A 140484-nucleotide genomic window follows, 5' to 3' on the forward strand; every position below is an offset into this window, starting at 1 on the left:
CTGCACTCCTGCCTGGGCAACAGAGCACTCCTGCCTGGGCAACAGAGCAAGATTCCATCTCAAATAAAAAGGAAGGAAGGGAAGGAGGGAGGGAGGGAGGGAGGAAATTATTAATGTCACTGCTTAGGGTGTTCTTTCACTATACTTAATTTAAATTATTTCTTACCTTTTGAAGGGTATCATAATTTCAACAAATAATTAAGTTTGCTTGTTTGCTTTTTATTTTTAAGAAAGTTACCCTGTAAATTGACATGTATTTCTTCAGAAATAAAGGTCACTGAACATGTAAAGTTATAATACATCAAAAAATGTCATTTTCATTTTTTTATTTAAGAAAAAGGTGATATTAGCATCATTAGAGATTACAAAAAAAGGCTGGGCACGGCGGCTCACACCTGTCATCCTAGGACTTTGGGAGGCCAAGGCAGGTGGATTGGCTGAGCTCAGGAGTTCAAGACCAGACTGGGCACCCTGTCTCTACTAAAATACAAAAAAATTAGCCGGGCATGGCAGCGTGCATCTGTAATCCCAGCTACTCAGGAGGCTGAGGCAGGAGAATTGCTAGAACCCAGGAGGCGGAGGTTCCAGTGAGCCGAGATTGCATCATTGCACTCCAGCCTGGGCGACAGACAGAGCAAGACTCCACCTCTTAAAAAAAAAAAAAAAGGACTTTGCTTTCTAAATTTGAATAGAAATGACATGCATTAATTCAATGACTTTGAAAGAAAATTTCATTATCATAACTTTATGTCAGACATGGTAAATATGTAGACACATACTTCATAAGTAATTTAAGTAATTTTTATTTTGATGTCAATTCCTGTCAGAGGCAGGTGACTCATAAGCTTTTTATTACTAATAAGAGCAATAATGATGCTTATACTTTACTCTAAAAAATAGAAAATAGTTTTTAGACACAGCACTCTGACGAGTCAGCCCAGACTTATGCAAGAGAAAAAGAGCATTTCTCCTACATAGCCATCCACCTGATATGCTTTCTAGGTCAGAGGTCCCAGAAGGAGATAGGATCTGGTTTAGGGGGTGCTGCCAGGATGACAAGATCTGGCTACTTTTTGTCCTCCAGGTTCTGAGACATGTAAATCAGTCTTTGGAATCCTTTCATCTTGATTAAAGAGTTGCTCCTCTGCCCGTTGAAAAAGGTGACAAGTTTTCTCTACTCTAGGATGATTAGAATATCCTGTTTTCACTCTATCAGATCTAAAGAGTAGGACTAGGCTCAATAACATGCTGTCCAAGTTTTATCAGGCCTCTCATGCCGAGATCCTGGGATGTCATAAAGGTTGGTGGGGGGCTCACCTATTGTCACTGCTTTCCCAAGCTTTTCTTTCTGCTCTTCTCTCTCCTGGTACAAAACGCTGGCTGGTTTTCATGGCTCTGTTCCCTGGACTTATGATTGAATTACCTGTTCAGAATGAATCGCTCCATCTCTGCCACCAGACAGGTCTTTAAACAGACTTGTCACAGACAGCAAACCAAATAACCCTGGGGGTCAGCTATTCATTATGAAGGAAGTAATCAGTCACAATCATCTGCTAATTGCTAGAGAGTGATTCAAATTTTGCTAACCAGTCACTGCTGACAACTTTGCTCTCGAATTGCCTATGATAGGGTCTCCCCTGACTCAGGTCTTGCTGTTTCTTTGAAATCTTTGCCTAAAGCTGACAAAAAAAATCATATTTCATTAATATTTAAAATTAAAATTAATGGTTACTCTAACAAGCGACAGAATGCTGCTGCTGAATGCCATTGCATTTTTCATTAATATTAATTTGCAGTTTGTGGAGAAATGGCTTAACGACTGAGCTACCCACATCTAATTCAAATATTGATTAACTGAGCCATAAATCTGTGCTCATGAAATACATTGCTTTTAACTGTCTATGTTTGATTTTATGGTCTCTCTTAGCATTTTCAAAATTTATCATATTTCAGTAATAACGTGTACTTTTTCTAGTCGATTAATTAGCAAATATTTTCTAATTTGCTGATCAGCATAAATTTGTTTTAAGTTGTCAGGAATGACATAAAATTTTCCAATGATTTCTTACCTAAAGGCCTTATATCCCTAATATCAATATTATCATCATTAACCATGATTTACTCAATATGTTTTAAGAACCTGGGACTGACCTAAGAAAATGATTTTCCTTAGCATGGGAAAACTATGCTATCGATTAGAAATTAGTAGGATATTTAATTTGAATTGTTTTTCTTGATTGCTGTCATTAACTTCCGCCGTGTTTAAGATACTAACACACATCATGTTTTTATTACTAGATGAAAATGTTACACAAATTTTAAACAGTAATTTAAAATTCACCACCTTGAACTGGATACTTTTGCACATTACAAACACAAATCCTGCTTCCCATAGGAGAACAATTTAATTTTTCTAATAACAAGTAGTTCTTAAATGCATAAAGCATTATACAAATTGTTGCTGTGGAGTATATAGATGAATAACACACATTCTTAAACTTCAAGGAGTAGAGGAAAGCAGGCGGGGGTTTATCCATAGGAAAATAGATGGGGTATGCATGCAATCACCAGAATGCAAATTCCACTTTTATCTTTCATTTATTTTATAAATGTGTAATCTGTGTAGGTTTGTGAGAATGAGAGAGAGAGAGAGAGAGAGAGAGAATAAACAAAGTTATTGTAGAGATAAAGCTTCTTTTAGGAGTCTGTCATAATTGGATCCTCCTTTACTGAAAAACCCACATACGCTATACCAGAGCAGAACGCAAACTTTAGTGTGTGTCAAAATCATCTGGAGAACTCGTTAAAATATCCCTTTTAGGGATCACACTTTAAAAACATTACAGACTTTCGAAATTGGTCAGCAGTAAAAAATTACGTAAGGAACATTTTCTTTTACCTTTCTCTTCCCCTCTTCCTCCTTCTCCTTTATAACTGGAACTTTGTCCTCTACACTCCAATGAGATTCAGTGGATCTGTGCCAGAGAATAAAAAAATCAGGCTGGGTGTGGCGGCTCAGGCCTGTAATCCCAGCACTTTTGGAGGCCAAGGTGGGCAGATCACTTGAGGTCAGGAGTTCAAGACCAGACTGGCCAACATGGCAAAACCTTGTCTCTACTAAAAATACAAAAATTAACCTGGCATAGTGACTTGAGCCTGTAATTCCAGCTATTCAGGAGGCTGAGGAAGGAGAATTGCTTGCACCTGGGAGGCAGAGTTGCAGTGAGCTGAGATCACGCCACTGCACTCCAGCCTGGGCGACAGAGAGAAACTCTGTCTTTAAAAAAAAAATTGGTTTTTAAGAGCTTATGCTGTGTTTTGCTGATTTCTGGGTTAGTTAATTTTCCTTTTCACCATACTGGGGAAAATTAAATAGGTGAAGAGAATTGAGCAAACATGGTGGGTAAGTATAAGATAAAGGTATTGATTAAAGTGGAGAATTAATTTAGACTCTTTCTTTTTTTTGAGACAGAGTCTCCCTCTGTTGCCCAGGCTGGAGTGCAGTGGCCCAATCTCCGCTCACTGAAAGCTCCGCCTCCCAGGTTCATGCCATTTTCCTGCCTCAGCCTCCCAAGTAGCAGGGACTACAAGCGCCCCCCCACCTCACCTGGCTACTTTTTTTTTTTTTATTCGTTGATAGTCACCCAAACTCCCCTTCATACACCAGGTGAGGTTCCTTAGGTGTCTACAGGCGGCAGAGTTTAGAATACTGCAGGAAACAATGAATTTCTCTGAGTTTCTCTTCAAAAGTTTAGCCTGCTAACTTCCTTGTTCTTTGTTCTCAAACCTAACTTTCTTGTTCTACATGCCTCCTTGCCTCCAGTTACTGTAAACAGCCTACCTACTTCCCGTCAGCTCTAATCGATAACTCACATCTTAGTTACCTACACCCATTGTTCCCCTGAAACTGCATGTGTTGTAGGCTTCACCACTGTACCTCATGTTCCCCTTGCCTTCCATATTTAGAAAAATATTTACAAGCAGCTAATCGGGTCAGTTTAGATTGTGCGGTCCCACCCCAGCCCAGAGGGGAGTGACACAGAGGTAGGGATTGCCTTAAGAATAAAACCCCCTGCTTTCCTTTGTTTCCTGTGCTCTTGTAATACTGATTGACATGAGCAGCACCCTTCTGCAGAAGTAAATTGCCTTGCTGAGAAAACTACTGCCTGAGTGCTGGTTTCACTTTGTGGCACTGAGCATTTATTTCTGAGCATTTTATCTCCAACGATCCTCTTAAAGGCCAGTTCTGATTGCTGACAGGCCACATGCTTCCAGGGCTGAGGTTTATCAGGAGCTATGAGTGGTGCTGCACAAAGGCTGGCCTGAGAGATGACTGTGCATTTCTGTGCCCTATGTTCCACGTCTTCTTCATCATGGATCTTTGCATATTTTTAAGCAGCCTCTAGTTTCTATGCTATTTTTTGCTCTAACCATCCCTAATCCAGTAACATACCTTTGTGTTTCCAAAACTGGAATAAGAGGATATCACAAATAAGGGTCTGGGTGTGGTGGTGCCTGTAGTCCCAGTTACTTGGGAGGTTGAGGCAGGAGAATTGCTTGAACCCAGGAGGCAGAGGTTGCAGTGAGCCAAGATTGCACTGCTGCACTCCACCCTGGGCTACAGAAAAAGACTTTGTCTCAAAAAATAAAAATTAAAAAAATGTAAGTAGAAGCGTCTTCCAGAAGCTTTGGCTTTAATTGTAAAGTTAATTGCCACATGATCTCTTAGAAGAGATTCTAATGCTGAATATTTTATGCACCATAAAAATGTGTGTGTGTGTGTGTGTGATATTTTTGTGCTAGTAGGATATTAACAGTCACAGTCACAAACACTGTTTGCCAGTATTTTTTTATGATTACTAAATGGACAAAAACTTGGTGTGGAAGATGGCAAAACTAGTCCTTCAATAAAGTATGTAATTTTTATTGCACAATTTCCCCAATTATCTATACCTACTAAAGACTAAGCTCTGATTTTTATCTTGCCCAAATTCCTATCTAAGGGTTCTGGGGAGTCATGCCCTACAAACCATAAATTTTCATCAGATGGATTTGCTTTAACCCTGTATATCATGACATAATCTGACTCTGGCATAACATGGAAGAAAATCAAAATGTTTTACCCCAAAATATATTTCCTTGACTTACCTTGAAATTGCCCTGCAAAGTCTCTTGTGGGAAAAATCCACATCCTATAGAGAATCCCTTTTCCCCTTTGTTTTCCTTCCTTCCTTTCCAGATCCAGGATATAATCAACTAAGAGCCAGGCCACCCTTTTAAGTCCCATAAGAAACATTTTACAACCTGCTCTTTCTGAAGTTTGCTATCTGACAGCTTCCTCTGTACAATAAAACTTGGTTTCCACAATCCCTTATCTTCACATGAACGTTCCTTTCTATGGATCCCAGATCTTTAGACAAACTCAACCAATTGTCAACCAGAAAATGTTTAAATTTACCTATAACCTGGAAGCCTCTGCTTTGAGTTGTCTCACCTTTCTGAATGAAACCAATGTATTTCTTAAATGTATTTGATTAATGTCTCATGCCTCCTAAAACATATAAAATCAAACTGTACCCCAACCACCTGGGGCACATGTTCTCAGGACCTCCTGAGGGCTGTGTCATGGGCCATGGTCACTCATATTTGGCTCAGAATAAATCTCTTAAAATATTTTGGGCTGGGCACGCTGGCTCATGCCTGTCACCCCAGCACTTTGGGAGGCCAAGGCAGGTGGATCATCTGAGGTCAGGAGTTCGAGACCAGCCTGACCAACATGTAGAAACCCGTCTCTACCAAAAATACAAAAAAAATTATCTGGGCGTTGTGGTGCATGCCTGTAATCCCAGCTACTCAGGAGGCTGAGGCAGGAGAATTGCTTGAACCTGGGATGTGGAGGTTGCAGTGAGCCGAGATCATGCCATTGCACTCTAGCCCAGGCTACAAGAGCAAAACTCCGTTAAAATTTTTTTTTTTTACAGAGTTTGACTCTTCGTTGAACGTGGCTGTGGCACTGACGATCTTATATTAGAAAAGCCTGGCACAGGCTATTCTATTTTTAGAGGAGTGTTTTGGTTTGCTGGAATTCTCATACTAGAATAAAGAATTTTAAACTTAACTATAATGGTACAAGAGTCTTGGAAAGCCACAGTAGCAGCCATTGAAAATCAGCAAAAACCATTTCATTTGCTTGTAGAGGTAGCTTTGCAAAACTGCCGAGCTTTAGTTGTAATTACTCCAGAAGCAAAAGGCACTTGTGCTTTATTAAATGAAACTTGTTGTTTTATGTAAATACATCTGTACAGGTAGAAGAAAATATAACTAAAAGAAAACCTAAAAATCATTGACAGGCTAAGAGAACATGCTGGGGCTGGACCCAGGTGGCTAAGGAATTTGTTATCTCCTTTTAAAAATTGGCTATTACCAATAATATTACCTATATTAGGACCTTTAGTAAAGATTTTTGTTTCACTACTTTTAGGACTTTGTACCGTGAATTGTCTCATCTGATATGGAACCCATCGTTTATCAGCTGTCAAATTCCAGATGGCACTTACCCCAACTGCCCAAGATGGACAACTAATCAAAACAAGCTCAGGGCTCCTGTTGTTACAGAGAAGGGGTCCCGATGCAGACCCGAAGGGAGGGTTCTTGGATCTTGTGCAAGAAAGAATTCAGAAGAGTCTATAGAGTAAAGTGAAAACAAGTGTATTTAAAAAGTAGAGGAATAAAAAATGGCTACTCCACAGGAACAGCAGCCCCAGGGGCTGCTGGTTTTCCATTTTTATGGTTATTTCTTGATTACATGCTCAACCCTATAATTATATGTTATTGCATTGTGAATTATTTATGCCTCCTAGATAAGAGAATTTGGCTGCCTTCAGTCAAATCCTTTTCTGAAGCTTTTACAAAACCTCCTGGCCTTCCAAGAAGGTTTGCATCTTTCTACGATTTTTCCCACCACGATGAACAATCTCCTACACTTTATGACCTGTATCTTGTGCCGACCTCCTACCTCATCCTGTGACTTAGAATGCCTTAATGTCTGGGAATGCAGCCCAGTAGGTGTCAGCCTCATTTTACCCAACCCCTACTCAAGATGGAATTGGTCTGATTTAAACACCTCTGGCACTAACATCTCCTTTAGACAGAGCAGGGCGAGAGTTCTGTGGTCACCAGTAGGTAGGGACTATGCCCCAATCAGCATGAAGCAGTTACAGAAGGAAAGACCATCAGTCCCTCTGCCTCCCGTAAAGATTTCCCACCCTGTAGAATGCTTGTATGTTTCAATAAATCCCAGCTTTCACTGCTTCATTCCTGTTCCTGTGTTTTATTCCTTTGTTAGTTTGTGTGTTTTGTCCAATTCTTTGTCCAAAACACCAAGTTCCTGGAGAATTCATACTCAAGGCTGTACTTCTGGTAACAGCTGGATGATATTACATTTAATTAACAGGTTTAGTATCTTTTCTTTCGGGTTTTGTTTTTTTTTTAAGACAGAGTCTCACTCTGTTGCCCAGGCTGGAGTGAAGTGACATGATCAAGGCTTACTGCAGCCTCAACCTCTGGGCTCAAGTGATCCTCCTACCTCAGCCTCCCAAGTAGCTGGAAGCCTCCCAAGTAAGTGGGTGAGCCACTGCACCTGGCTGGTTTGATATTTCTTGTTGTCAGCTGGACAACCTCCTCTAAAATAAACTTGAACCATAATCCATTCCTGAGCTGGATCACATAAAAAAGATGACCAACTCTATTGAAATCTAAAACCTATCAAAATCTAAAATCACTTTTCATTTTTAAAATGGTATTTTGTACATATGTTAGTCAATAATAAGATCTGAGATCATATATTACAATTATATAATAGAATTGAGACATAACAGGTGACTATAAAATGTAACAGCATTCTACTTGGAAGTAGCCTTTAGAAATGTGGCATTTCTTTCTGCTTCAAACCATAGATTCCTGCTGTTGAAAGGAACTTCAGTTTGATATTCCACCAAATGGAGAAGTCTCTTCTTTTACATCTCTGGGGTTGTCAGCTGGGCCTTGCTTCACTTCCTCTAGTGAGAGTGAATGTATGACCACCCTCTTTCTAAATGATAGAAAATTCTTCCTTTCCAAACTTTTCACAATTATGCTAACCTTTTGTCCATGAATTAGGTATCCCTCATTCTAAAACCATATATTTTCATTTTATCATACTGCTTCCAAATGGATATCTGTTATATGCCAAAAGTTTGCAGGGTAATTGTTGAGAACAGAAAAATTAATGAGATCTGGTACCCCTTTTTAAAATTTAATTTAATTTAATTTAATTTTTTTCAGCTGGAGTCTTGCTCTGTCGCCAGGCTGGAGTGCAGTGGTGCGATCTCGGCTCACTGCAACCTCTGCCTCCTGGGTTCAAGCGATTCTTCTGCCTCAACTTCCTGAGTAGCTGGGAATACAGGTGCGTGCCGCCATGCCCAGCTAATTTTTGTATTTTTAGTGGAGATGGGGTTTCACCATGTTGGCCAGGCTGGTCTCCATCTCTTGAATTCGTATTCTGCCTGCTTCAGCCTCCCAAAGTGCTAGGATTATAGGCATGAGCCACTGTGACCAGCCCCTGGTGCCCCTTCCTAAGGTGTTTATAATCTACTCATAGAAGAGGTAATACATGTGCATAATTATTTCTACTTCAGATGTCAAAGAGAACCTTTCGGTTCTATGCATCTTTGTTCAGATGAGGTTTAAAAAAATGATACCCCAGATGGAAGGAGGTTTAATGAAGGAGAAACCCGGTAGGTGGTGAAACAGGGGTAACAGGGGCAGAACATTGCAGGTAGAAGAGAAGGCTTGAGCACGGTGAGGAGGGCAAGCACTGGGCATGTTAAGAAACAGGATTAAAACTCTTGGAGTGCAGTAGAAACTCAACATAGGGCAGCAGTGAGAGTGAAATATAGGCCATGCTGGGGTTGGTTGAGGTCAAGTTATAGAGCACCTGGAAGCCAGAGACAGCAGTGTGGATTTGATTCTCTACACTAACGTCCTCCAAAGTGGAGCATAAACTCCAGGATGTAGGTGAGAGAATGCATGGGGGTGTGAGAAGATGTCAAAGCTTCTGTTGAGCTTTAATTTTTCATCTTCAAGGTGAAAAAAAGCAGTATGAAATGTACTCTATTGATTGAATGCCTTCATTGTCTACATTTCAAGGTCACATGTCGCATTTCATGGACAGTAGAGGAGGCTTCCTGAGGGTACCGTGGAAGCTCCATAATGCTGAGAGGTTGAGGGGAAGCTTCACTTTTTGTTGCCTTTCATTGAGTTTTCAGGTTATGAGGGACCCAGTTAGTTGGCATTATAGATTATGTCATCTAATTTTAACTAAATTCGTCTTTACAAAATTACAGATAGATTTAAAGAGATTCCTTTAGAGAAGCCACAGATTGAAAATAATACTCATGGCCGGGCACGGTGGCTCACGTCTGTAATCCCAGCACTTTAGGAGGCTGAGACAGGCTGATCACAAGGTCAGGATTTCAAGACCAGCCTAACCAACGTGGTGAAACCCTGTCTCTATTGAAAATAACAAAAATTAGCTGGGCGTAGCGGCGTGCCCCTGTAATCCTAGCTACTCAGGAGGCTGAGGCAGAAGAATCACTTGAGCCCAGGAGGCAGATGTTGCAGTGAGCCGAGATCACGCCATTGCACTCCAACCTGGGTGACAGAGCAAGACTCCGTCTCAAAAAAAAAAAAAAAAAGAAAAAAAAGAAAAGAAGAGAAGAGAAAAGAAAAGAAGAGAAGAGAAAAATAAAAAACCGAATACTCATAATACAATTAAAAATAAAATATGGCACAGCTGACCTTCCTTCGATTCCAACTACAAGATATTCAACACCCACATTACAAGCCAGGAAATACTGTTCTAAAGGTGACAATGAAATATGGCTACAGATGCAATTTTATTTATGGTGAACCTTCTTATAAGTAGTATATAGTAATATATATTGTGCCTTTGTAAAATGTTGAGAGGTTTCTTTCTCTTTTTTTTTGACATGATAGTGTTCAAACTAGGTACTGAAATAAACGGAACTTGAAACTAGAATAGCTATTTTCAGTTGCTGTATCACAAAGTATTAAACCAAGACTTTTAAAAATAACAAAGCATATACATATAGTTTAAATATGAATAAATATGTATAAATTATGACTATAAAATATATAATACACATATTACCTGAACATTATAATATTAATGATACAAATTTAGAGAGTCAAAAGTTTTTTGAAACATTAATAAGTAAAAAAAAAAAAATCATTGAAAATATTTTTATTTTCACTGTATCTCAACCATTAAAATGTTTAGACCTGTTTAAGAATGTACCTGAAATGCTATGTTTTCAGCTTCGTTTAAAATAGAAGAGACTAGGTGCGGTGGTTCACACCTGTAATCCCAGTATTTTGGCAGATGCATAGTTTGAGCCTAGGAGTTTGAGACCAGCTTGGGCATACATTTTTAATCTTATATTTTTAATCAAATATATATTGACTAAGCAAGGCAACACCACAGATAACTTATCACTACCAAAAACACAAAATTTAGCCAGGCATGGTTGACATGCACCTGTGGTCCCAGTTACTCGAGAGGCTGAGGTGGGAGAATCACCTGAGCCCAGTAAGCTGAGACTGCAGTGAGCCATGATGGCGCCACTGCATTCCAGCCTGGGAGACTGGAGTGAAACTCTATCTCAAACAACAAGAACAAAATGGAATATATTTGCTTCCATTTGGATCATGATTTATTCAAATAAAGTTGGTCCATCTATTTATTTATATTAATTTTTAAATTTATTCGACAATATTTACTAAATTCTTCCTGGCTAATTAAGTCTGGCTGCTATAACAAAATTGCATAGACTAAGTGACATATAAACAGCAAATATTTATCTCTTATAGCTCTGGAGACTGGGAGGTCCAAAACCAAGATGCCAGCAGATTTGGTGTCTGATGAGGGCCTGGCCTGTTCCCTAAACATGGTGACTGTTGGAGAGTTCTCACATGATAGAAAGGGTGTGCTAGCTCTCTTTGGTCTCTTTTGTAAGAGTGAAGCCCTCATGATCTATTCATCTCCCAGAAGTCCTACCTCTTTTTTCTTTAATTTTACTTTAATTCTGGGATACATGTGCTGAACATGCAGGTTTGTTACACAGGTATACATGTGCCATAGTGGTTTGCTTCACATATCAACCCAACATCTAGGTTTAAAGCCCCACATGCATTAGGTATTTGTCCTAATTATCTTCCTCCCCTTTCCCCCCACTCCCTGACAGGCCCCAGTGTGTGATGTTCCCCTCCCTATGTCCATGTGTTCTCACGGTTCAGCTCCCACTTCTGAGTGAGAACATGTGGTGTTTGGTTTTCTGTTCCTGTGTCAGTTTACTGAGGATGATGGTTTCCAGCTTCATCCATGTCCCAGGAAAGGACATAAACTCATTCTTTTTTATGGCTACATAGTATTCCATGGTGTATATGTGCCACATTTTCTTTATCCAGTCTATCATTGACGGGCATTTTGGTTGGTTCTAAGTCTTTGCTATTGTGAATAGTGCTGCAGTAAACATATGTGTGCATGTGCCTNGCTTCACATATCAACCCAACATCTAGGTTTAAAGCCCCACATGCATTAGGTATTTGTCCTAATTATCTTCCTCCCCTTTCCCCCCACTCCCTGACAGGCCCCAGTGTGTGATGTTCCCCTCCCTATGTCCATGTGTTCTCACGGTTCAGCTCCCACTTCTGAGTGAGAACATGTGGTGTTTGGTTTTCTGTTCCTGTGTCAGTTTACTGAGGATGATGGTTTCCAGCTTCATCCATGTCCCAGGAAAGGACATAAACTCATTCTTTTTTATGGCTACATAGTATTCCATGGTGTATATGTGCCACATTTTCTTTATCCAGTCTATCATTGACGGGCATTTTGGTTGGTTCTAAGTCTTTGCTATTGTGAATAGTGCTGCAGTAAACATATGTGTGCATGTGCCTTTATAGCAGAATGATTTATAATCCTTTGGGTATATATCCAGTAATGGGATTGCTGGGTCAAATGGTAAGTCCTGCCTCAATACCATCACCTTGGGGGCAGGATTTCAACGTACACATTTTGAGGAAACGCAAACATTCAGACTATAGCACCTACTATATTTCAGGAACTGCATAAAGCACCTAGTATTCAAAGATGAATGACATGCTTTCTGACCTCAGGAGTTCACACACTAGTGGAAATAATAAAAACACATGGATAATGACTTTTACTGTGAAATGTACAGTGAGAGAACAACCTTTAGGATTATTTGAAAGCACACGGAAGGGACACCTGGCCTGACTGGAAAGGCACTTGGGAGATGAGGCTCCTGAGCAGCCTAAATGAATGAGTAAGTCTAATCGAGGGAAGAAGAAAGGAAGGGCATTCCAGACAGAGGTGTAAGATGGGCAAGGCACAGCATAGTGTACATGGGAAACTTAAGCAGAAAGATTTTAACAGAAATCAGATTCTTTCTGACAGGTAGGTACTTAATTCCACTAAGAGGCCCTGGGCTCATATATTCTGAAAAGAAAATCGATAGCAATCAATTAAAAGGGGAAGACTGCCAAGGCTATGCAGAATAATGACTGGGGAGGCCAGCTAGAAAGAAGGGAAAATAGATAGTTTGTGTGTTAAAGCTGCCAGCATAGAAGTTGAATAATGAAATTACTAACTGAGATATTTAAATTGGAGACCCTGCTACTGAGGAATTAAATGTGGTATATATTGAATAAGCAAGGCAGCCTTACTGATGGGAACTATATGAACAGGCAAGTGAACACGTTAGAATTTTGCTTTTAGAGAATGAATGAATCTATATCAGGAAAGAGGACACAAGCAGAGCTTTAGAAAGTACATGAATATTTATACCTTAATACTAGACGATGTATTTATGTATATGCATGGACATGCGTGTGCCAGATGAAAGTTGAGACTGAAAGAGAATAGGAAATGTGTATAAATATATATGCTTTGTCTGAGAATGAGGAATTGTTGTATGAGACTTGGACTGAAAAGAAGGTTGATTGTATAGTTCCACTGATGGTGGTGTGACATAGCTCACATAAATGTGGCAGTTGTGTGTCATTCACACAACCGTGCAGAAGTGTGCAGCTTCTATACATCTTATTTCATAATCCAGGCATTGTTACAGCATTTTGCAGACATCTCAGCGTGGGTGGAGCAATCTGTCTATCTCACAGTGGGTCCATGATGAGTTGTTTCGTGCAGTGATTTTGATGATGGTTATGTGTGCCTAGTCTCCTTATGTTTTTGCCTCTCTTACAAGCTTGATTCTTCCTCCTTCTTGTTGATTCTAAGACCTACCCACTATTCTTTCAATAAATACATTTCTATTTAAATTGTCTTCAGTCTGCTCCTAACAATTGCGATTAAGAACCCTAACTTATAACACCATAAAACTTCATTTCAGTCCTTTTCATTGAGTAAGCTTTTAGCTTACTAAGGCACATATATTGTGCCTGATGCTGTGCTGGAAATTGGAAGACAAAGATGAGTGACATAGTCCTCATCATCCAGGTACTTAGGGTCTAGTGGGGGAACAACAAATATAAAAATAAATTTTTAAAATAATGATACGATAAGGAATTTGCATGAGGGACCAATTAATTCTGCTCCAGGAGAGGTAGGGTGCTTCATGAAGGTACAAAGAAATGTTTGAGTGGGGCCTGAAGGACAAATAGGATATCACCAGTTTCGTAAGAGAAGGCTTTCCTGAAAGAGTGGTGCTAAAATCTGAATGTTTGTGTCCCTGCAAAATTTCTAAGTTGAAATCTTAATTCCCAAGTTAGAATTAGGAGGTATGGCCTTTGGGAGGTGTTTAGACCATGAGGGTGGAGTTCTCATGATTGGGACACGTGTCCTTGCAAAAGAGGTCTCAAAGAACTCACTAGCCACTTCCTTCTACCTGTGAAATTACGGTGAGAAGGAGCCATTTATGAACCAGGAGGCGGGCCCTCACCTGACTCTGAATATGCCAGTGCCTTGATCTTGGACTTCCCAGCCCCACAACTGTGAAAAATAAATTTCTGTTGTTTAAAAGCTCTCCAGTTTATGTATTTTGTTGTAGTAGCCCAGATGGACTAACACAAGTGGGTTGTAGGGGTTAACATAAGGAGATGAAAGTTTGCGATGCATTTGTAGCCTAGCAAATGGAGTATGGCCAGAATGTCGCAATCATTTGCAAGTGCCTAGAAATGAGGCCAGAGTGATAACATGAAATCTGATGATGAAGGTCTGATTATGAAGTCCTGTGTATACTATAATAAAACATTCATTTATTTGATAACTGCCATCACAGTTTTTATTTTATTTCGTTTTATTACTTTTATCTTTTCTTCTGTTTTTTATTTTTTATTTTTATTTGTTTATTTTTTCTTTTGATGATCCCCACTGGATACCCTTTTCACAAACCATCATGGTTTTTAAGGCAAAAAAAGTGATAGGACCAAATCTGTGTTTTAGAAAAATAATGCTGGTGTCAGCGTGAAGGCGGTAAGAACTTGGTCAAGGTAACACCAACATAGAACACATTTGAATGTTTAGCTGCAAAAGTTTTTGCTTACATTCCAATGGAGAGGTGTACACAACTCAAAACCGAGAAAGCAGTAATACAACCCTTTATTTTTTAGTCTCGCTCTGTTGCCCAAGCTGGAGTGCAGTGGCATGATCTTGGCTCATTGCAACCTCTGCCTCCTGGGTTCAAGAGGTTCTTCTGCCTTAGCCTACTGAGTCGTTGGGAATACAGGTGCGCACCACCGTGCCCAGCTAATTTTTGTATTTGTAGTAGAGACAGGGTTTTGCTAAGTTGGCCAGGCTGGTCTCAAACTCCTGACCTCAAGCAATCCACCCACCTCGGTCTCCCAAGATGCTGGGATAACAAGCATTGGCAACCGTGCCCGGCCCAACCCTTTAAGTTAAATGCCCAATTAGGGGGTAGTTGGCTATGTTATCTGAGTTAGCCATACATCTTTGGAAAGGTTTCTTTAGTCTTGGATTACTCATCAATAAGAGTACTAATTACATGATAATGTGGTAATGATCCTTACGTTGCAGGGTAGCTGTGAAGATAAAAATAGTGTATAATAAATTCTAGCACAGAGCCTGATTTTCAATAAACATAGTTGCTAAATAATGGGAGCTACTATTATCAACACAATGAAAAATGTAGAAGGCTGAAAATTCTATGACTCACTAGACATAGCTTTAGTAAATGCCATATTATATTTTGATGAAGCCCCAGTAGCCAATACAAAGTGACTTCCTCTTATTTCAGAAGCCAAAGGGCAAGAAAGCTTAAATAACCCTCTAAAGCAATGGTGTCCAATCTTTTGGCTTCCCTGGACCACACATAAGATACACTAACAGTAATGATAGCTGACAATCTAAAAAAAAATTGCAAAAAATCCATAATGTTTTAAGTGAGTTTACAAATTGTGTTGGGCAGAATTCAAAGTTGTCCTGGGCCATATCCATGCGGTCTGGGGGCCTCAGGTTGGAGAAGCTTGATCTAAAGGAGAGGAGTAGGAGCTTGGAGAGGCCCTCCTTTCAATCTTTTCCTTTTTTTTTTCTTTCTTTTCTCTTTTTTTTTTTTTGTTTTGTTTTGTTTTGTTTTAGATGGAATCTCGCTCTGTTGCCCAGGCTGGAGTGCAGTGGTGCAATCTCGGCTCACTGCAACCTCCGCCTCCCAGGTTCAAGCAATTCTCCTGCCTCAGCCTCCCTAGTGATTGAGATTACAGGGCGCGCACCACCACGCCTGGCTAATTTTTGTATTTTTAATAGAGACGGGGTTTTACTATGTTGGCCTCAAACTCTTGACCTCAAGTGATCTGCCCACCTTGGCTGGGATTACAGGGGTGAGCCACTGCATCTGGCCTCAACCACTTCTTAGAAGGTAAGAATCTCCACATTTCACTCTATTGCATGGATCTTCTGTCATTTGCTCTTTTACATGCATGTATTTGTTCTCCCATTAAATTGAAATATTTAGGTCAGAGCATATCTTTTAATTCTTTTAATGTTCTACTACTTTATGGAGCTTACTATAAAAATTATCTTTCACATTTTCACTAAAAGACTTTATTTTCAAAATACACAGATACATACACACATGTCTCTGATAAGGCACACCTGAAAATTTATTTTAACTCTTGACAAATACTGATTTTAAGTTCTTACAATTTATAGTTAGCCTCATAAAATATACTTAAGCATTTAAAAGTAAAATAATTTCCCTGTTTTCATGTTACCACATATTATTTTAATTCATAAATTATCTCATTTACTTTTTTACAATTGTTAATTCAGAGAATCAGAAATAAACAAGAAAAGTGGGTCATGGTTACTCTACCTTAATAATGTCTGTTAATATATTTAGTAATACATGAATAAGATTAGAAAATTTCAATCAGTTTAGAAAGGTACAAAATGGGAAATGGAAGCCTTCCTTCCACTGGAATGCCATCCTGAAAAAAAAAAAATCTAAATTTCTATGTATCTCTCCATTTCATGCATATAAGTTACCTCATCATGCATACATAATACAGCTTACTTTTTCACATAATATATTGTGGAATTCTTTGCAGGTTAACATTTAAATCTCCTTCATAGCAGATAACATTTGCATAGTATTCTGCTGAATGAATGAGTGCATCATAATTTATTTGTTCAGTCCTCTGTTGATAGACACTTTGGTTGTCTCTCTTTCCTCCTCCATCCCTTAGTCTCTCCTTCCTTCCCTCCTTTCTTTCTCTTTCTCTTTCTGCCTCTCTTTCTCCCTTCCTTCCTTCCTTTCTCTTCATTTCTCTCTCTGTCTCTATTTTTCTCTCTATTACGAACCATGATATGATAAATATCTTTGTTTATATACTGTGGCAAGTATTTGCATTATATCCATAGTAAATGCCTAGCAGGAAGAGTGCCAAGTTATGGGGACACTCAGATAGCCCTGTGGGAAGGCCCATTTGGTGAGGAATGGAGCCTCCTTCTAATGAGTAGCATATGCCAGTCACATGAGTTTGCCACCTTGAAGTGAATCCTCCAGCACCAATTAAGCTTTCAGATGACTGCAGTCCTAGGTAATATCTGAGTGCAGCTTCATGAGAGACCCTGAGCCTAAACCGCCTAGCCAAGTCACTCTTGATTTCCTGACTCACGGAAGCCATGATGGTTTTTTTTAAAATATACTAGTTTTGGGGTAACATGTTAAGCAATATCAGATAACTAAAATACTTATGGCTTGGAACAGTGGTTGTCAACCCTGGACAATTTTGCCCCTCAGTGACATTGGCAATGTCTGAAGACATTTTGATCGTTCTACCTGGGGAGGATGCTACTGGCATTTAGTGGATAGAGGGCAGGAATGCTGCTAAACAGCCTACGGTGAACAGAAGGGTTCCCAACAACAACAAAATATGCAGCCCCAAATGTCAATGGTGCCAAAGTTAAGAAATCCTGAATCCTCGAATAACTTAAATAACATTTTTTTTTTTTTTTGAGACGGAGTTTCGCTCTGTCGCCCAGGCTGGAGTGCGGTGGCCGGATCTCAGCTCACTGCAAGCTCCGCCTCCTGGGTTTACGCCATTCTCCTGCCTCAGCCTCCCGAGTAGCTGGGACTACAGGCGCCCGCCACCTCGCCCGGCTAGTTTTCTGTATTTTTTAGTAGAGACGGGGTTTCACCATGTTAGCCAGGATGGTCTCGATCTCCTGACCCCGTGATCCGCCCGTCTCGGCCTCCCAAAGTGCTGGGATTACAGGCTTGAGCCACCGCGCCCGGCCAATAACATATTTTAAATAAGGTCTCACTCTGTCAACCAGGCTGGTGTGCAGTGGCGTGATCCCGGCTCACCGCAACCTCCGCCTTCCGGGTTCAAGCAATCCTCCCACCTCAACCTCCTGAGTAGCTAAGACTACAGGGGCGTGCGGTACCATGCTTGGCTACATTTTTGTATTTTTGTAGTGACAGGGTTTCTCCGTCTTGTCTAGGCTGGTCTCAAACTCCTGGGCTCAAGCTATCTGCCTGCCTCAGCCTCCAAAAGTACTAGGATTAGAGGTGTGAGCCACCATGCCCAGCCCAAATATTTTCTTTCTTTCCTTCTCCTTTTCTTTCCTTCTTCTTTTCTCTCCTGCTTTCTTTTCTTTTCTTTTCTCTTTTCTTTTCTCCCCCCGCCCCACCACCCCCATCTCGCTCCCTCCCTCTCTTTCTTTCTTCTTTTTTTTTTGGTGACAGATTCTCACTCTGTTACCCAGGCTGGAGTGCAGTGGTGCAGTCACAGCTTACTGCAGCCTCAGCCTTCTAAGATCAAGTGATCCTCCCACTTCAGCCTCCCAACTAGCTGGGATACAAACATGTACCACCACAACTGTCTATTTTTAAAATTTTTTTGTAGAGGTGGAGTCTCTTGATGTTGCCCAGGCTGGTCTCGTATTCCTGGGCTCAAGTGATCCTCCTGCCTCTAACTCCCAAAGTGCTGGGATTACAGGTATAAACCACTGTGCCTTGTCTCTATATCTTCTTCTTCTTCCTCTTCCTCCTCCTCCTCCTCCTTCTCTTCTTCTTCCTCCTCCTCTTCTTCCTCTTCTTCTTCTTCTTCTTCTTCTTCTTCTTCTTCTTCTTCTTCTTCTTCTTCTTCTTCTTCTTCTCTTCCTCCTCCTCCTCCTCCTGCTCCTCCTCCTCCTCCTCCTTCTCCTCTGTCGTCATCTTCTCCTTCTTCTCCTTCTTCTCCTCCTTCTCCTTCTCCTTCTCCTTCTCCTTCTCCTTCTTCTTCTTTTAAAGAAGGAGTCTTGCTCTACCATCCAAGCTGGTGTGCAGTGGCGCAATCTTGGTTCACTGCAACCTCTGCCTCCCGGTTGAAGTGATTCTCCTGCCTCAGCCTCCCGAGTAGCTGGGATTACAGGCATGAGCCACCGGACCTGGCTCCGTATCGTTTTTAATCTTGGATTTTCAATCACTTTTACAGGTTCTTCAATGCTAACTGATGAAGCAAGTTCTGACCAATGTAAAAACGTATTTTGCAATGAGATGCTAACGAGTCACACAACCTCTTTTGCAAGCTAGTTGAATTCCAAGATCCTGTACTTTTTGGAGTTTTGGAAAACAATATGTGAAATAGGTTATTATTTTAATTCTAACAATTTTTCTGTAGATCCTTCTGGATTTTCTAGTGACACCAATTGCATCATCTACAAAAGTGTGAATTTTAAAATTCTCTCAAATTTTATGACTGTTTTCTTAGTTTATTATTCTGGTTTGAGCCTCTAGTGAAATAACGCATAGCAGTGATAGTGGATAGTTTTTGTCTTATTCTTGATGTCAAGGAGAAAGTTTTAAATATTTCCTTAGGTGTGATGTTTGTCATAGGGTTTTTTTGTTTTGGATATACTCTCAATCCAATTAAGGAAGTCCCTTTCTATTCAAATTGCTAAGGGTTTGCTTATTTTTTCAATCATGAATGGAAATTGGATTTATCATTTGCTTTTTCTCAATCTATAGAAACGCTCACATGGGAGAAAGAATAGTCTTTTCAGCAAATGGTGTGGGAGATGACTAAATATCCACATTTAAAACAGTAAAACTGGATCCCTACCTAACATCCATACACAAAAATTAGCTCAAGGTACAAGATAGACTTTAATATAAGTGCTGACAATATAAAATTTTACTAGGTCGGTGCAAAAGTAATTGCAATTTTGTCATTACTTTCAATGGCAAAACTGCAATTACTTTTGTGCCAATGTAATAGAAGAAAACATAGGAATAAATTTTTGTGATCTAGGTTGGGTAATCATTTCTTGAATAAGGCACCAAAAACACAAATAATAAAATAGAAAATTGATAAGTTGCACCTCATCAAATTAAGATCAATTGTGCTTCAAAGGATGCCACGGAGAAAGTGAAAGGACAAGCAAAAGTAGCAAAAAATATTTTCCAATAAATCATTAAGACTAGTGTCCAGAATATATAAAAAATTCTTACAACTCAATATCATTAGTCTGTTTATATGAAATGTCCCAAACTGGCTATCTATAGAGACAGGAAGCAGATTTGTGCTTTCCTAGGGCGGTAGAGAGGGGAAAATGGGTAGTGATTGCTAATGGGTACAGTTTTCTTCTTAAAGTAGTGAAAATGTCTTAAAATTAGATGATGGTGATATTTGCCAACTCTGTAAATAAACTAAAAGTTGTCATATTTTATACTTTAAACAGGTGAAGTTTATGGACTCACCGCAGCCTTGAGCTCAAGTGATACTTCCACCTCAACCTTCCAAGTAGCTGGGACCACAGGCATACCACCACACCTGACTAGTTTTTGTAATTTTTTTCTTTTCTTTTTTTTTTTGTAGAGACAGTGTCTCACTATGTTGCCCAGGCTGGTCTTTAACTCCTGAACTCAAGCGATCCCCTGCCTCAGCCTCCCAAAAGTGCTGGGAATACAGGTGTGAGCCACCACACCTGGCCTAAAAAACAGCTTTGAGATGAAACTTGCATGCCATACAATTCATTCATTTAAAGTGTACAGTTCAGTGGTTTTTAGTATATTTACAGAGTTATGCAGCCATCACCACAATTTAACTTTAGAGTATTTTCATCTCCCCCAAAACTAACCTGTACAATGAGCTGGTACTCCCCATTCTCTCTTCCCAACACTCCTCTTCCAAGAACCACTAATCTATTTTCTATCTCTGTGGATTTACCTATTTGGGAGATTTCACATAAGGAAGTCATTTAATATGTGATATTTCATGACCACTCCTGACTTGGCATGCTATCATTGTCATTCCTTTGAACTGTACATATTTGTAAACTCCACATTATATTATTGCTTTGTGTAGTCAAGATTCATTTGGATATATACACCTTAGGAACACCTTTGATATTTTAGTTTTGGTTACACTGAACTTAAATTTATCTGTGAAAAAGACATCTTACAATATTGAGTCTTCCTGTTGAAGAGAACAATATATTTTTTCATTGATTTAAGTTGTATGTTCTCCCAGTAGCACTTTAAAGTTTTCTTCATCTAGGTTCTCTGTAGTTTTTGTTGAATCCATACCTAGATAGTGTTGCTTTTTGTATATTTTTTCTTTTGGATAGTTGAGCCTTCTCTTCTTTATTAGAGTAGAGATGAGTGGTTTTGTCAGTGCTTTCTTTATGTGACCTGTGTAATAGGTAATTTTCCCTTAAGTCTGAGATACAATATAAATATGTACATAGATATATATGAAACAAGGAAAATTGATGACAAGAGCCAAATAGTGTGTCTGACAAATAATTCACAGAAGTCCAGGATTTTATTTTGATCCAAATTTTAAAAAATGAGAAAAGAAAGAAAAAAAAAAGATATTTGTTTTTCAGCATTTCCTGGGACGTTTTCTCAACTTGTTACTTTCTTATCCATTACTTTATAGTTACATGGGCTCTGGTCCATTTGTGTCAGAGCCAAGTTCATCTTGTTTTGAGGCCTGTACACTTACACACTTTTCTTCCAACTGGGAATGATTTCTCCTCACATTCTGACTCTCCTTCAAATCTCAGTTTAAGTGTCAACTCCTCTCCAAACCTCCCTGAGTGAAGTGGGCCTTTTCCTCCATTTTCTTTCACTGTACTACTTCATGCCGTGAGCACTCATCACAGCCTAATAACATCTATTAACTGCTTTGTCTGTTTCAGACATACAATGTAGATTCTCCAGTGCCTACCAGAGTACTTGGCACATACTATGCCTTCAACACATCATTTTCAAAAAAATGAATTCAGATAAGGCAAATTTAATTTAAACTTTCAGTTAACTTATACTGAATGTATATGCCAGGCACAAGTCTTGGTGTATTTTACAAATTACATTTGGCTGTCATCTAATTCTCAGAACGTCGCAGACTCACAGTTTCCAAGTCCTCTCTAATCCTAGAAATTTTCTCCTCCCACCTGAGGATCTTGTCCCGCCCCCTACTTCTTCTCCACTCCTCACCCTTCTGGGAGCCCAGGCAGGGTTACCCGGTGGAGCCTTCCGGGGCCGATGCGCATGCGCGGCCGATCTGCACATGCGCAATACTCGCGCTGCCGCTGCTGTCCTTGCCTGGTTGAGGTGGCAGCAAGGGGCGGGACGCGCAGCGCTATGGCCGAGGGCAGCGGGGAAGTGGTCGCAGTGTCTGCGACCGGGGCTGCCAACGGCCTCAACAATGGGGCAGGCGGGACCTCGTCGACGACCAACAACCCGCTGTCGCGCAAGCTGCATAAGATCCTGGAGACGCGGCTGGACAACGACAAGGTAACCCGGGCTGGCGGGGCCGGAATCACAGGTTCCCGCGGGGCTGAGCCGGGCCAGGGGCGGCGTCTGTCAGGGACCCACCGCGGTCTCCCTCGTCCCGGCCGCAGAGCGACCGCGAGTGACCCCAGACCTGCGGGCTCCGCTGCTCTGCGGGCGCCGGGGGCGGGGGGGTGAGAAGGGGGAGCCCAGTAATCTCCGGAAAAGCGAAGGGGTTTCCTGTGTGTTCTCTCCACCTGAAAAGGTGCCTTCAAGACTCTCTGGATGGGATTGGTGAACTGTGGCGTCTCGAAAGGTGCCCTCCATACACCCCCGGAGGTGTTTGGCGGTGTCAGCTGGGAGACAGAAGGAGAGCACAGGACGGGATAGGAAATACATGCAGAAGAGCAGATTCCAAGATAAGGCAGTGCGAATGGGGGTCAGGAGACCAAGAGAGCAGTGGTAGGGATAAGGGAGCGTTTCCGCCGACAAGTGACAACAGCTACAATAATTTGCAGCGCGAAAGAACTACCTTTGCCCATGGCTAAAATGAACTTATATCTACTAGTTTTTGTTGTTGTTAGCCAAGCGCTATGATCTGTGGGCTCAGGCTGTATTTCTTTAGAAGATAGACCGCATGCTCTCCCAAGTACCTCCTGAAACTTAAGTTGGACTTTACAGTTGTTCACATACCCAGCCGTCTCTTCTGTTTCCGTGAGTCGCTAGGTAAATTGATCATGACAGTGTAACATAAAGAAGAACATATGTCAAAGTTAGAGAGTTTTACAGGTGAATATGTAGATAACTGAAAAATAGCTGTCAATAACAATTTGACTCCGGTATGTAACAAAATAACATTGCAATGTAATGAATAAGAAAGAAGGGCTCTGGGGGCTACCACTTTTTAGATAGAACCACTAAGTTTGTGCATTATGATTTGAGTAAGTCCCTTCACTAATCTCAGCTTCTGTTTAGGAATTAGGAATACTGCTAGTAACTTTCTCATGGTGGTTATTTGAGGACTCAGTGAGAGACTCCAGGTAAAGTCCTTTGCAAAGAGCCTGGTACTTACTGTTTCTTAACAAATATTAATTTTATCGTAAAATGTATGAAGTGTTTAATGTGTCTCATATTGATATTTATTATATCATTTAAGACTGCTGCTTATTCTGATGTAGATAACATGGCCTTCTTTTTTTTTTTTTTTTTTTTTTTTTTTTTTTTTTTTTTTTTTTTTTTGAGACGGAGTTTCGCGCTTGTTGCCCAGGCTGGAGTGCAATGGTTCAATCTCGGCTCACCCCAACCTCCGTCTCCCGGGTTCAAGTGATTCTCCTGCCTCAGCCTCCTGAGTAGCTGGGATTACAGGCATGCGCCACCACGTCCGGCTAATTTTGTATTTTTAGTAGAGATGGGGTTTCTCATTGTTGGTCAGGCGGGTTTCAAACTCCAGACCTCAGGTGATCTGCCCGCCTCCGCCTCCCAAAGTGCTGGGGTTGCAAGGCGTGAGCCAGAGCGCCCGGCCACATGAACTTCTTTTTACCATGAGGAAAATAAAGCATGGAGAGAGTGCAGCTAGGTTGTCACACAACTAGTAACTGGTGGAACTGTAATTTACATTTGAGTCTGTGATTTCGTTCATTCAATATTACTGACTACTTCTTTGAACCAGACCTAAGGACGTTGCAAGGCTATAGTCAAAAGAAACTGCTTCACTTTATGGGTTTTTTTTTTTTTCTTTTTTTTTTTTTGGGATGGTAAGGATTTATAGTTGTAAACATATTTTGCTTCCCCTTAAATATTAAGTTGGATTTATATAAATAGCTTTACTATTTTTGTCAGTCCAGCCAATATTTCAAAGTAACGTAACAGAAACATGAAAGGGTAAGCCTACTAGAATATACAGTAGTAGAGGTGTAGACATGTATATCTGCAAAATTTAGGGTACTATGGGATGTCCTGGGCTTGGTTCTCTGCTCTCTCCTCCTTTCATGTTCTCTCTGTGAGAAAAATCTTGTACTTTCATAATTTTAAGTAGTAAAAAGTATGATTACTCTCAAATTTATGACTGTGTTTCTGACATAGACTGAGCTCCAGATTTGTACAATCAGTTGTCTATACTATACTTCCAATTGGATACTGATTGACATCATAGAACTTAACATGGGCGGAACTCTTGATTTTTCCCTAAACTGGTTCCACTCTCACTAAAGAACATCACCATTTACCCCGTCAAGCAAGAAGCATATGAGTAATTTTGGATTCTTGTCACTTTTTTTTTTTTTTTTTTACGTCTCCTGTCAAATCCACAAACGTATCCTACTTTGAAAAAAATTTTGGAATATCTTTTTTTTTTTTTTTTTTTGAGACCACGTCTCACTCTGTCACCCAGGCTAGAGTCCAGTGGAGAGAACACGGCTTTACTGCAGCCTCGATCTTTGCGGGCTCGAGCGATCCTTCTGCCACAGCTTCCCAGGTAGCTAGGTCTACAGGCACATGCCACCATACCTGGCTAATTTTTTGATCTTTTGTAGAGATAGGGCCTCACTATGTTACCCAGGCTGGTCTTGAACTCCTGGCATCAAATTGTCCTCCCAACTTGACCTCCCAAACTGCTGGGATTACAGATGTAAGCCACGGTGCCATGTTTTGGAATATCTCTTTTTCATTTGTACTACTGCCATCTTGTTCTAAGCTACTATCAAACCATACTTGGATTTAGTTTTTTCTCTTATCTACTTCCTTTCTTGTACCCTTCTACCATTCATTTCCCTTACAAAGTTGAATAAACTTTTATAAATATAAATCATATTATATTACTCCCCTGCCTAAAATCGTAATAATTTCTCATAGCTTCAGTCTTAGTGGCCTTCCTTCTACCACTTTAGGGTCTTTGTACTCACTATGTGCTCTGTCTGTGGAAGGCTTTGTCCCCATGACTGGCTGTTGCCTACCACTGAGGCCTCAGTTCAAAGTCACCTCAGAGAGGCCTTCCCCTTTAAGTTCTTCCAAGTTCTGCTTCCAGTTATTCAGTTTCTAGCCTGGAGGCTTCCAGTACTTATTCTTAAATAGATCGTTCCAGAGATAGTTAATGTGTACGTTATATATGTGTACATTATGTATGTGTAAACTAGGTATACGCAAGTAAATATGCATGTATATATTCCTTTTAAGTTTTTAACTGTTGGTATTATAACTGTTTCTATGTCTTGATGTTTCACTTACCATATCTCAAAGCTTATACTATGTAAGTGCATAAAGATTTTTTTTTGTAAATTGGTATATCATAATTTATTTAAGCAATCCCTTTTAGATGGACATTTAGATTATTTCTAGTTTTTGCAATTCCAAACAATTCTGCAATGAATAATCTTGTATATATAACACTATACACAAGTAAGTAGATCCTTATTATGTTCTGGAAATAAGCATGCTTCAGTAATTTGAAGGTCCTTCAATATTTTTTGGATTGTTTAATGAAAACAAATCATTTGAAAATGATTTCTTTACATTTTGTCTTGAGATTAGGAAAACATTTAAAAATTAGTTCCAATAACTGTCTTCTGTTACCAATTGTATAGGAGATGTTAGAAGCTCTCAAGGCACTTTCAACCTTTTTTGTTGAAAATAGTCTGAGAACTCGAAGAAATTTACGTGGAGATATTGAACGTAAAAGTTTAGCCATCAATGAAGAATTTGTAAGCATTTTCAAGGAAGTGAAGGAGGTATGTAAACTCTTTTCATTTAGCATATATTGAGAATTTATTGTTGTGTCTGGCTCTGTGCTAAGTATTTTTTTGAATTAGATTGATATATTTGCTATTCGTATACTATGCCCAAATAGAAAACTTAGCTAATTTCTCTTGCTGCATTTGGGTCTTTATTTGTATTAATGTGATTTATGAATCTGTGACTTCCACAAATACTAATTCTTAGAAAGTTGTAACATTGTTCTAGAAGATTATCTTAGGAATTTTAGCTTTTTTAACAAAAATATTAACATTTCCCTGAATGGCTTTCCAATAGAAATATCCCTTCATCAAATAAACCTCTCTTGGATAACAACTTCTCTATTGGAGATTAATTAGAATTGAGTTACTTTTACTATATCCTAAAATACGAAAATTTCAGATTAATATCAGTAACTTCAATGTATTAATAATGATTCATCATACTTGAGAGTGTAGTCCACTCGCCATAGAGTGAAAATAAATTTTGTTTATGTTATTATATCTTATTATGTAATATTTTATTAACTGTATTAATACATTATAATACTAATATATTTCTCTGTGAGTTATGGAAGTGTTGCACATGGTTTCAATGAGTGTTCAATAAAAATAGATTGTTTTAACACCTTGGTAGGTTTTTATTGACTGAAGACTAATAATTTGGAAAGGATTTTTTTTAATTACATTAGAGATGGAATCTTGCTATGTTGCCCAGGCTGGAGTGCAGTGGCTGTTCCCAGATATGATCATAGTACACTATAGCATCGAACTCCTGGGCTCACTCAATTCTCCCACCTCAGTCTCCCAAGTAACTGGGACTACAGGTGCGTGCCACCATGCCTGGCTCTTTTAAACATCATTTCCTACTAAAAGGAACAATCTTATCAGTATCAGAAAGCAAAGATGCTATCTGAGACTATTGGATAAATGTCAAAAGGACTTTGGAGCTAATATGAAGAGGATTCTTCTACTGGCCAAACATAGGACTATTTGAACATCAATAAGAATAACTGCAATTGAATAACACTAGGAATAAAGGGATATTCAGTTTTATAAAGCATTTGCCATTTTCCTGTGGTCATATTCTCTAAAAGGAATGGACTATTTTCTTTACAATTTTTCTAGCACTAGATGTCATTCTTTTTAATCATTTCCAGTTTTAAATATGGGATCTCTTGTCATACCTTGACCAAAAAAAAAGTTTATGTAACTAAAATAAGGATTTAGCTAAGAGAAGAGAACCTTCTTCTTACTGTATGTATGATGTGTGATGTTACTTTTCTCCTTTTCAGGAACTTGAAAGCATAAGTGAAGATGTTCAAGCAATGAGCAACTGTTGTCAAGATATGACAAGTCGCCTACAGGTATTGTATAATGGCTAGATTTTGGCATAGTTCCTGCTTTAAAGTAAACTTTCAAAAATTATTAGGTCTACAAAATGTATAGATATCTAATCCATAATGCCCTGTAGGAAATTTGGGTATAAATATAATCCTTATTTTTAAAAATTTTAGATATCTTTGTGTTTCTTTGGATAATGATTTATTAATATTGTTCAATTGACTTTAGAGCATTTATATTTTGGTCTAGCCAGTACAGAGCTAACTATGTAGAATTGTGATAAACCTTTCAATTCCATAATATTCTAGAAATCTAGGAGGAATGATTTTCTTTTAGTAAGAAGCCTTAGGATTAATTTCACACTAAAGCTGTGCCTGATAAAGACCCAGCTTATTTCTGATTTATGCATAGCCTTAAAACAATTCTGGGAAAATATGTATAATTTTAGGTCTTTTAATGAAAGCAGTCCTAACCTTACAATTTGGCAGCAGAATCAGCATTTTGACTTAATTACCCTCAGTCATCTAATTTTGGAGTAGTACATAGAACAGTTTCCTCCTAAGGGCCAATCATGATTATGTCTACTACCCTCACATTTTAAGAGCAAGCTTCTATCTCTAAGTGTCTCCTGGAACCATTGACATCAACAGTGATTCTAGGAAGAATCATTAATGCATATTCTATAGATTAATCACAGGCTACTTGCATCATCAGTTTGCAGGACTAGTTAATTTCTTGTTTCTCTAAAATTTTATCTTTTCTGGTCTTGTCTAAATTTTGATATTCTTACTAACCTATCAGATATTATTGGCATGTTTATTGTCTCTTAGTCCAATATTTAGGTATTTGTTAATTTGACAATATTTAAATAATTATATAGCATATACTAATTATTAATGGCCATTTCACATTTTTGGCATATATTTACTTTATTCCTCAGTGGTTGATTTTGTTTGACCCTTCTTTTTCTTTAACTTTTTTATTTCCTTTTCTCATCTTTTAGTCTCCGTAATGTAATGCCTGTCCTCAAATTACACTTTATAATGTTTTCTATATTGTACCTGTGTGTTTTTTAAATAATATTATGCTTTGTAATGTTAGACTACTCAGTTTCCAATTTTAGTGGTAGTATCTCTTATTTTTTAATTTGTACCCTTAATTATATTTTATACTTTTCATCATAGAGAGTTTTAAATATAAAAGATCATAGTATTTTATTCTTCATGCTATTTTTCAAATAGTTTATAAATATTTTAAATTACAACCGAAGTGTCTCCTTCTGTTTTGTCCTTTGTATTTTTTTTTTGAGACAGAGTCTCACTCTATCCTCAGTGGTGCGATCTTGGCTCACAGCAACCTCCACCTTCTGGGTTCAAGCAATTCTGTGTCAGCCTCCCAAGTAGCTGGGATTACAGGCACCTGACACCACGCCTGGCTAATTTTTGTATTTTTAATAGAGGCAGGATTTCGCCACGTTGTCCAGGCTGGTCTCAAACTCCTGACCTCAAGTGATCTGCCTGCCTCGGCCTCCCAAAGTGCTGGGATTACAGACATGAGCCACCATGCCCGGCCAGTCCTTTATATTTTCTTTGCACCCACCTTACATCCTATTTTTTCTTCTATAGTGACGTGGGCCTATTTTCTTTCTTTATTCAGGTCAACTTTATTGAGGAATAATTTATGAATGGTAATAAACTTGCACCCATTCAAAGTGTTCATATTGATAGGATTGACAGTTTTATACACCTGTGAAACAACAACCATAATCAAGATACAGAACATTTTTATCACTTATAAAAGATTCCCTCATAGCTTTTTGATTGAATATTTAAAATATTTTATACTGCCTATTGTTTACATTCATTTTGATCCACATATCATTTCTAGTAGTAGGAGGTCCATGATTTTGAAGGTTTTGTTTATTCCTTCAATTTATGCTTAAAGGTAATTTATTTGGATATAGCACTTTTGGAATTCTACTAGTATGTGTTCATAATATCAACTCTAATGTTCTTAAGTTATTCATTCATAAAGAAAAGTATTCTTAGAGTATCCTCCCTGTTTTTCTTGTAGAATGTTGTTATAATGATTCATTTAATTATTTAATATTTTCTGAAATACTTTGACTATGGTACCTTTTAGAAATTATTAGAAAACATTTTAAAATGTAATCAGTAGTTTTATATATGTTATTGTTTATTCCTTTGTGGTTTTCCTTGGATAAATTATATTTAGATGCATATGTTTATTATTAATTCAACAATAATCATCTTTAACATTTAAGATAATGGAAAGTGAGGTTAATAATCTTCATTAATATTATTAAATATTACTTTGGAATTCTTACCATAGTTTATAAATGAAAAAAATCAGGAAATATGCAAAAAACATTTGCAAATTCTTATTATATAACATTGTGCTAAAGTATCATATTTCATTGATTAATAAATGGTGTTAATTGTAAAGTGCACCCTCAATAATGACTGGAGTAAAAAGCTAGTAAATGTTTTTTGATACTGATTTTGTGAAGCATTCTTTTTTTCAGAAATATTAAAAAGGAAATATATCTTTGACTTGAGGGGGGATACTATATTTTAAAAATTGCACAAGGCCAGGCTGTACAAGGGTGGAAATGAAACTTTAAGAAGTATAAACATTTGAAGAAGTTATTGACAGTCTAATAATTCTAAAAGAGTACCTTGGGAGCTATCATGTTGAACTCCATTCCTTAAAAGTCAGTGAAATGGCCGGGCATGGTGGCTCACACCCATAATCTCAGCATTTTGGGAGGCTGAGGCAGAAGGATCCTTTGTGACCAGTCTGGGCAACATAGCAAGACCCCATCTCTACCAAAAACTTTTAATAAGTTAGCCAGGCATGGTGGCACATGCCTATAGTCATAGCTATTCTAGAGGCTTAGGTGGGAGGATTGCTTGGGCCCAGAGGTCAAGACTGCAGTGACTCAAGATTGCACCACCGTACTCCAGGCTGGGTGACAGAGTGAGACCCTGTGTCTTTAAAAACAAATAATAATAAAGATAAGTGATATGCAGAATTACCTAGGTTCAAATCTATTTTCTTAAAAAATCTGTTTCCTGGGAACATACACTCAAAATAGCTTCATTTGAGGTGGCAGTCAGGCTCTGTTATTGACAGGATACCTAGAAAGCAATAAGAGAATTTCCCTCACAGTTTGAAAACTGAGTTTGTAGAGGATTAGGCCTCTAAAAACCCAGAACTGGAGGTGTCTAGATCTAAGGCAGCTCTAGAAAGAAATCTTAGCAACAGGCCAGGCGCAGTGACTCACGCCTGTAATCCTAGCACTTTGGGAGGCCAAGGCAGGCGGATCACGAGGTCAGGAGATTGAGACCATCCTGGTTAACACGGTGAAACCCCTTCTCTACTGAAAATACAAAAAATTAGCCAGGAGTGGTGGCGGGCGTCTGTAGTCCCAGCTACTCAGGAGGCTGAGGCAGGAGAATGGCGTGAACCCGGGAGGCAGAGCTTGCAGTGAGCTGAGATCGCGCCACTGCACTCCATCCAGCCTGGGCGACAGAGCAAGACTCTGTCTCAAAAAAAAAAAAAAAAAAAAAAAAAGAAAAGAAAAGAAAGAAAGAAACCTTAGCAACAGAAGCTTGACTCTTTATTGTGGTGTTCTAACATGAAAATGACCCAGTGTCTTCAGGTGTTTGCTCTGGTATTTTCTCTTTAACAGACTGACTCACCTTCTATTTTATGTGTTTTTCTCTACTTTACTAATGATGTAATTTATGCATCTTTCTGGCTCATTTAATTTTTCTTCAAGGCATGGACTCTATTTCTGTACATGCCTCATGACTACTTGCTTCTCTTCTTGTTGTTTATTGCCTTAGTTTTGTAATATTCCCCAGTTCAGATCTTTGAGAGAGAATCTTATTGTCTTTTGTTTAAAGCCACTTCGTGAATGTGTTCTAATCTTTGGATAAAATGCTTTCTTAATTGACTTTTCACTCTTGATCCTTTCAACTCTGGCTTAGGGAAGAGAGAATTGCTTAGAATGAAAGTTGGTTAGGAATAGCCTTGTGTCCTTTAGATGGGGCTAGCTCTGATCCTCACCAAAAACTTATATGGCAGATAGTTTGTATATTACAACTTTCAAATTTTTACCTCCATCTTACACTTTTCTGTTGAGCTCCACACTTCCTTTTCAGTGACTTAGTTAACAACCCCATGTAGAGGTTGCATGGTATCTCAGTTCAACATGTCCATACCTGAAGTCATGTTCTTCATTCTTAACTTATTCTTCCAGTGCTTCTGTTGCACTAAAAAGCATCATGAACTAAGTTCCTTAGTCAGCGTCTGGATACCTTTTTCTTTCTTGTAAGCCTTATGTTAAGAACTCTGAGTGTGTTCCTCCAGTGGATGAGCCTTGAAACATCTACGTATTTCATTTTGTTGTGCTTTTCTTCTGAGTTCCATAGAGTGATCTCATTAGTTTTAAGTCTAAATCTCAGTAAGTGGTAGTATTTGTTTTCTGAAATATAATAAAATTGGAATGTACTTATATTAGATATGTTTATAATTTTAGGCAGCAAAGGAACAGACTCAAGATTTAATAGTAAAAACAACTAAGCTTCAATCTGAAAGGTAAGTTTTTCTTCATACAGCCACGTTTTCAGTAATTTGGAGATTGGAGTCAAAGAAAATTATATATAACTCCAAATCAAAACTAAAGCAGAATAATAACATGGTTCATAAGGTCCTAAGCTATTATATTATCCAATAGTAACTTAAGCATAAAGACAGTAGTTTAGGAGCATTAAACTTGATATTGAGGTTGAGAGATTATTCCTTCTTTGGAAGAGAGGTGATGATGTATTGTTATTGTTTGCTGCGGAGTTCAGAAATGATTGCTTTTAAAATGTAAATTTTTTCAGATTTTAATAGTTTTACTACTATTTTTTTCACAATCATTGTCTTTTATTTTTAAGCTATGATATATCCTCTCTGGTAAAATTAAGAGTTAATTGTATAAATTCTCCTTGTAGTTTATACGATAGGTATACTGTTGGTTGATTGAATGAATGAGTGAGTGAATAAAGGTGAGTATAGTATGGATTTGTATAATGTGTTGTGTTCAGTATTGCTAAAACTCATAGCAATTATGCTAAAACTCATTAACAATGCATCTCTCATGTGTGGAGTAGTATAGAGGGGGAGAAGCATTATATTATGATGCAGTATACTTGTCTCCTGCTCAGTAGTTGGGTACATCACTTAAACCTTTAGTATTCTAGGTATTTCACCAGTAATATGGATATACTACCACTTTAAATGCTCATTTTGCGGTAGGTCAGTATACTGTAGTATAGACCACAGGTCATCAAACTATGGCCACATGCCAAATCCAGCTCACTACGTGCTTTTGTAAATGCACCTTTATTGGAACACAGCTATGGTTGTGTTTACATACTGTCTATGGCTGCTTTTACCCTACTGCAGCAGAGTTGTGTGGTTACAACAGAGACCATATGTGGCCTACAAAGCCTAAAATATGTATATCAAGATTTTACAGAAAAGTCTGTGACTCGTGATACAACTAGTGTTTTTTGTAGTTCAGGTCAAGATCAGTGGGTTGTAAATTATAATTTATCAGTCATTACTACTATTTAAGTCAATCATAGCTTGCCTTAAAAAATAAAAATAGAATAAAATAAAACAGAAAATAGTTTGGGTAGCTGGGCGTGGTGGTGCACATCTGAAGTCCCAGCTATTCTGGAGGTTGAGGTGGGAAGATCATTTGAGACTAGGAGTTCAAGGTTGCAGTGAGCTATGATAATGCCACTGCACTCCAGCCTGGGTGACAGACAGAGACCCTGTCTCTAAAAAATAAATAAGTAAAAATAGTTTGGGTGAATATTTTTTTGTGAAGCCTTTCTTTCAGTTTTGGTAATGGTTTTAAATGGTTTAATATTATGGGTCATAGTCAAGAGTTTGAAAAACACTGCCCTAGACCAACAATGGCAAATACATGATCCCCAACTCCTTAGTTTTACATCCATTGATCTTGACATTCTTTTATATTGAGCCCTTAATCCTTCTTAATACAGTTCTCTTCAGGCTAAGATTGATGAATGGGAAATTATAAAGAGTGCAGAGGTGTAAAGTTACTTGTATAAAAGGATATCATGGGCTACAGAGGACTCAGAGATCAACTGGAATGATCCATTGCAGTTAAAATGATAACCATTGTAACTTACTTTTCTGTCTTATAAAAACATGGAGAAAATGTGACAAAATTAGCAAAATAAAATATATGTACCAATATCATCTAAAAAATACTATCTTTAATAGCACAAAACAAAGCAAACATTTTCTTTACCCGTATAGGAAGTACGTTATTGGATATTGGAACATGTACCTTATCTTAGAACTGTGGCTTTCAAACCATAGTTCATTGAACCTTAGGGTTTCTTTGCAAGATGTAGAGGATAATGGAGTTTTGGAGGTCAGATTCTCTCACCCTAATTTTAGTTAGAGCAATTTCACTTTTATTTATTTAATGTATTAGGATTCCATGTAAGATTTTGTTTGAAAAAAGGGTTTGACAGCAGGAAAATATAAAAATATTGCCCAGTTTTAAGACTAGTTGAAAGGAAGAATACCAAATAAAATAGTCTCTCGATTTTATTCCTTATGCCAGAGAAAAATCTTTAAAAAAAAAACTAAGTATCAAAACTTTATAAAAGTTTAATCATAATTTCATGCATTTAATTCCCTTTTTGTTTACTAACTACCTTCCCTTTCACTAAAATCCACCTTTACCCATTTTGTGATTTCTATAAGCCAAAATGAGAGCAAGTTGATGTTGTCCTCAGATTTATTGAATTGCAAATTGCCTGGATAGAAATTAATTTTAGGAAGTCTGGCCTTAAATTCTCTTTTATCTTGTTTATGTCATTCTCTATTTTATAGCCGGATAAATGGTCGTACCCCCACATTGGTGGTTAATTACTTGATGTTGACCTGTAAGTCAGCTTTTTTTCTGAAAAGTCTGTAAACTTTTCAGAGCACCTTCAATCCAATCCTTTTATGTTTAACATTTAATCAAAGACTTTAGAGTATACATAGACAACTTACTTAGAAAATTGTGAATGACACAAAGTATGGAATGTTAAGTGAAATATCAACAGATTCAAGCTTTTAAGAAAAAAACGGGCCTGGGCAAGAGGGTGAATAGGATGGTAAAGGGTCTCAAAAAATGACGTACGGTTGAAAAAACCAGAATTGTTTATTGAGAAGTATAGGACTAAGAGCGACATGATGGTGTCTTCAAATATTTGATGATCTTTCTTGTTTAAAAAAGAGCTAAATTTTATTATGTATTGCTGCTGAGTTTGGAACTGAGTTTTAAAGAAGAAATTTACAGGTGGCAAATTTTGACTTATGATAAGCAAGAATTTTCTGTCCCTTACAATTTGAACAATTAGTTCTTCAAAGCTTTTTTTTTTAAATCACTGGAAATATTTAGTGTGATGTTAGGTGTCATTGGAGCCATCTTTTATTTCAGTTTTTCTTTCTGGTGTTTTACATTACAATTCATGTATCCCATACCTTATCATAGTAAACATAAGAACCACCAAGGAGCTTGATAAAATGGCAAGTTTTGGCCTCCATCCTCAGAGATCTCACTGAAAAAACTAAACAACTGTGTTTTTTGGTTAATGACTCAGTAAATCTTGATTTGGGCTCAGGATTTGGCCCTTTTAACAAAATCCCAGGTATTTTTATACAGTGGTCCAGAGACTATAATTTGAAAGACCTGGACTTAGACAAAATATTATTCATATTTTTAATTTTTTGTGGAATGTCCCTCTCCCCTACCTTAATTCTCTCATCTCCTAACTGGTAAACTTTGAAAAAACATTTAAACTTTTTAAATGTTAAACTTTATATTTTGAGATAATTATAGATTCACATGCAGTTGTAAGAAATAATACAGAGATCCAAGGTAGCCTTTACCTTGTTTCTGCCAAAGGTAACATTTTACAGAACTATAGTATGGTACCACAACTAGGATAATGACCTTGGTACTATCTGCCTGTGTTATTCAGATTTTACAGTTTTACTTATTGGTGTATTTATTTATTTATTTATTTATTTATTTTATTTTATTTTTTTTTTTTGAGGCAGAGTCTTGCTCTGTCGCCCAGGCTGGAGTGCAGTGGCCGGATCTCAGCTCACTGCAAGCTCCGCCTCCCGGGTTCCCGCCATTCTCCTGCCTCAGCCTCCCAAGTAGCTGGAACTACAGGCGCCCGCCACCTCGCCCGGCTAGTTTTTTGTATTTTTAGTAGAGACGGGGTTTCACTGTGTTCGCCAGGATGGTCTCGATCTCCTGACCTTGTGATCCGCCCGTCTCGGCCTCCCAAAGTGCTGGGATTACAGGCTTGAGCCACTGCGCCCGGCTGGTGTATTTATTTTTATACATTTTATCATTTGTAGATTCCTGAATGCACCACCATAGTCACGATATAGTACAGTTCCATCACCACAAATATTCTCCTGTTGGTGGTTAAAGTGGTGAGAAAAGTTGCAGACTAAGCCCATGTGAGAGATGGTTGACTCTGCAAAGCAGTCAGCTCTGTAAGGAAAGGCAATGTTAAATTTCTTTTCAGAATTAAGCCTGTGCCTTCACCATAAAATTAGATTGCATTTTATAACAGTTCTTTTGAAAGAAAAGTGTCCTAGAAAAACACATGCCCTGTTAGAGACCTTGACATTAATTTTTCTCTAACTTAATGCTGAACACAAAGCGTTACTTTAATTGAAAATTGTGACTAAAACTAAAAGGATAACACATCAGTAATCCTGTATGCAAAGCCTATTTAAACATTTCTTGTTCTCAGTTAAATCTTTTGTTTTCATTTTGGTGTAATATGTATTACAGTTGTTTGCAATTAATTGTTGATTTGATTGTCTCTTTATCTCCTAAACTGTGAGCTCCTTGAGAACAATGACAATTTCTTATTCTCCTTTTTGTATTTGCAGTGCCTGGTATTTCACAGATTCAATAAATAATTTTTGAGTAAATGAATATGGGAAGCAACTATAATGTGAGGAAAGGAACATAAAGTGAAAACTGAAAAATAAACCTTATATTGGAGCTTGTAATATGGGACTCTAAATAATGTATACAGGAGACAATATTAAAACATTGTGCCTCTGTTCATGTATTCTCAAAACTAAGCAAGGTTTATGTTTATTATTTTAGTCAGCCTATGGAAGTGTTTTGACCTGATAATGCTTTTGGGAAATGAAAATTCATGACATTCTAGTATCCCAAGAGCTATAGATATGATGTGCCAAGTGAACATTTGTGTGAATATATTTTAGGAAAGTTGCAAGGCAGAAATTATGATAACAGGTCTCTGGGGGCTGACACGGAGTTGGTTTTTCATTTTAAAATATCTTTTTACCAAGAAACTTCGTTAAACAAGCAGTTAGCTTTAGAAATAGAAATACTGTGGGATTATTTGAATAATATGATACTCTTATTCAGACAAATGTATAAATGATATGAATATTTTTCCAACTGAGTGAGAAGTCAGTCAGTCATCAGGACAGCTGAGATGCTCTAATAGATAAAGCTCAATGTAGAATTTTCTTCACAGGACTGCAGGTTAGCATTTCCCTTAATATTTCATTGGTAGCCAGACGATGGGCTTCACTGATGATCAGGAAAGGCTATATGTACATGAACATACCTTTGTATTTTTTAAATACTACTGAAATCACTATTATATTTTTATTATCTCTTATAAAGGCCCACCAGCCAAATCTCTCTCTGGACTCAGAAAAATAATCTCTGGAGAATGTTTATGTGTGTGTATTTTTTTAAGTTCAGTATGTTAAAATGGAAAGAATATAGGATTTAAGACAAAAGCCTGAATTTTAATCGAAACCTTGGGTAAAAGATTATTAGATTTGTGATTTTATACAGTTATTTTTTAACCTCCCTTAACCTAAGTTTCTATGTCTGAAAGAAGGAACGGAAAAATATCTATGTCATGGGGTTTTTGAGATAACTAAATGATTTACATAAGTTGCTGAACACACTGCATGACATACATTAAAGAATGTTGCCCCTGTCTACTCCTCCCTTTTATTGGACAAAGAAATCCATGTCACGCATCTTATTTCTATTTTTGCTCTGGCAACTAGGAAGCTTAGAGCTATTTTGTGCTTAATTGCAATAGCTTTCCTCAGATGTATTATTTACTTTCTCAGCCGTTCCCTTTATTTCTTACTATTTTAGTTTTTAACAGTTTTATTTTAATTGCATTGTAAACTACTTTAACTCAGGTTTTGAAATTGGTGGAATAAAATATAAAACTTTTCTTGTATAAATGGTTTTATATTGCATGTAAAAATATATTGCAGAAGCATGTGTGACACATTTTCTTGCATTACCTAATAAAAGTTTAGGGGAAAGCAGGACAGCATCACATCTCTTTTCTTCTTTCTTCCTATCTCATTTGTACATAGCAGCAACTATCCAAAAGAAAATATTGCCAGTGACATGCAGGGGCCCGACTCAGATAAACTGTAACAACTTTATTTCAGTCACACATATTGGACTGGAAATGAAAATTTGGGGGTAAGGCACAGTATGACTTACGTGTTTCTCGTGATTGTGATGATCATACTCTAAGGGAAATAGTATGAGGAAAAATTTGGAAATAATATTTGGTTTACGTATTTTAAAAATTATGTTTGGAGATGGTATGGATTTTTTTAATGAAAATTTTGTCTGATCAAATTTTCCCCACCAATAAAAAAGAACTTTTTCTCTCTAACATTTTTTCCCCACCAATACAAAAGAGGTTTTGTTTTTTTCCTTCCTTTTTTTTTGTGGGCACACTTCATTTAAAGTGGCTATTGCTTTTTTATTTCCTGATGTAACTGCATTTATCAACCAGGTAGACTTTTTCTGCATTCTCATTCATTCTACCTGGAATTCCATTTCCCGAAATTCATTTGTTGAAAACTCATTTGTCCTTTAAGGTTCCCTGTTGTTTATGCCCATCATATATTTCCAAATATTTTACAAAACTTAAGAACATGCATGTACATGTTCCTTGAGAATGTATATATGTAAGTACATATATATGTTTCAAAGAAAGTCTTGCTTTCTTTTTTTTTTTTTTTTTTGAGACGGAGTCTTGCTCTGCCGCCCGGGCTGGAGTGCAGTGGCCGGATCTCAGCTCACTGCAAGCTCCGCCTCCCGGGTTTCCGCCATTCTCCTGCCTCAGCCTCCGGAGTAGCTGGGACTACAGGCGCCCGCCACCTCGCCCGGCTAGTTTTTTTGTATTTTTTTTAGTAGAGACGGGGTTTCACCGTGTTAGCCAGGATGGTCTCGATCTCCTGACCTCGTGATCCGCCCGTCTCGGCCTCCCAAAGTGCTGGGATTACAGGCTTGAGCCACCGCGCCCGGCCGAAAGTCTTGCTTTCTTTAAAAAATACTTCAGCTTATAGGAAATTGTATTCTACCTTTGTGCTTTACAGTTTTATTATCTATTTTCCATGTTCAGCCAGGAACCTTTACTCAGTCACCAGGAAAAAAAATTAATTAGTTCCTTCTTTGTAATCCCACAACACATTATTCTTCTAGCACTCATTTTCTGCCCTATAATTTCTAAGCAGTTGCTGGACATTATGGTCTTTGACTATTTTAACTGGATAGCAAAGGCAGTGTATTAATGCTCTTTGTACCCACTCCTTTCTACACAGAAAACTTATCAACTGAATATATCTACACGGTTACTTTAAAATTTTAAATAGTTATTGCTGACATTGCCTGTTAATATTTGACACTCTTACTTTATAACAGTAATAGCAATTGTGCATATACTTAACTAAATATTATTAAGGAGTGGAAAGTATCAAGCTGAAAGAATGTATTAGATGCCTTTTAAGCTGTATTTTGTACAGTTATAATCATGTAATTGTAATTCAAAAGGTAGAACCTTTTATTGTAAAAACATCTTTGTTGAGATATAATTCACATATCATAAAATTAAAGTATATAGTTTATTGGTTTTTAGTATATTCAAAGCGTTGTACAACCATCATTATGATCTGAGTTACAACATTTTCACCATCCCAGAAAGAAAACTCGTGACCATTAGTAGTCATCCAGCCTTAGTGAACCATTAATCTACTTTCTGCCTCTCTAGATTTGCCTATTCTGAATCTTTCATGCAAATAAGATCACACAATATGTGGCCCTTTTGGCTAGCTTTTTGCACATAGCATAAATACTTTTAAGATTCATCCATGTTACTTTAACTTTTTTATGGCTGAATAGTATTCCATTGTATAGCTATACCACATTTTGTTCACCTGCTCACTAGTTGATAGACATTTGGGTTATTTCCACTATTTGGCTGTTGCAAATAATGCTGGCTGTAAATATTTGTTTACAAGTTTTTGTGTGGGCATATGTTTTATTCCTCCTAGGTATATATTTAGAGGTAGAATTGCTGAATCATGTATGGTAACTCTTTGTTTCACTTTTGAGGAACTGCCACACTCTTTCTAAAGAAGCTGCACAGTTTTGCGTTTCCAAAAGCAGCATATGACGATTCCAATTTCTGCATATCTTTGTTTTTAATCTGTCATTTTGATGATAGCCATGCTATTGGGTGTGAAGTACTGCTCATTGTGGTTTAGATTTGCTTTTTCCTAATGACTAATGATGTCAAGCATCTTTTTATTGCTTATTGGTATTTGCATATTTTCTTTGGAGAAATGTCTGTTTACGTCCTTTACCCATTTTTTGTTTAGGTTATTTGTGTTTTTATTTATTGGTTGTAAAAGTTCTTTATATATTCTGGATATAGGTTTTTTAGCAGATACATTATTTTCTCCCATTCTGTGAGTTGTCTTCACTTTTGTGATATCACTTATAGCACAAACATTTTAAATTTTGATGTAGCTCAGTTTTATCTTTTTTGTCATTTGTATGTGCTTTATTTTTCAATATATTTTTGTATTGAAGTTATTTTATCTATTTGTTTTAAAATACTAAGATAAAAATTTAGAAATTTATCAGGTTTTAAAATCATGGCATGATACTGGAAATGCTGACAAGTGAACAACCTCATTACAGGATTTTATCTCTATTGAGTTTTAATCAGTCTTTCAAAAATGTTTAACTTTCAGTTTGATACTTTATAGAAACTTAAAGTGGAAAGTTTCTTCTTTTTTTCTATTTTAGTACCAAGAAAAATATTGTAGAAATACTTTTTCTTAAGGATTGTGATTGATAACCAGATTCTTTAAGATCCTGTCAAACAGGTTATTTCACTTATCTTTCCATCATATGAATTAGGTAAAAGGAATCTCTTAAGTGTAAAAAACTGCCTTTTCTTTCTTAAATTTTTTGGACATAATGTTAATATAAATCTATTGTATAAAATTTAAGGAAAATTAAAATCAGATATAACTCTACCACTCAGACAAAACCACAATTAATGTTTTGGTATATTTCCTTCCAGAGTGAGTAGGTGTGTGTGTTGTTAATATTTTACTTTTTTCACTTAATATTTTATGTCCATTTTCCTATGATTTTTTATTTCAAGAGGATCATTTTTGGAAGTGTCCTGAAATACAATGCCTAAAGTTTTCTTGAAAAAGGTTGTAACAATTTCTACTTCCATTGTGTGTCTATTTTATTAAATCTTTATGAGCATTAGGTATCATCATTAAAAACTTTGCTAATATAGATGCAGAATATTATCACACCACTTTATTTTTAATTTTTATTTTTTTTATTATACTTCAAGTTTTAGGGTATATGTGCACAACGTGCAGGTTTGTTACATATGTATACATGTGCCATGTTGGTGTGCTGCACCCATTAACTTGTCATTTACATTGGGTATATCTCCTAATGCTACCCCCCCCCCCACCACCCAACGGGCCCCGGCAATATTTTAATTTAATTTTCATTTAATTTAATCATTTTAATTTACATATCATTGAACAGTGATGAATCGACATGTTTCTCATTTTGTTTTGCCATTTGTATTTCTTTACTTTTTTTTGTTTTGGTTTATATCTTATGTCCCTTTAAAAAATTATTTTGAAATTATTTGGTGTAGGTGAACCTAGAGGTAGAATTAAGATATGACACAGATAAGTTTTCAAGAAAAAGAAAAGTACCACAAAATTCATAAATCATGTTCTGGGATGATTTGAAGGAACATGAAGATTAAGTAGTCTGTTTATTTTAAATACTTAGGCGATGTATGACTGGACATACTGAAAATTGATGTGCGTGTTCCCAACCTTGTCTGTGGTTTTGCTTTGTGTGGTTTCCATTACTCATGGTCAACTGCAGTCTGAAAGTAATAAATGGAAAATTTCAGAAATAAGCAATTTATAAGCTTTAAATTGTGTACCATTTTGAGTAGCATGAGGAAATCTCAAGTGGTTGGCTCCCACTTTGGTGGGACTTGAATCATCCCTTTTTCTAGTGTATGATGCTATATACGCCACCACTCAGTAGTCACTTAGTAGCTGTCTCAGTTATCAGATTGAAAAACAGTATGTGTATGGTTTGGTACCATCAGCAGTTTCAGGCATCCACTGGAGGGCCTGGGACTGTATCCCCCGAGGATAAGGGGGGACTATTGTGGCTCTTAAAAATAAGTGGGGATTCCTATACATACTGTCTTGCAACTTTTTATATCTGTAAAATGCCTTATGGATCATTTTATGTTAGTACATATAGATCTACCTCAGTTTTGTCTATTATGTATTTTTCCGTAATATATATTTCACATATTGTTATTTAACTTATTTATACAATATACAGTGATTGTATAAACATAATCTTAAATACTCTGGAAGTTATAATTTATATGTTTTATGTTAATATTTATCTCATATACTTTTTACTTAGACATTAAAAGCCCTCTAAAAGTTCCATATATATGTTGAGGTAAAGTAAGGACAAGGTCTGTGTCATAAGTGCCTTTTGTCACACTGTTCTCTGGCATAGGCCTTATACATTGTAAGTCTCCAGTAATGTTATTTGAATGAGTGAATATTCCCAAACCAAATCACTGGACCATTTAACAATAACTTCCTGTCAGAATGGTTGTGAAAATTTACCTGAAAAGAATACATGTGGTAAAACTAGAGTAATATGATAATAAAAAATATATTAGAATTTATTCTGTCACTACTTTTCAAGTTGCCATCTTGATATATCAAACTCTTGTTTTAGTATTGTGCCCATTATAAAAATATTTTTGCACCATCTCTTTTGTAGCTATATTAAGAGCCTATGTTTCAGTCTTTATCTCATGATTGATTTTTAGATCCACTCAGCCACATTATTTGGAATGAATTGTAATGATTAAGGGGTATGATCAAGGTGGGTAACACTTGTTTTGGTTACAACAAAATGAAACTATAAACTAAAGAGACAAATTTTTCTTTGTGCCTAATAAATTGATTCTAAAGATAGATCCAAAAAAGCTCCCAAAAACATTTTATTTCGCATGGTGAATTTGCATAGTCTCTAGGAATTTGATGAAATTTTATAATTACTTTAAATTCTTTATGATAATGACTGGAACTTTTAAAAGTATAAAACAAAACCTGTTAAGGTAACTCTTTAAGCTTCTTAAAATTCATTTTTAATTTATAATTGACATAATGATTATATATATTTATGGGGTACAATGTAATGTTTCCAGGTAATTATCATATCTATCACTTTAAACATTTATCATTTCTTTGACAATATTCAAACTCTTCGCTATCTTGAAATACCACTGCATTGTTTATTTACTGTGGTCACCCTAGTTTGTAATAAAACAGTAGAACTTACTCCTCCTTACTGTAACTTTGTACTTGTTGACCAATCTCTTCCTCTCCCCCTCTCCACACTATCTTCCCCAACCTCTGGTAACCATCATTGTACTCTCTACTTCTATGAAGTCAACTTTTTTAGGTTCCACATATGATATGAGGAAGATCAAGTGATGTTTGTCTTTCCTACTTCACTTAACATGATGTCCTCTAAGATTCATCCATGTTTTCACAGTTGACAGGATTTCATTTTGTTTTATGGCAGAATAGTATTCAATTGTATGTGTACACACACACACACACACACACACACCCATTTTCTTATCCATTCTTCTGTACATGGGCATTTAGGTTGATTTCATATCTTGGCTATTGTGAATAGCACTGCAGTAAACGTGGAAGTGCAGATGTTTCTTCGACATACTGATATTATTCCTTTGCATATATACCCAATAATGGTATTGCTGGATCACATGATAGGTTTTAGTTTTTTGAGGAACCCCACACTGTTTTCCGTAATGGCTGTACTAATTTATATTCCCACCAACAGTGTATAAGATTTCTTTTTTTCTCTACGTTTTTGCCAGCATTTGTTGTTTTTTGTCTTTCTGGTAATAGCCTTTCTAATTGAGAGGTGATACTGTGGTTTTGATTTGCATTTCCCTGGTGATTAGTGATGTTGAGATTTTTTTCATATAACTATTGCCAATTGTATGTCTTCTTTTGAGAAATGTTTATTTAGGTCTTTTGCCCATTTTTAAATCAGATTTTTTTGTTGTTATTGAGATGTTTGAGTTTCTTATATATTCTAGATAGTAGCTTCTTGCCAGATGCATAGTTTGCAAGTACTTCCCATTCTGTAGGTTGTTTCATATATTTAAAATCCTAAAGACTCCACCAAAAAATTGTAGAATTGTGTACATATTAAATGAATTTAGTAAAGTTGCAGAAGACATTATCGACATACAAAAATCAGTAGTGTTTTCATACACGAACAGCAGATTATCTGAAAAAGAAATGAAGAAAGCAATTCCATTTGTAATAACTACAAAAAATGATAAAATACCTAGGAATAAACTTAGGGGGTGAAAGATCTCTACCATGAAAATTATAAGACAGTGATGAAAGAAATTGGAAAGGACCCAAATAAATGGGCAGATAATCCTGTGTCCATGATTAGAAGAATTAATGTTGTTAAAATGTCCATAGTACCCGAAGCAATCTACAGATTCTATGCAATTACTATTAAAATATTAGTGACATTCTTCACAGAAATAGAAAAAAATCTTAAGATTCATATGGAAATGCAAAGGAACCTGGATAGTCAAAGCAAAAAGAAGACAGCTGGAGGCATTATATAGTACCGGACTTCAAAATATACTACAAAACAGCATGGTTCTGGTGTCAAAACACATAGACCAACGGGACAGACTAGAGAACCCAGAAATAAATTCATGCATTTATAGCCAACCGATTTTCAACAAAGGCACCAAGAACACATACATGTTGGGTAAAAGACAGTGTCTTCAGTAAGTGGTGTTGGAAAAACTAGGTAGCTACACACAGAAGAATGAAACCAGACCCTTATCTCTCACCATATATAAAAACAAACTCTAAATGGATTAAAGAGTAAATTATACGACCCCAAATTATATAACTACCAGAAAAAAAAAAAAAAAAAAGGAGAATTGTTCCATGAAATTGGACTGGGCAAGGATTTTTTGAATAAGACCTCAAAAGCACAGGCAACAAAGCAACCAAGCAAAAATAAGATAAATATTAAGATAACTTTCAGACATCAGTAATAAGATGATTAAGAACATAACATTTAAATCTGTGTAGACTCAATTAGGTGATTTCTCATTTGAAATAAACAGATCTTTGCCGCCACCTGGAGGATTTTTCCTTGTAAGTTTCTTTATTCAGTAGGAGCATTAGCAACCAACTTTGAATTTAAAACCTCCCATCTCAAAGGTGCAAATAAAACAGAGATGGCAGATGCATTGTATCATCTATACAAATAGTGTTTATGTTTATCTTTGTTCATTCTTATTTGAAATCTGTTTAATTGTGGAATATTACTATTCTCTGGATATTGCTAGTGAAATACTTTTATAACTTTATGTATGTATTTTCAGTTCTGAGATACAGAAACCAGGAATGTTGAGTTTCTGTTCAAGTAATTTGTGTACCTAACTTGCCTGTGGGTATTGATTCTACTCAGTCCATAGGTCCTTGAGTGTGCCTTTTTCTGTCAGCTAGTTTAGATAGGTTGCATTCAGACAATATAATTTAAAAGGTTGTTTTTATTACTATATTTTGTAGAAAAAGTGGGGAAGACAAAAGTGGATAAGTGACTAGCAATTTATGGAGAATTAATAAAGGAGTTCTTATCTTCTCTAACATAAACTAATAAATTTGATTTTTGATATGTACTGCATGTGAAAACGTAAAAGGCTAGGAATTGTTTTAGTGACTGAAAAGAAATTGGTTGAAAACAGGTACATATTTCTCCCTTATAAAAGCAATCTAGCAAACTGCAAGGTGAACTATTTAAGTACCTGTAAGTGGCTGCAAATTTGTAATGCAGGGACCATGCATGGACTTATTTTTTCTTTTGCATAATGATTAACTCCATTTATTGTGTGCAAGCATCTGAAATAGAACAATATTAGCTAATTTTATCACCTACATGTCTGATAAAATTATAATATTTGAGGCAGAAACAAGGCTTTTGAAAATGTTGAGAATTTTCATACCTTTGTTTTAAAAGTTATGTCTGAGATATAATTTGTTTTAAAACTATGCAACTGAATAAGATGCTTGATTTTATTGCTTGTTTTGAAAATTACAGCCAAAATTAGAGATAAGAGCACAAGTCGCAGATGCCTTCTTATCCAAGTTCCAACTGACTCCTGATGAAATGAGTCTTCTCCGAGGTACAAGAGAAGGACCCATTACTGAGGTATCCTGACTTTCTATTGTAATCATTTAAAGTTTAGTAGTTACAGATATTAGAGAGAAATTGCATTTTGAAGCTTTATTTTCCCATTTTAAAAGTTTCATATGAGAATATTTTATGTTTAGAAATTTAAGATGTGTATTTTAATATATTTTTCAAAGTAATGCGTGTACTTTTTAAAAAGTCAGAGTCAATAAAGATTATAGAAAGAAAATCTATGTCACCTATTTTACTCTTCCTCACCCCTAGGTCTTTTGTCAACCATTTTCAATGTTATTAGTTGCTTCTTTTGTAAATTCTATATTCTAGATCTATAGTTAAAAAGAATATGCTTTGATTATCTATGTTAACTATTTTCTGTTGATTCTCTGTTGTGAAATGTGAGGATTTAGCCTTCTACCCACTCTGTCTCCTCCCCCAACACAGATAGTACACACATATGTTCTCTTTATCTCCTTCATACATCATAGTACAGTTAGACCACATTTTCTATTTTCTTTTTCTTTGAGACAGGGTCTCGCTCTGTCACTCAGGCTGGAGTGCAGTACCATGAGCACAGCTCACTGCAGCCTCAACCTCCCAGGCTCAAGTGATCCTCCCACCTCAGCCTCCCAGGTAGCTAGGATGACAGGCATGCACCACCACTCCTGGCTGATGTTCTTAATTTTAATTTTTAGTAGAGACAGGGCTCACTGTGTTGCCCAGCCTGGTCTTAAACTCCTTAGCTCAAGCGATCTGCCTACCTTGGCCTTTCAAAGTGCTGGGACTACAGGTCTGAGCCGTAGTACCTACCACACATTTTTTATTTTCATTACAATGACATTACAGTGATTGAATGTTCTTTCTTTTATAACTTTGTGTCTTTCCTTGGGTTAGAAATCGCTTATTTTTTCATCTAATTAATTTTTTAAGCGATTCCATTCTTTCCAAACTGGCTGACAGTATTATAAAACCTCTCAAAATGTTAAATAACAAGAAAAAGTTTCATTTCTTTATTTTTTCTTGAAGACATTAATAATTTTTCCAAAAAGGAATCTTTTGGTCTTCTAGCTGGGAAGAGCTGTAAACTTAAGCCTGTCGTCATCATTGTGGGATCAGAGGGCAAGAAGGGTTCTTGAGGTGGGGAAGGGTTCTCACTGAGTGTCTCTGAGTAGGTATCACTTTTACTGGCTTGGCTAAAATGGAACTGGTCATTTGGGTGTAGAGAGGTAAATAGGTGAGATGATTAATAGAGATATTATGTATTAGTATGTACTGTCCTCATGTTTTGAGGAACTTTGTGCTTTTGAAATATTTGATATATCATTTTTTTCTTCCCTTGGTAGAAATTAGAAAAAGAAGATTATTATTATTATTATTATTATTTTAAGGTTTATCCATCAAAGAAAAATAACACATCCATTATTTTTCATGGGTGGAACACTATTTGTGGCACTCTGAAACCTAAGCCTCCAGTACATTTAAATATCAGTCAACAGTTTGGCATCTGTCACCTCCTATATATTTAACTTTGCATTCTACTCTTGGACGAGGGAGCAAGAATGAGTATACAACAGATATGTAAAACATCATCTTGAGCAATAAGAAAGCCAGGCTTAAGTAATAAGATGGGTAATACACAGTATGTTTTTTTTAATTTACTAATTTTTAGTTTTGCATTTCTCATTAGACTATGTACACTTCTTGAGGACAGGGATTTTTGTCTTTATAAATTTTGTATTCCTGGCAACTGTCCACACTATTTGGCACGTAGTAGGAACTGGGTTAATTTGTTAATATGTCTTAAGATGTGAATAAATACCAGTTACATCATCTATGAAAACTTAGGGAAAGTTGAGATCAGTATAGGAAGTCTTCGTTAAAATAGGTGAGTTTGTTTGCCCTTGGCAGTGACCTTTCAGTTTTAAATAATGTAATTTTGCCCGAAGCCTGGACATAAAGTCACATTCTTAATTTTAAAGGAGTTTTTCAAGGCACTTGGAAGAGTAAAACAGATTCATAATGATGTCAAAGTTCTCTTGCGTACAAATCAACAAACGGCAGGGTAAGTAACTACTCGCTGAACTAATTGCATTGCTGCTTATGTTTCCAAAATTTTAAAGATATTCTAGATTGTTTGTGAAGCTATATAGCGTTTTGTGAAATAGAAGTTTAGTCTTTATTTATCTTTAGAGAATAGTGAAGTTATACCCTGACAGGTTTAGGCTAAAACAGCAGTTGATAAGTAAGTGATGGTTAAAATGTGACATTTACTTAATTGTAGAAAATTATTGAAAAATCATTCCATAAAATGATAAAAAGTTAATATGCTGTAATATGTAATATGCAAACAAAATAATTAGGTGCTTAGATGTAGCTGTTGACTAAGATTTAAATTATAATAAATCTTTAATTTTTTTTAGTTTAGAAATTATGGAACAGATGGCCTTACTTCAAGAAACGGCTTATGAAAGACTTTACCGATGGGCTCAAAGTAAGTGATTTATTTTATGTTGTCTAGATTCATGAACATTTGTAGTTGTTTTTTAAAATTTTACTTGGTCTTTGATATATTTTGATTTTAGTAGTCAAAACATTTTTTAAATAAAATTGTATTTGATTTTAAATTTTACTTGGTCTTTGATGCATTTTGATCTAGTAATCAAAATACTTTAAAACAGAAAACAGACTTCAAGTTTGAACACACTGTTTTTGTATTTGTATCATGAGCACCTGCTATCGGCCAAGCAGTATGCTTGATTAAGTATGAGAATAAAAACATGAAGACAGTTTCTGCCCTAGATTATCTTAAAGCAGATTAGGTGTCTCTTGTTGTTTACATAACTGTAAAGTTGTAAGTGGTAAATTGATTTTCTGCTGTTGCTGTAGCAAATTATTACAAACTTAATGGCTTAAAACAACACATATTTATTGCCTTACTCCTCTGTAGGTCAGAAATCAGACGTGGTTCTCACTATGCTAATATCTGAATGTTGGTAGACCTACATTTGTTTCTGTAAGCTCTAAGGGATAATCTGTTTCCTTGCTCATTCAGTTAGTTGGCAGAATTCAATTCCTTGTGTTTGTAGGATTGAGGTCTGTGTTTCCTTGCTGGCTGTCACTGAGGGTTTTTCCCAGTTCCTAGAGGCTGCCTGCATTCTTTGGCTTGCGGCCCCTTCCTCCGTCTTCCAAGTCAGCCAGCAATGTCAGGTCAAGTCATTTTCTCATGTTGATTCTCTCCTGCCTCATCTTCCATCTCATATCTCTAACTTTTCTGCCAGCTACTTACATTGTGAGGCCTGTGTGATTACCTTGGACCCACTTGGGTAATCTGAGAAAATCTCTCCATTTTAAGGTCTACTACCTTAATTTCATTTATAAAGTCCCTTTTGCCATGTAAGGTTACATATTCACAGATTCCAGGGATTAGGATGTGGACATCTTTGGAGGGCCATTATTTTGCTTACCAGGAATGCTTTATTTGCTTTAGATTTGTTTGAAAATGTTTCAATAGACATTTTGCAAATAGCCTATTAAAACCAGAGAAGATACTTAAAACAAACAAGCACGGAACAGGAGCACATATTTTAATAGGTGTTACCAATGAACTGTTGGAAGGGGTTGGAATTAAATTTAGTTAACCAGCTACTCCTGTACTATGCTCTGCAAATGGAATTCTCTGGTCTGGTTGGTTAAGTCTTTATCTCTAAAACCTGTTTGTTTTTCTACCTGTCTCCTTCTTTACACTGTTTGCTTCCATCTGGAGTGTTATCTGCCTTTCTCTCGTTGCATCTCATTGTATTTTTTTCATATATGTCTTATCTCACTAGTTTTTTACTTTCTCAAAGGCATGGACATTGACTCAAATTTCTTTGTGTTTCCACAACATCTTACATAGTGGCTCCCAACTGTGGGCCTCTGTCTTGTGGAGACTATGAAGACGTTTTAAGATGTCTTCAATTCTCTGTGCATATTTTGTTTTCAGTCAGTGCATGCTAGAAAGTATACTGCCAGTGTGAAGTCCTTGTGTACCAAAGGTTGGGAATTTCTGAGAAGTTCTAAATTTGAATGTACTAGGCACTTGTGAGCATGTTATAGATAAAATTAGAACAATAAAGAAAAGTTGGTGTAGAGATTTTTAAGAGTTTAAAATTCAAACTCTTTTGAAATTATAATTGTATCACTATATATTGGTTAACCACATTAACAATTTTAGCAAACTGCTTAAAGATTGCGTCTTAGGGAAGGAACTGATAATATATTTTTAGTGCTCCTCCCTGCCTCCCTAATAATGTCATGTGTATGGCAGTTGTTAGGAAATACTTGTTCATTGGTTGGTTTTTTCAGAACTCTAGTTTTTTATAATAATAAAATACAGCTTTGGGGTATACCTGATAGCATATGTGGTCATTTAAAGTTATATAACTACTTAAGCTTAACTTTTTAGTTTGGTTGACAGCATAAATTAGTTTTTGATTGGTGTATCTAGGTGTTTCTGAGGATTTTTTTTATGGGGTGTTTGCCATAGAATTTAGACTCCTGGAATGCAACAGACATAATAAACATCTAAGCTGAATTTAACAAAAGTTATAATGTTAATTATATTTCAGATGAATGCAGAACATTGACACAAGAGTCATGTGACATATCTCCAGTATTGACACAGGCAATGGAAGCCCTGCAGGACAGACCTGTCTTATATAAGTTGGTGACTTTTTCTTAATTAAAAAAGAAGGTCTACTTTTCTTTTGATAATTTACTTTAAATATCAGTATTATCAAAAGCATATATAATAGTTTGAGTAATATTTATAATAATTGACAACAATATTATTCACCTTAACTTGAATTTGTTTCATGGGATATCAGCTTATTTGAATTTTACATACTATAGAATACAATATGGAAAGAGAAACCAAAGTGTTTCTGTATCTAGACTACCTCTTATTTATATAGAGGTTCAGTGACTTTTCCCCCATCATCTCATTAACTCCCTTAGAATTGTAAGTAACTAAAACTCCTATATGAATCCTTCCCTACAGAGACTGAAGTCATACCAGAACTGAGAAATATGGTTATGCAGAGATGAAAAAAAGAATATTTAATATCAAGGTTCTATGAATAGGATTTAGGAAGAGAGGGCCCAGGTCTTTGATCTCATAACTGATGCCAAATAAGAGCCATGTGGTAATGCTTTGGATAAGAATTTAATGCATTTTATATTTGTTGATATGTTTATTATTTTATATTTTAATTTTATTTGCTTAATTTTATAAAATAAAAGTAAATTCTTTAATGCCTAGAGTAGTATGAGCATAAGCTTTAGGTAGATGTAAGGGTTCATGATATTAACAATTCTGAAAATAGGAAACCAGGGGACTCTTACCAAGGTAGTACATCCTGCTCTGAATCATCCCTTTCAGTTTCTGCTTATACTATTTTTAGAGGACCTTCCCATTACTTTCTGATTGGAACACTACTTATCCTATCATAAGGTCACTGAACACAAATGCTGAACAACTGTGTAAAATAATAACACCCCAGTGCTACTTATTGAGTACTATGTGTTAAGCACCATTTTACATTCTAGAAACACAGCTTCAGTAAAGCACTACCCTCAAACTGCTTTATTTTATGGAACTGGAGATAAACAAATGCATTTTAATTGAATATACTAATTGCTAGTCTAGAAGTTATGTCCCAGATGCTGTGTGGCTCAAGTATTCTGAGGTAGGGGAAAGAGTGAACATCAGTGAAAGTTTCCTATGGAATTAGGTATAAAGTGAGTTCTGAAGGCTGAATAGGCATTTTCCTAGAAGTAAAGGAAGAACAGTTTCCAGGTTGAGGAAACAGTAATGCAAAGATATACATTGAGAGAACATGCACCTTTGGGAAATTAATTGCAAAACCTTGCCCTGGCTATTGAATTAGGAGCAATAGCTGGATCATAATAGCCCTGAACGTTGTGCATATACATATGATAAGTTAATGTTTACCATTGATCAGCAGCGTAGCAGTTCTTTGAAATTTCTTTCCCAACCTTTTCACTTTAACATATTGGCATTGATTATGAGTCTTTTAGCACTTAAAACATTTAGTGTTTGATTTTAACAACTGTTGCATTGTCTGCAGATTAATATTTATTCACAAGGTTAATCTTTAAAAAAAAAAAAAAGCCTTTGTGTGTTTTGGGCACCTGAAAACAACAGCTGACTTCTGCCATGCAAATAAATTTTTACTAAATTATAGTTCTTTATCGAAACTTGGAAAGGAGCAATATTAAATGCTTAAAAGGTGGGCTCTTGAGTCAAATTTCTTTAAGAAGTCCTTGTACCTTTATAAGCTTCAGTTTCCTTCGCTGTAAAATGAAGATAATAATAGTGCCTATTTTACAGGGTTGATGTGAAGATTAAGTTAGATTGTTCACTTAAGGCACTTAGTGTGATGCTTGGTACATCACTAAATTTTAGATATTGTTTTTATTTTGAGAGGAGGTGACTAGAAAGCTGTCAACTAAAGAGGGGTGTATTTGAGGGCTATGTGGCAATCAGGGAAAAAGCTTGAAAGATAAAGAATGGAACTATAATGGAGAGGCACAGAAGGTTTATCTGTGAAGGGCATATGCTAAGAAGCAGGAGGGCAGTAATGGCAATTCGGAAGATTTTAAGAGACATTTAGAACTTGAGTGGGGGAGTAAGTTTTTAAGACCAGATGATTAGAACAAGATAAATGCTAAAAAAGAGAAAATTGGCCTTTCATTGAGTAATTATTTTCAAAGTGGTAGTTTCCTTACATTTAGGGAAAACTTAATAATGTGTCATGCTAACCACCAGATGGCACTATATGAACTTAATAAGTAATGTATAAAAGCTTCACTGTCCATTATTGTGTCTCAAATAACGTAAGTATTATAGACAAGAAAAATGTCAATTATTGAAGTCCCTGGGGAAAGTTGCCATTATTCAGTGTTTCTTATGTAGTATATAACTGGAATGCTAATGCATTACTGACTTTTAATAATAAATCATGTACAATTATAAATGGAAGTGAAAAAATTTGGTAATTCCTTTGGTAAGCCTTTAGAATATAAGTTATTTTAAAATGTAGTAATATGTACAATGCTGATTTTTCTTCCTTCTTTATGTATTTGTTGTATTTCAAAGAGGCACTTCTATACTGTTATCTTTTAATTTGCTTTTTGATAAAAAAATTTTCTCCTTTTAATTTGTTTTTTGACCAGAATTTCTTTAATGGTAGCTAAACACGATTTTTGAAATGAGACTTTTAATTTTAACTAGGGGTATTTGAGAATATCTACATAATTTGAACATTCCCCCTGAAAAGGCTCCATTTTGAATTTTGATTATTGTTGGAAGAATGTCTGATTTTGGTCAAAGAATTTTTCTTCTGTCTCTGGGCCTTCCCAGGATGTTTCATGTCTAAAGATATTGAAGGTTCATGTGGCTTATGCTGTTTTTGCTTTAAATTATATTTGTTCTATAGGAGGATTGACATTAATATTAATGTTTATTGATATTGTGTAGTATTAAACAGATGAAATTCCAGTGTTTGCTAGGCTTGGTAATTTACCCCCTATATAAGATACCAGTAGATTCACTGGATTCTGTTACAACTGTGGTCCCAGTGGACAGTCCTAGAAACAAATTATGCTGTTTATTTTTACTATGGTTAGCAGGGTCTTGGGAATGAGGATTAGCTTTATATACTTAAAAAGTTAAACATTTGTGAATTTTGTGCTGTGATAAGCAGTCATAAGTTCATTATTTCAGAGAATCATTTAAAAGATGGCATTCTTCACACTAAATGGATTTATAATTTAAGAGCATGAGGGAAAAAATAGCAATGAGCATTTTGGTTCTAATTTGTTTAAAAAATAGAAAGTAAATGCAAGGCAATTATGCACTTTAGCAAAACTTAGCTGGATATTGCACTTTCCCTTTTCTGTACTAGTATGTCACCACAGGGAATCTCAAAACCATTTCTTTTTAACAGAAAACAAACACACAAAGAACCATAGTCTAGTTAATAGTAAACAGTCCTCAAAAAAGGTTCATATTCCTAAATATTTATAGCTATTTGCCAGTTCTACCGACTTTCTCTTTTATTTGGAAGTAAACCATCTTTCACATGTTTACCAAAATGTGGATTTTTCATCCAATTAACAGCATATGAAAGAAAGCTATGTAGCCTAAGATATTAATTATTTTGGTATCTTGGGAAGTTTTGGTAATTTTTGTTTATATATAGAAATTAAAGAATTATTGACATAATTCTTAAAATTTAGTATGGTAGAATACTGTTTAGAGGTTTACAAGTTAGTCTAGAATCTGCTGACGTCAGACTGCTAAAATATATTTTGTTTTTCTTTATACTTTTAAAATGGAAAGAACTTTCAGTTGAGGGATGGATGTCAGGAGTGGTGGTGATAATGGGAAACAAGGCTGAATCAAGTCAAAGAAATGGGTACTACAGAGAGCTCCAGGCCCTTTTTATAAATTGAATCCCAAATTGTCCCATTCCCCAGTTAAAAGCTGTCCTTCCCTACCAGTTCCTTCACCTTAGAAAGCCTTTCCATGCCTTTTCCATTATAATAGGTGACTTCTTAATACATGTTTTTTAAAAAGGTATTTGCTTGTATATGTGATTGGTCAGTAAATTTAAGGAACATCTATTATGTCTAATATTGGAGTCAAAATAAGCTTTTAAAATCGATAGCAATTTTAGAGCAAAATTTGGTGATAATTGTGATAGTATGTATAAAGAAGACTTTTAATGTAGAAGAGAAAATCTCAATTTTTGAACTGCAGAATTCTTCTATCTTTTTCTGAGACAGGGTCTTGCTCTGTGGCTTAGGCTGGAGTATAGTGGAGCAGTCACTGCTAACTGTAGCCTGAATCTCAGAGGCTCAAGTGATCCCTGTAACTCAGCCTCCCGAGTAGCTGGGACTATAGACATGCACCACCATGCCTGGCTATTTTTTTTTTTTTTTAATCATGAGAAAGGGTCTCATTATTTTGACCAGCCTGGTCGCTAACTCCTGGACTCAAGTGCCCACCTTCCTCGGCCTCCCAAAGTGGTGGGATTGCAGGTGTGAAGCACCACACCCAGCCTTGGATTGCAGAGTTCTAATTATAATCAGCTTTTGAGAACTGTTATGACTTTATGTAAAACAGTAGAGCATCGTTTTAGACTATAAATATACTGAAATATACTGAAACCTAATATACTGAATATACTGAAACCTAAAAAGTTAAACCTAAAAAGTTAAGTCTTCCCACCTTGGCTTGATTTTCCTACTTTTACTATGTCCATTGCTTTATCCCTTATTACTGCTGCCTCTGCTTTAGTCCCATATTCCAGCATTGTTTCTTAGGAGGGGTAAAAGTTTTTACTTTTTGATTCAATTTTCAATGCCGAAGTTATCTCTTAAATATTTTTTTATTGTTTGAAAGCAGTGTTGCTTGACCAAATGCCTAAAAGAGCTTTAAGTACTTGCTTGTCTCAGAAATTGCATGAATAGTCTGATATAGCCACTAGAGACAAAGAACCCCAACCATTTTTTATACAACTTGTTTCTTCTAGATATACCTTAGATGAATTTGGAACAGCCAGAAGAAGTACAGTTGTTCGTGGATTTATTGATGCGCTCACAAGAGGGGGCCCCGGAGGTACACCTAGACCAATTGAAATGCACTCTCATGACCCTTTGAGGTATAGTAATCAGACAGCAGAAGAGGAGTTGATGTTTTTCCAAAGGAAATCTTTATTAACATTTAGTTTTCATTAGGTATGTGGGAGATATGCTGGCTTGGCTCCATCAAGCTACTGCTTCTGAAAAGGAACACCTTGAAGCTCTCTTAAAGCATGTAACTACGCAAGGTGGGTCCACCGATTGCATTGCTAATGCCTAAATATGGAAAATAACACAACCATCTCTGTTTCTACTCTTGTTGCCATCTTCTTCACTTAGATAAACACCTTGATGGTACAATAAGTGTCCTGATTAGTTTTTCTCTTCTCTAGATTCTCCCTCATTCTGCTAATAGACTTTCTCTTCCATCACCTTTGTCCTGTCACTCAACTGTTCAGTTTTATAGTGAACCCTAATGACCTTCCATATCAAACCTAGATGCCTCTGTGGCACTTTTAAGAAATTTCTGGAATATCTAGCATACATTTTCTCAAATCCTCTGCATGACGCTTTAAAGGTACAAGGTGGTGTTATCTTAGTTTTATCTGTGTGTAAACAGGCTGAGTGACTTGTTTAAGGTCTTTAAGCTACTAATTCTTTCATTTCTGCTACCCAACCTCTTTTTTCATTCTCATGACACTGTTTTAAAATTTTAAAACAATTATCATATCTGTTAGTATGTTTCTGCATTGCTATAAAGGAATACCTAAAGCTTGGTAATCTATAAAGAGGTTTAATTTGACTCACAGTTCTGCAGGCAGTAGAGGAAGCATGATGCCAACATCTGCTTCTGGTGAAGGCCTCAGGAAGCATAGAGTCATGGTGGAAGGTGAAAGGGGGAAGAACCAGCATGTCATATGGTGACTGAGGGAGCAAGACAGAGAGATGGGAGGTGCCACACACTTTTAAGCAACACTGACTGTTGTGAGGATAGCACCAAGCCATTCATAAGAGATCCACTCCCATAACCCAAACCTCTCCCACCAGGCCCCACCTCCGACATTGGGGATTACATTTCAACATGAATTTAGAGGGGAAAAACATCCAAACTACATCACCATATATACAATGTACTTAAAATTTTTGTCTTGATGTCAAGGAAGAAAAATAACTGTAGTTGAGAGTTGCTGATGTCTTGCTTACAGAATTCCAAATCTTCTTAGTTGTGATTACCTAAAGAGGCCTGTTTTAGAGTTTGAGGGTTTAGTGTATGTATGATTTTAAAATGTTCTATTTTTGATAGGAAGTTAAGAGAGACACTGTGGCTTGATATCACTTGACTGTTTTACATAGCTCAGCCACACGTCTCTGTGGTTCACATTATCTGCAAGATGAGTCAGTGTTATGGTGGTAATACTAACCTCATAGATTCTAACTCTTCAGTATCAAGATTAGACTCAGCATATGTTAGATTGGCACAAAGTGTGCATTGTTAGGTTCTCTTTCTGTTGTTATTCTCATTACCCCATTTAAATAAATGTGTTTCCTTAAAGATGTTTTAGAAAAGTATATATGAGGCAGTGTTAAGAAAGAAAATAGATTGTAGTTAGATGAAGTAGGTTATTCTACAGGAATGACTTCAGTCTTCTGGGCTCTGTAAAAATGAAGGTGGTTACAAGCAGTAAATGTCAAGTACCCAGCACAGAGCTTGATAAATAGTTGGTGTTTGGAAAATACCAGTTTTTCTGTAAGATTTCAAGGTGTATTTTCAACTTTATACCCTCAGTGTATGTGCTAAGCAGTACTGCCTGGAACAAGATGTTTGTAAAATAAATGCTAATACATCTTGGCATCACTTCATTCAATGAATACATTTCAGACTTTTTTTTTCTCTGTCTTATAAATTTAATCTTTTTCACAAAGAAATATTCATTTTATTAACTCAAAATCAAATGAATTAAGGCTTTCTAGACACATATTAGGTATTATCACAATTAGTAATATGTTAACACAATTAGTAATGTCCCAAGAGATATCAAACTTACTAAAATATTGTTATGGTTAATTTTTTTTTTTTTTTTTTTTGAGATGGAGTCTCATTCTGTCGCCCAGGCTAGAGTACAGTGGTGCAAGCTTGGCTCACTGTAAGCTCTGCCTCCCAGGTTCACACCATTCTCCTGCCTCAGCCTCCCAAGTAGCTGGGACTACAGGCGCCCGCCACCACGCCTGGCTAATTTTTTGTATTTGTAGTAGAGACGGGGTTTCACCATGTTAGCCAGGATGATCTTGATCTCCTGATCTTGTGATCCAGCCAACTCGGCCTCCCAAGGTGCTGGGATTACACGCGTGAGCCACCACGCCTGGCCCTGTTATGGTTATTTTAAAAGTTATTAGTGCCATTAATTATATGTATTATATATTATTTGTTTTTTGAACTTATATGAAGCAAGGTATAATATGGAAACAAATATTAATTATGTAGTAATTAATTTTAGGTGTTGAAGAAAATATTCAAGAAGTTGTTGGGCATATCACTGAAGGTGTGTGCAGGCCTCTAAAGGTAAAATATTTTGTTTTTACATATGCTATATGGTACCTGGTTAAATTATTACCTTATTTGTAGGAACTTAAGAAACTGATACCAGCTCAAATACAATCTATAATTTTTTCAAATTAGCACACTAATGTAGATGAATAAGAAACATTTTAAAATAATAATTGCCAGTTTTCTCTCTGACAAAGAAAATTGGAAATATTTGTAGTTTACATATATTGACCTATTTTTTACAGATTATATTTCCTGTAGTAATTTTTCTTACTCAAGTGAGAAAAAAATCTATTAAATTTAAATAGCAAATCTATGAACTCTTAACAGAGAGATTTACTAAGAATATTTTGTTTACTTGATTGCTTCAAACATAGAAGAGTTTTTGCTTATAGCAGTAAATAATGATTAATCCAAGGATAAAATAATATGTATTGGTATTAGCAATACTATTTATAGTACAAGGAACAGAATTTGGAATCAAATTTGAGTTAGAATTCCCATATTGCCACTTAATTGTGTTTACTTATTCTATCTGCTTAACTCTTCTGCACCTGAATTATGCTCCCATGGAACCTGTATGTTAAAACATCTATCATCCAGGGTTGTTGTGAGGATGACTGTGTAGATGAAGTACATAGTTTATGACACTTACTAAGTATTTAGCAGATGGTAAATACCTTTATTTTCCTTTATTAATATTTAGAGAATACTTGGCAATTGTTGGTTTACTTTTCCTTGTAAACCAATTTCCTTGATTGACTTCAATTTCGTACATGGAAATTGAAATCCAGAAGTTTAATTATTTTTTTCAAGAAATGAACTTTAAAATTAATTTTGTTTTATTTCTAAGGTTTTTTTTTTTTTTTTTTTTTTTTGTATATGTTCTAGGCAAGGAAATCTCAGATGACACACTTTGTGACAACTGACTATATTGACAAATTTAACTATTACTCTAACTTGATCTCATAGGACCTAACTGTATATTCAGAAATAAATATACAGAAACTGTATATTCAGAAATAAATGGCGAAGTATCTTGAAATTATTTACTTATTTCTCCCAAATGAAATATTTACTTGTCATAGTTTGATGTAGACATATATAACTTATATAAATGTTGTTTATTTTGTATGCTGGTAGTTACTGGAAAGATAGAAGAAGAGGAGGAATAAAATGAGATTTATTTTGCTATGCTTTTATACCTTTTTATAACTTCATATAGTTATAAACTTTGATAAAGTGACTAGGTAAAAGATAAAGTAAATTTTACTTTATCTGCCTTACCTCCCCCCCTTCCTTGCTTGTGTAATTATGTTTCTTTTACAGCTATTCTTTCTTTTTTAAAAAAAATTTTAATTTATAATTTTGTGGCTACATAGTAGGTGTATGCTTTTCCTTTTCTTTTAAAAAGTAATTGTGTAAATATTATAATTTTAGAATCTAAGGGTTATAGTGGACTTTTCATTTTCCTGTCCTGGTTTGAGTAAGAATTATTATATCAAAAATGTTTAAACTAATACCAACCACTTATATAAAGACATTATATACTGAAGTCTGCTTTTGTTTTAAAATGTACTTAGAAATTCTCACTTCATCTTCCTTAAATGTACATACTCAGAAAGATCTTTATGACAATTGTAGGACCTTACTGTGATCTGCTGGCAAATTTAAATATAAGATGCCAAAGGGAAAGAAGACACTAGTAAGCAAACAAGTATCTTTTTGTGGTAAAATGAAGAAAAATTCCTTTTCTGAAATGACAGAAACTTGAAATCTTTCCATATGATGATAATATGTATTGCATACTCCAGAGAATATTTAGCAGGTGTTCACAATAGTTACATATCAAATTAGCTTGATAGTGATATATAATCCAGCAACTTCATACCTCCCTTCCTTTTATACTGATAGACAGTGTTACACTGTTTTAAGAATTTTTTTTCTGTATGACTTTATTTGGTGGTTATATTTTCAGTGATATAGTTGTTAGATGAGGAAAAAATTTTGACTTTTAATGTTTCCTTTTGTAATTACAATTCTGAATTTTTCTAGTGATCAATCTGCTTTTATAATCTCACTCATACAAAATTTCTTCTTCCTAATTGATAAGCAGCTAAACTTTTTCTAATGACATATGATATTGGATGTATGGCTACTTTTCTGTCCATTATTATTCCTTGTAGAAATGATTTTTTTTTTTAGAGTAAGAGATTTTGATTTTTAGAAGCACAAAGAAAAGGTTATAGTGGTAATGGGAGATAATCCTTGAGAAACTATATATTTGATTTATTCTACCTTGTTTAATCTTTTCTTTGTCTTAGTAAAGTGAAACATCATAGGTGGTAGATTAAATATTTGTAAATGTATGCATTAAGATAAGATCTGTAAACCTATTGCCAGTTTAAAGAATCGGTGCTCTAAGTTTAAGATTACATATGTTGTGTAGAGGATACTATTCATGGCTCATCAGCATCAACCCTATTACTTTGTACAAGTCTTTACTCCAAAATTGTAGCTAGAAAGATCAGAACCAATATATTAAATTTTTTTTTCAAGCCCATGGGTATAAAATGCTTCTTTTATGTGAATGTTTTAGATTGCTGAGAGATTACCAGCTATCATTTGAATTTTCTCTTTTAATAAAAACTTTAGGGTAGTATATGCTACAGACCTTAGATTATGGCGGGTTCTGTGAAAGCAGGCGTATGTAAAAGATCAATGGCATGGAAAATAAAGCTGAATATTATACACAACATAGTCATTGGGCCCTCAGATTGAGGTATACATAGGAACAGATGTCTACCCTGAGCAGCTGTCTGTGATACTAAGGTAAAGGAAATTAATCATCTTTTTTAGTCCTCCCTTCTTCCCGTGTCCCCTTCATGAACACAAACCCACTCTCTTTCTCTTGCTCTCACTTTTGCTCTAGCTGTCTCTCTGGCCTTGGAGAGGAGAGCCACTGTTCTTTTAGCTCTTCCCTGCCTTCTCTGCTGTCAGGGTGCCTGAAGCCCATTTTGCTGCTTTTAATATCTGTCTTTATGGTTGATGCTGCTTCCTTCTCACAATGCAGTTAGGATTTATTGAGTGCTTATGATGTGCCAGGATTTGTTCCAACACACTTTATATCTGAGCCATTATTCCCATTGCTGCTTTCCATCTCTGCTAATGATTTTTCCCTCCACTGTCATCACAGTGATAATTTCCAGCCCAGTTGCTGCTACCACCACTTCTTTGGTCTCTTTGACCTTTTTTACTTTTTACTTTTTGTTTCTCTTGTCTTTTGTTGTTTCTCCTGTGACTGTTGGGTTTTGCTGAAAATGGTTAGCCTCTTATATAGCCCTCAAAAGACAGAGTGTTTCTTTCTGTGTGGCAAACAAAGCATTCTTGGTGTATTATTTGTCAGTCTCCTGATTTTCCAGTCTTTCTCTGTTCTATTTTGTATTGTAGCTGTTGTATTGTTTATTGCCACTTTCCTTCAAAACCTTTGTATTCGAGAGAGATAGAAATTGGTTTTTTTTCCTTCCTTCCTCCCTTCCCTCTTTTATTTTCCTTTCTTTCTTTCTCTCTCTCCCCTCTTTTCTCTCTTTCTTAAGGGAGTTAGAACTAAGAATATTTTCTTGATGCCTCAAAATTCTGGAAGGCAGGTGGCCAGATAGCTGAGATGGTGTTTAAAATCTGCTAGTAAAGAGCTGTTTGCCTACAATTAACATTTTTTATATTTTTCTGTAATAATTATATTAAAATTAAGAAAATATCACTTATTGATATAACATATAATTTAAGTCACTGTTAAGGTCTTGGTTTAAAATAAATTATAATATGGAAAATATATTTTTTAAGTTCAAATGCCATTCATGATCCATGGTATTGTGGTAGTTAGATAGTGTATCACCTATACCAACAGATGAACCAATTTCATAAACATATTAATGTAAATGTAAATTGATTTCTGTAATCTAAGAGGCTTTTGTATGCAGATATGAAATCTTATTTTAGCAAATCATAGTTGTTTTATGACATGTGCCAAAATCTAAATACAGAGAAAGTTCAACTTTTAAAAGCATTTATTAAACATCTGTTGTGTGTATACTGTTCTACCAGATGTTACAGAGATGTAAAATAGGCAGAAGAAGACATAATGTCTATACTGTATTTGTATTTAGAAACTAGTTAGGAAAGCAAGAAGATATAATGTAAGCAATAGCTTAAGGGTAGATACAATATTTAGGTAAGCATTTATCAGTGTAGTTTAGATTATATTCATTAATAAGAGAAAAGAAAGATCAGTGAAGGATGAAATTTAATTAGAAAAAATTTGTATTTGCTAAATCTTGAGGCAGATGAAGTTAATCTTGAACTAGATCTGATTTTGCTCTGGTAGTCTTATAATTTGGCAAATATGTTGGTGCTAATTCAAGATTTGTCTACTTTTCTATTCTTTGATTAATAGACAAACTTGATATAATAATTTATAGACTGGAATTTTTTTTCTTGAATATTTGGCAATAAAGCAGTATGTTTTCATTGATAATCTGTTTTACGGATGTAGCAGTTGCCTTTACAATTTAGTATTGAACCATATTCCATTATATACTGGTGATAAATCTCAAATGATCTCAATGTATTGATATTTCTGGTAACAACTGGCTTGAACCAAATTCTGCAAATAATGGGTCAGTTTTTTTGTAGTGTATATCTATGTTAAAATGTTTGTTACTTTACTATCTTCTATGACTTACTACTCAGAAATTACTTAGGAGGCATTTTGTAATCTCTGCAATAATAAAATTGTGTCTTTGTTATTCAATTCATACCATATGTTATTAATGAAAAAAAGTTATACTTTTAAGAAATGTTTACTTTCCTCTCATGTATTTTAATAGGTTCGAATTGAGCAAGTAATAGTTGCTGAACCTGGGGCAGTTTTATTATATAAAATTTCTAATCTCCTCAAATTTTATCACCATACAATCAGGTAAGTGGAATGGCAAAATGTGCTTGCCAAATCCAATGTGATGTTTCTTTCAGTTACAGCACAGTATAAGATTTTTTTTTATATTGTGTATGGTAATTATACACTAAGTATAGACTAAGCATAACTAGTAGAACCTCCACACCATGTAAATCATTATATGCATATTATACATGCTATGCCTTAAGGTCTATTATTTCCTTTCTCCTTTTTTCTCCAAGCTAAACTACACACACACACACACACACACACACACACACAACTTATATAACAATATAAGTCTATAATGTAAGTCTTTATTGAGTCTTCCTGCATTAGTAAAAGACATGCAAGGCAACTAACGCAGCCACACCATATACTCACAATAGAGCATAGTGAATTAAATGTTCTATTCTGGATGTAAATAACCTAAATTCTTTAGCATTTAGTTTACTATAAGTGATAAAATAGAACCATAGCTTTATCTTCTCTACATACTGGCAACTTTATCTGATTAGGAACCACTCGTCTTATATAAAATGTCATCTTTGACTCCAAAATATGCATTCATTTTTGCTTTACATATGTCTGTTGGTGGTATACCCTTGAGTTTTATTATAACTGTCACTGTAAGACTGTTACATGTATCGTTATGTTAAAACAATGTCTTTCCAAGCCATATTTTTGATAGTTTTATGTTTTCTATTAAATAATTATTTAAAAATTACTTGTTATACAGTATGCCAGTATCAGGAATAGTAGGCCAACTATTAAAAATCTAAGAAGAATATAACTAACATTACCAGGAAAGGTTCAAGGAGCACTAGTTTACAGAGTACCAGAAAACTGGTAAGGTTATCACCTACCCCTTAGTGACAGACAGTAGCCACCCAGAACTTGACAGCTAAGAAGGGGATTTTACATCTTACTAGTAGATTTTCAAACAAAACTAACAAGCTGTAGTCTACAAAGCTGATCAGAGATAGGATTTGGATTAGTCCCTTAATATTTTAGATATAAACTTATTGTCATCGTTCCCATAATTCAAAAGCAATAAATTAGTTTCAGTTGTAATATTATAGCATCCTATAATAAGAGAATAATAAATACTTAGAAAACACAAGGGCAGCTGAAAGCTAGACATAGCAAATGCTGTGTTATAAAAAGATGCTGGTAAAATAATTTTTAAAATTGTTTATTTAATAATGTCCATGATGGGACTAAATAAAATTTATTATTTAAAGATATTGATATCTTAGTTTCTAATGCAGAAAATGTTAGAAAAAAAAATTCAGATTCTGAAGATGATAATAGGTTTTTTAGGCTCTGATAATTGTAATTTTCTGTCTTTGAAGATGATATTGAAGATGACAATTAAAATCTTTCTTTGACTTTTGCGTGTACTTTTCTACTTGTTCACACATTTCCTCATTCAATTAAAAAGTTGACTGTATACTTGCCATTCTTCTAGGTAATAAGGAAACGGTAATTAACAAAACAGAGCTTAAACTTACATTCTAGCAGGGGAGACAAGCAAGTATAAAATAATAATTTTTGGTAGTTATATGGGCACTGAAGATAAAGCAGGAGAAAGGAAATAGAAAGTATAGGGAGTGACCATATATGACTAGATATATGTGTGTGTGACTATTTTTGAGGCCATTCAGTAGAGGTGATATTTGAATACAGATGTGAATAATATGGAGGAGTTGGGCATGAAAAGATCTTGGGGAAGAATGTCCAGGACAAAAATACACTCTAGTACTGAAGCTAGGAAAAGCTTGCATTTTGGAGGACTAGAAAGAAGACCAGGAATTGGAGTGTAGTGAATTGGAAGGAGTAGGCGGGGGATGAAATAAGAAAGGTAGAGAGAGGCCAGCTCATGTAGGATTTTGAAGGCCAGAGTGGATATTTAGATTTCATACTGAGTGAATAAGATTGGGAAAAATGTGAGGGTTTTGAGTGACCTGAGCAGGTTTGTGTTACAAGGTTACTCTGAATACTCTGTGAATCATGTAGTGTAGTGAGACAAAAGGGAAAATAAGGAAGATATTTAGAAAGCAGTTTGTGGTCCTGAGAAGAGATGATGATGAGTTTAGACTAGGGTGACAGTAGTTGATTTCGGAGATAATTTATGTCACAGCCAATAGGACATGTATACATACTAGATAGAGTGAGGTGTGGGGAGTCAAGGATGAATTCTTGGCATTTGGTTTGAACAGCTGGGTGAATGGTTTTGTTTGCTGAGATGGGGAATGCTGGAGAGGAACTGGTTGATGGGAGTGGTGGGTAATGAAGAATTCCGTTCAGTTTTGGCCTTGTCAGATTTGATGTATCTGTGAACATAGAGTAGGAGATTTTGAGTGAGCAAATAATGCAGAGAGAAATCAGGGCTGAAGCTGTAAATGTCTAGTTTTCAGAAAATAGATGACATTTGATGCCATGGGAGTAGGTAAGGTCACTTAAGAAATGAGTATAGATAAAGAATGGGGCTAAGGACTGAGTCCTGGGAAGCTCCAATATTTTGAGGTCAAGAAGAGGAGAAACCACAAAACTGGCAAGGAATAGCAGTGAAGTTGGGAAAAAAACAAGACGCATGCAAGATCTCAAAAAATTCACCTCTTATACATTAAAACTCCCAACAAAAGGAAGATATAGAATCCCAAAAACAGGGACTCGAGCATGCTTGGATTATATATCTTTTCCTCTAAAACTTTTCTCCCTGGAATTAATAAACATTTTGATTTTGTACTTTACTTTCCTATGCCCTTATCACTATTTCGGATCCAAGCTATTTAAGAGAACTCAGCACTGCATTGTCTCACCATATAGTCCACCAGGTAATCGGCCTCTCTCCTGCCCCTGTCTGATACCCTTCTTGGAGCCCTCATTCCCCTCCAGTCTAGATGTGTTGCCCTTTAGGCCTACTGCAAGCTGCTTGGCTGTCACACTGGGATTTGTCTTCTTCACTAGCCTGTTCATTGGCTTGTTTTGGGTATCCCTGATTCTTTGGTCAGCTCTGAATAGTATTTACATGAGTGTAATGATACAAACATTGAATAGTTATTTACCAGAACTCTGTGCCCGTGGCTATATTAGGAAGCCTGGGGAAGGTGCAGTTTGGGTGTGTTGTGGTGGAGGAGGAGAAGTGTATAAGAGAGTTTAACTCTCATCTTCTACATCAGGGAATTTGTAGATAATACCTAAAACTGAAAAATCAAGTAGTAGTATAAGCATGTTAGATAGAAATATGGAATGAAATGTCAGAAGAAACGTCTACAATTATCTGGACAAGTTACTGGAACATAGTGAGTGCCCAATAAATGTTAGGAAATTCTAGATCTGAATAACTGCAAAGTGCAGCTGATAACTACAAATTTAAAAAAAATGTAAATGTATGTTGAGCTCTTTCTAAATTTTTCATTAAATTGTTTCTATTTGTTTTCATTTAATTTGCTTCCCCTGTTGCTTGATGTACACTTTTGTTCAGAGAAATACTTGTTTTTATTGCATGTGCAGGCATGTGTGGGAATTCCATCCAGTTTATTTTAGTATTTGGTTTACAATATTTTTAACTGAAATACTTGTTTCTTTAAAATATAAGTATTGTGGCTGTTGGTTTAGCAATTTGCTAGTATTTTGCTGTTTGCTCTATATGTGTATTTTACTAATAATTTGCTTTTTTTCATGAACTATGTAAGAATTTATCTAATTTATTTTGGTTTCAGAATTGTACTGAAATATTACATTTGCAAAGATTAATATTTGCTTTTATAATATATCGTATGTGGTATGATTTATCAGTAAATTTGCTGTGTTTTAGCTTACTGTTTGGTAGTATTTAATGCCATTATATTCATCTTTAGCAATCTAAAACGTTTTAGGCATGGAAGATGTTGTTATACCCTTAGAAATTATAATTCCCTACTGGATTACAGCATATTTTCATATCCTCGAGAAGCTTTTCCCCTAGAAAGTTGTTAAAATCATTTTTACAACAATTATTTTACAATAATTCACAACAGTGTGTGAATTAGGAGAAAAAAATTGGGAATTATTTTATATATATATTTGTCTTAGATCTTGGCAAAAATGGGAAACCTCCTTGAATGGGTCTAAGAAATATCCTTATACAATAGCAAATTGAGGATTGTGGAATGTACTAATGTAATTAGTTATCTCAAAATATTATCATACTTTTCAGACTTATCAGACTTTTCAGTTAGTCTAAATATACTGCTCTGTAGGCAGTTGTATAAAAATTGAAAAACTCTAATTTATAGGAGTGTTATTGATATAGTATGACAGTTTTAATTAAAAGAATAACTCACTATTTATACAATTTAAATATTTTATCAATAGAACTGTTGATTCAATGCTCTTCCTAAAATTTAACTGTCTTAGATAATCGAGACATATATTTACTCTAATAGAGAAAAAATAGAGATAGGGTTTTATATATTACAAATATTTGTTCTCACCCACAGTTTTGCTAGAAGAGATTGTGAAATATTGAAAACATAGTAGTTTGTTTTATTTTTTCGTCACCTAATTCAAAAGAAAACAAAATCCTGATTTTAAAATATGAAACTAGAGTATTTGTAATTCGCAGGTTATATTTTACATAAAACTTTTATTTAAATCTAGGCCTTTTTAAAGGATTCTACTCAGTTAAAGAACTGTTTTGTTTCAATTTCTGTTTTGCAACCTGAAATATCCTTCGCTTTTAGTGGCATTGTTGGAAATAGTGCAACTACATTGTTGACTACCATTGAAGAAATGCATTTGCTAAGCAAAAAAATATTCTTCAATAGCTTGAGTCTTCATGCAAGTAAATTAATGGACAAGGTATGTTTGAAAAATGTAATTATTAAATGTGAATGTGAATCTTTCACATTAAAGATATTTTAATGATTTTGTTATTGATTTATAACTTTTCCCATTACATTCTATGTTCCTTTGAGTTCTTCCTGTCACCAACAACTTTCATTTTGAGATGGCTAACTGTACCTAAGTTTATAGTCTTCGTTCCAGAAACAGTATAACATCGAGTTATAATTAGAGAAAGCGTTTCAGGCTCCAATTTTACTACCATTTTTTCTGTCACAGAAGTTGTATAATTAAAGCAAATTTACTATATTTAGCCAGGGGCTAAGATGACATATAGATTGGAAAACCAGAACTCTTACAAAATGTTTTTTCCAAACAGCTTGTATTTCTACCCTTGATGTTACAGTTTTGCCCTTATGAAATGTATGCTCCTCTGAGTTATATAATTATTTATGAAAACAAACAAGAAAAAACATCCCACAAAAAAACAAATAAACAACAAAAACCTGAACAAGTTCTGTAAGATCTAATATCTTAAATTAAGCAGGGTATTTTGGTAGGACCTTAAGGAATATATTTACAACGATCAAATCCTTCTTTATTTTTGTTTCATTATTGAGGACATGAGTTTTTCAAGGATGTGTCACAATCACCATGCTGGCTTTTTAATTGTACTACTCTGTCTAATAGGTTAGCTATATTAGGCCCAGGTTTTGTAATATGGTATAAAATAGTCAGTAGCAATTTAGTTCAGAATACCTGGTCAATCTTTACTTTCCTAAGTTCAGTCTTCACTTTCTTAAGCCTTAATAGGAGTCTACTTCCTGACCCACATGCATGACTCAGATTCATTTGGAAAAGCAACATGAATTTGTGGAGCTGGGATGTCTACCTTAATTTTTCTTGCCTTGTGTATTTCTGTTTGCATCACCAGTTTACTAACAATCATTTCTGGTTATATTTGTTTTTATGGTTCTTATTTAGACAGAACTCTTCTAAAATAATTTATACATGATACTCAAACATTAAACATGAACAAATATGTGCTAGATGTTGAGAGTACAAGGATGAACACTCAAGGTCTGTTGACCTCATTAAGGTTGCTTCTCCTTTAGTGGAAAATGACCAAATAAGTCTGGTTATTATAGAATCCTATGATTTATGAAAGACATGTGCCTAGGGTATATGCTAGCACCAAAGGAGGGGTATATTTAGCAAACTATATGTACTCTTCTACAGAGAGGAAGCTTTCCACAGAGAAACGTAAGAGAGTTGAACTTTGAAGGACAGGTAAGATTTAGATAGGTGAAGAAAGGAGTGGATGGGGTCATCTTAAATAGAAGTAACAAATAGAATATGCTAGAACATGAGTGTGAGTTACCTATAAACACATTTTTCATTTATTAAAAAATACCACTAGTAAAGTGATGTGTTTTATATATATAAGCGGGGAGGCCGGTTTGGAGATAGGAAAATTAAAGGAGTATTGCAGTTCTTTTTATTCCTACATGATCTAAGGCAAAGACTCTGGGAATAGGCAAGAGGGGACAGATTCTTGAAGGGTAAAGATAGAATCTTCAAAACTTGATGACTGACTGAATGTGGGTAAGTGAGAGGGAGTCATCTAGACTAATTCCTAGGCTAACCACAAATATCTAGAATGCAGAAAGAGGGAACAATTTGGGAGATAAAGATGGTATCGTCTAAGTTAGATAAGTTGAGTTTGAGGTGCCTATGAGACATCCCTCTGGAATTGGTCTTATCTAAAGGGGAGCGATACATTTGGATTTAGAGAGTTTTACATATAAGAGATAGTTGAATTCATGGGTTTGGGTGAAGTCACTAGGAAGAATTTTTTTTATAAGAGTGGAGCTACCAGAACACAGTCTTGGGAAACGCTGACATTTAAGAGAAGGAAAAAAGTGAACAGTATGATGCTAAGAGAGGATGGCCAGAGAGGCAGGACAAAAATTAGGATAAGGTTTTATCAGAAAAGCTAAGAGAAGAGAGTTTCTAGAAGGAGGGCATGGTTAATAATGACAGATGCTTTTAAAGAGTTCTAGTAGGAGGCTTGTTATCTTTGGCAATATATACGTGCTAGGTGACCTAACTGGACAATTTTAGTTCTGTGGTGGAGATAGGAGCCAGATTGCAGTATGTAGAAAAGCTCATGGGTGAGCATATTTCCAGCTTTACCAATTGGAAAACATACGGGCCTTAAGACTGAAAATAGATGCATTAGGCATTTGTATTAAGAAATTTGAAGCAGAACAGTAAAATAAAGATAAATGGAAAGGATGGAATTAAATTGCTGTGACAAATTAGAAAACAAAAGCAGAATTATTTGTTGAAAAGATAAACAAAATTGACAAACTTCTAACAAGTTTAATCAAGAAAAAAGAAAATTAAAAGTTTTTAGAAATTAGAGACAATCCACAGATGAGAATTAAAACTTAGAGAGTACACATATGCAGTTTTATGCTAATCATCTGAAAATCTGCATAGGGTGAATGCTTTTTAAGGTGACATAAATTGGTAAAATGTGAGTCAAAAGGAAGTGGAAAGTGTGAATATACCTAAGGAAGGAAGAAAAGTTATTAAAGAACGTGTTGCCAGGCCTCGTTCAGATTATATAGAGAACTTCATTCATACTTAGGAGGAACAAATAATTCTCCAGAACACGAAAAAATATGGAAAGCTTCTCAGTTTGTTTTAGGTAGTATAACACTGACATAAAACCTTTTAAAGATAAGTCAGTAGTGAAAACCATACATTAGTCACCTTTTAAGTTTTAAAACTTCAAAATTCAGCATTTATATATTAAAACCAAGAATGATTTATTACATGAATATAAGAATGTTTCAGTGTTAGGAAATATACTAAATGAGTATATAAAATAAATTTTATATTCTCATATTTGATCACATTGTTTAGGGAAAATCTTAGTAAGTCATTGAAGAATACTTCCTTAACCATATAAAAAGAGATAAAACTAACAGCCAACATCATAATTAATATTGACACACTCGTGATTCTTCTATTTAAGTGAAGAACAAGAATGCTTGCCAATACTTTTAAATAATAACCATGGTAGAAAGACCAGATAAAGAAATGAATTGTAAATATTTTAAAGGAGGAGACGTTAGATTATTTATGGATGTTATGATAGTCTATTTTGAGGACCTAGGAGAATCAACTAAAAAGTTGTGCAACCAGAAAATGAATTCTAGTGAAGTCATTGGTGAAAAGATCAATATACAAATGTAATTAATTTTCTTATATGCCAGCTCATGAGGTGCTCAATAAATACTGGTAACACGGAATATAGCGTCACTGTCTTGCCATTAGCTTTAAATCTCTTGCACCCTTGCCATTTTACCACATTCACTTTGCAAAACCACCTTGAATTCAAGTTTTCGATTTTTCCTGAGTGCTGCAAAAGGAAATTACATCATACAGACAGGAGTCACTAAAAATTGTCTCCAGCATCAGGAAGGCCCTCCAGGAGGTCCAGCAAATACTGATTGTCCTTTGGCAGCCACTCATATTTACCATACTTACTTTCACCCATTTCCTCAAATCTACCATCCTACCTCCTACTGAAAAAGTGCCAACCTTTGCTAAAACTGGATAATGGACATTAAAAAAAAATATTTGCCAACACGATGAGCAAAAGTGACATTTTGTTATTTTTCTCATTTGGATTTCTGTGAGAATTCTAGTGAGAATGAGCATTTTAAGATAATGTGTTTTGGCTGTTTGTGAATTGCTTGTTCAAGTCCTTTGCCATTTTCCTGTTGGGTTGTCTTGTTTGTTTCTGATAGTCTTTATGCCTTAAGAATATTAACTCCATCATATATATTACAGACATTTTCTCCACATTATCATCTGCCTTTAAAATTTGCCTGTAGTATTTTCTGAAACATAAACTTTTAATTTTTTTATAGTTCAATATAACTTTTTATATAGTTTTTTCCCTTGGGAGCATTCCATGCTTGAAAGTATTCCCACAAGAAAAAACATTTAGAATTTAATATGTAATAAAGTTAGCATCTATTAGTGGGGAAATGATAGATTATTTAATGTATTTATTTAGATATATTTTCTTAGGTGTTTCTATGTTTTCACTTTATTTATTTATTTTTTAAGCAACAGGGTCTTACTCTTGTTGCCCAGGATCATAGCTCACTGTAGCCTCGAACTCCTGGGCTCAAGCCATCCTTCTGCCTCAGCCTTCCAAGTAGCTGGGACTATAGGTGCATGCCACCATGTCCAGCTAATTTAATTTTTTTTTTTTTTTTTTGTAGAGACATGGTCTTACTATGTTGCCCAGGCTTGTCTCCAACTACTGGCCTCAGGTGATCCTCCTGCCTCAGCCTCCCAAAGTGCAGGAATTACAGGTGTGAGCCACCACACCCTGCTTTCACTTTTGCGACAAATTTTTAATCTACTGAAGTTTATTATTGTTCAGACTGAAAAGTTAAGATCTTACTCTTTCCCAAGTGGTTATCCATTTATTTTGTTTTATTACTCTAATAGTAAATTTCTGTATATTTTATTAGTCATGTAAAAGTTAAAATGAAAGTTGCAACAAAACAGGAAAATATACAGTTGACCCCTGAACAACATGGGAGTTAGGATGCTGACCCCTGTGCAGTTGAAAAAATCTGCACATGACTTTTGACTCTCAAAATGTAACGGCTGATTAGCTTACTATTGACTGGGAAGCCTTGCTAGTAATGTAAGCAGTCAATTAACACATTTTTTTGTTGTATGTATTTATATACTGTATTCTTACAATAAAGTAAGCTCGTGAAAAGAAAACGTTATCAAGAAAATCATAAGGGAGAGAAAATATATCGACTATTCATTAAATGGAAGTGAATCACCATAAAGGTCTTTATGCTCATTGTCTTCACATTGAGTAGCCTGAGGAGGAGGAAGAAGAGGGATTGGTCTTGCTGTCTCAGAGAGTAGCAGAGGGAGAAAAAAATCTATGTAAATGTGGACCTTTGTGGTTTAAATGTGTGTTGTTTAAGGGTCATCTGTAATGGATAGTAAAAGGCAATTGAAGGATGACATCTTCCAATTAAAACTTGGAACAGAACAGCGTGAAAGTGAGGGAAGAAAGTAATTGTAATTTTGAATATATTAATTACCAATCAATATTGCAGCTTATGTGAGTTTATAGCAGTGAATGGGCTCTGATCATTATTGTTGTTTTCGTTGTCATTATTATTAATTGAACCCTGATGTTTTTCTCAGATATGAACTGGGCCATATTTAGAGTTATTTTTACATTAGATTGCAACTATATTATGATTCTCTTTACAACTTATATGTTGCTTGTATCTACAATCATTTCAGGATTTTGCAAGAATATCTTCCTTTCATCAAATTTTAACGTTCCATAATTTTATATTAGTTATATCTTTTACTTATTCTGCTTCTTGTGAACCATTTTGCTTCCTCTAAAAACACTGTAGCTCTATGAAGAAAACAGTATTTATTGTAGAATGTTCTTCATTAGCAAAGCACCCAAGTGGAAATTTTGTTAATATAATTTTAAGTGGATAGTATAATTGTTAGGAAGAATAGCTTTTAAAATAAAGGTATAGCCAGAGATGAATTTTAAAAAATATGATTGCTTTTGTGCTTTTAAAAAGACATACTTGGGAACTAATTCTTTATCCAGCATGAAAAAAAGAAAATTCAAGGACATAATTTTATTGAAAGACGCACCTTTTCCCTAACAAAGCAGTTTGAAGCACTTGAGTATTCAAGTATGCATACTGCCTTCCTTATCAAGCTCTCCTGAAATATTCATAACTGCAAATCTAGTGAAGTTAAAAGAGAATATGTATCTCTACTGCAAAAGACACAATGCTATATCAATTTAGGCTAGACTGACATTTTCTAAAATTATTTCTCACTATAGTAATAGTACAGTTCTAATTGAAAAGATATAGCCTGTCTTAAATGAAACCCATATCAAATTAATAGTAGTCAGGATTGATTTGCCTGGTGCTCTGGAGAAAAAAAAAAAAAAAAAAGCCTAAAATGATTCTTTAAATAAATAGTCATTTAAATTCTAGGATATGGCTACTGCTTTGAATCTCTTTTTACTACTCATAGCATAGTATGTGGATTAGCAGCTTGGGCATCATCTGGGAACTTACTAGACATGCAAATATCTCAGGCCCTACTCCAGACCTACTGAATCGAATTATGCATTTTAATAAGATTCCCAGGAGGTTCATGTGCTCATTAAAGTTTGAGAGGTGCTGTTCTGGTTGAATAGTTTGCGTTTTACATTATTCCTTACAGATGGTTCTGCCAGGAAAACAAACAAACAAAAAACCGAATTTTTTTTTTATCCAAAATGCTTTAACATTAAAAAAAAAAAGGGTGTAAAATAAGCTGTAATTTGAAATTATTTCAAACACATTAATTTGTACTCTTAAATTTATCTTGGACAATTTTGTTGACTTAAAAACTTAAATTCCACATATTGTCAGTTACTAGAATGTATGTATTTAGAGCAAAAGGAATATATATATACACACACACACTTCTTTAAATATATACATATATAATCCTTTATGTATCTATTTTAATATAGATAGAGAGAGAATGAGGAAATTCGTTTAAAAATATGAGGACTTTGTGTTTGGTTGGTTTGTCTTTATATTTTGAAAGCAAATGGGTGAAGGGCCTTCTAAGAAACTACACAACAGAAAATTAGAGGACCTTAAGTGGAAGATAGCTGAAAGAATAAAACTAGAGTTGGTAGTGGGATGAAGTCATAGGAACAGCTTTTGGAATTTTATGGTGCAACCTTTTATTTTCTCTAGTAAAAGAGCACCTAAACTACAGAAAGGATAAAAAGTAGTCACAAGAAGAATGAGGACTTTTGGTATAGCGCTACACATTTAAAAAAAGAGAGGTTTTGATATATGAAATAGGAAGTTTTCAGTAGCTTAAATGCTTTTTTTAATTGATTGATTGATTAATCGATTGAAACAGAGTCTGGCTCTGTCATCCAGGCTGGAGTTCAGTGGTGCACTCTCTGCTCACTGCAGCCTCTTTCTCCTGGGTTCGAGCGATTCTCCTGCCTCAGCCTCCTGAGTAGCTGGGATTACAGGCACCCACCACCATGTCCAACTAATTTTTGTATTTTTAGTAGAGACAGCGTTTCACCACATTGGCCAGGCTGATCTTGAATTCCTGGCCTCAAGCAACCCACCCCCCTCAGCCTCCCAAAGTGCTGGTATTACAGGCATGAGCCAACATGCCTGGCCTTTAAATGCTTTTAAATGTGAAATGTTTCTGTATACTTCAACTTTGTCACTTAAAAATATTCAAATTTTGAAATAAGTATTTCATAATAAGACCTGATGTTTAATGTGTACAATAATATAAAGAAGAAGAACAAATGAGCTTGGTTTTGTTTTTTGTTTTTTTTTTTTTGAGACAGAGTCTGACTCTGTCACCAGGCTGGAGTGCCATGCACAATCTCTGCTCACTGCAACCGCTGCCTTCCGGGTTCGAGCGATTCTCCTGCCTCAGCCTTCTGAGTAGCTAGGACTACAGGCATGCACCACCATGCTCAGCTAATTTTTGTATTTTTAGTAGAGAAGGATTTCACCATGTTGGCCAGGATGGTCTCCATCTCTTGACCTTGCGATCCCCCCGCCACAGCCTCCCGAAGTGCTGGGATTACAGGCATGAGCCACTGTGCCCGGCTGAGCTTTCTTTTTAACTGCAGCTATAGTACCCAAATATAAAGTGTACAGTTAGTTGAATGTTTGTATTTGCATGTGCTCATTAACTATCACCCAGATAAGACATAAAACATTTATAGCACCTCAGTAGGCATCCTCATTCCCTTTCCCAGTCAATATCAGAAATATCTGAGGCTTTGATTAAATCTATAGATCAGTTGAGGAGAAATTAGTATCTTAATGATACCAAGATTTTCAATTTATGAACATCATGTATCTCTCCATTTACTTAGGTCTTTAGTTTCTCTCACTAACCTTTTATAGTGTTCAGGCTTAATAAAATGTTAATTCTTTATTTTTGGAAACATCTTTAATATTGTACTTATGGATCCCATTCTTCCACACAGAAGCCAGTTATAGATGAATTATTTTGGTTCATATTCCCTATTAAATAGCATTACTAATGCCAAAGCATTCCCTCATAGTACTGTGGGAACATGTTTATTGTCTAGAGGCTTGTTAAGAAATGACTTACTGTTTAGTCCATCGGTATTTCAAAACAATTGATTAAATATATAGTGGTACATGTATATGTTTTATGTTATAACTATGTTGCAGGAACATAAATTGAATGTAAGCGACCATAATCAACAGTTTTTATTGATATCCATTATGCTTAAAACGTTGTGAAAGAGCAGTTAAGATATGTGCCTGAAATAGGAAGTCTAATCTATTTGAAGTAGACACTTTCACATGTCATTTTAGCAGCCTTGTATTTGGATTTAAAAACAAGCAAAGATGTTTGCTCATTGTCGCTGAGGGAGTATGCTTTGAATATAACCAGTGATTTTTTTATCCATTCATTCACACGAACGTGCTTAGGTTAGTGGCACATATCCATGATATAGATATTTGGAAGTAACATGTGGCCATGTTTAAAACAAAGCTTACCTGCCTGAGCAAGTACTTGCATGCCTGCTGTACATACTCAGCAAAGTATCATGTGGCCAAGGTCAGGTTACAACTCTAGTTAAGATTTTTGAGAGTTTAAGATCATGACAAAAATAGAGGGAAAAGTCAAACATACAGAATAAGAAAGAGGGAAATCTTTATTTGTAAGGCAAAAGTTCACATTTTCTTCAACTTTCTGTCAGTATGTAAGATTTCTATGAATAGCTCAAGTCCTGGCATAAGTAGCAGTGATAATATTAACACCTCTTTCTCCCAGTCACATCACTCTGAGGATGCATCTGCCACTCACTCACTGGTACTGACTGGTTTCCAAGGAAGTGGAGTGTGAATAAACTTGGATTTTCTACACAGCTTAAAGCTTATAGGAATTTTTGTATTGTGATTATTGTTTTATATGAAGCTCATAAAATGTATTTTGTTTTTTTCTAATGGTTGCTACTACTTGTTTTAGGCGCTCTAAATAACAAAGCCCGCTTAAGTCTAGTGTTTGGCCTCCACAGGCTTATATGGAAATATGAAAGACATAGTAAAGAGGGTCTCTTCCCTAAGGGAGATTATGGTTAGTATAAAGTAAGTGCAAGAATGCATTGGAGGTACTTAAAAGAAATGTAGACTTGTCACTTACAAAGTTTAACCATTAGAAATGAATTTTACAAAATGAAACTAAAGTGACAAAAGGATATTAATGAACTATTTCTCTTCCTTAGATTTTCTTTCCGTTATTCTGCTATAGGATTTTATAGTCACAAAGTTTGTTTATCTGAAAAACTGCCATAATATTCACTTTGCTTTAGAAGTGTGGTTCTTACCTTGTTGCTGATCTAATGGATGTATGTGAAAGCACCTCATGGAATGGCAGTTTGTCGAATGACTTGAGTTCAAGTAGCATTCACTTGCAATAATTTACCATCAACTCTAACTATGGCAAAGTGTGTCTTTAGCCTTAAATTTAAAATCCTTAAAGACTTGATTTCAAGGGAGAAAAAGATTTCCTTTAAGCTTTCTCCCACCAATGTGTAAGTTTTACATCATTGGTCTTCTGTTTTGTTTGGCAATTTAAAATCTCTTGTGTGAATTTTGAAAGTTTTTTTTTTTTTAAGATTTATTGCTTCCAAGTGCAACAAAATAAAATAAATAAATGGGACCTAATTAAACTAAAATGCTTCTGTATAGCCAAAGAAATAACCATCAGAGGAAACACACAACCCACAGAGAAAATATTTGCAAACTGTGCATCTGAAAAAGGACTAATATCCAGAATACAAGGAACACAAACAAATCAGCAAGAAAAAAAATCCCATCAAAAAGTGGGCAAATGAGATCAAGGAAATGCAAATTAAAACCACAGTGAGACACCCTTACTCCTGTAAGAATGACCATTATTAAAAAGTAAAACAAACAAACAAACAAACAAACAAACAAAAAAACGTATTGGTGTGGATATGGTGAAAGGGAATGCTTATATACTGCTGGTGGGAATATAAATTAGCACAGTCTTTGTGGAAAACAGTAGGGAGATTTCTTAAAGAACTAAAAGATCTACCATTCAATCCAGCACTCCCACTACTGGGTATCTACCCAAAGGAATAGAAGTCGTTATATCAAAAAGACACTTGTACAGGTATGTTTATTGCAGCACAGTTGCAATTGTAAAGATAATGGAACCAACCTAATTGCCCATCAACCAATGAGTGGATAAAGAAATTGCAACAACTTGTATGGAGCAGGAGGCCATTATTCTAAATGAAGCAACTCAGGAATAGGAAACCAAAAACTGTGTTCTTAAAAGTGGGAGCTAAGCTCTGGATACACAAAGGCACACAGAGTGATATAATGTACTACAGAGACTCAGAAGGGGGAGAGGATGAGGAGTGAGGAATAAAAAATTGGATATTGAGCACGATATACGCTACTTGGATGATGGGTGCACTAAAATCTCAGACTTCGCCACAGTACAATCATCCATGTAACCAGAAACTTTTGTACACCAAAAGTTACTAAAATTTAAAAAAAAAGATTTTTAAAGATTTATTGCTTCCAAAAGACACTATATACTTTCTCTCTCTCTCTCTCTCTCTCTCTCTCTCTCTCTCTCTCTTCTCTCTAATTCCCCTGGGAGGATTTGTTAGATTTTTTTTTTTTCTCTGTTTATGAAGAATGAGTACTATAGAGTGTAGCTGACAGTGCATTATGCATCCCCATGTTATCTGCATGACATATAGCTCTCTTTCATAGCTGTTCTTACTCTCTCTTCTGTAATTAATTAGCCTCCTATGTAGAATGCTATCGCTGGTTTCACCTCTTTCTGATTTGTACTAGCTAAAGATTCACTGAAAAATTTTTGAGTATCCTGTTCCACGTCTTATCCATACTTATTAAACATGTATATGTATGCAGGTGGTATATGGAGATCTTATATTTAAATTTTTAGAATTATGAGTAGTTGATTTCTATTAAATGTAGTATTTATTTTAAACAATGGAAACCACAAAATAAAAAAAAAAAAACAAATGAAGAAAATAACAATCATCTACATCCGCTCAACCCTGAATTAAACTGTTATTAACTGCTTTGTAATATTTCATTTCTTTTAGGGGCAGAGATCACTCATTAATTTTGTAAAATCTGATATGCGTAGGTTTATACATCAATGTAAACCATAGAGAAGCAGTACAAGATGAAATAAACTTTTTAAACCCTCTTCTTGGATAACTAACATTAGTTTAACTTTGTTTAACAACAGTACTAGATATCATTTTAAGTAGGAATGATAAATAGAATACTTTTGTGAAGATAAGATCATAGTCTGGAGGTTTTTTTTAAGTTCATATTTATTTGAATTTAATGAAAGAAAAGGAGACAAAACTGAAGAAACTGTGGAACTTGAAATATGTATCTCTTCATCACAAGAAATATTTTCCTTCAATTTTGTAAGTTTTGGCTTTATGTGTTTTGGGGCTTTTTTGTTGGGTGCATATATGTTTATAATTATTTTATTTTTTTGATGGATTGACCCTTCTATCATTATCAGATATTCTTTATTTCTAGTAATAATTTTTGTCTTAAAGTGTGTTTTGTCTGGTATTAGTATATTAGTGTAGCTAATTTAATCTAGCTTTCAGTTATTGTTTGCAAGGTATATCTTTTTATATCCTTTTACATCCAATTTATTTTTGTCTTAAAAGTGTGTCTCGAAGTTGGCATATAGTTGGTACATGGTGTGGTTTTTCAAATTAATCTGCTAGTCTCTGCTTTTTGATTGTCATGTTTAATCCATTTACACTTAATTTAATTGAGGGTAGAGTAGGATTTATGTCTGCATTTTGCTATTTTGTTTTCTGTATGTCTTAAATGATTTTTTTCTCTGTGTCCCTGTCACTTCTTTTACATTAAGTAGATATTTTCTAGTATACTAATTTAATTCCCTTGTTATTTAAATATATATGTATGTGGGTATAAGGTTTTATTTCCTGAGTGGTGCCCTGGGACTTACAATTAGCATCTTAATTTATAACAACATACTTCCAATAGTATACAAAAACTTTGCTCCTATATAGCTCCATTCTCCTCTTCCTTTATGCCATTATTAATGCAGTTAAATCTTATGACATTGTATGCCCATCAACATAGACTTATAATTATTGCCTCATACAGTTTTCTTTTAAATTAGAGTTATGAAGAGAAAATACATTAAAACTGTCTTTTATAGTTATCTTTGTTGCAGCCTTGACCAGTGCTCTATTTCTTTATGTGGATCAAGTTACTTTCTAGTGTCCAGTTTTCCTTAGTATGTCTTGTAGGGCAGGTATACTAGTGAAGAATTTTTGCCTTCATTTGGGAGTGTCTTAATTTCTCCTTTATTCTTGAAAAATAGTTTTGCTGAATTTGAAATACTTGGTTGACAGTTCATTTATTTCAACCTGTGAATATGTCATCCAGTGCTTCTGGCCTGCATGTTTCTGGCAAGAAATCAGCTATTGATCTTGTCAAAAATCCCTTGTCATAATGAGTTATTTCTTTCTAGTTGCTTTCAGAATTATCTCTTTGTCTTTTGACAGTTTGATTATGATGTGTGTTAATGTAGGTCTCTTGAGTTTATCCTTCTGAGAGGTCAGTTAGCTTCTTGGATGTTGATTAATGCTTTTTAAAATCAAAATTGGGAAGCTTTCTGTCATTGTTTCTTCACTGCCTTTTTCTCTTTGTTCTTTCCTTCTAGGATCCCCTGTATACTTACGTTGTTAAATGGTGTCTTATCTCTGATGTTCTGTTCATTTTTTTTTTTTAATTCTTTTTCTTTCTGTTTCTCAGACTCAATAATCTTTAAGTTCCTGTCTTTAAGTTCACTGATTATTTATTCCGCCTGCTCATATCTGCTGTAAGGCCAAGCACAGCAGTTCACACCTGTAATCATAGCATTTTGGGAGGCTGAGACAGGAGGATCACTTGAGCCCAGGAGTTTGAGACCAGCCTGGGCAATATAGAAAGTCTACCATCTCTACAAAAAAGAAAATGAGCCAGGCATGGTGGCACATGCCTGTATTCCTAGCTGTTAATACTTGGGAGACTGAGGTGGGGTGATCACTCGAGCATAGGAGGTCAAGCTGCAGTGAGCTGTGATTGCACCACTGCACTTTATCCTGAGTGACAGAGAGAGACCCTGTCAAACAAAACAAAACCCTATAGTGAATTTTTCATTTCAGTTATTGTACCTTTTGACTCCAGAATTTCTATTTGGTTATATTTTATTATTCCTGTCACTTTATTGATATTCTCTATTTGGTGAGACATTGTTTTCATACTTTAGTTCTTCAGACATGATTTCTTTCAGTCTTTGAACATATCTAAAATAGCTTGTTTAAAGTCTTTGTCTAGTAAATCTAACATCTGGACTTCCTCAGATAATGTTTCTGTTGAGGTGTTTTTCTGTGTATGCTGTGCGTGGACTATATTTTCTTGTTTGTTTGCATGTTTTATGATTTTTTTTGTTCTTGTTGTTTTTATGAAGGAGAGAGTATCTTTGGACATGCTTACTTTGCTATTCCTGGTGATGTCACTTATGTATTAACTTTCTACATGAAACAATCTTATAATAAATGCCAATATTTGAAAATTCTTACACCTTTCTACCTACCTGCCACTCAGATGTAGTCTCTTACATTGTCTTCTAAATGCTATTTTTAAAAAATTTACAAAATATTACTTTATTAACATTACAAGTATTCTGAAAATATTTTTAAAGAAATTCATAGGCACTTCTTTTTATGTATCATGGTGCCACCAAATAAGGATAGTGAACTTGGCATACCTTCTACTTAGTAAGTGCAAGGCACACTACTCAGCCATGCAATAATCTCATTTAATATTTACAGAGTCCCTCTGAAGCTCTGAAAAGTTAAGTAACTTGCTGAAGATTACACAACTAGTAACTGATAGATCCAAGATTTGAACTTAATATGTTGAACTCTAGAGCCCAAGATATTAATGGTAATGTTATACTGTTTCTGTGAAGTGATTTTCAAAATGTGTGACTGATGGGTTACCTTCTTGAGAGACTCCTAGGGTGCTTGTTGAACTGTCAATTCCTGAACACCTAGTCTATACATATTGATCTAAAATCTCTGAGATTTGGGCCTGAGAGTAGGTGACGTTTCTCAATTATATTATAGTTGGGATAGTGCTGGTCTATGGACTGCTTTTTTCTTATGATTTGGGCTAAAAAATAAAACAGGCCATTTTAAATACATATTAAAACATAATTCTATAATTCAAGTGAACATTAACTTTTCAAAATTTTTTTTTAATTTTAGAGTACAAGGTGAGATATTCTGAGATAATCTGGCAAAGAACTTTTCTCTCACTTTGTGTGCTATTAGTATAGTTCAAAGTAAGCTATTAATAAATTATAGGTTTCTAATGTGTGAGTCTATGCTTTATAACTTCTACATTTTTTTTTACTATGAACTTACATTTACCCATTAAAATTTAGTGGAAAAATATAAGGAGTGGATAAATCATCTCTTATTTTAGGTTGAACTCCCACCACCTGATCTTGGACCAAGTTCTGCACTAAATCAGACACTAATGTTGCTGCGTGAAGTTTTAGCATCTCATGATTCTTCAGTTGTACCATTAGATGCTCGTCAAGCTGATTTTGTGCAGGTATGTTGTAAATTCATTTTTAATGATTGCTTTTTGCTCCTCTATTGTACATTCTGTTTCACTTCTGGATTTTTGTAATTCATATACTTCGACAATCCCTTTCTTACTGTTGATTTTCCTTCAAATATTAAACCAGTTCTCATAATTTAAAAAGTATTGATTTATGTTTAATCTTTTCCTATGTGCTTCTATAAATTGGCCTCCTTCCGATTAGTTTGGCATTAATTCTGAAGTATCATTAACCCGAGACCATATCAGTGATTGAGAAATAAAGAATTCATTTTATTTTTCATTTGTAGGTTTTATCATGTGTCTTGGATCCTCTCCTACAGATGTGTACTGTATCAGCCAGCAACTTAGGCACAGCTGACATGGCCACTTTCATGGTCAATTCACTATATATGATGAAGACAACATTAGCTCTATTTGAATTCACTGACAGACGTCTGGAAATGCTACAGTTTCAGGTAAATTTTTCTATAAAATGACTGTTTACTATGATTGAATCTTTTTCTCTATGTGATAGCTTTATGTGATTGGCTTAACTAATTTTAATGACCCAATTCCTATAGATCCCTTGATATCATCTGATGAAAGGACACACGCACACATATACAACACACACACACACACACACACACACACACACACAAATTCAGCATTTCAGTTTTCAGCTTTAGAGGAACCAGAATATGTAATGTTTAAAATACTCGATTCATACCGTAGTATGTGATGGTGGATTGAAGCTTTTCTGATTAATTTGAACAGTTATTCTGTATGCAGATTTTAGTTTCTGAACTGTGAATAATATGCTATATTTTTCAAGCTGCATAGTTAATGCAGAATGTGTTACAGAGGACAGATATATTTTTATCTATGTGTAAACCAGTGTTAGGCAAAACATTACAAATTGCTATACCAATCACTTCAGTCCTTGAGTTCTATAAAGCAAATGGTTATCACTTAAAAGTGTACATGATGACTAAAACAAAGCCATTTGTAAAATTTAGTAGATAGTTGGATTCCAATTTTAAGCAGTGATTATTGGTAAATATACTGTTTTTTTAAAAAACAACTCTGAATGTTCTGTGCTATCACACATATATCAACAGTTTGGCAGTGGATATAGGAATGAGTTTTGATAGATCTAAATTTATATTTTCTAATTTTTAATTTTTTTCTTTTAAAATAAATATATCAGAATTTTCCATATTTGTGGTTTAAAGTCAAATAATTCTACCGAACTTCTTATGAAAAGCCACCAGTGTACCATCCTCTCCATCTCCAACATCTCTCTCTCATTTCTCCCTCAAAAGCACAATTTCTTTCAGTTTTTATAGTTGCTTCTTTTGGTATTTATATTTGTAATTCTAGACACTTGTGTGTATTGCTACTTACAGATCTTTTAAGTTTTATATCTAATGTATTAGATATAATCTAATACATTTATATCTAATGTATTAGATCTAATCTAATCTAATCTAATCTAATAATCTATCTAATAATTAGATATAATCTAAGTTTAGATATAAAACTTAGATTAGATATAATCTAATACATTATGAAATGAAATGAACAATGAAAATTTAGTTATCTACCGCCACTCCCCCAACCCCCCTGGATAAGAATATGGTTATATTTAGAGCTTTCCCATCCTCCCAAATGCAGCTATATTATAAATTTTGGTTAGATCAATATTATGTTAAATTATTATTACTATGTAAACACCATTGGTGACTGAGCCACGTAACGAAGGATGGTTAATTTACCTTTCATGGATGACTTTTTCATTTTCTGTGGAATTAATAATGTTTTTATTTAAGAAATGTCACTTTTTTCTATATTTGTCACTAATGCAAGCCCAAATCCCTGCCATTGATCTAAATCTTCAGATATGTCAGGTGTTTATCAATTTGCTTTATCACCAATTATCTGTTTTTCTTATGTGTTCCATAACTATTTTATACATGGTAAAAATTCTTCCTGGTCTGTGCGCTGAATTGAGCTTGTTAGTTTATTCAAGTTATCTATGTCCTTGCTTATTTTTGCCCCCATTCAATGTGTCAACTGGACTTTTACATGTATTTCAGCATTCTGCAGAAATCTCTTGAGCCAGATCTTTATTAGTCCTGGCAGCATTTTCAGTAATTGTCCTATCAGCAGATAATTCAGGTTCCCCTTTCTCCAGACTCCACTAGCAATTTTCCCCGTGTCCTTTCAGACCCCACTGGCAGTCCCTCTGAGTGGGTATTCTAAGCAGACAAATCTCAGTGTGGAAGTGCTTATTGGTCTATACTTGCATTATGCTTGCTAGCATGCTGTCAGCTAAGACTGGGCACATAGAACAGCCTGGATTCAGTATGATAGAGGACAATACAAGGGTGTGGATGTGGGAAGGTGTGGTTTATCACATTTCTCCAAAGTAACACTTTACCTTGTTGGGTAAAGGATTCTTGATTTTAGGACCTTTACTACCAATAACCTATTATTTTTTTCCCACTTTTATATAGCTTCTTCCAGTGTTTCAAGCAAGAAGTCCAGGCTAGTCAGATTCTCTTGTTTTTAGTAATCTAGTCCTTTCATCTGTAAACTTACAGGGATTTTCCTTTGAGTTCATATGTTTTCCCAGGATATTTTGGTATGTCTCTTTTAAAATTATTTGCATCTTTGACTTTGTAGAGCCATTTCAATGTAAAGATTCAAACCTTTCTTTTGCTTAGTAAAGAGTTCTATTTCTATAATCATCACTTTTCTATGTGTTACTTTTTATATTTTGAAACCCCTGTCCTCGGTTGGTTTTATCTCAAGGATCTGCCCTCTGATTTCTTTTTAGATCTCTTTACTTTAATCTGTTTCTTTGATATTTGCTCTATATTACTTTCCTTCCATTTTTCTTTCAGACCACTAATTTGATTCTTAGCAGTAACTCTTTTTCACCTTCATTAAGTGTTTACCTTTGCACACTTTGTTTTTCTTTGGTTTCTGGTAAGTCTAGCAAGTAAGGGCTCTAATTGTACTTCCTTGGGCATTTATTTAAAACAAAAAAAATGAAATTACTTTATGTCTTTCCATAGTGATGCCTCAGGAAAGAAACCATACTTGTTCTGATTATTCACAAGGGCTTTCTTTTAGCTTCCTCACCTCTTTTAAATCAGTTCTAAGTTTTTTAGGGGGAAGAGCAGAACTATTGGAGTTGCTTGGAAAATTGCAATCATTTAGATGGTAACAGATACCATAAGTTGACAGTGTACTGTATCACTAGCAAGCAAACTGGTAAAATCTGGGGGAACATTCTGGTGAGGAATAGAAGGAAGACCTCCAGATTCAGGATTGTACTAGCAGAAAAAAAAAAAAAAAAAAAGGAAGAGCAAGCTTTTCTCACCCATCAAGGTAGTCCTCTTCTGTGGTTTTATTTCCATTAGCCTTAGTTGGAATCCCCCAAAGTAGCACAAAACTGGGGAACCCATACTACTCACATCTGGTAGTGGCATCTTCTTAGGCAGTTCCTGAACCTGAAATCTTTAGCCAATTTCTACTGGGCCCTCAACTCTTCCCTACTTGTCACAGGCCTGCCTTATCCTCAGGAGAAATGGCTACCTGAGCTGTAATGGGATTTCCTCTAGGCTTCTCCAGATGGTATATTTGATTTGTTAAGTCAGCCTAGCAAGTTGGGACCATGAGGAGGACAGGAAGTCAGGAACATCAGGCCCTCATCTCGGAGTTCTTCCTAAATATTTTATTTTATACTGCTGTTGTTTACTAGTGTTTTTTGTTTGTGTTTTGTTTATTACCAGCTTTTAAAAGAGTTGAGAAGCGACCCAGATTTTGTGACTGGAGGATAGTCCTAGAATCCTCCTTGGTTATAATTTTTAAAGTAAGACTTTTCCCCTTTCATAGAAAGACTTACTGTTTGGGGAAGAAAAGGTTTTGTTACAGAGGTCATCCCTGTGCCAATGCAAGGCAAAAGTCCATGATGAAGAGCTCAGACTCTGGGGTAGTTTACTTCTACTCTCATCAGTGTCATTCTTCTTTTAAAATGTTTTCTTTCTGTATTTTATTTTAGATTGAAGCACATTTGGACACACTTATAAATGAGCAAGCCTCTTATGTTTTAACTAGGGTAGGCTTGAGTTCAATCTATAACACTGTACAGCAACATAAACCCGAACAGGTAAGTGCTTAGATGTTCCTTACTCATTTATGTTCCTTCCTAATTCAAGAACATGCCAGTTTATAGTATGGTCTTCTAGAGCTGCACTCTGGATTCTTGGCTCTACCACATATTACCTGTGTTTTCCTGGGAAAGGGATTTATTTTTCTGTATCTGTTTCCTTACCTGTGGGTTGGGGGTAATAATAGTATCTGTGTCATAGGGTTATTCTTAAGACATAGTACATGCATAGCTCTTAGATGACTTCCTAAATATGGTAGAGTGCCCCACAGTATTAACAATCCTTTTATTAAAATGGTTTTGTTAAAAGTAATGAAAATATACAAAAATTAGTATTATAATAAAATGTCTAAAGGATATTCATACTGGTAAATTTTTTGGATTCCTATATCACTATTAGTTGTAACTGAATGCATAGATTACAGTATAAATAGCAGTCATCTTCTTTTTAATTTAACGAAGTGCCCATTACTTTGAGAAGGTAGTCACTTCTGGGGCCAGCATATGATCTTGTTAAATTACAGAACCCTAGTAGAAATAAAGGAGTGATGTGAACCCTAGAAAACCATGTAAGCCATCTTTCTTAAGAAAGCAAAGAACTCTTTCAAACGGCATTAACATGAAGACTGTATTATGGCCCAGAAACTCTTAAATGAAGCTCTTAAAACACAACTTTTCAATTTTTTATTTGCTAAAGTGGTAAGCAAATTTCTACCAGTAGGAACCAATTTTGCTGCCTTTCTGTACTTTCTAAAAGTATCAAAGCCTCCATGTGTCACTGGCATCTTCCAGTGCTTCATTGCCTTCATTTTCTTGAGTATGAGTAAACTTGAAGTATCATGATATTTCTGTTGTTAATAAACTTGAGTGCCTCTTTCTCCCTCCAACAAATCATAGTCCCTGATCTTACTGAGGTTGAAGAAATTACACTTGAGTTCTATGGAAATAAGCTAAATGATTTTCCAAATTTGGGCAGTTCTTTAATGGACTATATTCAATAAGTGAAATAAAATGTATATCTCCTTTTTTACATCTTGGATCTGCTTTTTTTTTTTTTTTTTAAATAGGGCTCTTTAGCTAATATGCCCAACCTAGATTCTGTGACACTGAAGGCTGCAATGGTAAGTGTATGATAAAACATTTTAATTTAGATTTCTTTATGGATCAATATTCTTCATTTTTTGCTGTGTGATAATTTCATTCTGGGTGATACTTTTTATCTCTCGATATGCTGTATTAACATTGGGTCCAATAATAATGACTAAACCTGTATTCCTTTAACTGAGTAGTTCTGGCCAAGTCTTAAATTCATGGTAGTGTTCCACTATGCTCTGATAGTCTCATCATTACTGTTTAGGACTACTGTTTACTCTATTTTTAGAGTTTTATTCCTAATTTAATTGAAAACAGGAATGACAGATATGAAGAAATTAGGCTGTATATCATTATAAACTTACTACATGATCCTTGGTTTAAAGCTCTTGACTTTTTCCTGACATGAAAATTGAAACTAGATTCCACTCTTAAAACAGTATGTTACTCTTTAGTTTGAGACTCACTGGATTTTGACTTTATTACCTTCCTTTTCAGGTGAAGATCTTGTATCTTCCTTTTTGCATGATCACTACTTTTTGTGTGTGTTTCTGTGTCTTAAGTGTATATACTTTTCTCATGTGCATAGCCGTTCATTGTATGATATTTAAGTCATATAGCTCTATCCCTCATAGGAGTGATCCCTTTTGGAAGTTTTATGATAGTAATACTAGTAATAGTAATAATAATAACAAGGAACAAGAACAGCCATTAACATTTACTTAGCATAGCAAGTGCTTTTCATGTGTTAACTCTTGAATCCTCATGACAACCCCATTCAATCCAGGAAGTTGGCCTACAGTGCTTGTGGATTTAACTACTGTACTAAACTACTGATCCTAAGTATTTAAAATACTCACAAATACTCACTACCACAATGGCCTGACTTTCATAGATAGTCCTCTAGGAAGGTTTTTAAATTTTCCAACAATTTTTGATGCCAGAGCTTTCCTATATATTATCTTCCAGAACTCAATTTAACTGAAAATAAAAGGATAGGCCCATAAGATACCTAACAAATGCAAAGAAGAAGGTAGAGCTATCTATATAATTATTAGATATCTAAAGTAGAATTTAAAAAGACTAAATGCAACAAAGCAGAAACATTATGTCATAATAAAAGACACTATATAGAAGCAACAGTTACAACTTCTATATATAAAACAAAATATAATAGCAAAATTAGAAATGCAACGAAAATTCAATGTTAAAAGTTTAAATAAAATAGATGAAAATGAATTTTAGATTCATTAAAAGATATGTTTTTTAGGAAGTTATGTATACACTCACCATACTATCCAGTAAAATTCCACTTCAAGGTATTTACCCCCAAAAAATGAAGATCTATGCTCACACTTACATCTGTAACATTAGTTAGTAGCAAATGTGTGTTCCCTCCCTCTGTTTCTCCTCTCTTGACACGTATCCAGTCTGTAATACAACTCATAAAATATTTTAAATGCCATTAAAACTTCTTCATGTTCCTGGTGTTAATTTTCACAACAATTAAGATGGATATGAATATATGATTTCTCTAAAGAGACAAATCTTGCTTGAGTTTTGTATTTAATACATGATTATATACAACCATTTGTTGTCTCCATTTAGGGGTTTCTAAGGCACTTCAATTCAGCATGTCCAAAACTAACTCTGCCCATTCCACCCCAAACCGAAGTCCTTTTCCAGGCATTATTAACTCGGAAAGTTGTAAGACCTTCTATCCATTTATCATTTAAATAGTTATTAACCAAGTTTCTGCTATTTTCTAGTCATCATAATAAGAACTGGGATGAAAACAGATATGATCTAGTAAGGGATGCAGCTACTACACAAATGAATGAAGAGTACAGTTTTGTGTTACGATAATATAGTGAATTAATTTATACAGATCCAAAATCTGGGAGTCAATCTCTTCATTCTATCAGTAACCAAGTCCTGATGGTCCTCAAATATCTTTACTTCTTTCGTCTTGATTGCCCCATAGTCTAAAAATGCTGCAGTAGGTGCCTAAGGTACCTAATTGGTGTCTTTGCATCTATTATTGCAATCTTCCATTCTATTCTTCCTATGGCCAGAGTTAGCTTCTTAAAACTTAAATCAGATTTCTCCCTTACTTAACTTAAATGGTTTACTAATGCTTTTAAAATTATTAAAATCCTTAAATAAGCATACCAGTCTTACATGATCTCTACTTACCTAGCTGTTTTCCTTCCCACATCAAGCCTTCATGCTGTCTCCTCTCCCTGAACCTCCCCACCCATCCATCCACTTACTTAATGTATATTAATCTTTAAGATTTCACTTCAAATGTCCTTTCCTGAGAGATGCTTTTGCCAAATCCACAGACTAGGTCCTTGATTTATTCTTTATAGTACCTTGTTTTGTTCCTTAATAGCATTTAACAAAGTTTGTAATTTTATATTTATTTATATTATTGCCTGTTTAACACCTCTCTTGCTAGGTCATAAGCTCTATGAAGCTAGGGACTACCCTTTTTTTTTTTTTTTTTGCTCATTTTTGTACTTCTGTTACTTAATATAGTATCTTTTCAATGGTAGGTATTAGTTGAACTAATGAATGGATTAATGAACAAATGAATAAATATAGTAAAATCAAGAAACAGGTAGACCTGAAACCTGATGACTTTACTTTTTGTTAATATTATTACTTAAAAGCTTTATGAGGAAGACTAAAATGAGTGGTTTGGATTCAGGATTTTAAAAGTAAATATTGCTAATATTGACTATATTACAGATGTGACAGTTTTAGGGAGTTTTAGGTAGAATGTTTACGAAATACTACACAGTTTGAACACAACAATCTAGTTATTTAGAGTATGGAATTTTTCTCAAGTATTTAATTCTTAAAAGATATGTTTGGCTGGGTGCGGTGGCTCACGCCTGTAATCCCAGCTGAGGCAGGTGGATCATGAGGTCAGGAGATCGAGACCATCCTGGCTAACACAGTGAAACCCCGTCTGTACTAAAAATACAAAAAAATTAGCTGGGCGCGGTGGCGGGCACCCTGTAGTCGTCCCAGCTACTCGGGAGGCTGAGGCAGGAGAATGGCGTGAACCCGGGAGGCGGAGCTTGCAGTGAGCCGAGATTGTGCCACTGCACTCCAACCTGGGTGACAAGGTGAGACGCTGCCTCAAAAAAAAAGATATGTTTATATTTGAGATGTTTGTTAGCACATGTATGTACTTTATATTTTGTATTTCTCTATTTCATTTAGGTTCAGTTTGATCGTTATCTGTCAGCCCCAGACAACCTATTAATACCACAGCTGAACTTTCTTCTAAGTGCCACAGTGAAGTAAGTATTTTTGGTCCCAAGTAGTTGGTAAAGATTCACATATTTTTAAATATCAAGTACGTTTTTTGGAAAAAAAATTATTTTCAAGAATAGGCGATTTACCATTGAAAATCTGTAGTTCTCAACCTTTCTTCTGCCTCAGCACACCAAAGGATGTGATCTGAACATGTCTGTACTTATTCCATGTCTATGTGTCACTCCAAAATCTCTAATTAGTAAATGATTTTTATAATTACTTTGAATATAATTGAAGCTATGTAGCTGTAATACCAAATACCTTTATGTTAACAAACATGTTAGAATAATGTTGAATATGTTATGGAAAATCAATAATATATTCATTATGCGATGCAGATGAACTGATTTATAGACTATTTTGAATCTAAGGTAGTTTTCTGTAGATATAAAATTACTCAGTATCATTTATCAGGAATGTATTCAGGACACAGAATCATACATGAAAATATTAGAATATAACAATTAGAAGAAACAGATTATATAATCTTTCTTGATTTTAAGAAAAATATTGGCAAAATTGTCTAGGTAAGAAATTAGGCAACATTATCTACACTATTTTTTCCTTTCTATTCAAATAGCGGTGCAGTAAGTGTTTTCTACGTAACAGGCACTAGGAGTTAAGGTTTAAAAGACATTTGCACTGTTTTCATGGAGCTTATAACCTAATAGGTCAGTTAAACATGTGAACAAATATTTACATTAAAATGTACAGTAAGGAAAGAACTATTGAAGAAAACATTTCAGACATCTAAAAGAATGTAATGTTGTAGAGGTGATATACTTATTTTCTGTTCCTGAGCATAGAACTACAGCAAAAAATAGAGCAAGGAAGCAGCTTTTTAACTCACCATGCAGAATTTGGTATCAATTAAAATTGGCTGGAAATCAATGGACCATTTTTTTTTTCTCAGACACAGACTTAGGAAAGTTCCATTTTAGGTGAGTGACTAGAGTAAATGAATTTAGTGTTTTTTTGTGACCTTTATATTGTATTATCCTAGAAGATATTATACTGTTTACATAACCAGAATTCTGAAGACTTAAGAGATTACCAAAGAAACTGTTATGCTGTGACTCAGGTTGTTTGTATGTGCTTCGTTTTTTTTCTCTTTTTTTTTGAGATGGAGTCTTGCTCTGTTGCCCAGGCTAGAGTGCAGTGATCTTGACTCAGTGCCATCTCTGCCACCCAGGTTCAAGCAATTCTCCTGCCTCAGCCTCCCAAGTAACTGGGATTACAGGCGCCCACCACCGCACCCAGCTAATTTTTGTATTTTTAGTAGACATGGAGGTCACCATATTGGCCAGGCTGGTCTCGAACTCCTGACCTCGTGATCCACCCACCTCGGCCTCCCAAAGTTCTGGGATTACAGGCGTGAGCCACTGCGCCCAGCCAATGTGCTTCTTAAATTATTAAATTTTTAACTGAATACCTGTAATTCTTTTTAACTTAACCATGTCTCAGTAATATTTGAATGTTGTTAGCAGTGACACTACATGTGAAGTATATTGTTTTTCTTTTCATAATATAATGATTGAAAAGAGATTTTAATGTACTTAAAAGATGACATGTAGCCCAGATGCTGTGAAGCAGGGGTCCCCAACCCCCGGGCCAGGGACCCCGCCTATTAGGAGCATGAACCCTATTGTGAACTGTGCCTGGAGGATCTAGGTTGTGTGCTCCTTATGAGATGGAACAGTTTCATCCCAAAACCATCCCCCAGCTTCTCGTCCATGGAAAAATTGTCTTCCACAAAACCAGTCCCTGCTGCCAAAAACATTGGGAACTGCTGCTATAAAGGAAACAGATGGACAGATTTGGCTCTGTAACATTTTAAGGCTTTTACAGAAAAAGATAATATAAGCTAAGTTAAAATATAAACAATAATATGGAAAAATATTTGCAAAATATGTAACACATAAATTATCCTTAATATATTATCCTTAATATGTAGTAAGATCCTATAAATTAATACAGATTGTAGAGAAACAGGCCCGAATATTTGGACAACTCACAGAAGTAATGGAAATGGCAAGTAAATATCTGAGGAAATGGTAATTACCAAAAAATGCAAACTGAAACAATGAGAACTTTTATCTATCAGACTGCTGACAATAAAATTTATGACATACTAATGGAACAGGTCCGAGAAAATGGGCATTTTCACACTTTTTTAATGACAGTATAAATTAGTACAATCTTTTCAAAGGGCACTTTGGCAACATTCCACAAAATTTCGAAGTTATACATTCTTAGGCTCTTCTAAAATTTTATTTTTCTTCTTTAGTCTTGGTAACAGTTTAAAAAAAAACTGTTGAACCAGCGATGGGATTGAATATTGTATACGGATCTATTTGAGTTCTTTGCCTCAGAAACTTGTCAAATTTCCTAAGCTTAAATCATTTTCGAAATTAAATGTTTGTCTTCCATTATTGAGAATATTTTAGTTTCTCATTTACTTTTATAGTCCCATTGTCTAACAGTTACAATGTAAACTGTTATTTTGTTATCAGACAAATGAAAAGTTTTGGTACTTTTTTTTAAATGTGAATTTTAATTCAGTTTTAAAATTATTTTATGATATGTGCCTAACATCCTATTATGAATTCTTGCTATTTATAATGACATTTAAAATTGAGATATGCATATTATTTGTATAAGTATTAATACTACAAACAAGAATTTGAAATTTCTTAGTGCCTATTTACCTTTGTTTTCATTCAGAAATATTTTTAAATGTTATTTGCAAAGTATTCGAAAATTAAATGTGATCTGCAACATAATTTTCAATATTTGTTTAGATGAACAGAAATTATAGTATAAATTTAGCTACTTATTTTCAAAATCAGGATTGCTTTGAAAATATAGGGCATTTTACACATTTAAGATTTAACATCAGGCCAGGCGCGGTGGTTCTCTGAACACCTGTAATCCCAGCACTTTGGCAGGTCGAGGCAGGCAGATCACAAGGTCAGGAGTTCAAGACCAGCCTGGCCAATATGGTGAAACCCTGTCTCTACTAAAAATACAAAAATTAGCTGGGTGTGGTGGTGCGTGCCTGTAGTCCCAGCTACTTGGGAGGCTGAGGCAGGAGAATCTCTTGAACGCAATAATGACTGAAGAGAGGTTTTAATATACTTTGAAAGATGACATATAGCCCAGATGCTGTGAAGCAGGGGTCCCCAACCCCCGGGCCAGGGAACCCAGCAGATACTCAGGAGGCGGAGGTTGCAGTGAGCTGGGATTGCACCACTGCACTCCAGCCTGGGTGACAGAGCAAGACTCCATCTCAGGAAAAAAAAGATTAAACATTAAAGAAGATTTTTATTTTTTATTTTTTTTGAGACAGAGTCTGGCACTGTCACCCAGGTTGGAGTGCAGTGGCACAATCTCGACTCACTGCAGCCTCCATCTCCCGGGTACAAGTGATTCTCCTGCCTTAGCCTCCCAAGTAGCTGGGACTACAGGTGCATGCCACCACACCTGGCAGATTTTTGTATTTTTAGTGGAGATGGGTCCTCTCCATATTGGCCAGGCTGGTCTGAAACTCCTGACCTCAAATTATCTGCCCGCCTTGACCTCCTAAAGTGCTGGAGTTACAGGCTTGATACCACTCCCGGCCTAAAGCAGATTTTTAAATTGCACGTATACTATCTGTTTTTGTTTTTTTCATATTCTCTTCTCCTGAACTTTGTTTATCTTCATAGTTGCAATATCTTTGGGACACCTGTAACTCATGTCTCCCTTTTTCTTGTCTTGTCTTCGTTTGATTGACTTTCAAAGAGATTTTGATTGAGCACCTCAGCCTTTGAATAAGCTGTTGAATACATTTAAATAGCTAGGAAACAAGGTGGTATAGGAAATAAGAAAAAGAATAGAGAAAGAAAATGGTTTTAAAGAAGTCTTCCCTTTGGAGTGAATTTGAAGCTTGTTGTTCTATTTTCAATACAAAATCTCCAAATATTCACCTTATAGCAGCACAAAAATAGAGTTTGGACTATAGAAACCACAATTGTGCATATATAAAATGTTCTCAACAAATCTTTGCTATTGAGTCACAGTTACTTCCATAATAGCTTAAGAAATAAAGAGAATGCAGATGCTTCCTAAAGTGAGCATGTGGGAAAGTGGATAAGATTTGATAACTCTTTTATTCAAGGTTTTTCCTGCGTTATGGAAATAATATGTTAGAAATAAAGCATGTACCTATAATGGAGCAATTTTTTTTAGAGAAATTGGATTTTTTTTTCTTTTAACTACCTTCTTTTATTCACCTGTACTATTAGGAATATCCATATAGACAAAAGTAAAGCAAGTTTGGGGTAAAATTAACAACAACAACAACAAAAACTACCAGGAAAAGAACTACTGGACAGCTGTGAACTGAATGCTTTAGAGACCTCAGAAAGTCCAAACCTTAAAAGCAGGGTTAATCTCCAAAGACTGGGGAACCTGGAATTCTTATGTCAAGGGAAGGAAAAGAAAGAGTATCTTAGCTGCAGGAGAGAAAAAGAGCAATTTGCTGTTCCTCTACCTTTTTGTTCCATTCAGGCCTTCAGCTGATTGGATGGAGCCCGCCCCATTGATGGGGAATCTTCTTCACTCAGTCTCCTAACTTACATGCCCATCTCTTGGGGAAACACCCTCACAGACACACCCAGAAATTATGCTTTATCAACTAACTAGGTATCCCTTATCCAGTCAAGTTAACCCTTAAAATTAACCATCAGAGCAACTTTATATTCATACTAATTAAGCTTAAAATCAAGCCTCTAAATGATCAACTTGATCTGTAATTAAATTAACTGCCTTCCGGAACAAAACATAACATACTTAAAGATGACAGTTATAGACAATCAACATCTATAATGCTAAGCATGCAGTCTATAATGCTAACATCTACAATGCTAAGCATGCACTAAAATACTATTGCAGTGAGAAAGCAGGAAAATATTAGCCAAACCTGGAAAAAAAAAAAATCAGTCAATAGAAACATACTTTCAAATGATAAAGTTTACAGAATTAGCAGATAAGGTGTTTTAAAAGCTGTTAAAATATGTTCAAGAATTTAAAGGAAAACATGACCCTGAGAGAACAAATAGGGGATTTTACAAAATTAGAATTTTAGAACTCAGAGATGCAGTATATAAAATGAAAAATTCACTGGATTGGCTTATAGGCCAGTTGAACACTCCAGAGAGAAAGATCAGTTGAGTTGAAGAGAGGACAATAGAAACTGAAGCACAGATAGAAAAAAATTAAAAGGCTGGAAAACAGATGGAGTCTTAGAGAATTGTGAGATAATACTAAGCAGTCTAATGTGTATAATTAGATATCATAGTGTAATTGAAGCAGAAAAATTTGAATAAAAGGGGAATTTTGTCTACATGTTATGCAAATAGGAACCCTCAGGCCCAAGAAATTAAATACCAAATCATACCATAATCAAATTATTGAAAACCAGTGATAAAGAGATAAACTTTTAAAGACATTTGCAGGGAACAGTGGCATAACTACTGTCTTCTCGTTAGAAACAGCACAGACCAGAACACAGTAGAATATCATCACCTTTAAAAGCTAAGTATAAAACAATGTCAACTTTAAATGATCAATCAAAAAAAAACTGAAAGTGAAAATAAATGTTTTGAAATAAATGAAAATAGAGAAGATTTATCCCCAGCTTAATGCACTGTAAGAAATGGGCACAAAAAGGAAGAATTCTTTTTTTTTTTTTCTTTCTTTTTTTTTGAGATGGAGTCTTGCTGTGTCACCCAGGCTGGAGTAGAGTGGTACGATCTTGGCTAACTGCAACCTCTGCGTCCTAGGTTCAAGCAACTCTCCTGCCTCATTCTCCTGAGTAGGTAGGAATATGGGCACCTGCTAACGCGCCTGGCTAATTTTTGTATTTTTAGTAGAGACGGGGTTTCACCATGTTGGCCAAGCTGATCTCAAATTCCTGACCTCGTGATCCACCCACCTCAGCCTCCCAAAGTGCTGGGATTACAGGTGTGAGCCACTGTGCCTGGCCAAAAAGGAAGAATTCTTTAAGATCATTTTCTTTTCCATTCTTTTCCCTATTATTTTGAGAATTTTACATCACTGTTCATCAGGGATATTGGCCTGTATTTTGTTTTACTTTTTTTTTTTCTTAATCTGTCTTTGGTTTTGATATCAGGGTAATACTGGTGGCCTCATAGAATGAACGTGGAAGTATTCCCTTCTCCTCTATTTCTTGGAATAGTTTGAGTAGAATTGGCGCTAGTTTTTCCTTAAGTGGTAAAATTCAGAAGTGAAGCCATTGGTTCCTGGTGTTTTTTAGCTGGAGATTTTTATTATGGCGTTGATCTCATTACTTGTTATTGGTCTCTTCAGGTTTTGAATGTCTTCATGGTTCAGTCTTGGCAGGTTGCGTGTATCTAGGAATTTATTCATTTCTTCTAAGTTTATAGTTGCTCATAGTAGCCTGTAATGCGTCTTTGAATTTCTGGGGTACTGGCTATAATGTCTCCTTTTTCATTTCTGATTTTATTTATTTGGATCTTCTGGTTCTTTTCTTAGTCTGGCTAAAGGTTTGTCAATTTTGTCTATCTTTTCAAAAAATCACCTTTTGTTTCATCACTCTTTTGTACTTTTCTTTGTTTCAATTTCATTTATTTATGCTCTGATATTTATTTATTTACTTCCACTAATTTTGGGTTTGGTTTCCTCTTGCCTTTCTAGTTCTTTAAAATGTATCATTAGGTTGTTTATTTGAAGCTTTTCTACTTTTTTATGTAAGCACTTACAGCTATAAACTTTCCTTTTACTACTGCTTTTACTGTATCCTATCGGTTTTGGTATGTTGTTTCCATTTTCAGTTGTTTCAATAAATTTTTAATTTCCTTTTTAATTTCTTCATTGGTCCACTGGTTATTCAGGAACATACTGTTAAATTTCCATGTGTTTGTATAGTTTCCAAAATTCTTCTTGTTAGGATTTTTAGTTTTATTCCATTGTGATCAAAGAAGATACTTGATATAATTTCATTTTTTAAAAATTTTATGGACTTTTTTTGTGTCCTAACATATGGTCTGTGCTTGAGAATGATCTGTGTGCTGAAGAGAAAATGTTTATTCTGCGGCCATTGAATGAAATACTCTACAAATATTGATTAGGTGTATTTGCATTTGGTCCGTAGTGTAGATTAAGTCCAATGTTTCTTTTTTAATTTTCTCTCTGGGAAATCTGTCCAGTGATGAAAGTAGAGGGTTGAAGCCTCCAGCTATTATTGTTTTGGGGCCTGTCTCTCTCATTATCTGTAATAATGCTTTGTATATCTGGGTGCTCCAATGTTGGGTGCATGTATATTTACAACTGTTATACCCTCTTGCTGAATTTACTCCTTTATCATTATATGCTGAACTTGTTTGTCTCTTTTTATGTTTGCCTTCAAATCTTATTTTTTCTGATATAAATATGTATAGCTACTCCTATTTTGTTGTTTGTTTCCACTGGCATGGAGTATCTTTTTCTATCTTTCTTTTTTTCAGTCTGTGTCTGCTTTTATGAAAGCAGAAGTATTTTATGAAAGATGAAGTATTTTTTTTGTAGGCAACAGATCTTTGGGTCTTGTTTTTTTAATCCATTCAACCACTCTGTGACTTCTGATTGGAGACCATAGTCCATTTACATTGTGTTATGACTGATAAGGACTTACTCTGCCATTTAAAAATGTGCTTTCTTTTCTTCTGTGGTTTTCATTTCCTTCTTTCCTTCCTTCCTGTCTCTTTTTTAGTGAAGTTGATTTTCTCTGGTGGTATATTTTAATTTCTTGCTTTTTATGTTTTGTATATGTTGTATGTTTTTTGACTTGAGGTTACCATGAAGCTTCCAAATAATATCTTAATACTCCATGACTTTAAACTGACAACAACTTAACATGGATTGTGTAAATAAACAAGCAAAGAGAAAACTAATAAAAAACTCTTTACCCTTCAACTTCATTGCCCTGCTTTCTAATATTTGTTGTTTCTGCTTATATCTTATTATACTGTCTGTCACTTGAAATGTTATTGTAGTTATTTTTGATAGGTTCATCTTTTTACTCTTTCTACTCAAGATATGAGTAGTTTACACACCACAGTTACAGTTGACAATATTTTCTGTGTTTTCTATGTACATAGTAATACCAGTGTGTTTAGTTCCTTCAGATGATTTCTTATTGCTAATTAATATCCTTTTCTTTCACATTGAAGAACTCTCTTTAGCATTTCTTGTAGGACAGATGTGGTGTTGATGAAGTCCTTTTTTTTTTGTTTTTTTGTTTTTTTGGTCTGGGAAAGCCTTTATTTGTCCTTCATGTTTATAAGGTCTTTTCACTGGATATGGTATTCTAGGATAAAAGTTTTTTTTTTTCCTTCAGCACTTTATGTCATGCCACTCTCTCCTGGCCTGTAAGGGTTCCACTGAAAAGTCTGCTGTCCTGGCCTGTAAGGGTTCCACTGAAAAGTCTGCTGTCCTGGCCTGTAAGGGTTCCACTGAAAAGTCTGCTGCCAGAAGTATTAGAGCTCCTTTGTAGGTTGTTTCTTTTCTCTTGCTGCTTTTACATTCCTTTCTTTTTCTTTGGCCTTTGGGAGTTTGATTATTAAAGGTCTTGAGATAGCCTTATTTGGATTACATCTGCTTGGTGGTCTGTAACCTTCTTGTACTTGAATATTGATATCTTTCTCTAGGTTTGGGAAGTTCTCTGTTATCCCTTCGAATAAACTTTCTAATCTAATCTCTCTCTGCCTCCTCTTTTAAGGCCAGCAACTCTTGGATTTGCTCCCTTGAGGCTATTTTCTAGATCTTGTATGTGTGCTTCATTTTTTTTTTATTCCTTTTTCTTTTGTCTTCTCTTACTGTGTATTTTCAAATATCCTGTCTTTAATCTCAGTAGTTCTTTCTTCTGTTTGATTAATTCTGCAACTAAGAGACTCTGATGCATTCTTTAGCATGGCACTTGTGTTTTTCAGCTTTGGACTTTCTGTTTGCTTCTTTTTGATTATTTCCGGCTCTTTGTTAAAGTGATCTGATAAGGTTCTGAATTTCGGCTAGGCACAGTGACTCATGCCTATAATCCCAGCACTTTGGGAGGCCAAGGCAGGTGGATCACCTGAGGTCAGGAGTTCAAGACCAGACTAACCAACATGGAGAAACCCATCTGTACTAAACATACAAAATTAGCCAGGCATGGTGGCGCCTGCCTGTAATCCCAGCTACTCGGGAGGCTGAGGCAGGAGAATCGCTTGAACCCGGGAGGCGGAGGTTGCAGTGAGCCGAGATTGCGCCATTGCACTCCAGCCTGGGCGACGAGAGTGAAACTCTGTTTCAGAAAAACAAAAAACAAGATTCTGAATCTCTTCTTTGTGTTATCTTGAATTTCTTTGCACTTCCTCAGCACAACTATTTTGGTTTCTCTGTCTGAAAGGCCGCATAATGTCTATCACTCCGGGTTGGTCACTGGTGCATTGTTTAATTCGTTTGGTGAGGTCATGTTTTCCTGGATGGTCTTGATGCTTGTAGATGTTCATCAGTGTCTGGGCATTGACGAGGTGGGTATTATAGTCTTCACAGTCTGGGCCTTGTATCTGTCCTTCTTATGAAGGCTTTCCAAGTATTCAAGGGGACTTGGGTGTTGTGAATTAAGTCTTTGGTCACTGCAGCCATGTCTACATTAGGGAACACCCCAAGCCCTATGGCTCTTGCAGACTCAATGAGGTACTACATTGGTGTTCTTGGGTGAGATCCAGGAGAACTTCCTGGATTACTAGACGTAGACTCTTGTTCTCTTCCCTTAATTTCCACCAAGCAAATAGATTCTCCCTGTCTGTACTGAGCTGCCTTGCAGCTGGGGGAGTGGTGATACATGCCTCTTTGTGGCACCACCACTGGGACTGTGCTGGGTGAGATCCAAAGCAAGCATAGTACTGGGTCTTGCCTAAGGTCCACAGGGATCACTGTATGGCTACTGCCCATGTTCCCTCAAGGCCCAAGGGCTCTGCAGTCCACAAGTGATGAATCAGCGAGGCTTGTGTCCTTCCCTTCAGGGCAATGAGTTTCCCTTGTCTCTGGGTGGGTCCAGAGAAGCTGTCTGGGATGCAGGGCCTGGAGTCAGGAACCTTAGGAATCTGTTATATCTGGTGTTCTGTTCTGAGGTGGATGAGCTGGCATCCAAGATACAAAACAAAGTCCTTCTCATTCTTCTCTCTCAAGCAGAAGGAAGGAGTCTTTCCCGGAGCTACGAGCTGCATTGCCTGGGGTTGCAGGAGGAGTGATACAAGTACTCCCTTGGCTGCCCTAGCTGGTGTCTCACTAGGTCGCATGCACCCCAAGTCCACTGGCTCTAAGCCCAGCACAGCACAGAAGCTTGCCCACGAATTAGAGCCCTTACGGCCCAAAACTTGCCCTTCAGTTTATTTCAGATCCCAGAGCACCTTATCCCATGGTGGTGGGGCTTGCCAGAACTCTGGTTCTGACCACTGGGACGGAGGCTTCCCTTCTGACTAGTGCTGGTCTAAATGCTCCCTCTGTGGATGCTGGCTGAGTTCTGCCTGGTGTTGCTTTCTGCTGTGACAGGGCAGCACTAAATTCCATTGCTAAGTCCCACAATCACTCTTTTTTTTCCCTTCCACAAGTGCATAAATTATCTCTCCACGCCATGCTGCCAGTGCCAGGGATTAGGGGAAAGACAGTGTAGCAATTCAAGACTATCTTTCTTATCCTATTTAGTGCCTCTTTCCTTAATATGATGTTAAAACCAAGTACTATGATTGCTTACCTGATTTTTGGTTCTTAGGAAGGTGATTTTTTGTGTGGATTGTTGTTCAATTTGGCGTTCCTGCTTGGGGGACGATCACTGGAGGCTTCTATTTGCTCATCTTGCTCCTAATGGTAGAATTTTTAACACATAGTAATAAAACATATGACAACAAAAGTGCAAAAGATGCAGTGGGAGGGAAGTGGATGTTTGGTGTTGTAATATTGTAAGGACATTAAGTTATCCATGCAATATAGAGTATTGATTGGAGGTAGATTGTAAACCTTCCTACAACCATGAAAACAAACAAAGTTATTTAACATACCAATAGATAAGATCAAATAGAATTTTAAAAAAGTAATTTTATCAAAAGAAGGTGCAAAAGGAGGGTAAAAGAACAAATGAGACAAGTATGAAACAAGTAGCAGGAAGATAGACTTAATTACAGCCTAATAAGTAATTAGGTTGAACCAAAAGGCAAGACACAGTCGAACTAAAAGGCAAAATTGTTAGATTGGATGAAAAAGCATGATACAACTCTCTGCTATCTGTAAAAAAGTTCATTTTAAATATAAAGGCAGAGATAGTTTAAAAGGATGGCAAAAGATATACCATGCAAGCACTAATCATAAAGCTGGAATAGCTATATTACTCTCAGAAAAATTAGACTACAGACAGATAATAATACCAGAGATAAAGTGTGACATTTTATAATATAATAGCATTAATACATGAAGAAAATATAATAGTATATATGTGCATTTAATAGCAGAGCTGCAAATAACATGAAATATAAGCTTACAGAATTGATGAGGAATAGCTATATCAAGAAATATAGTTAGATATTTCAACATAACTCCTCTCAGTAATTGATACAAAAAAATAGGACATTAACATGATGCTTCATAGTTGAACAGTACTACCAATCTTTACCTAATAGAAATATTTAAAATACCGGCCGGTCTCGGTGGCTCACGTCTGTAATCCCAGCACTTTGGGAGGCCGAGGCGGGTGGATCACAAGGTCAGGAGTTCGAGACCATCCTGGCTAACATGGTGAAACCCCGTCTCTACTAAAAATACAAAAAATTAGCTGGGCATGGCGGCGTGTGCCTGTAGTCCCAGCTACTTGGGAGGCTGAGGCAGGAGAATGGCGTGAACCCGGGAGGCGGAGCGGAGCTTGCAGTGAGCCAAGATTGTGCCACTGCACTCCAGCCTGGGTGACAGAGCGAGACTCCGTCTCAAAAAAAAAAAAAGAAATATTTAAAATACTACACACAAACTATAGAAAATACACATTGTTTTTAGGTACGGATGAAACATTCATGAAATTAATGTAAGAACGAGCAAAAAAGGAAATAAGAAATCCTAAGCAGATGAACTTAAGAACTCAAACTAGATATTTCTAGTTCTAGAAAGTTCATAGCAAGAACTAGAAAAGTCATAGCAAGTTTTTCTTTATAAATTGCAAGCTAAATCAGTTTTTGCAATGAATGTGGATAACTTAAGTTACCCTATTTTAACATACAAGAGTGTCAGTTTAGATTAAAAAAAAAAAAAAAAAACACCCAGTTTACCTATATGCCCTTTACAAGAGACCATTTACAACAAAGTGGCATACAAAGAAAGAAGGAGTTGCAATATTAACAGGCAAAATTGAATTCAGGGTGTAAGTCACTAAAAGGTCAAAGGGGAATGTTTTATAGTGATAAAAGTCATGCTTCAGTAGGTCTTAGATAAAAAGCCTGCAAGATACAAAAAATAATTTTAAAAAATCAAACATGCCATTGCATCAAGAGAAGAAGCACCATAGCCAAAGGATACAAAGAAAAATCTGACTTGAATTAACTACATAAACCAGTTAGAGAAGAGTACCATTACACTATGTTGGAATATTGAAAATCTACAGCAAACATAATAGTTAATGATGAAACATTAGAAATCTTTTCATTAAAGTTCAAAACAAGATATGCATACTTACTGTCACATCTATTTACCTGGGAGCTTCTAGCCATTGTAATGAATTGAGTCATAAATATTGAAAAGAATTAATAAAATGTATTAATTTTAAATGTCTGTACCAAAAACAAAGGCAAACAATTAATAAACTAATAGAACTAAAATAGAGTTGTTACTTGGCCAGATTCAAAATTAACATGCAAAAATTAGCACCTTTTCTGTATACCAGCAATATCTAATTATAACAATGAAAAGTAAAAGACTTTATTATAAAAGTCATAGGATTGTTTCCTAGGAATAAATTTGATAATATATATGGAAAATTACATAATGAAACTTATAAAAATGTATTGAAAATTCTAAAAGGTCTGACTAAATAGGCATACTCTGTTCATTGACTGGAGAATTCACTAGTGTAACAGGTTAATCTGTAAATAACTCCAACATTAATCAAACTTCTCATGGAATTATTTCATTAAATATTTATCTAAGAAAAAGTATATGAGAGAGGACTCATACTTTTGAACATCTCCATAATTAGCACTCCAGCCCAAGGTGGCATCATCTGTGCCTGGTTTATCACATTAACCTCTGAACTCTTCCATTTTTACACTTGCCCTCTCCACCACCATCCACCCAAGCCCTACAGCCTAAACTGAACACTCAGAGTGATCCTTTAATAATAGATTGCTTAGTTCAATTCTTTCGGTGAATTTAAAAGAGGGTATTGTTTAGAAAGATTAAGTAATTGAATCAAGGTTAAAAATTAAGTAAGAAGTAGAGCCATGATTTGAATCCAGTATTTCTGATTCTAGACCCTATTCTCTTCAACACTAGACTATACTGTATTTTATTAGCTCTTTCTGTGTTGAGGTTATTTTATTATTTTTGAAAGATTCTCATAGATGTCTGGCATATGTGATGATAGATGACACATGAAATACGTAGCTTGGCCTCATGAAAAATATACTTAAATTTCACTTGTAGACAGATAGCTGACCTGGGATGAAAAATTGTCTTGACCCATTGTGACATTTCTTATGTTTATATGGTGATAAAGAAAAATCAGAATTTTAACTAATCTGTTATTCATAAGGATATTATCATCTTTTCTACTTGGGCTTTTAGGCTTAACACCTTTTTTTCTCCTGTGGCACATTTGATTGCACTCTTAACTGTGGTGCTAAAATAAAACTTAACTTCAGTGATCACAGAACCTGATGTTGAAATAATCTATTTTTGGAAATGCTGGGTTTATGGTAATGAGAAAGTTGTATAATGTTGTTATGGCAACCAAAATCCTAAAGTACAGATTAATGACAAGCTCACTGATTTTTGGAAGTAAGCAGTTCATTTCTTAGTTCAGTTTTAAATAATTATTTAAAATACAGTAAATTTCTTTGAACATATTTTAAAATGAGAATAATATCTCCATTTAGTTATAGATCAGTCTTTATCATGATTTTAAAATTTGTAATACCAGATTTTTATGACACTGTGACGTTTGTAACTGGACAAATTGAATTTCTCAAGGTATAGCATTCTGATACATTGGTAGCTGAAAAAACATTGCCTTCTTTAAAATTATATAACAAGCTGATCTCTCAATATGTTTTTTTCCTAACAGTAAATTAGCTACCTGATTATTATATTTGCTATATGATGTGCTGGTATAGCAGCTACTTTCTAAGTGTAAGAGATGTTAAGAAAGACCCTTCAAAACTTGGAATTAGGCAAATAAGTTCTGAGAGAACAGCATGTCATTGCAGGATCATAATGAAGCATTGTTTTTAACAGGCTCATCAATAATTATTTATTTAGGGAATGGGCCTTTGTTTGATTCTCTGTTTACTATTGATTAAAGGTTCCAAATTCTGTGGACATGTTAATTTATAGATTCTGTGTGGTAGAAGAAATAGCCCCAAAGCTATGGTTTTTCTTGCTCTGTAGCACATTTGTACCTAACCTGTTTTGTTCTAACTGTCCTTTTCAAATACCTGTAAATGACCAGTTTCTCAAAATGTGCTTTGAACCAGCTTTATCTTCTTAGTAGTTTCCTCATCAATGAGTTATTAAATTTTTGACCCATCATTAATTTGTATGAGAATCATCTTTTTAATTTTTTAAAAGTTATACTTGGACTGGGAAGATCATTAAACCATCCAAAGGCCCATAGGACACCCCTTAATAAATTAATACCCCTGAGGATTTCGTGGTAGCAAAGAGACAGGAAAGTTAATGGTCTACCTGTTTAGATGATCATAGCTTATATTCAAATAAAAAGTTACACCATTCCAAGATGGCCGAATAGAAACAGCGCCGGTCTGCAGCTCCCAACATGATCGACGCAGAAAACGGGTGATTTCTGCATTTCCAACCAACGTACCTGGTTTCTCTCATTGGGACTGGTTGGACAGTGGGTGCAGCCCATGGAGGATGAGCAGAAGCAGGGTGGGGCATTGCCTCACCCAGGAAGCACAAGGGGTCGGGGGATTTCCCTTTCCTAGCCAAGGGAAGGCTGACAGATGGCAGCTGGATAAACGGGACAGTCCCACCCAAATACTGTGCTTTTCCAACGGTCTCAGCAAACGGCACACCAGGAGATTATATCCCTCACCTAGCTAGGCAGATCCCAAGCCCATGGAGCCTTGCTTACTGCTAGCGCAGTAGTCTGAGATCGACCTGCCAGGCAGCAGCCTGGCAGGGGGAGGGGCATCTGCCATTGCTGAGCCTTGAGTAGGTAAACAAAGTGGCCTGGGTAGCTCTAACTGGGCAGAGCCCACCAGAGCTCAGCAAGGCAGGTTGCCTCTGTAGTATCCACCTCTGCAGGCAGGGCATAGCTGAACAAAAGGCAGCAGAAACATCTGCGGACTTAAACGTCCCTGTCTGACAGCTCTGAAGAGAGCAGTGGTTCTCCCAGCACTGTGTTGAGCTCAGAGAACGGACAGACTGCCTCCTCAAGTGGGTCCCTGACTCCCATGTAGCCTAACTGGGAGACACCCCTGTAGGGGCTGACTGACACCTCATACAGGCGGGTGCCCCTCTGGGATGAAGCTTCCAGAGGAAGGATCAGGCAGCAATATTTGCTGTTCTGCAGCCTCCGCTTGTCTGGAGTGGACCTCCAGCAAACTCCGACAAACCTGCAGCTGAGGGACCTGACTGTTAGAAGGAAAACTAACAAACAGAAAGGAATAGCATCAACATCAACAAAAGGACATCCACACCAAAACCCCATCTGTAGGTCATCAACATCAAAGACCAAAGGTAGATAAAACCACAAAGATGGGGAGAAACTAGAGCAGAAAAGCTGAAAATTCTAAAAGCGAGAGAGCCTCTTCTCCTCTAAAGGATTGCAGCTCCTCACTAGCAATGGAACAAAGCTGGATGGAGAATGAGTTTGACGAGCTGACAGAAGTGGGCTTCAGAAGGTCGGTGATAACAAACTCCTCTGAGCTAAAGGAGGATGTTTGACCCATCACAAGGAAGCTAAAAACCTTGAAGAAAGATTAGATGAATGGCTAACTAGAATAAACAGTGTAGAGAAGACCTTAAATGACCTGATGGAGCTGAAAAACATGGCATGAGAACTATGTGATGCGTGCACAAACTTCAATAGCTAATTTGATCGACTGGAAGAAAGGGTATCAGTGATTGAAGATCAAATTAATGAAATAAAGCAAGAAGAGAAGTTTAGAGAAAAAAGAGTAAAAAGAAACAAACAAAGCCTCCAAGAAATACGGGATTATGTGAAAAGACTAAATCTGTTTGATTGTTGTACCTGAAAGTGACGGGGAGAATGGAACCAAGTTGGAAAACACTCTTCAGGATATTATCCAGGAGAACTTCCCCAACCTAGCAGGGCAGGCCAACATTCAAATTCAGGAAATACAGAGAACACCACAAAGATACTCCTCGAGAAGAGCAACTCCAAGACATAATTGCCAGATTCACCAAAGTTGAAATGAAGGAAAAAATGTTAAGGGCAGCCAGAGAGAAAGGTCAGGGTACCCACAAAGGGAAGCCCATCAGACTAACAGCAAATCTCTCAGCAGAAACTCTATAAGCCAGAAGAGAGTGGGGGGCCAATATTCAACATTCTTAAAGAAATTTCAACCCAGAATTTCATATCCAGCCAAACTAAGCTTCATAAGTGAAGGAGAAATAAAATCCTTTACAGACAAGCAAACGCTGAGAGATTTTGCTACCACCAGGCCTGCCTTACAAGAGCTCCTGAAGGAAGCACTAAACATGGAAAGGAACAACTGGTACCAGCCACTGCAAAAACATGCCACATTGTCAAGACCATCGATGCTAGGAAGAAACTGCATCAACTAACAGGCAAAATAACCAGCTAACATCATAATGACAGGATCAGATACACACATAACAATATTAACCTTAAATGTAAATGGGCTAAATGCCCCAATTAAAAGACATGGACTGGCAAATTGGATAAAGAGTCAAGACCCATCAGTGTGCTGTGTTCAGGAGACCCATCTCACATGCAGAGACACACATAGGCTCAAAATAAAGGGATGGAGGAAGATCTACCAAGCAAATGGAAGGCAAAAAAAAAAGTAGGGGTTGCAATCCTAGTCTCTGATAAAACAGACTTTAAACCAACAAAGATCAAATGAGACAAAGAAGGCCATTACATAATGATAAAGGGATCAATTCAACAAGAAGAGCTAACTATCCTAAATATGTATGCACACAATACAGCAGCACCCAGATTCATAAAGCAAGTCCTTAGAGACCTACAAAGAGACTTAGACACCCACACAGTAATAATGGAAGACTTTAACATCCCACTGTCAACATTAGACAGATCAATGAGACAGAAGGTTAACAAGGATACCCAGGACTTGAACTCATCTCTGCACCAAGCAGACCTAATAGACATCTACAGAACTCTCCACCCCAAATCAATAGAATATACATTCTTCTCAGCACCACATCACACTTATTCCAAAACTGATCACATAGTTGGAAGTAAAGCACTCCTCAGCAAATGTAAAAGAACAGAAATCACCACAAACTGTCTCAGACCACAATGCAATCAAATTAGAACTCAGGATTAAGAAACTCACTCAAAACTGCACAACTACATGGAAACTGAACAACCTGCTCCTGAATGACTATAGGGTAAATAATGAAATGAAGGCAGAAATAAAGATGTTCTTTGAAACCAATGAGAACAAAGACATAATGTGCCAGAATCTCTGGGACATATTTAAAGCAGTGTATAGAGGGAAATTTATAGCACTAAATGCCCACAAGAGAAAGCAGGAAAGATCTAAAATTGACACCCTAACATCACAATTCAAAGAACTAGAAAAGCAAGAGCAAACAAATTCAAAAGCTAGCAGAAGGCAAGAAATAACTAAGAGCAGAACTGAAGGAGATAGAGACACAAAAAAACCCTTCAAAAAATCAATGAATTCAGGAGCTGTTGTTTTGAAAAGATCAACAAAATTATAGACTGCTAGCAAGACTAATAAGAGAGAAGAATCAAATAGATACAATAAAAAAAAGATAAAGGGGATATCATCACTGATCCCACAGAAACACAAACTACCATCAGAGAATACTACAAACACCTCTATGCAAATAATCTAGAAAACCTAGAAGCAATGGATAAATTCCTGGACACATACACCCTCCTAAGACTAAACCAGGAAAAAGTTGAATCTCTGAATAGACCAATAACAGGCTCTGAAATTGAGGCAGAATTAGTAGCCTACCAACCAAAAAAAAGTTCACGACCAGATGGATTCATAGCCGAATTCTACCAGAGGTAAAAAGGAGCTGGTACCATCCCTTCTGAAACTATTCCAATCAATAGAAAGAGAGGGAATCCTCCCTAACTCATTTTATGAGGCCAACATCATCGTGATACCAAAGCCTGGCAGAGACACAACAAAAAAAGATAATTTTAGACCAATATCCCTGATGAACATCGATGCAAAAGTCCTCAGTAAAATACTGGCAAACCAAATCCATCAGCACGTCAAAAAACTTACCCATCACGATTCAGTTGGCTTCATCCCTGGGATGCAAGGCTGGTTCAACATACTCATATCAGTAAACATAATCCATCACATAAACAGAACCAATGACAAAAACCACATGATTATCTCAATAGATGCAGAAAGGGCCTTCGACAAAATTCCACAGCGCTTCATGCTAAAAACTGTCGATAAACTAGGTTTTGATGGAACATATCTCAAAATAATAAGAGCTATTTATGACAGGCCCACAGCCAATATCATACTGAATGGGCAAAAACGGGAAGTATTCCCTTTGAAAAGTGGCACAAGACAGGGATGCCCTCTCTCACCACTTCTATTCAACATAGTGTTGGAAGTTCTGGCCAGGGCAATCAGGCAGGAGCAAGAAATAAACGGTATTCAATTAGGAAAAGAGGAAGTCAAATTGTCCCTGTTTGCAGGTGACGTGATTGTATATTTAGAAAACCCCATTGTCTCAGCCCAAAATTTCCTTAAGCTGACAAGCAACTTCAGCAAATTCTCAGGATACAAAATCAGTGTGCAAAATCACAAGCATTCCTATACACCAATAACAGACAAACAGAGCCAAATCATGAGCAAACTCCCATTCACAATTGCTACAAAGAGAATAAAATAACCTAGGAATCCAACTTACAAGGGATGTGAAGGACCTCTTCAAGGAGAACTACAAACCACTGCTCAACGAAATAAAAGAGGACATAAATGGAAGAACATTTCATGTTCATGGATAGGAATAATCAATATCATGAAAATAGCCATACTGCCCATGGTAATTTATAGATTCAATGCCATCCCCATCAAGGTACCAATGACTTTCTTCACAGAATTGGAAAAAACTACTTTAAAGTTTATATGGAACCAAAAAAGAGCCTGCATTGCCAAGACAATCCTAAGCCAAAAGAACAAAGCTAGAAGCATCACACTACCTGACTTCAAACTAGACTACAAGGCTACAGTAACCAAAACAGTACGGTACTGGTGTCAAAACAGGTATCTAAACCGATGGAACAGAACAGAGGACTCAGAAATAACACCACACATCTACAACCATCTGATCTTTGACAGACCTGAAAAAAACAAGAACTGGAGTAAGGATTCCCTGTTTAATAAATGGTACTGGGAAAACTGGCTAGCCAAATGTAGAAAGCTGAAACTGGGTCCCTTCCTTACACCTTATACAAAGATTAATTCAAGATAGATTAAAAACTTAACTGTTAGACCTAAAACCATAAAAACCCTAGAAGAAAACCTAGGCAGTATCATTCAGGGCATAGGCATGGACAAGGACTTCATGATGAAAACAATGGCAACAAAAGCCAAAATAGGAAAATGGCATCTAATTAAACTAAAGAACTGCTACACAGCAAAAGAAACTACCGTCAGAATGAACAGGCTACCTACAGAATGGGAAAAAATTTTTGCAATCTGCCCATCTGACAAAGGGCTAATACCCAGAATCTACAAAGAGCTTAAACAAATTTACAAGAAATAAACAACCCCATCAAAAAGTGGGCAAAGGATATGAACAGAGACTTCTCAAAAGAAGACATTTATGCAGTCAACAGACACATGAAAAAATGTTCGTCATCACTGGTCATCAGAGAAATGCAAATCAAAACCACAATGAGATACCATCTCACACCAGTCAGAATGGCAATCATTAAAAGTCAGGAAGAAACAGATACTGGAGAGGATGTGGAGTAATAGGAATGCTTTTACGCTGTTGGTGGGAGTGTAAACTAGTTCAACCATTGTGGAAGACAGTGTGGCACATCCTGAATGATCTAGAACTAGAAATACCATTTGGCCCACTGATCCCATACTGGGTGTATACCCAAAGGATTATAAATCATGCTAGTATAAAGACACATGCACATGTATGTTTATTGTGGCACTATTCACAATAGCAAAAACTTGGAACCAACACAAATGTCCATCAGTGATAGACTAGATTAAGAAAATGTGGCACATATACACCATGCAATACTATGCAGCCATAAAAACGGATGAATTCATGTCCTTTGTAGGGATATGGATGCAGCTGAAAACCATTCTGAGCAAACTATCGCAAGGACAGAAAACCAAACACTGCATGTTCTCACTCATAGGCGGGAATTGAACATGGAGAACACTTGGACAAAGGGCAGGAAACATCACACCCCAGGCCCTGTCGTGGGGTGGGGGTGGGGGAGGGATAGCATTAGGAGAAATACCTAATGTAAACGACAAGTAAAGGGGTGCAGCAAACCAACATGGCAAATGTATACCTATGTAACAAACCTGCACGTTATGCACCTGTACCCTAGAACTTAAAGTATAAAAATTAAAAAAAAAGTTACTTTCCCCTTTCAACTGGTCTTTTTGCATATCTTTTGGTGTTGTGAAAAGCAAGAGGACAGGAACAGTCCTGAAGGTACTTCCCATCAGCTATGGGCTAGGCTGTGATTGATCAAAATAGTAAGTAAAATCAAGTGGATGCCCATGCTAGAACCAGTGTTCAGCATGCACTGCTGACAACAACAACAAAAATTCACTGCTTTCACTGCCTGTACATAGGGTGTTTAGTTGATAAGGACATTCCCAGCTTTCAGAAGCATGTGACTGAACTGAGATGATTTGTTGGTCATTTTGGATTTAGTCATAGAATCCTTGAAACTTTTCCATTTTGAACATTGATTATTTGTCACTATAATGATTCATTATTGTTTGAGACTCTGTATTTCATATGTGATATTAGTATTTAATGAATAATTTGGGCTAAGACCAGGCAGGCTGGCAGACAATATAGATAGTTACTCTGAACTTTTAAAAATCATTTGATCAGTTGATTGATAGACAGATACTTAATATACTTTTTAAGATAAAGGATGAATTTACATAGTAATTATTACTGTAAATAAAAAGTATAGTAAACTGGCAAGAGGATAAAATGGTTTTAGCACTATAGAAACATTCATTTATATACAAATAATTGATATGCTTTTATAAATCATATTTTGGGAAACTTAGTTCCCTAAAATAATGTATATGTATGCATATGTGATATATTTATTCATGTAGGTAGTTTTTTTAAACAATAACTCATTAAAATACTCTTAACTCTCAATGGAATAATATCGCTCAAAAGCTCAAAGTACCTTATAAAGATTAACTAATTCATCTAGTAATTTAACTAGTAGAGGTTAAATTACTTGTTCAAGGCAACAATAGTAAGTGGCAGAGCTTCAACTAGAATGTAAGTCTTCTAACAGTAATTTCCTCCACTATACCATTTTATCTCTACTGTACCCTATAGAACTGATTAGAAAATACTTAGTAAAAGTGAGTGTAGGAACCTGTCGCTTTGGTGGTGATGAATAAACTCATATTTCTTCAGAAATGTAGAATCACACTGTCATCCAGAGTTCTTGGTCTTTATAGTTTGAGTTTGACTCAGACTCACTTTAGAGAATCTCCCTTTTCATTTTGTTTCTATCCTGTTGGCTTTAGCAGGCAGTTAGCAGGCCAGGAGGAGCAGTTCCTTATTCTTTACTTTTTTTCCTTCCTCCTTCCTTCATGTAATACATGAAGATTTCTTTTTATCCACCAGCTTTGCTTTCTTCATCTTCTCCACCATACGCATGTTCTTTTTTTAACCCCTTCCCTATCTCAGTGGCTTTTTAAAGTGAGGAGCAGACTGAAGACGTACTATACCATCTAACACCAAAATTTAAAATAAATTATAAACTCTTGTTTAGTTTTAACTGGCTTGATTTTATTTAATTATCTATGTTTATGCAGTACTGCTTTATTTTATTTTTATCTATTGCAGACTTAATGGATTTTCAGCTGTATTGTTAGTTTCAGATATTTGTGAGCTAATTTATATAGCTTAGAAATAAATGTGTCAAGTTATAACTAAATTTCAGTAAATTTTAAATTTTTTATCACTGTTACTTGAAAATGAAATTTAAACTTCACTGCTTCAGAAGTTTCAACAATACTACATTTACAAGTTACTCTGAACTTTTAAAAATCATATTCAATATTTATAATTGTACATTTTATACTTTTTATGAGAAGAAATAGCCTTATTTTGTGTACTCCTTATATACGATCAAATATATGCTGTATTGAGATTGAGTATAGACTTGAGTATGAGACATGGGTAATGAATGCTTTATACACTTCTCAGAAATCTATGTTATTGCACTTAGAAAAGAACTAAGAACACTATTTCTAAAATCCAGTATCTGATTTGTTGCAAAAGTGGGTATCAAATGTGTGTTATATCTAATAAAGTTTTAAAATACTAGTTTCTAGTATGTTTTCATGAAAAATAATTTTTGCATTATTTTGTTACATTCATTGTCAAGCAAATTTAATTACAGGTAAGATCACCAATCAGTAGATCAAAAAATATCTCCAGGCCAGGCACGGTGGCTCATGGCTGTAATCCCAGCACTTTGGGAGGCCAAAGTGGGCGGATCACCTGAGGTCAGGATTTCAAGACCAGCCTGGTCAACATGGTGAAACCCCGTCTCTACTAAAAATACAAAAATTAGCCAGGCATGGTGGTGCATGCCTGTAATCCCAGCTGCTTGGGAGGCTGAAGCAGGAGAATCACTTGAAGTGAGGAGGCAGAGGTTGCAATGAGCCAAGATCATGCCACTGCACTCCAGCCTGGGTGATAAAGTGAGACTATCTCAAAAAAAAAAAAAAAAAAAAAAAAAAAAAAAAAAAATCTCCAAGCCTCATTTAGTTAAGTAGTTTTCTAAACCAGTTTCTACCATCATCCCTTTCCTTTCAGCAAAAAGGTAGTACAACCAGTAGCACCATTCTACTCTGCTCAGAAAATTTACTCAGCATATCTTTCTACTACTCACTGTCATTTTGGGAGCTTTAGCAATTTTTGGAAAATGTCAAGTTACTTCAACTCACCAAGAGTTTGGACCCCATTAGAACAGTGTACGGATGTTCCAAGATCATAGGTGGACTTCTTATTCCATCCAACTATTTTCTTTTCTAGACCACAGATGCATATATTTCCACAGATAATCTTAAAAATATATTATTCTATCCATTATTACCAAAAAAGAACATAATTCCTAGAAAAACAAAGAATATGTTCTGTTGATGGTGGCTTCATGATATTGACTTGTGTTACAACTTAACACAATATTACTATTACGCTATAACTATTACGTTAGTCTGGCTAGTCACAATCAGGTACTCTTGACTATGTGAAGAAACAGTTTACCCTGAAATAGCCACTGATTCAGCATTTATGAAAAACAGTGGTGGCTTAAGAGCCCCAGAATAGGACTCTGTAAATAAGGAAAAAGTTATTTTTCTCCATCAAGTATTCAGTGAACATGTATTTATTGAGCATCCATCATATTCAAAATATACTGGATTTTAAGGGACATATGAACATAAACAGTGTCAAGTTACTTGAAATTTTGCAGGACAGGTAAGACACGAACAACATGTATTTCTGTAATATAATAATTTTTAAAGGACATTTTGGAAATTGGGTTATATGTCAGTCATATCCATTTGATGCAGAGCTAACCCCTTCCTAATACAAAACTGTTGGGATCTGAACATCAAGAAAATGTAGAAGCTTTATTGTAAGTTAGGAGTGGTAAAAGCTATATGAAAGGAACAGAAAAAGTACCATGGACATTCCACAAAGGAAGTAATTATTTCTAGCTCTAAAGTTCAGATAAGACTTCATGGATAAGAGAGAACATTTTTGCTGAACGTTAAGAGCATTTAAAAGTGGTGAAAGAGGCATTCTAGGAAAATGAAGTAGGAGCAAAGGAACTGAGATCAGCAAGACTAGAGCCGGGAGAACAGTCAGGGGTAGCATTGGAATTAGAGTAGTGATAGGGAAAGTGTTAGATGATTTTGAATGGTAGGAGAAGGAATGTTGGCTTCTCTGAAACCAAAAGAGGCCATCGATGCTCTTTGAAGGCTCCAGGTAAGAGAAAGATATGATCGAAAGTATGCCTCAGAAACATTAATCTAACAACAGTGCGTAAGAAGGATTGAATATGGAAGATACTGAAAGAGAGAAGAATAGATAGGAGTTTGCCTGTACTCCAGGCAAGAGGTCATTTTAGAACCTGAACTGAGGTGATACGACATTGTTATGCCATTAACACAAGTAGGAAACTACAAGAAAAGGAGGTTTGGAAGCAAAGCTTTAAAACACATTTTATGGCCGGGCGCGGTGGCTCACACCTGTAATCCCAGCACTTTGGGAGGCTGAGGTGGGCGGATCACGAGGTCAGGAGATCGAGACCATCCTGGCTAACACGGTGAAACCCCGTCTCTACTAAAAATACAAAAAAATCAGCGGGGTGTGGTGGCGGGCGCCTGTAGTCCCAGCTACTCAGGAGGCTGAGGCAGGGGAATGGCGTGAACCCGGGAGGCGGAGCTTGCTGTGAGTCAAGATCGCACCACTGCAGTCCAGCCTGGGTGACAGAGCGAGACTCCGTCTCAAAAAAAAAAACACACACACATTTTTATTTTAGTTTTTGTAAAAATCAGAAAATTAGCACCAGTGTTCTCATGGCTGGTACCATGAGAACCATTAGTACCATCTTCTCGTGGTGATACATGAATAGTACAAATAGCTGGGGATGACAGGAAGTTAATGTCATGGAACTATGCAGAGAGTTGTTGCACTTTTAACGAACCAGTACTGTTTTTTTCTAGCTGGATACTTGTGTAAACATTTGCAAAACTCTGTTCTTTTGTGTGCTTTTGTAGAAATGTGTATTTGTGAGAAAGCTGTGATTTACCGCAAGCGTCACATTTTAGCTTGGGGTGATAGAGATGAAGAGAAAGCTAGGAGATGTGGTTGTTAGTGTAAAAGCTATAGGTGAAAGAGCAGTTTAAGTTTTCTGAGAGATAAAAGTGTTGATAAATTTGAACAATTGTAAGCATCTTTCTTTAATGTATTACCACTTTTGCAAAATCAATACATTGACATTGGGTCACAGTTTTTGTTTCTTATTTAGCAGTCCTGTGTATCAGGCACAAATATATAGCAGTTCACTATATATCAGGAACAAAACACAGTCCATGCCCTCTGCAACCTATATAGTAATGGAGAAAGATTTAATAAATAATAAGTATAAAATTATGTTTTATCCCCAAATCAGGATTAATTGTGTACCCGTATAGTGATTCTTAAATAGTGTATGTGTGATGATAATGAAAGTGAAATGTATTGATTGAAATGTCAAGCTGTCTTATAATTCTTAGTAAAAATATTTTTTTCAAATGATATGTTTACATTTTGTTTGCTTATCAATAGAGAGCAGATCGTAAAACAATCTACAGAATTAGTCTGCAGAGCCTATGGTGAAGTGTATGCAGCTGTGATGAATCCAGTCAATGAATACAAAGATCCAGAGAACATTCTTCACCGATCGCCACAGCAAGTGCAGACGCTTCTTTCCTGATTATCTTATTTCATTGTGTTAGCAAAATATGACCTCCCTAAAACACTGAAGGTTATTTTTTATTCTTTGAATTTTTACTTTAAAATTTGATAGTTATAGTTTTCTTTGTATCATGAGATTGTAAGTCCCGATACTTTTTTTTTCTTTTTGGTCTCAATAACATGGAAGTAAATAACATGTTGACCTGAGCTAGTATTGCTGTGTATCTACTCTAAATAAGATGCTCTATTTTTTTGCTAGCCATCTCTCCAGCTCTGCAGTTTTCACTGTATTCAGGAAGCATAAAGTAATATGAAAGGTTTGAAGAATGTTTTTTACAAGACTAGTAGTTCTAAATTAACAGCATATAAAAAATTTGTCTAAATTTAAGAATTAGTGTAAGGATATGACCTAATAAATGTCTCCTTACCTAAAGATTCATTTGCTTTCTTACTAATATGAGTAGGTATACTTAGTAGCTTTTCTGAACCTAGCCTATGTCTCTGTCCCCAAAATAGCTGCCCTTAAAGAGTTGTTAGAAGGGAGAAAAATAACAGTGAATTGTGCTTCTGGTGTATATGGCAGTGAATCTCCTTTCTGTTCTACTTTAGCATACTATATATATTTGACTGCATACATTTTTACACAATTTTAAATATACACTCAGCAATAATGAGAAAAAAAGGAGAGAGAAAAGTGATTTAAACAGGATGGATTCCACTCTGTGGGAGCCCTCAATGGAACTCAAGGTGGAACTCAGCCTTTCCAATGAACTCTAAGCATGTAGACAGCCTGAGCTGTGTCTAAGGCTGGTGTTTAAAGATGGGTATTGGTCATACAATACGGGCCCTAAATCCAACCAACTACACATTTTATCTGGTGTTCAAACCAAGAAACAATGATCTACTCAAACACTGGAGAACAATCTGCCAGAGGAGGGGTTGCCAATTGGCGGTGTGTCTTATCTCCATGGTGTAACCGGACTCTGACTTTAGACCATTACCTATTAGGAAGATTCAAAATGACTGTATTTTTAAAGGAATAAACCCCAGTGTGCCTGATTTGACATTCTTATCAGCAAAAAAACTTGATTTCTAGTAAATCTATAAAAAGGGGCAAGTCCCTAAATTTCAAATGAGAAAACTGAAGCACAAGGAAAAAAATAACTAGTTTGAAATATTTTGAAAAGTAATAACATCAATATTTGTAGAAGATTATGTTGTATATAACAAGTTAGTATTTATAGAGTATGACCTATTTATCTGAAGTTTATAATTATTTTTACCTAATACAATTCTTTTTGGAGTAAGAATGATTATATAATCATTATCCATTTGGGTATAAATCTGTATTTTAGTTTTTTTCCCTTCGATTAGTATGTGTTATATATAAAAGACAGAAAATAAAGTATAAATCAAGAACTTAATTTTAATATAATTTATTTCTACAGTGAAAGAAGATTGATACCTTGCCATGAGTAAATTCCTTTGTTTTATAGGGAAAATTTATTGTGCTTTTAGCTGGCTTTTTTTCCAATAAAATATTACAATATGTCTAGAGCAGCAATTATTGCAGCTATCCTGTAGATATACATCCTATTGATGTGTTTTTAGAAAATGCACTAATAGAAAAGGAAGTACAACATAGGGCAAAACTGAGGTAATCAGTGAGACTCACAGGTGAAATTTGGTATGTGTAATCTTGAGAACTAAGGCAAAATAAAACATTGTAAGTAATAATCCATTAATATAACACCTAAATTTGCCATTACTCCATAGTTCGCATTTTGAATTATTTTCATTTGGCATAAGTATAACCTAGCATATGCATGTCTGCCCTTCTTTCAGAGAGGAAGGGTGTTTGAATGCCAAAACCCTTATGTGGTTGAACTTTTCCATTTCTTTCTCTGTGCCTTCACTTGAGCAGGTGAATGTTACCTGAGGAAAAAGATGACACAAATGGACTGATTGACTTTACTCGGAATTCATGATTACAGTGTTCAAATGGGCACTGCTGTAGTTTGAATGTTTATGTTTCCCCAAATTCATGTTGAAATCCTCACCCCTGAGGTGATGGTATTAGGAGGTGGATCCTTTGAGAGGTGATTAGGTTGTCAGGATAAAGCCCTCATGAATGGGCTTAGTACCCTTACTCAGGCGGCTCAAGAGATCCCTGTCCCTTCTACCATGTGATGTTACAGTGAGAAGACAGCTGTCAGTGAGGAAGCAGGCCCTCACTAGACACCAAATCTTTTAGTGATTTGATTTTGGGCTTTGCAGCCTCCAAAACTGGGAGAAATAAATGTCTGTTGTTTTTATAAGTTTATGGTATTTTGGTATATCAGTCTAAATGAACTAAGACAGACATTCAATATTGGTTTGTAATTCTACTCTTAACTTTCCATGTTTCTAAAGGACTTTTTCATCCACATTCTCATTTAATATCCTTCATAATTCACCAAGAATAGAAACTATTAATCTTCCTTATTTTCCTATTCTCAAACATCACACCCATCTCCTCTTCTTCCTCGTTTGGCACTTGAGATGTTATTTCTCTTTCTATGACAGGATATTCCCTTCCTTTATGCTCTGGCTTGCATCTCTCATCTTCTTATTAGAGCCTTCTCTCTCTGGTTTGTCCCTTCATTTTGCTTCAGCAACAACTGGCCTCTCTCTAGGATTATTCTTAATGTCATACGTAATGTCATAATGTTCATAATGTTTTTTAATACTCTCTACTTCCCAGATCCTAACACCTCCATTTCTCTGCTTCCTTTCCTAGTTTAGACATGCTGTCATCTACTTCCTCATTTCTCATTCTGTCTTTAAAGTATCCCAATATAGTTTGAGTCTCTCACCACTACACCAAAACTAACCTGATAAGCTTTTCATCAGTGCTGTATGTTGTCAGATCCAGCAGATTCTTCTGTATCTCTACTTGTTGAATTCTCAATGTCATTCCACACATTTCTGTTTGAAATTCTATCCTTTCCAGTCTTCCATGGCACCACTTTCTGCTAATTTTCCTCCCATTTCATTAGCCCAACCCCCTTTTGACCTTCTTCCCTGGCTCTTTTGCCTCTATATGATTTCTAAAAGTTGGCATACTCTAGGGCTTGATCCTGGATACTTTTTGTTTTTAATCCTTCCTTTAGGGATTTATTACTTCAACCTATTCTATCCAGAATAATGTTAGCTTAAATGTCTTTAGATATATCCATAGGATGGAGTACAGCAGTGAGAAAATGAATGGTTTTCAAGTATATAATGTTGAGAAAGAAATCAGAATAATATAATACCCTTTTATAGAATGTTTAATAAAGTATAAAAATATACATAGATATACATGTGGTAAAGGTGTAAGGAAAATATAGGAAATGATTAATACAATTTAAGATTATGGAGACGGAAACACAGGATGTGTTGAAGTTACTGATAATGTTTTATTCTTATGCTAGGTTGTTAGTACTGTTAAATATTCTTTAAAATTTTTCATATATGTTACATAAACTTTTGTTCATATATTTTACAATTTTAAAAAATAGTTTAGAAATTTGCTTGGCATAAGACCTGGGCTAAAGTTAGAACTCAATATATGATAGCTATTTTTTTCATTAGTCTTATTAAACACATTTCTTAAGTACCTAGTAGGTAGTAGGCTCTGTGATAAACATCAGAGTTTAAAAATATAACCAAATCATTTGTTTCCCATTGAGAAATTCCCTGTCTTGCACAGATATAGTTACATATATTGTAAATTAACTTGAAATTTGGTAGAGTGCTTGTGCATGTTGGCAAGAAGAAAAAATGAACTAATATCATCCTTTATAATTCAGCCAGATGTCCTTGGGATAAGAAGTTGAGAGCAAGAAAACAAAGTTTCAAACCACAACTGTACATTGTTCAGTCTGTGATTATCATAACGATTGGGTTCTATTAACTATTTGGTTAAGATGTAAAATCATATAATAGCATGGTGAGAGCAAAAATGGTGAATTTTAAAATTTTGTCCCCTCATAAAGGTAGCAATAAAACTGGCCTTCAAAAAATGGTCAAAGTCAACCTTTTCAGGACTCTAGAAACTAATTAAAAAATCACAGTAACCTGAGTTACTTAAAAAAACAAAACAAAACAAAACAAAACAAATGTTAGCAATAATAGCAAGCATTTTGGTGCTTTAACTTATGCCGATTCCATACCTTGCTCCCTAGTTCAGCATTAGTCTTGAAAAGAACATGCCACGTTCATGGTATGGGAAAGAGCAAAATGGACCTTATTGGCAAAATGGACCTTGATCTGTCTGATCCCTCCCAGGAAAACCCATTCAAAAAACTGGCCCTTATCTTACCTATTATGGAACTCACGCTCTACTGGGGTGGGGGTGGGGAATTTATTTAAAACATTTACCTGTCATTGCTACATGAAGCAATGGGTAACAGTTGGGGCAAACAATAAACTAACCAGAAAGCTTTGGAAGAAAGGTTGGGAATGAGATATTCATAAGGACTTTGAAAAACTCTTACATATTTCTGGGACTCTAGAAGGCTCTGTGCACGTTTAGGACTGTGTGCATGTTCACGAACGAACAGACCCCAATCTCTCACCTCTGCCTGACCTTGAGGATCTGAGCAAGCAGGGAATGAAGGCAGAAGCAAAGTTAGAAGCTGTCTGGCTGAGTGTCCAAGATATGTCCCAACAGGCACACAGAGCCCTTCAGCAAAGACTGAGCAATTTTTTGGTTTTAGGCATTCAGGGAACTCTTCATCTAATCATTAGTTGACAGTTAAGCTAATGAATCAGACACATAAGTGGTCACACGACAAAGAATATAGATTTTACCAAATGAATTCATGAAAGTCACTAAAATATAATCACAGCTATAAAAGGCAGCAACAACAAATGGGGTGGGGCAAGAGAGTCTGATTTCCAATAGATAGCCCAGATATTGAACTTAGTAGACAAAGATTTTAACTATTTTAAATGTACTCAAGGATTTAAGGAAACCAAGTCTGAAGGACTAAAGTATGAGAAGAGTATCTTACCAAATACAGAATATAATGAAAAGATATGGGTATAAAAAGGAAGTTTTTTTATAAATTTATAAATTTTAAAAGTTATAATTTAAAGTTATACTTTATAAAATTATGAAAAGAAACTTATTTGGACATGAGAATTAGTACACAAAATAATACATTATAGGGGATAAAAGCAATTTTGAGCAGGCAGAAGAAAAAACTCAGAAAACTTGAAGGTGGGTCAATTGAGATGTTCCAGTTTGAGGAAAAGGAAAAAAAATGAATGAAAGAAAATAGCCTCAGAGGCCTGTGGGACACCATCAACAATATACAGACAATGGAAGTCTCAGAGAAAAAGAGAAAGAGTCTGAAAGAATATTTGAAGAAATATTGTCAGGATACTGGAAATTTGGTGTAAAACATTACACATCCAAGAAGTTCACTGAGCTCCAAGTCGGATGAACTAAAAATATGTACGCTGGGACACATCATAATCAAACTGTTATAAGCCAAAGGCTAAGAGGGAATCTTGAAAACGCCAAGAGAGAGGTAACTCATCATGTACGAGTGATCCTCCATAAGACTTATACCTAATTTCTCATCAGAAACTGTAGAAACCGAAAGGCATTAGATGGTATATTCAAAGAGCTGTGGGGGGTAGGGGGTGGGGGGTTGTATCTGTGTCTGGCAAAACTGAAAACACAGGAGAAATTAAGACATTCCCAGATGAACAAAAACTGAGAATTCATTGCTGGCCAACCTGCCCTAAGTGAGTGCTCAATGAAGTACTTGGAGCTGAAATGAAAGGACGCTAGACAAAAAAATCAACAAAAGACTTAAAGAATAACAAGGAAATCAAACACTCAATAACTTTCTAAATCAGCTAGATCTAGTAGACATCAATGGAACAATCCACCCCACAACAACAGAATACACATTCCTCCCAAGTACACAGGGAATACTCTCCAAGATAGACCATATGTTAGGCCACAATACAAGTCTCAATAAATTTTAAAAGACTGAAATTATACAAAGTATGTTTTCAATCACAATGACATGAAATTGTAAATTAATAGCAAAAGGAAATTTTTAAAATGTACTAATATGTGGAAATTAAACAAGATGCGCTTAACCCAGTGGACCAAGGAAGAAATCACAAAGGAAACTAAAAAATACTCTGAGATGAAAGTTTGTAATGAAACACCATACCAAATCTTATGAAACGCAGCAAAAATAGTTCTGAGGGAAATTTATAGCCTACCTTAAAGGGAAAGAAATAAATTAACCTAATCAATAACCTTAAGAAACATAAAAGAAGAGCAAACTAAACCTAATGCAAGAAAAAGGAAATAATAAAGATTATAACAGAGACAAAATAGAGACTAGAAAAATGATATAGAAGATTAACAAAACCAAAAGTAAATTCTTTGAAAGGATAGAAACACTAACTAATCTTTAGCTGACTGAACAATAATAATAATAATAATCACTCAAATTACTAAAGTATGAAAGAGGGGACATTACTGAACTTACAAAATAAGGATAACAGATAACAGAATGCTATTAATATATGCAAACAAGTGAAAGTGGACAAATGAAAAACACAAAGTACCAAAATCAACTCAAGAAGAAATATAAAATCTGGATAGACCTATAGCAACAAGATGAGTCAGTAATCAAAAAACTCCCAGCAACAACAAAGCCTAGTGAATTGCTTCACTGGGGAATACACTGGTGGTTTCACAGGTGAATTCTACTAGATGTCATTACTGGTGAATTCACTGGTGAATTCTACTAGACATTCAAAGAGGAATTAACACTAATCAAATTTTTCCCCAAAAAGAGGAGGGAACACACCCTAATGTGTTTATTCTACAAGGCTAATATTTGTTATTGGTACAACAAAGACAGGAAAGACATCACAAGAAGACTACAGACCAATATCCCTAATGAAGATCTATGCAAAATGCTCAACAAAATACTAGCAAACAGAATCCAGCAATGTTTTAAAAAATTATATGCTACAACCAAGTGAATTTATCTCAGGAATGTAAGGTCAACTGAATGTATGAAAAGCAATTAATGTACTATATCATATTAATAAAAACAAAACAAAATACATGATCACCTCAGTGATTGTAGAAAAAGCATTTGATAAAAATCCAGCACCAGCTAGGCACAGTGACTCATGCCTCCCAGGTTGAATCTGTAGTGAGCTATGATTATGCCACTACACTCCAACCTAGGTGACAGAGTGAGACTTAAAAAAAAGAAACACCCTTTTATAAATGAAAAAGGGGACTTCCTCAAACTGATGAAAGGAATCTATGAATAAACCCACAGCTAACATTATACTTAATGGTGAAAAACTGAAAGCGTTCTTCCTGAGATCATGAACAAGACATGGATACTCAACAGTTCTATTCCACATTGTACTTGATATTATAGCCGTAGCAATTAGATGAGAAAAAGAAACAAAAGGCACTTAGATTGAAAAGGAAGAAGTAAAACTATGTTGATTTATAGATGACATGGTTATATATATACATATGTATGTATTTATGTATATACACATATACACAAAGTATCAAAAAATATATATAACATCCTAAATAATCTTTCTAAAAAGCCCTGAAACTAGAACTAATAAGCTTAGCAACATTGTAGGATACAAGATCACTGTGGAAGTATCTGTTGTATACAGTAGCAGTGAACAATCTGAACATTAAGCAAATTTCATTTACAGTAACACCAAACAGAATAAAATACTTAGGAATAAACTTAACCACCGAAGTGAAATACTTGTCTATTGGAAGCTACAAAATGCTGTTGTAAGAAATTAAAGATGGCCTAGAAAGACATCCTGTGTTCATGGATCAGAGGACTTATTATTACCATGACAATATCCCCCCCAAATTGATCTACAGATTAAATGCAATTCCTATCAAAGTTTCATCTGCCTGGTTTTTTTTTTTGTTTGTTTTTGTTGTTGTTGTTGTTGTTGTTGTTTTTAAGAAATGGACAAGCTGATTCTGGAATTTATTTGTATATGTGGAGGACTATGGCCAACCCAACTTGAAACTTCCCAATATCAAAATTTATTACAATGCTCCAGTTATCAAAACAGTGTGGTAGTGGCATAAGAATGGACATATATTTCAATGGAATAAAATTTAAGAGTCCAGAAATAAACATATATATCTATGCTCAATTGATTTTTTTACAAGGCTTCCAAGACCATTCATTGGGGGAAAGAATTGTCTTTTCAGAAAATGGGGCTGTGACAACTGGAAATCTACAAAATATACAAAATGAACTAAAATAGATGGAAGATCTGAATATAAGAGCTAAAACTATAAATCTCCGGAAGAAAATGTAGATGGCCTTATATTAGGTGACAGTTTCTTAAATATGACACCAAAAGTGCAAGCATGCAAAGAAAATATAATTTGGTTTTTATTAAAATTTTAAAACATATGCATTAAAGGACTCTATCAAGAAAGTGAAAAGACAACTCACCCAATGGTAGAAAATATTTGCAAGTTTTATATCTGACAAGAATCTGGTATCTAGAATATATATTCATCCCTTGGTATATGTGGTTGTATACCAAAATCTGCACATACTTGAGTCTTAAAAACTGGCCCTGTAGAATCCATGTATATGAAAAGCCATTCCTCCATATATGCAGGTTTCACACCTTATGAGTACTGTTTTTTTTTTGTTTGCTTTGGTTGGAAAAAAAAAAATCCATGTGTAAGTGAACCCACACAGTTCAAACCCATATTGCTCAAGGATCGGCTGTGTATCCAAAATATAACTCTTGCAATTCAGCAATAAAAAGACAGCCGAGGGCTGGCGTGGTGGTTCACGCCTGTAATCCCAGCACTTTGGGAGTCCAAGGTGGGCAGATCTTGAGGTCAAGAGATGGAGACCGTACTGTCCAACATGGTGAAACCCCATCTCTACTAAAAATACAAAAATTAGCCGGGTGTGGTGGCAGGTACCTGTAGTCCCAGCTACTCGGGAGGCTGAGGCAGGAGAATCACTTGAACCCAGGAGGCGGAGGTTTCAGTGAGCCAAGATTGCGCCACTGCACTTCAGCCTGGTGACAGAGCGAGACTCCTTCTCAAAAAAAAAAAAAAAAAAAAAAAAGACAACTGAGCTGGGCATGGTGGATCATGCCTGTGATCCCAGCACTAGGTGAGAAGATTGCTTGAGGCCAGGAATTCAAGAGTATCCTGGGAAACATAGCAAGACCCCATCTCTACAAAAAAAATAATAATTTTGGGACATCAAGTTCTTCCTTGAAAAACAAAACAAAAGACAACTACATTTTAAAGTGTGCAAAGAATTTGAATAGGTATTTAACCAAAGAAGATACACAGATAGCTAACCCTAACCCTAACATGAAAAAATGATCAACATCATTAGTCATTAGGGAAATGCAAGTCAGAATCACAATGAGATTCTACTTTGCACATACCAAGGTGACTATAATGTTAGTAATTTTAGAAGCTGGTATGATGTGGAGAACTTGGAAGTCCCATACGTTGCTGGTGGGGATGTAAAGTGGTACAGCTGATGAGGAAAACAGTTTAACAAGCGGTACCTCAAAAAGTTAAGTAGAGTTATGATATGATCTAGCATTTCTATGCCTAGGCTTTTACCCAAGATAATTGAAAATTTATGTCTACACAAGACTTACATGAATATTCATAGCAGCATTTATAATAACTGAAAATTAGAAACAACTGAAATGTCTATCAGATAATGAATGGATAAACAAAATGTGATATATCTGTATAATGAAATATTATTCATTTATAAAAAGGAACAGACTACTGAAACATGCTTCAACATGGATGAATCTTGAAAACATTATTCTGATTAGAAGCCAAACACAAAAGGCTATATATAATTTGATTCCATTTTAATGAAATCTCCAGAATAGGCAAATCCACAGAGACATGAAAGTAGATTAGCAGTTTCCAGGGGATAGGGAGAGGAACTGATCAGGAAGAGACTGCTAACAGGTACTTTTTGGAGTGATAGAAATGTCCTGGAATTACACAGTATGATGGTTGCACAGCATTGAGTATACTAAAAGTCACTGGATTGTGCTCTTTTTAAAATGGTAAATTTTATGTTATATGAATTTTTTCTCAAAGTAAATTGCAAATATAATGGAATTAAAACAGGCCAGTTCTCATGTCTTAATTGTGATCTTATTGTGGTTTTGTGATCTGATGGCCTCTTTTGAAAACTAGAAATTGAGGGATATTTTCCTTGAACCTGGCAATAGTACTGATATATAATTGTCCAGTCTTGGAATATTTATCAGTTTTTTTATACACTATGGACTTTAAATTAAATATATAAGTGAAATGCAGAGTCATATAATAATACTGAATAATATTGAATACATATTTATTAAATATGCTGTTTAGATAATATTATAAATAGATAGGACTACATGTGGTTACTTTGGGACTATAATTGTATTAAGCACAATTACCTATCATCTTGAAATTGCATACTTACTTCACCTCTGAGAGAATGTGCTTTGGAAGATAGATAATATAATTATGTATTTTTGCAGGTCCAAATATGAAATTTCTATAAACTAGCTGAGAAACGAATGTAGTATTAATAATTAGATTAATAACAGCATATTAGTCTATCAAATCCAACTAACCTTAATACTAGTGAATGTTAAAATAAAACTTTCTTAACACCGACAATTTAATAAGTAAAAATAAATGGTACTAAGCTTACAAAAATTAGCTGAATTGGGGAAATTGTTGATAGGGCCAAAAGTATTCATATGTTATATTTGCTTACTTTGAGGGGACATAGCATCTTTTGGCAAAGTGTTACATTATTGTGAATTTAACAGTGAAAGTCTAAGCCAGTCTAGGATTTCAAAGTTTTTTTTTTTGCTACCAGGAAATTAATTTACTTAAATATGTTCTTTGTTTCCATCAATGTCAACATCTGAAATTCCACTGGAGAAGTATTAGCTTTGGCCTACTAAAAGCAAGATGACAAGAAGCAAGAGTGCAAGCCAGCATCAAAAGTTGGGTCTCCTGTGTTGAGATTGCCCTGAGTCTTTCTGGGGGTATCATCTATATAAGTCTAATTTTTGGGATTCAGGCAAGAGCTGGCCACTGTTGTGCTAGCTGGGCCTCCAGTGGAAAGTAAAATGATAATGAAGATTGAACTGAGGTAGAAAAATGAATTTGCCTTAGAAGCTAAGTCTTAGAAAGGACACCAAAGATTTGATTAGTATTCCACATAGTTGCCATACATATTTAATTGCAGACTAGGAATTTTCCTTGCTTAAAACTATTAGATTCTTTTACAAACAAAGATATAAGCAAGCCAAGCATTAAAAGCCAAAAGGTGCTGCTAAAACAGAAAACAAACAACAAAAACAGAAAGAACATCTCAATGTGCCCTGCCTTTATTCTAAATTTTACAATAAAGAAAATAATTTCCCCACTGAGCTGAGTATTAATAGGTTAATATAATGGATCATATAATAACAAACCATAACAGAACTTGCATTTAACCAAAAAATATGCAAACACACTACTTTGATTTACCAAAAGACTCTCTGCAAGTGGTAAATCATTAGCTCTGGTGTTGCTCTTTGTAACCTCAGGTCTCCGGGGGATGGTGTAGAATTAGTATTGCTTTCTTCTTTCTGTGTGTGATAATGGTGGGGGAAGGCTAGTACTATCTCTGTCATATATCAAATTCCCATATGTGAATAAATGTATGTATTTTTACTGCACTCTTTTATAGGTTTATTCATTCCTGCACCAACAACGAATGTCATTATTATACCTTTATAGTAAGTCTCAATATATGGCAGAGTGCTTCATTTTCTTTTCTTCATGTAGAGTGCCTTAGCCGTTCTTGGCTTTGTGCCATTCCACAAATAGCAATGTAAATTTGTCACTATAATAGAGAATCCACTTATATTTCTTCAATGGCTATTGGGAATATGGTTGTGATTACTTCAACTCTTATGTATCAGTTTGGGGAGAATTGATATCTTTATAAGATTAAGCCAACTCACAGCATGTCAGAATTTCCCTATTAGGGTAGTTTTAACGTCCTTCAAAAACACTGTAATTTTCTTAATGTATGTCTGAGAAAACTTTGGTGTTTATTCCTGAGAAACATATAGTTCTTGTTAAGAGTGTAAATGACATCTATTCTTAAGTTACACTTACAATTATTTGTTGCTGTATATAGAAATGGAATTGACTTCTATGTGCAGCAGTTGCAAACTGATATTCATATGCAGAAAGTGAAACTAGACCCCGAATGGATAAAAGACTTAAACGTAAGACCTGAAAGTATGAAACTACTAGAAGAAAACATAGGGGAAACACTTCAGTACCCTGGCCTGGGTGAAGATTTTATGGAGAAAACCTCACAAGCACAGGCAACAAAAGCAAAAATGGACAAATAAGATTATATCAAACTAAAAAGATTCAGCACAGTAAAAGAAATAATCAATAGAGTGAAGATACAACCTTCAGAAGATATTTGCAAACTATTCATCTGACAGGGGATTAATATTTAGAATATACAAGGACCTCAAACAACTGAGCAACAACAACAACAAAAATCCAATTTTAAAAAAGGGCAAAAAAGCCAAATAGACATCTCTCAAAACCAGACACAAGTGGCCAACAGGTATATGAAAAAAAAAAACAAAAAAACTCAACACCACTAATCATCAGGGAAATGCAAACCAAAAGCACAATGAGATATTATCTCATTTTGGCTACTATCAAAAAGAGAAAAAAATAACATGCTAACAAGAATGCACAGAAATGGGAATGCATATGCTGTTGTAAATTAGTCCAGCCACTATGGAAAACAGTATAGAGATTCCTCTAAAAACTAAAAATAGAACTACCATATGATCCAGCAATCTCACTACTGGGTATATCTAAAGGAAATATGAATATGTTGAAGAGATATTTTATTTTTACTCCCATGTTTATTGCAGCACTATTCACAATAGCCAAGATATGGAATCAACTTGTGTCCTTTAACAGATGAGTAGATAAAGAAAATGTGGTATATATACACAGTGGAATACTATTTAGCCATTAAAAAAATAACAAAATTATCTCATTTATGCCAACATGGATAAGCTTGGAGGACATTGTATATTTAGTGAAATAAGCCAGGCACAGAAATATAAATACTGCATGTTCTCAGATGGAAGATAAAAACATTCATCTCATAGAATTAGAAAATAGAATAGTTGATACTAGAGGCAGGGACATGTAAGGAGATGGTGGGGATAGTCAGAGGTTGTTCAATGGATACAAAAGTAAAGCTAAATAGTAGAAAAATTCTAGTGTTCTATAGCACTGTAGGGTGACTATAATTAACAACAGTCTATTATATATTTTCAAATAGCTAGAAGAGAAGATTTTGAATGTGTCTGACACAAATTATAAACATTTGAGGTGATGTATATGCTGATTACCCTGTTAGATCATTACACATGAATACATGTATCAAAAATCACACTGTACCCCATAAATAATGTACAATTAAAAAACAAAGATGTGGAGTTGATTTTATATGTTGATTATAATAGATCCAGGCACCTTCGTAATATTATTTTCAGTGATTTTTCTTTGAGTTTTCTCTATATAGATCTATTTGAGACAAAATAAGAATGTTGTTTTTTTTTTTCTTTGAAGCCTATGTACCCTTTATTTCTTTTTCTTTTCTTTTATGCTGGCTAGAACCTCCAGCAAAATGTTAACTAATAGCTATGATAATGGTTACTTTTCTTAATTCAGCTTTCAGTATCTCACCATAGAGAATTATACTTGCTGTAAGTTTTCAGCAGATAATCTTTATCAGAGAAGAAGTTATTTTGTTTTCTTACATGCTGTTATTAGTTATGAATGGATGTTGAATTTTATTAAACCACTTTCAGAATCTACTGAGATGATCATTTTGCTTTTCTCCTTTATTTGTTAATGTGATAAACGATATTTATAATTTTCCCGGCCTTAAATCACTCTTGCATTCCCAAAATAAGCCTAAGTTGATCGTATTATTTTCCCTTTCTGTATAAATCACTGGATTTAGTTTTGTATATTTTTGTATATTTAGTAGTGACCTTGCTAAATTTACCTATTAATTGTAAAGTTTATGGAAGGAGAGGAAGCTTTCAATTGTTTGTTAGATAGGTGTTTTGTAGATACGCTTTATCAAATTAAGAAAATTCCTTTCTGTTCCTGGTGTGTCGTGATTATTTTAAAGAACAAATAAGTATTGAATTTGATCAGTTTTTTTTCTGTTTCTATTTAGAGATAGATACAGAAAAATGGTAGAGAATTCACTTATATTTCTTCAACAACTGTTGGGAAAATGGTTGGTATTACTTTGACTCTATGTATCAATTTGGGGAGAATTGATATCTGTGCCTCCCCCCTTTTATTTACTTAATATGGAGAATTTCAAACATCAGCCTTGCATTTCTGGAATAAACCCAGTGGTCATAATGTACTATCCTTTTATATATCTTTTATTTTATGTGATAACACTTCATTTAGGATTTTGCATCGTTGTTCATGAGAAAGATTGCCCTGTAATTTTCCTTTCTTTAAAGGTCTTTGTCAGGTTTTGATAATATGATAATACTGGCCTCATAAAACAAATAGGGACATATTCTCTCTTTCTGTTATCTGGAAGAATGTAAGATTGTTGTTACTTCTTTCTTAAATATTTAGAAGTGTTTCAAGTAGAGCCAACTAAACCTGGAGATGCCTTTGTAGGAAGGTTTTAATTAAAAATCCCATTTTCTAAATAGATGTAAAACTCTTTAGTTGTTCTATTTCTTCTTGTGTCAGTTTTGGTAAATTTTATTTTGCAGGGCATATGTCCATTTCATCTAAACATTTTTGTCATAATGTTCTCCTTACTATCATTTTACTTTTTTAAGGTCTGTAGACCTAATATTGATAATTTGTGTTTTCTTTCTTTTTTTCCTTGGGTAGTCTTGGAAGAATTATGGATTTTATTTATCCTTTCAAAGAACCTATTTTGACTTGGTTGATTTTTTTTTATTGCATATTTGTTTTCTATTTCATTTATTTTGCTCTATATTTTCCTTCCTTTTACTTTCTTGGTATTTTATTTTCTCCTCTTTTCTCTTCTTGAAATGGAAGCTTATATTATTGATTTTGGACCTTTTTCTGTTGTAATGTATTCATTTAAATATATTTAATGTGTTCATCTGTGTTTCTATCTAAGCACAGGTTTAGCTATATCCATAAACTTTTATATGTCGTATTTTCATTACCTTTTACTTCAGAAGTATTTGCTAATTTCCATTGTGATTTATTATTTGACTCACAGATTACTTAGAAACATACTTTCAAACATATGAATATTTTCTATTTTTTTATATTACTAATTTCAAGCTTAATTCCACTATAACCAGAAAATATATTCTGTGTATCAACCTTTTTATATTTATTCATACTTGGTTTATGGTCCAACATATCATTTGTTTTAGTAAATTGTCCTTTTTAGATTTAGAAATAATATGTTTTCTGTAGTATTGGGTGCAGTGCTCTGCATATGGTAAAAGGATAAATTTTGTTAATCTTGTTTAAATCATCTATAGCCTTTCTGATTTTTAATCTGCATGGTGTATCAGCTACTGAGAGATACTTGTTAAATACTTTATGATTGTGGATTTTCCTGTATTTTAGTTTTGTCAGTTTTGCTTTATATGTTTTAGGCAATTTCTAGATATATAAATTCTATCTATTATGATTTCTTCTTTGAACTATGTGTTACTTAGAAGTATGTTATTTGCATTTTTGCTATTAAAGTTTTTAGCAAGGAAATGAGGCAATCAAAATTGTTCCTTAAAAAAGAATCGCTAAGAGACTTCCTTCTGCCATGCCCTCTGATATCTCTCTCTTTCTGTCTCCTATTCCACAGTTTATAAAAATAAACTGTAGACTTACCAATTAAGCCAATCACTGATACTTGAATTACTGGCAGTTCCAATTACTTGATCCCATGGTAAATTAAGCAAATCCTCACAGCATATTGAGGCCTTATTCATATTGTTCACTTATCCTTCTCTCCCAAACCCTGGATTGGGTGACTTGGATTCTATTGGTTCTGATTGATTTTTGAATACTAGCATATGACTTTAATCTCTGAAAAATCTAGATATCTCATATACTAGAAATAATCTTATTTCACTCACTGAAATGACCTTAATCCCAAAATGTGTTATGGTACTTAATCACATTAACAAGAATAAGCAAGTATGTCAGATTGATTTCCGGCTTTCGGTATTTTAAGATAAAATGTGAATCCTTTTTTTAACTGTATGTTGCAACTTTCCTTCTAGATGGTTTCTTGAACAAAATAGAGCAGTTTTCTTACTGGGTAGACATTCTGCTTTAAAAATTATTCATAATCTGGAGTCTAAAGTTAATGTAAAACTCTGAGTTTGATTTATATCTACTAGCCTCAAGGAAGGTTTCATAGAATTTTGGTGGTCGGCAAAGGAATTACTGGAATAAAAATATCACAGCTTCTGTGCTGTGTGCAGATACTTACTGAGTGTGATGAAGGAATTACTCTCTAACCGAGCACATATTCTGAGCAATTAGGCCAAGTGCCAAAACCATTAAGGCTCAAATGCCAAGTGCCTGTAGGGAGGGTTCTGTTACAGGATTTAGCAACCAACCCTTGGCTCACTTACCAGAGGGTGGCACTCCAGGCTTCCTGATAACTGTGCCAGCCTGGCTGAGACTCAGCAGCTGCCACCCAGCCACTTCTGGCTTCTGGACCCTCTCCCCAATACTGCCTCTGTCTCCACCCTTCTTGCCCATCTGCCCTCCATCTGCCTGTCAATTGAGCAGTAGCTACACAGTTGGGGACACCTTACATGTTGAGTCACGACTCCCAGCTAACACATTGCATTCACCTTCCCTGTTCCTCCACCACCTACCAACACTTCTCCCGCTTGGCAACTTGAAAGGAAAGGGTTGCCAATTTCTGTTGCATAACATTTCAGGGGACTCCATTCAGAGGCTTCTGGAGTATCCTGGCACTCAAGGAAACTGGGCATGGAGGTGGAGTAGGGAGAGCCACTCAGAGCATTCTGGGCATCCAGTCACCCCTGGCCCATTCCCAAAAAAACCTGGGGGAACAAGAGTAGCCTTTGTAACTCCAAATTTCATCAAGATGAGCTGAAATCTGGTTCTGTCATTTCCCCATCCTACCCCATCCCATACTATTCCCTCCTAACCCCATCCCAAAACCAGAGCAGTGGAATGTCTTAACAATTTAACTTTTATCCAGAACTGAGGCTCTTTATTTGTTAGAACTAAGCATTTGGTCCAAGATTTTCTAATTCTTTCTGTGGGAACTTGAATCAGCACCCCCTCCCCAAGCTCCCACAGAAGAAGCAGATGGGGATCTTGGCAAGGTTTGGAAGTCCAGGACTTGGACAGGTTGAGAGTTCTATTTGCCAGGCTGAATTGCTTGTAATTAAAAAGCTTATCCTCCTACTTTTTTGCACTTCTGAACTTATCTGAAGAATCAACAGAGTATTTAATCATGCATAGAAACAAATCTGTGCATATAAGTGAAAATCTGCATTTAAAGGCAGGTGCTTACCAGCCGAGATGAGTCACATAAGCTGGTTAGGGTGAATTTAAGCTCTCTCATGTTGACTTGACATTTCTTGTTTTAAAGGGTGATGGGGTATGATCAGCGTTTTGTGTACAGGTTAGGGCTGGGGTATGGAACCCTCTACCCCCTTCCTTCTCTATTTGCTTCCTTCATCTCCTTGCCTAAGCTATGCCTACAATAAGCACTCTGCATATTTTGGGTCTTAGTGACACTTACTGACACCAGATTGTTAACGTTTATCTGCTTTCTACAACAGAAAATAAAATAACTCATTAGTCTTGACATTTTAATGTGTGAGGGTTTTGAGACAAAAATTAATTTTGCTCCTTCCGGACTAAGTTGTGCTAATTGCCAGATTGTACTCATGTTAGGAAACTGAGAACAAAGTGAAGCATGACCACTTGAGGCTCTTGGGATAATGAGAGTTCTAGGTTATTGTCAGAAATTACTGATTTTTTCTTGAAAATAATTTAAAGGAGGTAAGTAGGTGACATTTTTCTCCCTTCAGGAGTTCTTATAGGGGGCACTGATGATTTTCAGAGTGGGAGTGGAGGTGGCAGTGGCAGGAAACATTGTACTTTATGTACCACATGTCAGCAAAGAAGAGTGTTCTCTCTGTGTGTGTTAGTGGTGGCAGCATTTACTAAATCTAACCAAAGCCTCATTGTGTTCAAACTTTCAGGGAAGGAGCAGAAGATGTTACTTGTATGGGCTCCCTTAGAGGGTGATAAAGACTTCTGTGGCTGCTTGGAAGTATTTCACCCCTGCAGTCATGCTCCTGTCACTCAGGCCAACAGCCTCAAATCTAGCTCTGAATCTGCCATGAAGGCAACTAGACATGAAAAGTCCCAATTTTACAGCTTGCTCTGGTAGCCATGCCAAGGTGAACTAGAGACAGCAAAAGGATAGAAAAGCATTCCTAACCTGGAGCTTTGATTTTAAAAATGGAGACCCGCTGGCAAAAGATGAAACTTGGTTACATTTAGTCGGTCCCAACTCTGAGCTGTCATTGCACAAGAGCAGCCACAAGCTGGGGGTTTCCACACGCTGTCCATTAGGAACCAGGGTCTCTTCTATCTAGGTGGCACTGCCAGGCACTCTCAGATCTTACCCGCTCACATTCATTTATGTAACTTCTCTTTCTTGCAGTTTAACACACATGTCTGTCTATCTCTTTCACACTCACACACAATGAGATTTAGTAACCCATTTTAATGAGGCAATTATATTTTAACTCTATTATGTCCAATTATGCACTCTTTTAAATTGCCTCAGCTGGAGTTCTCTGGTGTTGATATCTCACTGGCACTTACTTGCTGGTCCCTAGGGACCAGCTGGGCAGCTGAGCCCTGAACACTGCCACTCCTCCTGGCCCCTACTGCCACTCCACAGGTGGCTTAGTGCTGCCACAGGGCAGGGACAATTGCAATTTCCTGGCCCACCCAGAGGAGCTCTTGATTGCTGTGTGGGTGGCCTAGATCTTTCTCATCTGCTTTGCTTTACCGGCAGGATGGTTTATCCAGGGCTAAGAGCCCCAGGTAGTCCTCTAGCTTGAACGGGCCAGAAAAACAAACCTGGGTAATCATAGCCATGCCCTTGATCTGATGTTTTTTCTTTTTAGTCATCTAGGCTTTAGGTTCCTGGGGGTGGGAATGAGAAGCAGAGACTCCCAATACACTCATCTTCACACTACCTTTGCAGTCAAGTCTCAGTGGTAACTTTTGAGAAGAAAGTTGTAATTATGTGATATCTGTTTCATTTAAAATAATATATAATACTATTATATTTTAGCCACAAAGCAGGCACCTATAGACTTCACTACTCAACTTAATAACTGGAATGTTTCAAATACTCTTGTATCTACCTGTGCATATGTATCCCACTCCCTGCCTACCATCAGAGGGAAGCATTTGCTTGAATTTTGTCCTGACTTTCACTTGATTTTTTTAAGGTTTTATCACATATGTATGTATCCCTATTCATTATTTTTTCGTTTTGCATATTAAGGTAATATTATTCTGTAGGTAGCCCTTCTGTAATGTTTTTTCCCCACTTAACATAATGTTAAGATTCATCTCTGCACCTCTGTGGAGTTGTAGTTCATTTATCTTCACTGCTGTATAATCCACTGCGACAAGTTAGTCACCCTCCTGTCAACAGAATGTCTGAGCTTTTCTAAAGTCTTTTGTTTCTTTAGCATTGTGAACAATGCTTCCATAACATTCCTATATACACATACTAGTGTAATGCATGAGAATTTCCCTACCTTGGAGTGAAATTTCTAGGTTACAGAATATGAGAATGTTCAAGATTATAAGAGAGTGCCAAATTGTTTTTCAGAGTGGTTGAACCAACTTATACTTTCTCCAGCCAGGCAGTTGCAGTTTTCCAGATTACCACCATGTTCTGTGTCCAATGCAATATTAAGAGTACCTTTAGAAATGAATTCCAGCTGTTGGCTGTGAGACCTTGGAAAAATTACTTGCCCTCTCTAAGCCTGTTTTCTCATCTGCAAAGGTAGGAATTATAAATTGCATTAAAGTATAGGTTTATTGTGAGAACTAAAATAATCTGTGCAAAGCCAAATAATCTAGTACAGAGCTAGATAGACAATAGTGTCCAACAATTATTAGAAATTATTATTTTATGTTAAAACTGAAGTTAAGAGTAGAGGGAAATAGTTGAATACAGTACTGCTATAGTCTGAAGGTTTCTGTCCCCCCTGAAATTCATATGTTGAAACCTAACCCCCAAGGTAATGGTATTAAGAGAGCAGGGCCTTTGGTTGATGATTAGGTCATGTGGCTGGATCCCTCATAAGGGTTTTGTGCCCTTATAAAATGGGCATGAGAGAGCTTGTTTGCCTCTTCCATCGTGTGAAAGGTCTCATCTTTGAAGCAGAGAGCAAGCCCTCACCAGACTCTGAATCTGCTGATGCCTTTGATCTTGGACTTCCCAGCCCCTAGAACTGTGAGCAAGACATTTCTATTTATAAATTACCCAGTCTAAGGTATTTTGTTAAGCAGCCTGAACTAACTAAAACAAGTAGCTAACATCTGGCAGTCATGCTGTTGAACTCTTTACCTTATAGTACCACACACAATTTAAATCTGTCCTGCAAAGAAAATTAGAAATCAGTATCAGAAAGTAAAAATACTCTCTGGTTCATATCACAGGTGGCAGGCAGTTTGGTAATTTATCTAATTAACACCCACAACTACTACTATTGTCTTATACATATTAGTTGGGTTTTCTTTTTGGGCTCCAGTGGAATGCCACTGACCTCAGCACTCCAGGAGACAACACATGTCACACGAAAACTCCCTCACATTGACAGAGGTGTCCTTAGAGACAGCTAACAGGGATGCTAAGAGCATCCAACATTTCCACAGAGCCTTCACAAAGCACATTCATGTATGGCCTCTCATCGGCCTCCTCACTGAGGTCCTCAAAGTTACATGTTATTTCTCATTCCATTTTTACAGATAAAGCAGCAACAGTAAGAGACAATTAAGTATTTGTCTTATATGACAGAAGCTTGACTGAAACCCAGGTCTTCTGTCACTGGATCCAATTTTTTTTTCCACTGCCTCACCCTGCCCCCTGTATTATGCTCCATAGTACATGTTTATCGTGTTTATTCATTTTTCCTTTCAATGCTATTTAATTTAATCCATTTGATTAAAAAGATAAAGAAATCCATTTGTGTTTCCAGAGGTGGCTATAACCATTAGTCAGAATACTGAACAAAGTTCACTGTCAAATTTGCTTTAAGAGGAATGGTGCAAGAATTAATTGTGAAAGGCTTATTTGAAATGAAAAAGGCCTAAGATCATGGGCTTTCATTTCTCCCAATCAAGTTTTAATTACTGAAAAGTTTAGTAACAACTGAAGCGTGTAGTTACCACACTCTTTATTGCCAAGAGGTTTTTTCAAAAGAACTTTCACTGCCTCATTGCCTTCTCTTCTTGTTTCTACAAGACCTCACTTGATAACATTAATTGTCTTTTTAGTGTTCACTTTCATTAAAGAAAATCCTACATTCTCTGAGGCTCAAGCATTAGCTGCTCCTCATTAGCTGCTCCTCATGTCATATAAGTAGCTGCAGATCAGGTCCATGCAGACACGTGTGGCACTGCTGAGCACTGCCACCCCTTCCCACATCAGCAGGAAGAAAGCCTGCCACTGCTTAGGGTCATTCCATACAAGGCTGATGGGCAGGGCCACCAATTCCCAACAACTTAGGGCCTGTCCTCTGCGTATCACTCAGCAGGTAACACATCCAGCCATCTTTCTGGCTTGTTTCCCACAGGTACTGAAAGGCATTTGCTGTGTTTAAGTCATCCTGTAAGATTTCTAAGCACTTCTTTGTCCATCATCTCCACACTAGACAAGAATAGCCAGGTGTGTGTCCCAGAGACACCTGGATGGAGTTATAGTGAGGGGTAACTGGTGGCTCACCTGCTGCCCAGGGCTCCCCAGGGAGACCCGGCCCTGCTGCTTGATCTTTACAGTAAGCTTTGTGACTGGACTCTGGAGTCAGAGTCAAGGAAGTGCCTTGGCACAGGAGGACGGTCCTCTGCAGGAGGACAGTCATGGTTCCATCTGTCATTTGGGCTGATGCCTTGGCAAAGTACATTTAACTCTACTGGCCTTTTCTGACTTGCCTGAGGAAGATAATACAAATATATAGTCTACCCACCTCACCAAATTGTTTTGAGCATCCCCGAAAGTAATAACTTGAAAGCTTAATCGTATAAAGTAACTGAAAAGCACATATGGTTGTATGGTTATTAAAAATGGCCATGGTTAGGCTGGGCACGGTGGCTCAAGCCTGTAATCCCCGCACTTTGGGAGGCCGAGACGGGCGGATCACGAGGTCAGGAGATCGAGACCATCCTGGCTAACATGGTGAAACCCCGTCTCTACTAA

The 140484-nt window shown here is 35.7% G+C and overlaps 1 protein-coding gene across 1 annotated transcript; it reads left to right on the forward strand.

Moving 5' to 3' along the window:
* The first annotated feature begins 22112 nt into the window (after nucleotides 1-22112).
* Nucleotides 22113-119373, forward strand: COG6 (component of oligomeric golgi complex 6). The gene is made up of 20 exons (XM_017854154.1): nucleotides 22113-22340; nucleotides 25895-26038; nucleotides 27337-27408; nucleotides 31953-32011; nucleotide 32968; nucleotides 46104-46214; nucleotides 48173-48255; nucleotides 48614-48684; nucleotides 50801-50894; nucleotides 55793-55921; nucleotides 55998-56089; nucleotides 58337-58401; nucleotides 63273-63364; nucleotides 68071-68188; nucleotides 82894-83025; nucleotides 83325-83492; nucleotides 87089-87196; nucleotides 88264-88317; nucleotides 91523-91602; nucleotides 117695-119373. The coding sequence occupies exons 1-20, from the start codon at nucleotides 22188-22190 to the stop codon at nucleotides 117840-117842; spliced, it is 1974 nt and encodes a 657-aa protein (XP_017709643.1). The 5' UTR covers nucleotides 22113-22187; the 3' UTR covers nucleotides 117843-119373.
* The last annotated feature ends 21111 nt before the right edge of the window (nucleotides 119374-140484 follow it).

This window comes from Rhinopithecus bieti, unplaced genomic scaffold (assembly GCF_001698545.2).
Source record: "Rhinopithecus bieti isolate Rb0 unplaced genomic scaffold, ASM169854v2 scaffold_35538, whole genome shotgun sequence".
NCBI classification, from domain to species: Eukaryota; Metazoa; Chordata; class Mammalia; order Primates; family Cercopithecidae; genus Rhinopithecus; species Rhinopithecus bieti.

Bases quoted from the DNA above. Each gene is read 5' to 3' on its own strand.
- COG6 (XM_017854154.1), top strand. From the start codon at position 22,188: ATGGCCGAGGGCAGCGGGGAAGTGGTCGCAGTGTCTGCGACCGGGGCT. The intron at 87,197-88,263 runs GTAAGTGCTTAG...TTTTTTAAATAG, and splicing joins AGCAACATAAACCCGAACAG to GGCTCTTTAGCTAATATGCC. The intron at 88,318-91,522 runs GTAAGTGTATGA...TATTTCATTTAG, and splicing joins TGACACTGAAGGCTGCAATG to GTTCAGTTTGATCGTTATCT.